A 132,935-nucleotide genomic window follows, 5' to 3' on the forward strand; every position below is an offset into this window, starting at 1 on the left:
CAAAGCCTCCTGAGTTTGAAAGTGACATGGACGAGTCTTTTCTTATCACACACATCAAGAGAAAGAATCACAGAAAAGCTGTTTGAAACTGCTGAGAATGACAAAGAAACATCAGCATGGCTGCGGACTTTTCAAAGGATACTTTCTGAATCCATCTGGGTGAACAGCAGTTTGGTGGTTTTTGCTGTGACCATGTGACAGTTTCTTAAGGAAACTGTTTCTTACTGGTGACATTTCTTTGGGTGACTGTTTCTCTGTAGGATGAACTTTGTGACCCACAGCTGCACATTGAGCAACAGTCTCTTACTTTATCCCCAAATCCAGATCAGTGAGGATCTTAAAGTGAAAGATGGACATATACAATCACCAACAAAGAGACACACACAGTATCGCAGTTATGTCAACCATGGGCTACCATGTATACCAAAAGGCACAGACTGCCATCTAGTGGTGCCTCTGGATCCTGTTACTTTCACCTACCCTGCAGGAAATCTGGATTTGCAATGTGCAATGTGGCTTAATAATGAAGACATGTAGCTTTTATGTACAGCAGTTTAAAAAGATTTTAAGAATATCCTCCTAACCAGGAACAACAACAAAAAAAAAAACTGGAGACAAACAGAATAACTTCCAGTCTAAGTCTCTTAATTACTACTGTTATTGCTGGAACAATGTGACTGTATTTTATTCTACTGCCCAGCGGCCAAATGGAGAAAATATCTTGTTTTGCCTTTTAAATGAAGACAGTTTTAAGCATTCCTTAGAGACCTACATAGTATGGTTCTACACCGTATTAGGAGCACTTAAGTATGTGATCAGGTAAACCTTTTCCACCCACTGGATTTCAGCGTCAGCAACTGAAAACTGAATATCATGCAGTGAATATAACTTTGAGATACAGAGATGGTGGACGTTACCGCCTCTTTAATCGTAATGCATCATGTAATGCTGCTGGGAACAGTTTTCTGTAATCAGAAGCTCACACTGCTAGATCACAGCATCGGGCTCACCTCTTCTTCTTGGTTTTCGGCCCATTTGACGTGTTGATCACATTGTTTCTCTCACGTTTGTATTTTTATTTAATTTTAGTCTAATGTATTGTTAATTATGTGGTCAGAATTTTTTTTAACATTGGTTGCTAATAAATACACTGACACTAAGAACACAAAGAAAGCAAAAGCACAAATATCAACAGATGTAACAGTTTTATTGTTTTAATAAGTAGCAATGGTCTATGCCTTTTTTTGCTCCTGGTGGATCCACTGTTAGCACTGAAGGGAAGAGATGTTGCTGCACACACTGCAGCATCTTGTGCGTTTTTTTTTTTTCTTTAAACATATACAAAACCTGTTCCTAAATTGTACTGATGTATTCTTTTCACAGCATTACAATGGCAGATGAAATTTAAAAAACATTAAAAAAAAAAAATTTAAAAAAAATGAACCAACAAAGAAAAACGTTCCAAACAACAGTATAAAAGTCAGTGATGCATGCTGAATGTTACTGATCCGATCTGATTACTGAGCGCTCTGCTGTACATCACATGGGGGAAAAAAAAAAAAAAACTACTACAGAAACGTCCCTACCTAAATCATGCAGAGCTGTAATAAACGGTATGTTACATCACTGGCCTCTTTCACATACCTTCCATTTAACTGCTGGAATCTGAACACGTGGCTTCATGCATCAGTGAGGATGCTGCCACTAGGTCAGGCTGAGCGACACAAGTGAGACTGTTTGCTGCAGAGTTAACATGACTGCATAAGCACAATGCATATTTGCAAGTTGCCCAACCCACTAGAAAATACCATGCAATAACAAGTTATATTCATTTCTATTTACAGTAAGAGTAAAGCCATTTTGACCATTTCCCAAAAGTCAGCATGGTCTGTGTTCTACCATGAAGCCGGCGTGTCCAGATGCCGGCAGATCAACGGACAGGGATGCCTGAAAGAGGCCTTTGATGCAACTGACAGCTGTTTGAGCCGTGGGTTAGGTTGAAGAGGTTTCTTCCAATATTTTTTTCACCACAGAAACTGTGGTTTCCTCTATCCATCCAGTAATTTGAGAATGCTTTCCCTCTCCTTCAGTGCTTTCCAGGCCTGATCTTTCTCCTTCTTAGTTGGGGTACGTTTCTTCTGCCTGGCTGCCATGATTCGCCGAAATGCCTCCATCACCTCATTGTCAGATACCCTGACTCTCTGCCTTAACTCCTGTTTGCGCATCTCCTCTTTTGCCAACCTGGGAAAAAACAGCAAATCCAGAGTTTCATGTGATCAAAGATCTCTAACAGATGTACAGTTTCACTTAGGTGGCAAACAGAACCACTGCTGCTCTCTGTCCTCACCGTAGCAGCTCCTGCTTTCTGGCTCGGTTGTGAGCGCTCAGGGCTTTGAGTTCTGCTTGTCTCTTCTGCAGCTCTGCAAGGACCTCATCCTCAGAGTCTCCTCCCTGGCCAGGTCGCTCCTCGGAATCCAGCAACCCCTGGGCTACCAGCTCCTCTTTGATTCGAGCCTCCAGGGAACGCGTATGAGGAACGCTAAAGATGGCAAAGATCGTAAGAAATATGCAGATGCAGAGCGGAAAACACCAGTAAAAGAACCAACGAGTGTCATCAAGAAAATATACACTTAAAATGTTACCATCTTAAATCTAGAACCAATTCTTCCCTTTAAATATAATGGACAGGAATAAACATCCACGTTTGTGTGTGCATGCACAGCTGCATGAAAGCAGACAATAAATTAAGGTACTTTGAAGAATTAGTTGCCGACCTGCCAAAACATCCTAAAAAAGATTGAATGCGGTTTTTCTTTTGTTTCATGCTGAGGATACCGAGGTCTGTGTGGATGAGGAGATTGTGTTTAAAAATGGCTGCTATTTCATGAGGTCCTCTCATGTAATATATCAAAAATGTATTTGATGCTGACATTATACCTAAAAGCTTTTCCTTGGCTTCGGGGTGAAGTCCCAGCACCATCGTTAGCATCCTTTCCTGAAATGTCCGGTATAGGGGAATCCTCCATGGGGGATATAATGTTCTCCTGGAAGAAACCATGCTCATGTATTTATATGTATATTATTATTTGTATTTTTTAAAACACAATGATGCATTATTATAAGCTTTATCAGGGCAAAAGCTGGTCACAAAATGATGAGTCTGACCTCTACAAGAGCCTGCAGCAGACGCTGTGTAAGAGGACCAAAGGGACAACCGTCTTCTGGAGATTCGTGTTGGGATTCTGACTTTTTCAGCAGCGAGTCCACATCTACAGCAGGTGAAGATAAAAGTTAGTGTTAAGGTGGAGTTACTAGTTCATGCACAGTCATAAGTAGGCGCAGGTGAGCCTTCCCCTCACCTTTTGCGTCCAGTTCAGAAAGCGGCCCTCCCATGACGCTTTTCTTTTTGTCGTTGGCTCGTGCTCCTTCCCTCTGCTCCTCCAGCAGATCCTCCTGAGCCCACCGCTGAGAGTAGTGTTTTCCCAATGCTGGAATCTACCATTAACACAGATCAGCCCCAAACCTCAAAACACTCTTATTCACTGCATTGGATACAGTTATTTGTAACATAACATTGGGTACATGGCTCTTTATGTCATACCTTGAAGTAGTCTGCTTCATCCTCTGGTGGTTTAAGAAGCTCCTCTAACAATCGTATTTCTTCATTTGTAATATCTGCACAGTATGGCTCCACTGAGGCCCAGAATCTTAAAAACAGAAATATTACAAGGTAATATAAGAATAAAGTGTTTTTCTTGCTAAAACACACATCTGAGAAGGACTTAAAAATTAGAAGGAAAAAAAGAAATGAAACATTAAAGAGAAAATAAAACTAAGCAGATATAATTTGTATGTTGTTGCGGACCTGTTGGGAGCATCATTTTTAGGGTTGCGGGGAATGTCTTGAGGGTCATCTGTAAATTCATACTCTTGTACTTTTGGCTGCAGGTTTTTGGTTTTGGGTCTGCCAGGACCTTGGCCTGGCCCATGACCTCCTTTGCCGTCCAATTTCTGCTTCTTTGGTTTGTGGCGAGATGAGGCAGCGGGGTCTGGGTCTTTTCCCAGCTTCAGAAAGCGTTTATCTCCCTTCTTATCTTGCCAGTCTGTAAGGATCTGAGATGAATAGACAGGGAAAAAATTATGATAGCCTTTAATATACAAGGCTGCATCTAGATGCTTAGAGATGAAAACCTTATGGTTAAAAGAAAAGTGACATGAAAAAAGAGAGGTCACCAGCTTGTTCCTACCTGTCTCTGCTCTTCCAATGCTCGGAGGCGGCGGGTAGCTGAGGACAGCAGTGTCTCCAGCTCCAACTGCAGGGTATCCAGCTCTTCGATGCCGATGCCATCATCCTCTGAGCGGCCCAGCACAGCAGTGTAGCGGGGGCATACCTTGACATGCTCCACGGGCTTAAAGTCGTAGTATTTCAGTGGGGGGCAGTCCTTCAGCTCACTCATGATGTATTGCAGCAAAGACCTGACAGTGATTTTACTGGCATAGGACAAAGTATTCATTAGATTATCAGACTGACATACAATGTGAGTCCAGCTCTGTGCCTGTAGCTCTCACACACAAATTCAGAAACACTTACGTACGGCCGCACGTACAGTCAGGACTGCTTTAAAGAGCGCAGGCTCGTTGGGCCCGAAATGCTGGAGAATACGTTTAAATTCTAACAAGGGTTTCTTTTATATTCATGATATGCGCACAGACGCTTTAAACGTGGGCGTTTTAAACCCACGCCACACAAATATAGCGCATAAATTATAATGTGTATAATGTTTTAGAGCAGCGCTAGTTACCTTCACTGAATGGCGTCCATGATGGGTGAAACCATTGTGGTAAGAGGGGTGTGTGCTAAAATTATTCACCTAAAATGATGTCCCATTTTATATTTAATGACGATTCTGGGGGAAAAAAATTAGTTAGTTAAATTTAAAAAAAAAAAAAACCTAACCAGGCATTTTAAGTTGTAAAAGCAATTTAAAAAGTGGTAGGTCTGAGAATACAGAGTCTGGAGACTTGGCGCTTCATAGAGCCTGTTGAGTAGTCTATCACAATGGTATCATCGGATGATACCAAACCATTTTGTGTCTAGGCGTATTAAAAAAATATTTGCTGCCAAGCTTTTAATTTGGAAGTTAGACAGTATAGTTTGTGTACGTTAATCTTGATAATTGACATCTAACTATCAAAACCATATAAGGTAAAAATAAAAACTCGTGAGACAACAGCCGTTGTCCCCTCTTCATAGTGCAGAATGGGAACATCCTAGGGTGTGCTCGTTTTTATTAAAAATACACTCCACCTGGGCGGAGAAATAAACGCGAACCGTGACATTTGCGCTGGGTGGGTAAAAACTATTCATTAGACTAAGACTTGCATCAAAACGAACACACCATAGATTTTCTCGACTATGTAGGATTTACGGAAGAGTCGTCCCAGGCGTGGCTGAGGAACTTCCGTCTTTTACAGGTCAAAAATGGTAAGTCTCCAGCACAACACTCAGCTTTATATTTAATTATTTAGCCAATTACCCCAACTAACTACTGCCACATTTACCTTAAGATTAGCTAGCTAGCTGTGTGTTCCTTGTAGACGTGGTTTCTGGTTGGCTGCAGCAAAATGAGATTACGGGCATCCTTGATACGGTTTGCAGAAACAGATTGACTGAGCTGTCTTTTCCTCTCGTTTCCTTTTCTGCTCGTTTCTGTGACCTGTAGCTCCACCACAGTTTGTCCTTAAACTGTGGAAAAACTGGCATAAACAGTAAATAATTTGGATGAGCTGCAGTGTCGATCACCTGAAGGCATCACATCCTCTTCTGCATTCATATCGCAGACAGATCTACACGTAGCTACGTAGCATTAGTAGATACTTGTTCATTCTGCCTGTGATAACAGATAGCTGTCAAGTGAGACTTGCACACGGATTATTGTCATGCGTAACCTTAAATACCAGTCCCTGCTGGGCGATTTACCTTTATTCAACTGGAAGGATCTCATTGCATGTGCCCGAATCCTCCCAGGTATTGACCTTTTATTACTTTTCTCCTCAGACAGCGACTCTGCGCCCCTACTTAAACGCTGTGAGGGCCACCTTGCAGGCAGCCCTATGTCTGGAGAACTTCTCCTCTCAGGTGGTGGAGCGCCACAACAAGCCAGAGGTGGAGGTCAGGTATGTTTAGCAGCACGCAATTGAGTCTCACTGGTTTGTCCCCTGCTGCTTCCCACCCTATGCTTCCTCATGTTTCTCCTGCCCTAAAGATGTGTGTAGTATGATCAGCTGCTGGCAGACGAGTTCAGTCATGTGCAAACTTGCATAAGAAAATCAAGGAGGGAAGAAAAATGGCTACAAGCAAGGGCAAGGCTTTAAAGTTGGACTGAAGGGACTTGCCTCAGCTTGTTCGCAGGTGTCCTTCCCGTTCAGTGTTGCGGGGTCTCGAGCATAACGTTGAGTTTCACTGTGTTTAGAAGGACTGTTTTTGCTGTTGTTACAGGAGCAGTAAGGAGCTGCTGCTTCAGCCGGTGGTGATCAGCCGTAATGACAAGGAGAAGGTTCTCATCGAGGGATCCATCAACTCCGTCAGAGTCAGTATTGCTGTCAAGCAGGTCAGTAGAGCTAGCATGGTTTTAACTTTTATTGTGGTTATGACTTTCCAGAATATTCTAACACTCTTTAAAAACTACTGATCGACTGCAGGCCGATGAGATCGAGAAGATCCTTTGCCACAAGTTTATGCGCTTCATGATGATGAGAGCAGAGAACTTCTTCATTCTGCGGAGGAAGCCAGTAGAGGTAAGAGACAGCGAGTGACGAAAGAGAAATCAGTACTTATTAACAGTATCAGAGGAAGAATACCACGTAGAAAACGAGGAAGTGTGGGAGCTTTTTAAATGAGTCATGAAGCTCTTCATGCATGCATGTTTTAGATACATCATACAGACAGTAAACACATCAATAGAGAAGATCCAGAAGAAGGTTGGTGCAGCAGGGGAGGATGTTAGGGATGGGGGGGAAGTTGGAGCAGATGATCCGCTGTGTTGACCCCTAAAGGGAGCAAGCAAAAGAAGGAAACAACAATAAATATCTCAGTAATTACACTAGCTTTAATGCAGTAACACAAATGGTGTCTTTTCTTTTTTCCACTCTTATTTTAGGGATATGATATTAGCTTCTTGATTACCAACTTCCACACGGAGCAGATGTACAAACACAAGTTGGTGGACTTTGTCATCCACTTCATGGAGGAGATCGACAAGGAGATCAGTGAGATGAAACTTTCAGTTAACGCCAGGGCCCGTATCGTTGCCGAAGAATTCCTCAAGAATGTAAGTAACTTGTTCTCTTCCTGCAGCGGCTCCGCTTTTATTATTACCTCGTGTTAATTTGATTCTATTGTCTTTACAGTTCTGATGGAAGCGTTAGTGTTTGCCCCGTGCCACCCTGGGAATGTTCCAAGGGCCACTCAGCACAAGAGTGGAGAGTTAAAGGAGTAAGCAGCCGACCCGAGAGGAGAGGAACGTGACCAATCTGGCTTTGATACCCTTTGATTACCCTTTACACCCGAGTGTCTTCCTGTACTCATGAATATCAATGACTGTACATAATGAAATATTTACAGTTTCATTTTCAGCCACTTAGAACAAATCCCCAAACAAAGGCGGGTCCTTAAAGTATTAATCAAGTTGATAACCATGAGTACAGGATCACTGAGGCTGTGCTGTTCCAAATAAAACTCACCAGAATTTTGTATTTTTTTGTCTGTGTGTTCTGTTGCTGTCGTTTTAAATTTGTCTCCAAATTTTCTCTGTTCAGGACATACTTGTTTGTGGAAGTGTTAAGTCACACGTAGAAAGAGCTCACTGTAAAGAAACTGCCATCAGTCATGCAAGAAGATACGGAAATATAATAATAAAACTCAGTTGTTTATACCCGTTTGTGTTTGAAAGCTGACGTTTTTGCTGCGCTGTTGCTGTTCCTATAAATGGATTTGCTCTGTTTCAGAGGAAGTTGTTCTTAGCCTGCCCTTTAACCACATTTTGCCTTATGCGTAGCTGCTGTGCGCTGTTTCAGCCCCCAGGAAGGGGAAGTGCAGGCAGGGTGTGAATCGTTGCGTCTGACGGTATTTGTTCACATTCACAACCTAATCCGAATTGCTCGATCCAAATCAAGACTTGAGTGTGCTGTGAAGAAAGCGGCATTTTCACAATAACGTTATTTCTAAAAAAAAAAAATCCACTTTAATTTGAGCAGCTGTTCTTACTACACGCACACATTCTTCACAAAAGTTGTGACTCGTGGAGGCTGGTACTGCCGTCAGACGCAGGGAGGAAGAGATCTGTGTTTCTGTCCTGGCTCGAAGAGGATGCAGTCAAATTAACTTTACAATAATGGCAAGATAGCTTTGCAACTTCCCAAGTTTCCATTGTGATACCATGGTTCATGCGTTTGACTGTGCATAAGTGTTAAATCACCCAAATTTATATTTTGCTAAGAAAGTAGGAAATGCAGCGATTAATTGGAAGGTATAAACGCACATAGAAATACTTTTTTTAAAGGCAGAACAGCTTGTAAGTCAACATTTGACTTGATCACCGTTATTCTTAATCACAGCCTGATGTCTTTAAGGTAAGCTCTCTTGTCATGTCTTTAATGAGTCTTAAGAAATAGTTCTGCAGGCTTCTTGAAGGACATTCAAAGATGATCCCAAACTGCTCGGATAATTTTGATAATCAGATCATTTCCAGATGGTATTTCCTGGTTGATCAAAATCTGATTAATCTGTTTAAAATCCTATCAATTTTAACAAGATCTCTAAAACCACTGGATGAAATGCAACCCTACACCATGACAGACCCTCCAACGTGTTTTACAGATGGCTGTAGGCACTCACTGTTGGACCTCTCTCCTGAAGACCTCCGTACATATTGATGATTTGTTTTTGATTTGGCTCCCTCACTCCATGAGACCTGTTGCCACTGATTTTCAGTCCAGTCCTTGTGTAATTACTCGCCCAGTTTCCTTCAATTTTGTAAGCACACACTGCACAGCATGTTGGCCACACAGAAAGGCCCCGTCCAGATGATGGAGTCAACCTTAGGACCTTCTTGCTGTGAGGCAACAGTGCTAACCACCGCGCCGGCCACAAATAATCCCATTATCAAGAAATAACCACAACACGAACCAGTACTGCACTAAACCCTCATAAAGAAACCCATCACAAAAGGTATGCAGTCACAAAAACCTCAAGTGAGAAGACAGATCGGAGTGGTTGGCTTAAAAAAATAACATCTTTATTATTGTGTAGTTGGGATGTACATTTTTTTAAAATCTTGACCCAAAACACCAACTTCAAGCTAATATTGTGTTTTTTTTTCCTGTTTTGCATGTTTAATGCTCTGATGTGTTCTTCAAAGAAACGAGTGACGAAAGCATGTGAGTGTATTTTCACTGAAGGCCCGTGCGTGGAATCATCATTTACATAAAACATCAGTTTCAGCTGACACTGTACAAGCAGATACTGTACACCACATAGCTAAGGAAAGCTATTACACCAGCCAGCCCTACAAAATGAAATGGCTACTTGTTTACCATTAAAAATTATTGACCCAGTCCTTTAATCTAACACTGAATCACCACTTTAAAAATAGTAAGCTGTTGTCCGAGTAGGTTTGCGGCCTACAAATTGCACATTGTCACTGAAGACAGCTTCACATCCGATGATGATTGCACGTTACAGTTGCATATCAAAAACATGGAGCGGAAAAAAAAATCAAAAAAAAAAAAAAATCACAGGATTAATACTTCAAGACACATCACAGTAACTTTCAGTGTTAGTGCTACTGCTGCGCAAAATCAACACAATGAAACCACACTGAGTACAGTAACAGGCAGACAGGAATCTGCTGCGTGAGCCAAGTGTTTAACTCCCCGCTGTGCAAGACAATACTTTGATTCATAAATAATTTGGACCAGCGATGCCGAGGGCCCCGCTGAACACCGAGGCCCGGACACTCGCAAGTTCCTCAAAAAATTATGCTTAAACAAGGGGTAACAGAGAAATGTGTGTGTGTGTATGGTGCTGGTGGAGGAGGAAGGAGGAGACACATTAACCAGATGGTCACCAGTGTGAGGAGGTTGTGCACATTTGGAAAGGTGAAAAAAAAAAAAGGAAGAAAAAGGAGGAAGGGGAAAGGTCCAGCTTTCAGCATCACCGGGTTCCAGCCAGCAGAGGTATCAGAGATGAGGAGGGACGGTCTGCAGGGCGTCTTCGGCCGTACGGTGGACGTTCACGTTCTGGAAGAAGGAACGCAGCAGTGTCAGTGTCCTGAGTGAATATACATGAACACAAACCCACTTTTATCACAAGTCACCAAAACAAGGACTCTTCTTTTACTGGGGTGAAAAAAAAGAAAGCCTTTTTTTCTCTCTGTCAGTAGATGTTAATGTTTTTGTCTGCTGCTGCTGTGACTGCTTCCATCAGTTTTCCATCCACTGGCATGCAGGACGTTTTGTATTTCTTTTGCCCAAGGCACCATCTGGAGAGCCCCATCACCATGACAGTCACTGGCGTGAGCAGACTGCCAAATAATTGGTGTCTGGAAGTGGTAACTACATGTTTCTCTAAACCTCACAGCAGCTCCTGAGACAAACCTAAAATGCTTGTTACTACTTTTTCTTTACTTTAAATGTGATTTTTTAAATTTCCTTTCTTCTTTTGTTTAATTTTAATCAGAGAGCCTCTTTAAATCAGTGCAGACAGAAATCTGTGACTGGCACAGTGAGCGTTTTGTTTAGCTGTTTGCTATTCACCCCAGTGGAGTCTTTGCATATGAATGACTGGGAGAAATCTCAGAGTCTCCTGGTTTGCACTGCAGAATGGGAAGGGCACTGCACTGAACGTTTCATGTGTACACAGAAGAAGATACGAAGGAAATTTCAACGTTTGTTTGATCTCCCTCTGATATCAGTAAGAAACACCCAAGTCAGCGTTCTACACCCATTTTAAGTCTTTGCCAATTCATTAATATCAAACAGTGAAGCAGATTTCATGCCATGCTTTCTAAAATGAAGCACAAAAAGAGTGTGATAAAGATACATGAAATGGAAGTGTAGTTTATTTAAAAACAGTCAACAGAAATAGCTTCCTCTTAGTTCTGATCAGTGACGTGAAAAACACTGTGAGTCTTCACATTGTTTCACAAGAAAAGTGTAATTTCATATTTCCAGGATCTTCAGTAGACAGTGTTAGGACATCTTAACAAATTAAACAGGAGCTTATGTGCAAGAGTTTATGTGCAAATATAGAGAAACTGCACCACTTGGCTACGTCACAAAGCGCTAACCTTAACAGTTTCCTGACTGCTATCAACAAAAATATAAAGTGATGGCACACCATTAAAAGTTAACGTGGTTAAAAATCAGTTCAACAGACAGGATCAAATAATCAACATGTGTTCACTGACTGCACTTCAGAAGGTGCTTGAGTGTCACTGTTTCACAGTCGGGAGTACAGCATCAGTTCAAAAACACCTTCATTTGTTGTTGTTGTTGTTGTTGTTTGATTGTTTTGTTTTTTTATTCATTCTCCAAAAATAGGAGAATGAGCTTGTCACAAGGTCCGTGACAGGATTAATAAATGAAAAATTACAAACTGGATTCCAGTCGATTACCACCATCATCAGGTCTTATTATTACAAGAGAAGGAAGAACAGAAGACAAGAAGAGTGGAAAGAGACTCAGTCAGGGAATTTTTTTTTCCTGAAGGTACACTGTGGGTTCTGTGTGGGTAATGAAGGACTAAAGGAAGGGGGAGGGTTGGGGGTGTTGGGAGGGGAGGGTACTGCCTCACTGGTGAGATGGCACTGTTAGCAAAGCTTCCTCTGACATCCGCGACACGTCTACGTTCTGTTTGATAAAAAAAACAGACAAAAAGGAGGAGGGATCAAAACACAAGGGAGACATGAAATCCACTGGGCACACACCATGTCAAAGACTTGGAATAATGCATCACGTTTAAGGTTTAAATGTTTTTTTCCCCCCACATGGATTTATCTGTTTTTCCACTTGTGCGACAGCATCAAGAAGAAATGAAGCCACTGTATGCACATATTTATGGTTTTGCCAATCTAGTGCAAAAGTTAAAAAATAACGTAATCTGAGCGCTCTATCATAACACACAATTCATGCAGAGCATAAAACATTCACTGTTATAGTATTTGTTATCCAGAATTCATCGCTGTTCAGAATCAACTCCTGTTAGAAAATAATAATAATAATAATAAAAAACAGTTAAAATGGTCCACTTGGAGGAATATTTACCTAAAGGGAATGAGGGAGAATGTGAGGAGCAGTTAGTCAGTGTTTCATTAATCTGTAACCAACACAGGATCTGCCAAACGAGCCTGCTCTGCATCGATTACGAAAACATGGAAATCAGAAAGAAGCACCACAGTGAGCCGCCTTACCTGTGAGAAAGCAGGCTCTGCTGTATGTGTCTGTTTAATGTGTGCGTGTGTGTGTGTCATGCTACCCACCGCTGGCCTCTCTCTGTGCGTGTTCACTGCGTCCACGTTTAGGCCGATGGACTCCACTTTACAGCCTAAGCGTGCAGACAGAAGGTTTATTTGATTAGTTTATGTGGCAGCAGATGTATATTCAGTTTGTACATTGCACATTGGCACGACAGCGGACCTACCGTAGGCCACCGGTGTCAGCTTCAGCACCGTGTGCAGCGGGCACTTCAGATATGGAAGCTCCTCTGTATGGAAAGATGAGTTCATTAGAGCACCACCGTATAAGTACACACAGTGCTTTTCACATATTTAGATTCTTTTAATAGTGGGTGCAGGTACCCGTGCATGTGCATGCTAAAGGAGTCACATGCACACTTTTTTAAATGAATTAATAAAAGATATGATTCATCAGGTAGTAAACAAGTATTTTGTGATGAATAAAGAATGGCTCCAAATCAGTTCTCTCTGCTTTCTTTTCTTGCAGATGGACTCCAACTCCACGTTCTTGGACCTGCAGTTTACTTTGTGCAGCCTCACAACAAAGACTGCTGTCACAGGCTGCACTAGTTAGAGGTGGCTAATGATATTGTGGACTATCTGGGTAACAGCAAGGTAACTTTCAAAATAACAGCGAGGACACTGTCTGCTAGTAAACTCATCATGGATCATTATTTTGGAGGGGTGAAAAAAAAAACCCTTAATCGCTAAATACAATATGGGAGTTTTTAATACCCCTCAAGTACACTGTGAGTGTGAGACAGTGACAGTGAAGAATTCTGAAGTGGAGGAATTATTGAAATAAAGGAAAAACAGAAATGAGGTCAGTCAGCCACGTACGTCTCCAACTGCTCACTTGAAAAATGTGTCACGGCTTTATGCAAAACACGTCAGTGCACAAACCTCTCATCCAGCATCTTAGTTCAAAAGACTCTAACCCAACCAAGAAGGTCTGTGAGGCGCACAAAAGTTAGTCTGGCATGTGAAACTGCGGAAGCAGCCGGGGACCGGACTGAAACGCAAGACATGCACAATATTTCGTCTATCACTCTGCCTTCAATAGATGTGAACAGGAAACTGAGCAGATAGCTCCAGGAGCTACCTGATCTATAATAAAAATGTTGTGTGTTTTACACTAAACTGTGTCCTAAAATTATTTTTCTCTTACACCTCTCAGGTTTCTTGACATTTCAGTTTGAAGACTGACCTGCTGTTTTGTCCAGAAAGTATGCCAACAGGCAGCGCATGACCGCTTGATGACAGATGACCAGCACGTTCTCCTGCCGCTCCAGCTCCATGATGACGGGCTCCAACCGCTGCACCAGGTCCTCATAGGACTGAGTGCCACAAAACAACGGAAAAGGCAAAAATCACTGACAGAAAGCACGGTGCGACCCTCAAAACAATATAAAAAACTGAATGTGTAAAATAAGACTTTCACTTGACATTGACACATCCTGCAGAGTAATTAATTCACAGGTGGACAGGATGACATCTGAGCAAATGGAAAATCCATACAGGCTGTGTAAACTAACATTGGCTTTAATGACATTTCCTAAAGCATGACGTCACCGCCCGATGGGAAACCAGCTAATGCCCATATCCATCTTCCTGTTACAGATTAATGGAGAGGTAATGGAATGAACTTAAGGTGAGAAAGGACCAGCAGGCATTGAGGTCCACCTCAAACCACCTGATCACATATATTTGACACACACACACACACAGACTAATGTTGAAGCCTTTGTTTACTGTTAAGCCAATACTGTCTGAGAAGCTGAAGCTCATTAGCACAGAGTAGGCTGCCAGAAGCCATTAAGATAAAATTAGATCATATTTGTGATTATCAGAAAGAAAAAGAGCACTTCATTATACCCACAAAGCAAAATCCTCTCTGCATTAGCAATGTTCCACATGTTAAAAAGTAGCCACTTACCTCTCCTTTTGGATAGCGATAGCGATATTTGTCCTGGTCTCTTAGTGCAAACTCCAGAGGGTAGTTTTTTTGGATCTCTTCATACATCAACTCCTCGCACACACCCTAAAATGCACATACAGGTTAAACTTCAACACAGAAGCACAAAAAGGTAGTCAACAGTGATGTGCGGAAGCCAAGAGAGCATCACCTACAGCATCAATCTCATTCAGGACCTTCCACTGTTCATAGGGCACATTGAGAGCTTCGGCTGTCTGGATGGTTCTCTTCATCTGACTAGTCCAGACCTTGAGGTCGCTAATGTTTTGCTCCTGGATGAAGTGGCTCAGCTTCTTAGCAAACTGGAGGAAAAAAAAAAAATCTTTATTTATTTATTTTCACAATAGCTCATGCAGTCAGGAGGAAGACGGGTAAGGGTTTAGAAGACATTTTTTCTTTGATTGTAAAGTTTCGTTGTACCTCTTTCCCTCTAATCGTCAGACCCGAGTCTCCTCCGATACGACCCTTGACGTTTAGCTCGCTCTCCCCGTGGCGGCACAGGTAGATGGAGCGGGGTGTGATGTGGATGTTCATGAGGTAGTAGACAATCCGGCTCTGGATGTGGTCCAACACTCTATTGACCAAGTACCGCTGACCAACGTCCATGATTTTAATGTAGGACAGATCTCTGAGGGGAGAACACAGATAAAATACAATAAGAAAATGTTTTTTTAAGCTGGTTACTCCCATAGTTTTGCAATGGGGACACAAACCATCACCAGGTTCCACCTCACCTGTCCAGAACCTCATCCAGTGTCTCGTACGAGTTTTCATAGCACTTAATCCGCTTCATGAAATCTTCCACTGCTTCTTCTGTGTTGCAGTTGGTGTAGTCCGGGCTACCCAGTTTCACTTGCTAAAGCAGAGCAACAGCAGAGGAGTGAGCCCTGCATCTAACGAGTCAAAACAGTGCCAACAAACACAGACACTCACCACTATGTTCTCCTGTATGACATCTGGGTCTTCACACACTGACTCCACAAAGAACACCTGAGGGAAGACAGAAGACAGAGTCAGTGTGACCGCCAACAAAACCCGAGCACTCACTTTGAGCCCGCCAGGATACCTTAAAGCCATTCTGCTCCGCAAACTCCAGGATGGTCTCCCTTCTTTCTCGGGTAGTGTTTGTTGCATCGAACACCTGTAGTAACACACAGATTATATGAGCTTTTTAGCACTGCACCCCGTATCTGAGCTAAAGAAAATATCTCAGCCTGTTTGATAATTAACATATGACCCACCGCAACCTGGCCTCCGTCTTCTGTGAGGTACTCCCGCACATCGTTCAATGCCGCTGAAGCACACTGTCTGTGAAAATCACAGACAATCAGCCACAAAATGTTACATGATTAGTGATTAAATAACTTGTTAAGGTAGCATGATGCCAAAAAAACCCTTACCTTCTGATCTTTAACCCCTCCTCGTTGTCTGGACGGAAGAACTCAAAGGACTTGTAGATCTTTACAAACTCTCTTCTGTACTGTCCAACATTAAACTCTAAAGAGAAAAAAATGGAGGCAAAAGCTATTTATTTTAATTGCACTCAAAACACTCTCACTGCTGCTTCTGCTCTTGTGCATAATTTTACTAAAATCTGACACACTATTCAACTCTATGGCACATGTACCTCTGGTGGGCACTCCGATCCAGTTGAGATAGCGGGTCAGCTTCTTGGAGATGTAGGTCTTCCCTCTGGCAGGTAGGCCCACGGTAACAATGAGTGTGGGACAGTTGGTCATACATACTGAAATGAAAGAGATCAAAGACGCTTCAGTCCTGAGCTGATCCCTTACAATACGAAAGTCAAATTTAAAAACACGCAGTTACTCAATCAAGACTGTCAACAACCAGGTTTGGGGATAGATTAGGAGACTGGCTCCAAATGCTATCGTTCATATTACACAATTTATAAAGATATAATTTGAACGTTAGATTGGCATTATCAGAATGTGTGTGCCTGCGTGGTGCTGATATCTTTCATCTTGATAAAGTCTCTCCACCCTGACAACGTGGAGTGATAGACAGAAGTATAACAGAGGTCACAGTTGGTGTAAGATGTGTCTGGGGTCTTGTGAAACAGCAATTTTACTGCACCAGACATCTGGAGAAAGCCAGCACACTGAGCTACTGCGTACACAGGTGACTGGGCCAGAGAGCAGTCAACCACTCACCACATGCTCATTATTTTAAACTCCGCTCATTCCAATAATCCTCTTCGAGTCAGGCCACAATGAGGAGACCCTCACCGTGCTGCGGAGCGCTGGTAAAACTCAGCAGCACAGCCACACGGCGAATGAGCCCGCATGACTGCGGGGATACAATTCCTGTTTACAACCGGCGGTCGACACAGAGGGACATCCCTCGTACTAGTACTTTCTCCTCGATACGAGCAGCCCTCATGTGCGGCGAGCATCATGTGAGTCCTTACATAAGCGTGCGAACCAGATGGCTGCTGCAGCAGAGAGACGTCTGCCCTCTGCGAACTGTACCCCCCGCGGTAACGGCAGCTACACAGATACCACACAGATATTAATGCGTACTGTCCCAGCGCTCGTTATTCACGGCGGGCTGGCAGCCTCTACACACGCGCTCACGCGCACGCGGAAGAGAGAAAAGAAAAAAGAAAAAAAAAAGGGTTCCGGAGAAACAGTGCAGCACAACCGTTGATACCCTTATGACCACAAACAGAATATATTCAAGCTAACTGTTGTCGCCACGTCATACGCACCCTTCCTTTGAGAAATGTGTTTTTCAGGAAGGCCGTTTTTATACGGCATCCAAATCTTCTTCAGGGGGTTTTGCGTGAGCTCCCGCGGATTTGTCGCTGCTTTGTCCTCCATTCCGTCTTGCGGTGAGGTGGAGGTAGCCGCGGCGGCAGCAGGAACACGGGGCTTCTTCCCGTGATGCTGCTCTGAAGGTGACCGGTGCTTCATCCGCGCTGGTGTGCCGGGATGGAGACGGCGCGAGCGCTCTCTTTCTCTGTGCCACTTGTCACGTGACCTGATCTGCCGATACCAACAACCCCGGCAGTTGGACGTAATGATCACAGCACAGGCGCAAAACAATTTTGTGCTTAAACGTAAGTTTTATATGTTTTGCGCAACCACAAAACACAATCGTTGCATAACTAATAATTACACCAATTACCCCATACCAAACAATTACGGGGCCAGTATTGCCGATATCAATATTGTTAACCTATAAAGGCAGCGTATTTAAGGGAGAGCAGGGTGTCATGATTTATGACATGCATCACGATCAATTTGCAAATTATGAACATACTTTAATGACAATTAAATCACTGTGACGTTTACTCTCCACAATGACACACCTTTCAGCTTCTCAAGTATTTTGAAAATGAGTGCCTGTCTCCAAAACGCTTTGGGTCAACTTCTGTTATTTCACTGTGCTATAGGCGAGAAGTAAAACAGACGTGACACTGAACACAAAAAGGTTCAGGGACTTTTTAGTGCAGTATTTGAGGTCTAGTTTTTCATTTCCACAAAATAAATAAATAGACAAATAAATCAGTGGGCTACATACTGAACTTAAAAGATAGAAACAAGTGTAAATCCTCCTGCCCTAATTTCAATCCAGTACCAGTAGCAGCACTGACATGTGCATCGGCTCACCTCTAAACAGTTTTAAGCACAAAAACATATCTGGCTGGTCTTGATTTTAATGGTCTCTTATGATCAGCAGCATCTCATTTGGCTTAAAGTGCTCACAGTGACACTGGATCACTGTTGTACCAACCAACCTCTCCTAAGCTTTGCATAATGAAGGGCTGCTTTGACAGTCTGCCATAAATCTCCAAAAGTTGAATCTGTTCATCTGGACGTAGCGTTTTGTGGGCGAAACGTTTCGTCACTCATCCAAGTGACTTCTTCAGTCTCAGCTGACTGCAGGTTTCCCCAAACCTTATAAACAGCACATTTGCATAATGACTGAAACCAGCCCACTGAAGGAACAATGGGCTGTGAGGTCAGTTCCTTAATCATAATTATGCAAATTCCCATGACCATTGATCAACAATCACTGACCAAAACCCACTGATCAAAGAACACTGATCAATGGCCATGAGTACCATTCACAGAGAGTTGGGGGATGGCTGCAATCACAGCATTGTAAGATGGCGAAAGATGTACCCTTAGGCCCCTCCTCGATTCAGGGATGGTCTTTCCTTTTCACGTAAATGGCCTCCTTGACTCCGCGCTCAAACCAGCGTTCTTCCCTGTCCAGGATGTGTACATCCTCATCGTTGAAAGAGTGTCCACTGGCCTGTAGGTGTAAATAAACTGCCCAGGCGAAAACCTGTAGTGATCCCATATGTGTCAGGAGTATCGGAACAGTTGAGACGCATTTTTTCTAAACACCGGGTCTCTGTGGCTTTTAAACCCCAAAATACGCTGCGCCAAAAACTGGTCCACCCAAGGATCGGGTCCCCGACACAAACAGAGTAACATAGTGTACGCTGTTAAGTGCCAGGAGGATTGCCAGGATTTATACATCGGAGAAACCAAACAACCTCTAGCGAAGCGGATGGCACAACACAGAAGAGCTACCTCGTCAGGCCAGGACTCTGCAGTTTATTTACACCTACAGGCCAGTGGACACTCTTTCAATGATGAGGATGTACACATCCTGGACAGGGAAGAACGCTGGTTTGAGCGCTGGAGTCAAGGAGGCCATTTACGTGAAAAGGAAAGACCATCTCTGAATCGGGGAGGGGCCTAAGGGTACATCTTTCGCCATCTTACAATGCTGTGATTGCAGCCATCCCCCAACTCTCTGTGAATGGTACTCATGGCCATTGATCAGTGTTCTTTGATCAGTGGGTTTTGGTCAGTGATTGTTGATCAATGGTCATGGGAATTTGCATAATTATGATTAAGGAACTGACCTCACAGCCCATTGTTCCTTCAGTGGGCTGGTTTCAGTCATTATGCAAATGTACTGTTTATAAGGTTTGGGAAACCTGCAGTCAGCTGAGACTGAAGAAGTCACTTGGATGAGTGACGAAACGTTTCTCCCACAAAACGCTACGTCCAGATGAACAGATTCAACTTTTGGAGATTTACTTTCCTGGATGATTGAGAATGCATCAAGACATTCTGCCATAAAACATTTTGATACAGTTTTGAATTCATTGTTCTTTCAGTAATTGCAAGGCACAGAAGCACAGAGACAGCAAAGCAGTTTCAAAACACGATTTCCACCACCGTGCTTCACAGTTGGTACTGGAGTTTGGCATCTGCCTTGCTCCACAACTTCAGCTTTCTTGTCATCTGTCTACAGCATGTCCCAAAAGCAGTGTGTACCATCAGTGGAGGGAAAACTTAGACTTTGTTTCCATTAATTTTATTTTTTTTTAATAACATTGGTTTCTTTCCTAATTAATTAATACATTTATTAATTAGTGATAATTATAATTTTAGTAACAGGCCTTGTATGACGCTATGGTTACTTTAATAAATTTCCTGTATCGCCATCTGGATGAGGCCAAAGCTCATGCTCGGCTCCTATTTATTGACTTTTCTTAAGCTTTCAAAACTATCCAGCCACATCTCTTAGCTGATACTTCTTAACCAGTTTAAACTGGATTTTAATCTTGTTGGTTGGATTTAAGACTTTTGGGCTTGTTGTGGATGAGTCTGCTTCTTTGTGTTTAGTCATTCTTAAAGATCAACACCTTGAAAAGTAAGGACATGGTAACTGACTTCAGGAAGCCATCCCCCCATCCTCCACTAACAGTAGTAAATGTTGCTGCAATTGAACTGGTGGATAGTTTTAAGTATTTGGGGGTTGTTTTTGATAACGTTCTGTCCTTTGAGTCACATTTTGATGCTACAGTGAAAAAGGTCCAACAACGACCGTACTTTTTAAGGAGATTCTGAAATAATGATCCTTTTTTATAAAAGTTTCATTGAATGTGTTTTAATATTTTGTATCATTGCTTGGTATGGTAATTTGTCTTTGACCAATAAGACCAGACTTAGTAACCTTAATAACCAAGAGACATAGAGTGCCTTTTATACCTGCTGCTATTATCATGATTAATAACACAAAACCATAAGCGTTGTTGCCATCACTACTGCACATTGGACTTTGTTGATGATAACACTTGGGCTATTCTCTCTGGGCTGTTTGTGTGTGTGTGTGTGTGTGTGTGTGTGTTGTTTCATGTGTGGACATACTGCAAATCAATTTCCCATTGGGGACAATAAAGTTACCATTGAACCACTGAACACTGAATACTACCTTTACTCTAAACTATACACTTTGTTGCCTATTTCCAGAGTGCATGTGATGCCACTGGTGGGAACTTTGCAGGACACTCACTCCTGAAGAATGAATCACCAGTCTTGAATTTTCTCTAGTTGTATAGTTTGCCTTATTGTGGACTAATCAATGCCCAGGTCTTTAGAAAAGCTTAATAACAATTTGACAAAGATCCCGTAAAAGCTATCACAACAGAAGCATGCTTTACACAACTAGTACTTCTTGAGAAGAGCAGACTTTGTCAGCACAAATTTTATTTGCTTGTATTTAAATGGAGGGCAGCCTAACTCACATTTCCAGGTTTACATCCTCAACTGGAACATTTGAATCCAAGGTAGCTTTTGGAAAATTCATACCCCAGAGGTCCGGGTTACACAGTGAGTGTGTTCGTAAAGGTCAAGTGATCTTGTGTTGTTTATTTACTCTAGTTATGTTGGTTTATAAATGAGATTTAGATGAAGGTCAGAACCCATTTTATAAGCAATCAATGCTGAAAAGACAGTAATTACAAATGCTTACTTTTAGCTGAAAGGTCATAAACCTATGTATAATGCTTAAAACAAAAGATAAGAAAAAACTTACATATGATGATTAGGAGACTCAACAATTTGTGTTATCACATATCATATCATATCAAACATATCATGTTTGTATTTCAAATGCACTCAGCGGAGTACTGATAAGGAACGAGACGTTTCCTAGACATCAGGCATGTAAACGTCATGCTTTTTCACTTTCTTTCTTCTTCTTCATTTATGGTTTTGAACTTCTACATAAACCCACTAAAGAAAACCTAAAAGTTCTACTTTAAATGGACCTCAATAGACCTTTGTAGCCAAAAATGTGCTTTCACTTTCATCCATTCCTTTCATCACTGTGTAACCTGGCAAACCCATTTTCAGCATAGTTCTTTCCACCTTTAACCTTTGACCCAATTCACAGCAAGAAAAACACTGTGTGTGCGTGTGTGTGTGTGCAGTGTCTTTGGGAAATATGTTTTAGTTTTAATTGAGTACAGGGGTTTGGTGTTTCCCGATTCAAATGTATGTGTCTGTAAAATGTAATAAAATAACAGTAAATAGTCCTGAAGCAGCAACTAGCCTGGTCATGGTCGAGAGATAGCCATGACTAGTTGCTGCTCCTGACTCCTCCTGACTCTTAAAGGTGTGGAGCAACAGGATGACACTGTGTATAATGTGGGATTATACACCACAGCACTGCTTTGAGTTTCGACTCATTAGCCATAGTCAGAGTCCACCTATTGCATTTTCATACTCACAAACAGGCCTGTCCAAAAAGGCCAGAAAAAAAGTGTGTAGATACAGACAACATTAATGTCTATTTCTGTTTCAGGGTTCTTCTGCTGTTATGTTCACTGTCACAATGTGAGGCTTACTTAGGAACTTCACTCAAACCATAGTTTTTGCACTACGTCAAACATAAAGTGAAAAATGTCTGCTTTTTTTTCACATTTTATATGGCAAACAGCCTTTTTTCCCACATGCTCACACTCTTCACTCCACTCCCTGACAATGTCCATGAGATGGCAGTATTACACTCCATCTGTCCTCATCTGTAAGTCTGCAGTCTATCAGTATATTAAACTTTGCCACTGGAATCAAAGTCACCAGCCTGAAAACACATCTCACTGGTGACTATTTTTTGCAAGTCCAGTTCTTTCATATATGCACAATAATGTGTTAGCTCATGTGCTGTCCACCTCAGGTGAACAGAGTAAAGCAGTTGGGGGAGTGCAAAACCCCTACAGTGGAAACAGAACTTAGCACACCACACAGGCATTAAACATAAAAACTAAACAGTTTAGTTTAAATCACAGCACCGGTGTACCTAATATGTTTTTCAAGGCTCTTTACACTCTCTGGTTTGCTTCTTGTGCTTATGTGTTATAATCGGAGGTGGGTAGTCACTAATCACATTTACTCATTTAAATATACCTGAGTAACTCTTTGGAAAAAAAATCTTTTAGGAGTAGCTTTACTGCACCGTGCTTATTAATTTTACTTGAGTAATATTATTATGAAGCATTGCTACTCTTACTTGAGAAAAATGTCTGGCTACTCTACTCAGTGTAACTTCACAGCATGAATAATAAACACAATTTAACCAAAAACGCATGAGACACAGACACAAACCTACAGTTTATGTCAAGTTTCTTTTCACAGTTTCTACTTAGATGTATTATTTTTTTAATCATGTTATTAATATCTCGTTGTCGTTTTTTGCTTTTCAGTCTTTCAAATACCAACATTTGCACTAAACTTTATATTTTTGTCTGTTTATCTCATTTTTTAAACATTAAATCAGATGTTATGATAAGTTACTCAGTACTTAAGAAGCCGTTTTTTTTTGTTTGTTTTTTTTACTAAATTCTTTTTTACTCTTGAGTAATTTCTTGAATGGCTACTTGTACTTTTACTTGAGTAAAACTATGTTGAGGTAGTGCTACTATTACTTGAGTACAATTTTTCGGCTACCCTACCCACCTCTGGTTATAATATACTATTTTCGAGCACAGAGTCGATCGTGATGGGGTAGCAACAGGGCCCTTGACCTAAATATGCTCTGATGGAGGTTTTCTAATTAAATAGGTCCTCCACGCTCAAATTCCCTGTCTGCTAGTAGACTATAATATATGTCAGGTTCATCAGGTCCACGAAGAAATGGCACAGTAACTCGTGATTTATTTTTATATTTCCAGCTGTCAAATAAACATGCTGCAGTGCAAAAAGTTTTGGCAGAAACCGCAAAACTGCGTAAAAGTCAGCTAGAAAACATCAGATGAGGAATATCTGCATACAGTTGTAAACGGCCTATCAGAAATCAGCCACAGACAATCCTCCACTGACACTCATCTGCTTGGCAGGAGGTTCTCGCACGTTTTTGAGAGTCGTCTTAAAAAGCTCCACTGGAGAACATGAACAGGAAACTGAGCTGAGCCGGGCTCCTCCTCCCAGCAGCTGTCAGGCTCTGATTGCAGCTAACCGCCTGTAGCCTGTAACATACTGGACAAGTCATTTCCCGATATAGTAGTGGACGTTAACATTACACTTGGTAGTAAAGTCGGCATTGGCCGTACAGGGAGTGTGAGGGAGCCCTCAGCTTATTACGATCGAGGATGAAGCAGACACGAGCGTCAGGCTGCGGTTAAATCGCAGCGTGATCTGGTCAATCACAACAAACAGCCATAAAACGCAAACCATCAGCCTCTCCAGCAGCACCACAGGAATCAGTGTAGGACCATGACAGCAATCAGAGCCCGGTGATGACACACACACTAATAACCTGGGAGATGTGTCGCACGCACGCGCACAAATCTTAACATTGTCGTTTTGTTGTTTTTTTAAATATTATTTTATTCCAGCAGCAGCTCTAAAACACCCAGCCGGCTGTAGCTGTGAAGCCGCTGCTGTTCCAAATAAGTCTGCCAACTATTTAAGAGAAAAACCCGGAGACTGTCGCCAGCTGCCGTTATGTAGGGTAAAGGTGAAAGCGCCAGCACACCAACAGGCATCGACTCTTGTTTACGTCTTTAAGGGCTGCCCCTCGCTGTCCTACGCTGTCTGTCTGTTAAAGGAGAACAATTCAAAGTGCTGAACGAACGGATCCGAGAAACGTGGAAATCGATGCCTCTTACCCGCTCTGTCCTGGTTCTGCGAGAGCTTGGACCTGCTGGAGCAGCCTCTCATCATGGGCGTCCGTCTGATGGAGCGCAGTGCCTGGCGGTGTGTACGTGCGTCCAACAGCAGCCAGCGCCACTGATGCTCACTGTACACACCCCCGATGTGCGCGCGCGCGCGTGTATGTATGCGGGAACCTGGAGTCAGGAGGACGGCTTTCGACAAAAATGGGTGTAATGAAGGAGCAGCCTACCTGCCTTATGATCCTCCTACACCCCAACCACGTTTAGACAGTCCGGAACGTCCTTACCAGCCCAACCCTTACAGGCAGAGCAAAAGAAGAAGGACTGGATCAGCAGCCAACTTTGACAGGGATGGCGGTATGTGATATTTCATTCAAAAAACAAAACAAAACACAACACAACAAAAATGCCTGCACAGCATAAACCCAAACCTATATATATCATGAACTGGTTTGGAAAATAACCATAAACGCGCAGTACGTTGGTTTGGTTTGCAGGTCTTCAGTGGGATCATGGTTTAAAGCCAGCCTCGCGACTTGGCGATGACATTTTCTTTATTTCCACAGTCACATATATGAGGGGAAGCCGACTTTCCGAGGTCTGACTTATGTTGGACTTGCACAGGCCCATGCACTCAGAAATCACTGTACTCTTGAGTCAGATTCTCTAAGCTACAGTTAACTATAATATTACTATGGGCTTGTTGTTACTATAACTTATGGGTATAACCAAATCATATGACTTAATTTTACTTACAGTAAAATTGATTTTCTAATAAAAAAAATTACTATCAGTAAAACTGATTCTCATTCCAGCTGAGGGGGTACAGCGTCTGCACTGCTGGGACCCATCCACAACACTGCAGCTTATTGGGGTTTCACCTCATCTGCTTTCACGTGACACTTGGCTTATAAAATGCACAGTTCAAGAAAGAATCATTCAATTACACAGGCCTCCATAGTTCATACCATAATAATAAAAACTCAAAAATCATTCAGTTTATGCTGAATGTGCTCTAATATTTCTTTATCCTACTTAGTCATAGAATATTCTGCTCAAATAATACTAAAAAAAATGAACCATGTCACGTATTTACTGCTGAAAAAAGCCAAATCATTTTTTTTTTAAAAAGTTTAAAAGCTTTCCAGGAGCTGTCATACTTGCAGAACCTGTTCTCTGTAGCTCAGGAAGACTGCTCCTCCTTGCCATGACGTAACTCAGCCAATACTGGTGGGGCCTGTTGTTTACAGTCCTGCTGCGTTTAATTGGACAATACACAAAGGAAGACTCCTGGTATAAAATGGTTTTCGGAGAGTTATTGCACCGGTGACGGAAAGAATGGAAAAAAAGACTACAAAATATGATCAGTGCAAGATGAATCACACCAAATGGAGACCTGAGATCTTGGAGAGATTCTCGGTGGTTCCAATGGTGCTAACATTTATTTTTGTGCTTCCTTTTCATATTTTTCTGTGACAAAACCCAACTTAATTTATTTAAAGTTCTAAGACAACAATTGTGAAAAAAAAGAAAAAGAAGTGAAGGCGCATCTAAGTATCAGTTATAGCTGCAGTAAAGAATTCTCCGATCTTCCATACAATGCTATGAAATGAAGCACACATGCACTGAGCTACCAAGCACTGTGACCCTCTGGAGATAACATAAGCATCATGTGACCTGCCTGTGAGGACTTGAGGCTATTTTGGTGGCAATGATGATACCCTTAACTATAATAATGATGGTGAGACTAATTGTCGAGCAGGAGCCTGCAAATGCAGATCTGTGAATAAAGAATAAAGACAGCCTCACATACAAAAACACAGAAAAGATAAGATAGGACGACACCGGGGAAATGACGAGGCATGGGCAGAAAAACACGTGGAAATGGAAACGACCAGGACTCGGGAGGCTTCACGTACAACACAGACTATTCATGACGGGGTGGAGAAGAAACAGTGGAAAGTCATGTAACTCTCCACCGACCTTCAGCACATTCCTCCCTAAAGGCTAAAGAGATCAAACCACTCACCCCACTCACCCTATGCTCCTGCTGTTAGCCTCGCACCCCAAACCTCTCACAGTACACTAGGATAACCACATTTTAAAAAACTGTGTTTGATAACAGCAACCAAATGACTCAAAGACGTAATTTGTGATCCCCCACTGGGGAAACAGACTCCAAACTTAGCAAGCATGCTTTTATTATTTTTACCGTCACCTTTTTGGTGTTTGCAACCCTCTGCTTTTGTGGAATTACGCAAAAAAAGGAAGTGTTCAAGACACTGTTATGTCAACATCATGTTAGTAATTGAGACATAGTGGTACATCATGACTAGACTTGTCTCTGTGTTATGGAGTGATTAGCACAAAAACATTCCCTCCCTTAATTCATCACAAGGAAAAAAAACATCCTTTGCAATATGCTGTAATATTCCACTTGGGGAAAGCTGAGACTTTATTGTTTTATTCTCAGAACCTCTAAACTTCTTATGTTCACAGAGGCCCGAAGAAGAGCTGTGCAGTCCCGCTGACAGTATGGCAACATCCCAAAGGCAGAAAAGCCAAGTAGCTTTTTATGATCAGCGTCCCCTTAACACTCTCAGCATCACATGATCAAAGTGGGCTAAAGGTTGCAATCATAAACATGAAAATGTTGACCTTTTGCAGTTGAATGACATGTCAGATGGCTGCGTCCCACAGAACTACTTCACTGCTCCTATTAATAGCAGCCTGACAAAGCCTGAAATACACGATACTAAAAAGAAAGAAAACATGTTGCCACATCCACAGGAGACGTGTCTGTCACACGAAAACTCCTATTTTAAGTTTAGGAGTGTGTTTAGAAGCACCACGTGGAAAATCTTAGCATCTCTGTGAAGAGGATTCACCCAACATAAGAGGTTTCCTTTCTCCCTGCTAAGGTTGTATTTTAAAGAGAAACTGTAGCCACAATTTACTGGAAGCATCTTATCACCACAGTGACACATAAGAAATTTCTCAGGAAAACTGACACAACTTGCCAATGCAACACAATCAGCCGTTAGCCCACTGCAGCTACCGGAAGCTGACAGTCTGAGTGCTGCTCTGTTAACAGGACACCAGACTGATCTGCAGCAGTGATTCTGTACAAAAAGAAAGTTTCTCAGGTTGAAGCGATTGTGGAGGCTACATTTTATTAACATTTTAGGATTTTGAATCCTAAAAGGAAGGCAGCACACTGCAAAAACTCAAAATCTTACCAAGAGTAGTTGTCTCAATTTTCACTTGTTCCATTGGCAGATTTTTTCACTTATTTCAAGCTAAAATATCTTGTATTAAGTAAAAAAATCTGCCAATGAAACAAGTGAAAATTGTCTAGTTTTTTTTCTAGTTTTAAGATTTACTGTCTTGAAACAAGTTCCTTTAGCTTACTGAAATGTTGCCCTTTAGCTGATTCTGTCTTATTTTAAGTGTAATGAGATAATTTTGACTAGAAATAAGACAAATACTCTTGGTAAGATTTTGAGTTTTTGCAGTGCAAAAGAAGGACGATATTAAGACAAAGGTAAATAATGAGCCTTTTAGTTTCACAGTCTGTCCACAGTTGGTTTCTTTGAGTGTGATCTGCACACAACTGCATAGTTACACCTTAAACAGGTAAATCCAGCATTCAAATACACAACATATACCACTACAAATACCGCATCTCTACACACAGGTACTCTTACAAACAGCCCAGCCCCCTCCCAAAAAAGAAAAGACATTATTACACAAGATATTTAAAAACAGAGAGGCCTGCGGTGACAACAGACAAGTGATATCACGTCTCCACGTCCCCGAAATATCCAGCTTTAACTCTGGCGTTCCTAATGTCTCTTATTTTAGAGCGCACTTGCTTGAAGTTGAGTCTCTCAGAAGTCTAAAGCACCTCTTGAACCTTCCACCAAAGCTCATCCTTGCCTCACTGACTCTGGCATACCGTGGACCCACTCTTGCCCCCCGCAGCGGCCTTCTTGCGCCTCTTGTTAAGCAGAGGGTTGCTGGAGGTGTCGAGATCTTTGATCTTCACCTGGTCATAGTCCACACGCATGGTCGCTAAAGCGCTGGTCATCTCTTCCTGCGAGAGAGAAGGCAGATGTTGGAGGATTTAGGTGGGGCTTACGGATGGCGGTGGCACATGTATGTTTCCAAAGAGCAGCCAGTTAGCTTAGCATAACGTCAAGACATAAAATGGAGAAAACAAGCAAGCACGCTAAAGCTAATGAATTAACGCAATATGTCTTCTTTTTATTTTCCAAACAAAAAGTATAAAAAGGAGAAGCTGAGGTTTTAGTGAGGACTGTTTCTCAGCAGGGAACAGTTGCAGGTGTTGGTCAAGAAACTGTGAGGACATAAAACCCAAAGAGCCTGCAACTTTTTTTTTGTTTACACATCAGTATAGGTCTGAATAATAAAAAAGAGATGACATGTTATATGTTAACCAGGGAAGCTTTAAAAGTGCCGATAAGTGGAATTTATTACTATAGGATGGTGTCAGGTTAGCTGTTCCCAGGCTTTACACCACCTAAAATAATTAGAGCTGACATCTATCCTCTCATTAGTCATTTTTCACACCATCAACACTTAGAAAGGAAACAAAGGAGGGTGTTTCCTATAATGTCAAAATCTTTGCTGTAAAAGCTTCCACGCAGTTCGCTGCTGTTCAAGATCTGTGCAGCAGGAAAAAATTAAGCAAAGGTAGAAAGAAAAAAGGAAACAGGCTGGAAATATTTTTATGATTTTAAAAAAGGACTGAAGTCAAAATGAGTCAGAACAGACCTCAGAGAAAACTAAACCTTTTTCATTTACTGTGAACAAACGTCAGTATAAAGACTGTACCCTCCTGACTCTTTGCTTTTTGAGAAGTGGCCATTTATGCAACGCTGTATCCAGTACCCACTGCAGAAATGAACAGCGGCCTATTGTGAGCGTATCATTTTGCTGAATGGTCTTTTCACACCTTATCATGACAAACCTGTTCATTCAGCTGTTGTGAAGGAATGTGCCATTCCACATGTTATTTACAGGAACTGAAAATATGTGATTGCCTAAATGAGACATTTTGTACATTTCTGCATTGTTGAATGTACTTGATATGAGGAAGTGGTGTTTTCTTTTTTCCTTTTCTTTTTTTTAGTAGTTTAAATCAGGACAAAAATGCAGGAATGGCAAAAGGTAAGCTAAGCTTAGGTGTGTTTGGGTTAAATATTAAACTGTAACTCATACAGTTGTACAGACTGAACACTTCTTCTCCCTGCTGGTTGTCAGGAGATAATCAGGATTTAAAGACATGAGGATGGCAGTTTTCCTCACATTTCAATCATTAGAATCATTAAAGGGCCACTTTGCTGTTTTTTCACTCATGAAAATCTGTTTAGAGGTTGTTAGGGTTTTACTCCAACAGCTGAAATTGTTGTATATGTCCTCTGTGGTTCTGAGCTTTTTAATGATGTGATTGTAAGCGGCTTTGATTACATCATATGTATGCCTTTAGATGCATTTCAGATCGGACATGGAGGCTCGAGGTTTCAAGAGAAACCAGAGTAGACTGGGACATTATCGTGGATTCTGGAAAGTTACCAGTTCAATATTTTTGGAGTTTGCCCCCATACTGGTCTATAAACCACTGCACCATTTACTGAAACCCTACCGCAAACTGAACGTTTCAGCAGCCTATCATTAACAAGCTGCAATGTCAAAATGTGACCAGAGGGGGTCGATGTTGTCGTGCTACTGACCTTCACGTCCTCCCACATCTCTCTGTCTTCTGTCAGGACCCGTGTGGTGTGCAGGGGAGTGGAAGGAACCATCATGGACTGCTGCAGAGTCAAAACACAAACACAGATGAGGACGTAAGCAAACAGATGCACAGACGAGCAGGAAACAGTAGATGAGGCGTGTACGGGTGCTTACATTGATCCAGGGGTGGTTCATAAACTGGGTGATGGTCATTCTCTCGTTAGGGTCTGTCTTCAGTAGTTGGTGGATCAAATCTTTTGCTGGGAGACACAAGGCAATGCAAAGTTTACAACTTTTCACGTGATGTTTACCTTGGAGATAAAGTGTCCTATTTATAGTGGACTTTGATGTGTTGAATTCAAATATCACTATTAAAACAGCTGCTTGTCTCATTGTTTTATATATTGGTAGATAAGTTGAAAATATATGCTGTGATTTGCTGAAACATGGGCAAACGTACATGGAAATAAAGGATATAAGGCAAAAACAGAGTTTTTAAACAGAGTTTTTACAGTTTTAACAACCATCAAAATGAATATTTTGCATGGCCACCTTTATTCTTTAACAAAGCCTGAACTTTTAGGCACGCTTTCTTGTAATTTCTTCAATTAGTCTCGAGGTTCAGGCTCTGGGGAGAACAAACTGATAGTGTTTTAAGTGTCTTTCTATTATCTATTATCAGTGCATTTGGGATCCCTGTCATGCTTTACAGAGAAGCTGTTGCCAGCCAGATGCTTTCCAGGTGGTATTTCAAAATATTTTGGATCAAAATCTGACTTTTCTGACACCAATTTTGAAAATATACCCAGCACCACTGTCTGAAATTAGCTCCATGGAAGCAGAATATAAAGAAATCACATGTGGCTCGAGACTTTTGCACAGTACTGTATATAAATAAGACTTGATATGAAAAAAAAATTGGAAAAGTTTTTTTGGTTTGGTTTTTCCCTCAGTTGTTGATGTTTCCACAACCAAACTTATTGAATTAACAATATATTTCACTGGTGCATTTTCTGTGAGTCAAAGTACTTTCAACAGCACACTGTGAAGGAAAGGGAAAATATTACTCAGGGATATTATGCTAAAAAAAAACCCTTGTAACTTTAATTTGCATCATTACAAATTTCCTGCAACTAGGAAGGTTAAATCAAAGGTCAGAGTAGAGTTTAAATATAATACCAAGAAGAAGAAGGAGTCACTAGAGCAAACAGAGCCACATATTTAAAACTGGATGCAATTTAATGAGACAGTGACAATGGATAGAATATTGAACATTAGAACAAGATAACCTGAATAAATGCACAATGCAGTTTCTAAATGATGATTTATCAAGAAAAAATAATCCCAAAGCTCCCTGGCTATATCTGAAAAAGAAATCCCCCCACTAAACCTAATAACTGGTTGTGTCACCCTTGGCAGGAAGAATTGCAATCAAGTGTTTGTGTAGGAATTTTGGCCCACTCATCTTTGGAGAATTATTTTAAATCAGTCACATTGGAGGGTTTTCGACTACGAACCGCCTGTTTAAGGTCAAAGTATCCCAATCACATTCCAGTCCTCTTTGACTAGGCCACTTCAAAACCTTCATTTTGCTTTTTTGAGCCATTCACAGGTGGACCTGCTGGTGTGTTTCAGATCACTGTCCTGCTGTGCACTTGAGCTTCAGGGCATGAACTGATGGCCACAGTTCAGGATTTTGTGGTAGACAGCAGAATTCACCGTTCCATCAGTTACAGCAAGTCGCCCAGATCACCTTTTGTCTCGTCAGTCCAGAGAGTCAAAGCCTTGGGGATAATCAAGATGGTTTTTGGCAAATGTGAGATGAGCCCTTGTGGTTTTTTAGTCAGCAGTGGTTTTCTTCTTGGACATTCCCCATGGATGCCTCGTGAACTCTGACCTTAACTGAGACACGTGAGGCCTGCAGTTCTTTAGATGTTGTTCTGGGTTCTTTTGGGACCTCCTCGATGAGTTGTTGATGTACTCTTGGAGAACTTTCAGGTAGGCCAGCCAATCCTGGGAAGGTTCATCACTGTTCCAAGTTTTCTAAATTTGTGGATAATGGCTCTCATCGTGGTTCACTGGAGTCCCAAAGCCTTAAAAATGACTTTCTAACCTTTCTAAGACTGATAGTTGTCAGTGACTTTTTAAATTAGGTCATGGCATGATGTGTTGCTCTTTGAGGTCTTTTAGCTTTTTTCACTTTGTCAGGCAGTTTCTCTTTAAGTGACTTCTTGATTCAACAAGTCTGGCAGCAATCAGGCCTGGGTGTGATGGCTGAAATTAAACTCAGCTTTCTAAAGAAATGTGGTTCATCATCTATCATTCACTGTTAATTCATGATTCCCTCATGATTTGCGTCATGAGGGAATAATTTTTTCACACACAGCCAGTTTGGTTTGGATAGTATTTTTTCCCTTAATAAAAATAATCATCATTTAAAAACTGCATTTTTATTTACGTGGGCTGTCTTTCTCTAATATTGCATTTTTTATGATCTGAAACATTTAATTGTGAAAATATACACATATACACAAATATACACAAAACTAAGAAACCAAGAAGGGACCAAATACTTTTTAACCACACTGTATGTAAAGTTTAAAGAGCCGGCAACAGCGAGATGTAAACTGGGGCAAGATTATATCTTGCTGGATATGATTCTCGGAAATTTTTCTGTATGATAATATCTTAACTTGACATACATTGACATTTAGTAAATCTGCAGAATTGGCCTGAGTGCAGCCCCTACTGTTTAAGGTTTCCTGTTTCTGACAAGAGAGACCGCAAGCAGACAAGCAGGCCAAACACGCATGAATGCAATTAAACACTGCTGTGTCACACATGATTGTAAACATTTGTAAAACTTGCAAATGTTTTAAATAAAAAGACAAATATATTAAAAATGTTTTTTTTGTAATTCTCACATAAAAGCTCAGATTTTTAGACTACAGGTGTTTCTTTTCATATGGATTACACAGAGGAAAGCTACAGACTTTTTTTGCTGCCATACAAAATTAAAAGTTGTACAAAGTTTGTACATTTTTGAAGAATGAGACATGTTTATGAATTTTGCAACTCTTAAACAGCACAGTGGCTTTAATTTGACACATCTAAGGAATTTACAGTAATTTTAGAACATTTTAGTTTTGTTTTTTATAAACAACCCTCCGTTTCAGATCTGATATTTTTCAATGGTCAAGTCAGTCAGCTGATCTCAACCTCAACATGCAGCAACAGAAGGAGGCTGCAGTAAAGGCCTGGCAGAACATCTTAAGATAGGAAGCACAACATTTGGTCTGTGGTTTCTAGACTTCAAAAAGTATCTGACTGCAGAGGTTTTTGATCCAAGTATTAAAAAAAATCCTTATATTTAAAATTATGCTACTTTGTCCAGTTGAACCTCTGAAAATGGCAGACTAAGCAGAAAAATGGCTTTAATTTTCTAAACAGTTAATACAAAATTTTATATATTATATAATTTTTATCAAACCCCTTGTCAAAGCTGTAAGTCTGCACTTAAATCATCTGTTTGATTTAAAATCCACTGTGCTGGTGTAAAGAGGCAACCCTACAAAAACTGTGTCCTTGTCCAAAAACCAATAGACCTAACGGTAACTATGTGTGCTCGTTGCCTATATGGCTGCAAGCTATTTTGCTGTCTGACAGTGTTTTAGTTTGAGTTCCTCACCTTCCTGTGACACCTCCGACCACTCTGGTTTAGGAAATTCATACTGGCCCATCCTGATCCTCCTCTTCATCCCAGGAGAAATGGCTTGGCCTGTATTCGAGTAAAACGGAGGGAAGCCGCACAATCTGCAGAGACAAACAGGCCCCAATAATGACAACCATTTAAAAACGTAATACAATTAAGTAGCGCTTCTTGTAACAATATTCAAATACAGAATAACATCTGTGGTGACATCAGCACTGCCCTCCACACAAATACAGTACTCACAGGATGTACATGATGACGCCCAGAGACCACATGTCACATGACTTGTCGTACTTCTCTGGACCCAGAACCTCGGGAGCTTATCAACAAGAATACACACGTACAAACAATATAACAGTGGAGATTAGGGCACAGGCAAAAAGTGACTCGGGAGCTTATTACTGTCCTTTTAAAACATCTGGCTCATTTGTTAATATGGCCCAAACCCATCTCAGGACAAAGTAAGGCATCTTACCCACATAGTACGGAGTATAACAAGGAGTCTGCAAAGGATTGTGCAGCGTGGTCTCCTTTGCAAAGCCAAAGTCTGTCAGTTTGAGGATTGCATTTCTCTCTTTGCTTGTGTACAGCAGGTTCTCTGGCTGGAGGTGGAAGCAGCAGAGGAAAACAAGTGAATCAAGCTTTCACCAAACTACCCAGACATGATCACACGCTTCATGATTTGGGCACTGAACTTCATCTCCGCATACCTTGATGTCTCTGTGCGCGATATCGATGTTGTGGAGAAAATCGATGGCCGTGCCGATGTCCCTCATAATCTCTGATGCCTCTGGGAGGAAAAACAGGTAAGCAGACTGTCTCAAACCAGAAGCAATTCCAGTGTTAAAACAACAGGAGGCACAAATGAAAGAGAGCTCGCTTTAACTAGTTAACACATCAACGTTGCTGTGTATCCATCACGTGGAGTCTGCCCTCCATCAGTCCTCACCTTTTTCAGTGAACGCCTGGTCTCCTCTGGCCTGGATTCTGCTGAACAGCTCTCCTCCCTCCATACTGGACACATAGACAAGCGGGGAGAGAACAGGGATCAGTGTATTATAGAATAGTACCCACATTTCTGTTAGTACACGTGTAACACTTTTACAAAGTGCTTCACAGTTTGGATAAAAAGGCTTTAAAAATAAGTGTACATATTTGTACAGAGTCAAGCACACAGCCTTTCATTCAATCCTGCATACACACACTGCTGTACACACAGATTAGGAGGACAAAAAGCCGCAGATAACAGACAAAAGATTCAAACAAACCACAGAGCCAACCATCAGCCAACCTGATAAGGGAGGCTGTTCCAAAGTTAAGGGTCTAAAGCGTGATCATGTCTGGTTTTAAAATAAGTGTGTGGAACAGATGTGTGACCCTGATCAGACGACAGGAGACTAGAGCTCTGCTACAGGACCCTGTCCATGTAAAGGTTGTCTGTAAATTACACATTAGGGATCATTAAAGATCCGCTTGCCTTTACACCACAATTTGGGAGCATTTTTTTCAATCAGTAAAGGAAAGGAAGACCAAAAGAAATTTTGGTCTTCCCCAAAGCAAAAGCACCAGGATTATTTTAAACTACTATTATTATTTTTTAAAGTGGGGATTCTTTTACTTAATTATGAACTATTTACTCACACCGCTAAATCTTTTGGAGTTTCTTCTGTGACGAAACGGTAAGTGAAATAATAAAAATACTGAGTGAAAGTGAAACCGAGACAGTTTAAAAACAGGAAGAAGGGAAAAGCACCAAATTCTTACTAAAGAATGTGTTTATACTGAATGAGTGTGCCATTATTAATTCATCTTGCAGTGATATAAACACTATTTGTCACTTCTGTAGTGTCATTAATGACTTAATAACACAATAACACGTTTTTTACAATAACATAAACATTTGGTTTCATTTTATATCTGAGTAACGTTCAGAGACTCTCACTACCAAAAACATCTTGAACCAGATGATTGTGCTTCCTACTCTCCACTTTCATTGTGTGTCATAGAGAATCACTGATACCTGAAACTCCACCTTTGGTTCTTTGGAAAAATTTCTCCATAATTGCATTAAGCAAGCACACTTACTCTAGCACGCTTCTTGTGGACCACAAATGAACTGAGAGCTGAAGGAGGAACGGGAGCGACCGAGTGCTAAGCTACCCACAGCGGCCGTGCAACTTCCTTCATACAGGAAGCAGCAGACATTCTCTCGCTGTGTGTGTACTGCCAAGGTCACTACGCACATATAACAAACACCTGCCATGTCAGTCGATGCGGTGATGACAATCACTGTTTAAAATTCCCACATACTGAGCAAAGGTGTCATTTCTTTTCTGCTTTGTTGCCTATGGAGTTCCTTTGTTTTCCTCTGAATTATTCACATTTTCTCCCTTAGAGAAATAAAAAGTCCAGAGTTCAAACATGTGTCAAAGCACACCCACACACACACACACATACGCACGCACACACAGAGTTATGCGTCCTTCACTCATATTCACCTTAACCCTAGCTACTTTCCAAACCTTTAACCTTCTCCTACCTTACAACATACATTGACTTGGACAGTTACCATATGTAGACAAGTGTTTTTGTCCTTATAAGGAAAACACTTCCCCACAACATGAGTAATACCTGAACCACACACACACACACACACACACACACACACAAACAGACAGACTGTTTAGCAATGGCGTTAAATTCATTACAAACAGTTTGTCATGACACATGAAACCCATGGAATTCTGTCTCTATGTCAGCTTCAGAGTAGCAGCTCTTATAACTGACCTTTAACTTGTATAAAGTTAAAGGTTACTATGGCTCAGTGGGGCAGAGCTTATTATGTAACTAAACATGTGTTACACATATAAAAAGAAAATAGACCCTTTTCACCCTGTGGCCATGTGACATGACGTAGCTGGAAAACACAGGTGTTACTAATCACATAATTAAGGCTCGTAAATAAATCAGACTCCCTGGTTAATGACACCGGTAACACCTGTGTTACTTCGCGTCAACATGGCTGCCGTGACGTCTGCATAACGTTCGAGGGAATGGCTTCACCGGCTGTGCTGAAAGATGACGTAATCTCTGATTTCAAATAAAATCCACAGATGACGTAAGCGTGTGCCCGGCTCTATCCTAACCTAACCTAACCTCAGTAAAGAACTAGCGTTATTATTTGACAGAAGGAGACCATATACCGGATGGCCTCTTAATTCTGTTTATATTTAGCCCAACTAACACTTTGAGCTTGAGTTACTGTTATCTGTGCGGTTACCGTGTCACAACAGCGTTGATAGTATCTTGTTGGGAAAAAATGTGGGCATGTTGTAAGACCTTAATCACTGCTGAGCTCATTTTCTTTGTTTGTCATGAAGCAAGGTTAAAAAAAAGAGAGAGAAAAAGCAAAAGTGGAAGCCTGTAAAAATGATGCAGGGCAGCTTTAGCTTGTTATTTTTAATCTGTCACTTTGTTATGTTGTCATTTATTCAAAGGGCGGCATCTTACACCATTTCTTGTACTACTCAGAGCTGTGACTTATGGGAATCTATACCCACTCCGAGCTCTTTTTCACATTAAAATAGTGATTCATCATTACATCCTACAGAATGAAAACTTCTTTAACGTCATGCTTTCAACAAAAAGAGAGCAGACTTGCTCTAAGTTTCAAGACACAGGTTTTTTTTTAAGAAAAGCTTTAAAAAGGAAAGTACCGAGAAAATGTTTGATTCAAGGAAGTGCTAACTGACAGGTGAGATCCTACCACTCCATGATGATGAGCAAGCACTTCTTCCCGTGATACATGTTCTCATACAGGCTCAGGATGCGAACGATGTACGGCCCTCCTGACACTCGCCAGTGGAGCTCCACCTCTCGCCTTGCTTTGGGACTATCATAGAGAATCTGGGAGAGACGCAGAGAGAAGGACAGATCATGTCACGTTATATAATCGTTTATAAGGAGTCATTCAACTTTAACATGGATAGTTTTGGTGTAGTGTAACAAAGCAGCAGCATCTTTTTATAAAAACATTTTCATACAGCTGGAAGAAAACAATAAATAAAGCTTAAAACATTGCTGTTAATTATAAACTGTGTTTACAGCCAAAAAAATCCAAATATTTCCTGGGATTTATTTATCTTAGTCTAAGAAAGCAGGTTTTTTTCTGCATAATGTGATATACATGATTCAAGCTGATAAGTAGATGAATCAATACTAAATGCATTCATGGTAAAAAATAATCTACATCGTCTTAGGTTTTAAATGTCAAGACATAGGTAGGTCTAAAAATTTGGCAAATATGTTCTTGTATGAAAAAATTACATGATATATTAAACTGTGTTGTTATTTTTTTTTTAACAAAAAGTCAGTCAGCAGTACATCCCTACTGCTTACAAAGGAGTTAAGAGGGTAAGTAGGAGCCAGGTGTTGCTAGGCAGATGCATTCAATTCTATAAAAGCAGATGTTTCTTGGCAGTTCTCTGGTCTGCAACATTCAGGTCAAGACATCATGAGTGATCTTGTTGCTCATCAATCTTGGTTTAGTCTGATTACTCACAACTGGAAAACATTCAAGACATCAAATTGACCCCAAGGTCAGACAATGCAGTTATATCTCAGACTCCACAGGCCTCAGTTGGTATGTTAACTGTTAAAGTTCGTGACAGCACAAATAGAAAAAGACTGAACAAATATGGCTTGTTCCGAGAGGTGACCGGGAAAAAAAGCCTCTTCGATCTCAAAAGAACATTTGCAGCACAGCTTAGCTTTGCAAAGTTTCATATAAACAAACCAATGTGGAGATGTTGGACCATATTTCACAGTGTTACGTTTGGTGAAAACCAAACGCAGCACATCGGCACAAACACCCCACACCAACTGTCGAGCACCGTGGTGGAGGGGGTGATGATTTGGGTTTTCTTTCCAGCCACAGGACCTGGGTACCTTGCGCTCATTGAGTCAACCACGAACTCCTCTGTATACCAAAGTACTTTAAATTCAAAGGTGAGGGCGTCTGTGCGACAACTACAGCTTGGGCTAAACTGGGTCAATGATACTGTATAGACCCCAAGCACAGCAGCAAATCCACGACAGAATGACTGAAAAAGAAAAGAATCAAAGTGTTGCTATGACCCAGTCAAAGTCCAGACCTCAACCTGACGCAAAGGCTGTGGCATGACCCTAAGAGAGCTGTGCATAAACAAATACCCATAACATTGTAAAGAAAGTGGGCCAAAATTCATTCACAAAGATGTAAGAGACAGAGACTCATACAGAAAACCATTACTTAAGGTTACTGCAACTAACGGTGATTCTACAAGCTACTGAATCATGAGGTGTACTTAGTCTCTTACACAACTTCCGTATTTTAGCTTAGTTATTGTTTAATAAGTAATGACTTGTAATCTCATGTTGCATGCTGTTCCTCCTTTGAGGTGGCATTTAAATATTTTTAACAACTGGTGAGGCTCAGATGATTTTTTTGTTGTTATGTAAAACCAAAGAATGGAAAGAGGGTACTTTCTTTTCAAAACGACTGTAAGTGGATTGGTAGTTTAAGCTCTAACGTCAGTATAAGAACGGATGCCTATAAATACTGGAATACTGTAATAGGCAGGTACTCACACAGTTTGCAATACAGCAGACACACACACATAAACACACATACACACACACAGACGTACAAAGCAGGTGGCAGACTTTGACATAGCACACAGTCAAGGGGTATTTTTGGATGTGACAGTGATGGAGCTATCCCCTGCTGTTCACAAGGCCGTTCTGCTTACAGACTGGGCCTGGAATACACAACACACACAGAGTTTGACTCACTGACGTATGACAGATATACATACATAAATCTGTGGTGTGTTACAGGTGACTTTCGCAAGGCTCTACCCAAGCAAATTGGATTCAGCTGGTGGGTAAACATGAAATTTCTTGGAAACTCCAAAATGCCGGAAAGAAACAGCTCATCTGTGTAGTGCCTTTTTTTCCTCTATCTTTTTTTTGCTTGCTAATGTCAAAGAGGAAGCAAAGGGTTCAGAGGACGGCAGTGTGTTAAAAGAAGAAGTTGAGGGTTTCCGGTGTCTGATCTGCTACTACATGTGTCCTATTTTGCTCACCCTCGCCCACTTGCCTTGACTTTAAGCGGAGCAGTGGGCAGGTTTTGCTTTTGCTATGTAATTTATAGCTTTATGACTCCAATCAAGAGCAGATAGTTTATGAGCTGGTTTCCTTAATTTCCTGCAGCGGACCAGAATCGGCTCTAATAAAAAGGGGCCTGTAGCGCTGTAGTAAAACATTAAAAGGGTTGCAGAGGAAGGACTAAGAGAATGAGACAGTTAATCTTCAGGGGGATTTTGTTCTTATTTGAAAGGGCACGTGAACCAGTCAACGATGACTCGACACTCAGACGAATCAGATCTGTGTCAGGAGAAGCTTAAGAAACACTGAGACACACACCTTTAGCTGATAACGCCCACTGAGTTTAACCGTACGCTGCCTCCCACGCGAACCTTGGCTAACACCCACACACACACACACACACACACAAACACGCTTTAATCGCTCGAACATGTTTACACTCTATTAAATATTAGTGAATTTCAAAGTGCTGGTCTTTATATCTTCATAAAAATGTGGTTTATCTTTACAACATCTGCCAATAAAGATCTGCTCATAAAGGCTAAAGGAAAGTGGTCTAGAAAGCAGGAGGCTGTGTAAGGGCTAAATACTAATGTCAGCAATGCTAACATGTTCGTATTCAAAGAACATCAAAGATTTGTTGGGTTGTTTCTTTTGCTTTTGGACCAAAGTGATACACAGACTGATGATGCCAATCCTAGAATCACATTTTTTTTCCTTTATAATGATTTAAAAAGCCTAAAAAACTCACTCAAAATGGTAAATGGTCTGGTTCTTCTATAGTGCTTTTCTACTTGAGCCTCGCTCATTCACACACTTTGCTTTGTGTCTGACATTCACACTCTGATGAACACATCAGGGGCAACTTGGGGTTCAGTATCTTGCCCAAGGGTGCAGATGACCTGTGCTCCCTCCTGAGCCACAGCCACCTCTTAGAAGACTTCTACTGCTCAAGTATAAAAATACCCACAATGTGGAAGTGAAGCAATGATTAACTGATTAACTTGTTGGAGGGAGCTTCACCGTAACCTAGGACATCTTACAGAAACTTTCAAAACAAAGGTCTTTTTTGGAGCTGCCTTTAACCAAACCAGTGGGCATTTCCTTTATGGTTTGTTCAATTTACACCCTGAAACACACTCATATGTGCCACAAGTGTGCCATAGTGATAGCCACAGAACCCAAAGCCACTGATAAGATTTTGACTATGAGTAAAACAGACCTGAAGGCCATTTAACTTCACTCGAAAAGGCCCAATGTTCTCTTAAATGGAACAATCACTGGCCAGATTTGTGCTTCTGTCTTAGCAGTTAATGGCGGAGGTCACGACTGCATCCAAACAGCACAGGGCTCTCTCTCCCATCCCCTACTGTTAAGTAAGAAAAATCCAAGTTAAAAGAATCAAGATAACTTTAACTGCATTACACTGAAAGGATGGCTTTGTTCAAGCACTGCTGCAAAGTAGATTAAAGCCATAGCCATCTATTACATTCAGCGCTCAGAGCAACACTTAATTTAAAAATCCAATGGGCCGGTCAACGCTTTTCATCTGACTCTACATCAGACTAGCCTCTGTTTACTTTTACTCACTATTTAACTTGACATAACAAAATTAATCAAATTTACACAAATGGCTGTATAAACAAGCACAGGGCAAAAGAAAAACTGCAGCAGCTACAATAGAGAAGACAGACTGAGCCATCAGAGGTGTTTCTTCTGCCATCTCTTAACACCTTTTAACAGATCTTCAGAGCGAAGAAGATGGTCAGAGGCTTAATGTGATGTGTTCCCTCTCTACTTGGGTCACAGTGATCTATTGCAGGCTTTCCCCTACGGAACAGTGTGGTTGCAGTGAGACACACACACACACACACACACACACACACACACACACACACACACACACACACACACACACACACACACAAGTCTTTTGGCAGAACATTAAAAGACAGAAAAAACTTTCTTTGTGTGTTTCAATTCTGTTATTACTTCTGACAAAAGAAAAAGCTTGCTGGATTCAGATTAGCATTTTGCCTGAAGATTTTTTCAGCATCGGAAGTCTTTTTCTTTTTAAATAATTCTTTCTGCACATATTTCTAAGCAGAATTGTTTTCTTTACTGGCCCCACCCATGATGCTATCAAGAAAAGTATCCCCTTTCTGATTTTGGCATTCTATCTTTTTTTTTTTGTAATGTTCAATTTCCTGCTGCAGTTTATCTCTTTTTTTAATCTTTAGCTTTAGTTTCTATCCCAAAGTTTGGGTATGCTCTCCTTTTGACACCGCTGCCCGGCTGGCAGCTCAGATTCAGATGGATTACTGTAAGCCAGTAAATCTCTCCGGGTCTGTGGAGCAGTGGTGACAGGTGAAAACCTGACGACCTGTGCATGTGTGCAGATGAGTGTGAAGGTTTCCACCGCTCCCAGAATAAAGTGTCACCATCACTATCACAGTCCGTGTCTCTTTGAAGTAGTGTAGCACGTGATATTTTATGGCTAGGTGACCACACACCCATTAACTTGGAACTGATTGCAAAAGGCTGACCTTCCAGGAAACACCACCAGATATGTGAATGTGAGCTCGGGGAGAAGCATGTACAGTGCATGTCAAACCCAATATGATCAGTACGTATATATACATGCAAAACCAGCAGTCTATTCATCTATCTGTCTATGTCAAACACTGGTTTTGTTAGTAACCTTTAACCTCTCATGTTCCTGGAAAAAGAAAATCCTACTTCCATAAACGTCATAGTTCTTGATTCTTGTCTACACAAGTTTCCACTCTTATATTTTAAACCCACAGTGCAAACAAACACTTTAGGATAGCTTATAGACCCGTGTTTCCACACAGTTTGGTATTTAAACCATACTTGTATTAGATTATGACCAAATTTAGAGGAGCAACAAGTGATATAAATAAATACCTAGACACACCACCATAATCCAACATAATGGACTGACGCCTGTTTTTCCAAATGGATTGACCAGCCTGGATAGTGGACATCTATGTTATTACATCCAAACAAAGTGAGAGATAAGCTTGTGTCAGAAACAGGTGTTCTTTCAGCTGGGATGATCTAGAGCTATCGTTTAAAAGCTACAAAGTCTGCAGTTATACAGTGAGAGTGTAAACAGGAGGGTCGGGGACAATTTATGATATACTCATGAGACTTCAGTACCTTTAGCGCGCACTTCTCTCCAGTTTTCTTGTTAAAGCACTCGAGGACTTTGCCGTTGATCCCCAAGCCCAGAACCTGATTGGAGACTTTATAATCGTCCGTCACCGCGTTTCGCTTTATCTCCAGTTTAGGGTAAGTGGGCATGGGGAAGTGTGTGGACTCGGCGTCCTTCTCGTCGGCGGCTGGGAGAACTGCCGGCTGCTCTTGCTGCAGTTTCGGGTTGCCATCCGTGGAGTCTGACTCTGTCTCACCAGCATTTGGCAGTTGCGGAGCTTTTTGCTTTCCGTTTCCATTTTGCAGCATGTTTTACACCGGCTTGCTGTCAACAGCGGTGCACAGAGGGACAAACTGTGAGCAACTCTCCGGATTAACGCGATGAGTCCAGCCCTCCTCCGGTAAATGCGTAAAGCTGAGACCTCTAACGCATCCGCCTGTCCCGTGCGGACTCTACCACAGTGACTCCACTCTATCTTCACACAGGCTTATAAGTCAGAGTCCATTTGGGGAAACTACACTATAATTATATTCTTTAAATGTAGCTCTCTGAACTTTACCGATCCGGCGTGGCCCTTGAGAGAAAATCTAAAAAGGAATTTGAGCGCAAATGAACCATTTAAGAAACTTCCAGTCAGACGTGTTTGGGGGGTAAAAAAAAAAAAAAAAAAAAAGGTAGTGGTGACGATTATCTGTTGATCTCGGTTTCTCGCTGATCTCGACTCCTTCAGCTGCATTCACATGGCCAGTCACTGTCACAGTAGTTTAAGCGCCACCCTCCTTCAGTCAAGTCATATTTCTCAACTGACCCACGCGGCCGCCTTAAAGGAGCAGGACGGATATTCAAGTAACAAATGAGCGCTGCGGGGAGGTGAAACAAGTCAGTGGTAATAACGGTTGTATATTTGGCTGTGCAGAAAATAAACACAAAAAAAGGATCCAGTTACCAAGTGATTTTAGTGAAGGTAAATAACCACAGGTGATAATGGTTGTGAACAGTTTATTAAACAGATTAAAAAAGATAACCAATAACTAATAACAATAACTAATATAACTAATATAACTAATTTCTCGTGCCAAAGGGTGCACATAGAAACCTCGGTTGTATTTGATCATCGTCATGGCCGGGTGGGGTTTTTTTTTTTGTTTGTTTTGGGGTTTTTTTTGCATGTGGTTTTGCAAGTGCGTGTAAAAATGTGCATTTGCTCAGTAGTCCAGTGCACAGATGAGTGCAACACCCCGTTTGATCCAGTGCCTCTGAGTGTGACGTGTTGGCAGCTCCACCGATATCACATAGTTGGTAGAGTGGCCGGTGGTGGACAGAGTCCCTGCAGAAGCACACAGAGCAGTTCAGTGACAAAGACAAAAGTGTTCTAAACCATTTCTGCTTTTTCATCGCTACACTGAGGGAAATATTTGTAAGCAGCCTAAGGTGCCAAGACGTTGGCATTGCGCTGTGAGTGGAAAATACTGAGCTGCACTTTCAGATGCTTCATGAAATTGGACCCTCACTGGAGTCTATTTTGGGTGAGTAATAAAACCAGCAAACAGAGATACGCACAAACATATGACGGCACACCTACTGACTACAGATCATAACCTGAGCCAGAGTTTCACAAACATGTACTCCCCCCAGAAAAATTTTCAAAAAACCCTAACTAATCTATATCTAGATAAGTCCTCTCACTCACTCCTCTACATACTGACCAGCTCTTGTGAGAGTCTTGTAGATCGGGCATACAAAGATCCCTGAGGCTGGAGGTTTTCGGTTGGGTTTGGGGATCAGCCTGATGACGGCCATTTGCGTGTAGAGCTCCTTGGGCCTGGACTCTGTGAGCTGACCTGCCTTGTTATCCCAGCGAGCCCCCTCCAGGAATAGACCGTAGATGTAGCAGCCTGTGTCTGGTATTTCTGTAATCTCTGACACTGACTTCACTAATACCTGAAAGATAAGTCATCACAAAAAAAGTAGGTCAAGACCAGTGAAAACCTGGGTTAGGGTTGGGGTCAAAGTCATTATGAATGTAGCATTTTATATGCATACAGATATGAAGCAATGTTCTAAATCTGTAAGGCTGTTCTTTAAAACGTTGCTGCTAGTGAGGCAGCCTACAGTCTGACCTCAAAGTCAAATCCAATCGTGTCAATTGAGGTGCCGGAGCGACGGGCATAATTCTGGAGGGTTCCGGTGAGAAAAGCCTGTGGGAAAAAGAAGCCGCTAATCCAGAACGCAGGTGGAATGCCGTTAGAGATCCATCTCTGTAGGAAATTGATCCTCTGAAGCAGGTCTGACACCCAGGAGGCTAGAGGCTTCAGAGACGGGTAGGCCTGAAGAACGAGAACAGCGGAGGCAAACTGTTGTATTGGTCGTATGCTCTGTGCATTCTCAGAAAGCACATTATTACATTTTAGGAGGAGAACAGAAATGTCACCAAAAGTTTATTTGATTTTCTGCCCCGTGAAATGGCATTTCAAATATTCAAGTCACAACTGTGCACAATCTAGTGATACAAAAATTTGAAGAAGAAAAAAAAGGATAACAACAGAGAGAAAAGAAGAGAATACATTCACATGTGCAGCCCCTGCTACAAAGTGAGTCACATGTAAAGTAACAGCTGTGTGTGCCTTGCCTTGGCTTTCCACATATCAGGCACCACATTGTTGAATAAGCTGCGGGCCATAAGCTCGAGCGCTGATGACATCACCACTGAACCTTTTAAAGCCTTCACAATATCTCTGAGACTCAGACAGATGACCTCCAGCAGCTTGTTATATCTGAAAGATAAAAAAAAACCCAATATAATTACAAGTTACTAAAGTACTAATAACCATATGCCCACAGTTTGAGTAAAACGCAATTTTCAGGGCATGACTTACCAGAAATCTACTGATATGTGTGAGGTAATGAGACACTCCCAGATCAGGTTGATTAATGTGCAAAAATTTCTTTTCGTGCATAGCTCCACAAAAACAGATAAGCATTCACCTTGCAGAGGGATGATGAAATGACCCTGTATGTTTCATTCCTCCTCAGAATTCTTCATGATAACATAAAACCTTCAGCTAATAGACAAAATATTTCTACTCTATATTAAAAAAAATAAAGTTTGTTGATCGATACGAATGACTCGGGAGATGCTAAGTCGGATTCTGGGACCTTCAGCCTCCAGACTCACTCTGGACAAATTTCTGACGCCAGCTCAGCTCATACACAAGTATGATTACATAGTTATTGATATCTAGTTGAGTGGTGTTTCTTTTAAAACCCTTTTTGTCATTCCACTCTGCTCTTATAATGAAGAGCAGAGTGGAATGACATTTTTTTTAACCATGTAATTAATTGTTTAATAGTACAGCCTAATGTTACCTGATGACCTCCTGGATGAGCACAGTGTTCATGGACTCCTCGTAAAGCACCGGGTATTTTTCCATCACTTCTTCAACGTCGAAAGGAGGAGGGATCTTTTCAACGATGCCTGCCACTATCTCCTCCACTATCTGTAGCACAGAACGAAACACAGATCACAGACACCACATCACATGCCCGCACCTCTCAAACTCTATTTAATTACAAAGCAATCAATAACAATTAGTGCTAAATTGAATTATTAAGCAATCAATAACATGATGCTATTAGTAATAATAAAGACATCTAAAGACAAATGAATCTGTATCGGTACCTCCTCAAGAGTTTTGCCCCCAGCAGATGTAGCTCGGGGCTGGAGACGAACCACAGCTTCTAACAAGGCAAAGGCCTCATTCTGAGCAAAGCTGATGTTAGCGTTGTCATGGAGACCAAAGATCTCAGGTGTGTCATTGATGGGCAAACCACGAATGTATGCCAAATAACCCTAGGGTCACAATTGCCATGACAGCGAGTCAGTCAAGCAGTCAGTGTTCGACATGATCAGAGTTAACATTTTACAGCATTCTTAACAAAATGTCTTGATTGGACTGCATTTCTAGTCTAAGCTTAAATCACAACCTTTCAGGCTTTTCTGCAATCTGTGTTACTGCAGGCAAATACTCACAGCCTCTCTTGTTATATTTCCTTGTTTGTGAATGGCAGCAAGAAGAGAGAAAACAGTTTCTATTGTGAACTTGTTAAAGAACAAACTGACACAAAGGGAAACACACTGTGGCATTGCAGCACAGTAACTCCTGTGATAGTTTAACTTCTCTGAGCTGTGGAAACTTTTGTTCTCTATGACTGATTTGTATTTGATGGCTGTGTGACTCATGGTGTTTTACATGACTGATGTTTCCCCCCAGGCTTGGCAACTCAGCCTTACTTCAAAAAATGCATATAGCATGACTTTTTTCTGCTTTTTAAAAAAACATATGCCCCTATTTAAGTTTGATAAGGCACACACTTTAAGGTGCCTTTTATACTTTGCTTATCTCACAATCAATAGCCTGTTACAAACTCAAAATTATGTATAGTAAACAGAGAGTTCTGAGTTTATCTAACCTTGATATCCAGTTTTGTGTCTATTTGCCGGTAGACTCCAGATGCAGAGTAGACATGATCACTACTGAGAACAGCAGGACAATAGAAGTCCTCCAGCACACTGAGCAGACATCGTCTGTCCCAGTCATCTGTCACACGGCCACCATAATTAATCTCCCCTGCAGTATATTTTAGAACCTGGACAGGTGGAGGACAGCAATGGGAGACAGACAAATGAACATGCTCGGCACAGGCAGATGCACACACATATTCTCTACCCAAAACCAAAGCTCAGGCATCTTTCCTAGATGGCCTGTGTTTCTGCTTATAGCTTATACATCAACTATCTGTAAGAAACATTCGGCAATAGCAGTATGTATAAGTAGGAGCAATTTGAAACGTCATCCTCAAATAGGTAATGAAACAGAGACAGAAGTGTTGCCTCCACCTTGTATGGGATGTCCTGGTACTCATCCAGGAACATTTTGAGCTGGCTGATACAGATGTTCAGGTCGCCATCAGTGAACTCATAGGGAATGTTGAAGCCCAAAGGGCCAAACTTTCGTCTCTCCAAAGCAATTCCATGAAACAGGCAGAGAGACAGCAGCAAAGACTTAAAGTCTGCTTTCTAGACAAGAAAGAAGAGGAGAGGAACCATCCATAGCAAATCTACACACTGGTTTTAGAAGACTTTACTATATGTTCTCAAACCAAAGCCGCAGGAGCTAAATATGGGAAACCAATCAGAGACACTGAGAAGTACTTGAGACAGACCTTGGTGGAAGAGGAGAGAAAATCATTAGTGAGCCTCATGTAGGTTTTCTGTAGGTTGGCCTTGATGCCCCTTGGAGGTTCAATGGTCATCTTGGAACCATTCTGCAGAACAGACACCGGGAACTTATTGCTGGGAAGACTTGTAAGCCACAGGCGGAAGTTCTCGTGCACCTGTACCGGAAAAGAGACAGATTTTTCCCTTGGAATATAAAGGATGAAAAAGCTCTGTGTCCTTGGCTAGTCTAACATATACACACTGAGGATCTGTTTTGCTTCTGGTTTATATTTGTGTCCTCTTGTTGTCACCTTTAGTGGGTTGATGTTTTCAATAAGTCTCTCCAGGGTAGGCATCCAGCTGGGTGCCAGATGACAGTTCTGGAAAAAAACCCAGTGACCTCTTTCCATGGCATCGTGCATCATACTCTCAGCCCAGGGGCCCTGAATCACACAAATGACAGCATTTCTGATAGGTTTAATTATTATTGGAGAAGCTGGTCTAATAAATAATATTTTGACTGTGGGCCTCAGTGCATCTCCCTACAGCCGAAAGGTTTTGGACACTCAGTTGAATGCAGACAGAAATTGAGAAGGGGGGATACAAAAAGCCCGACATGAGCCAAGATTCTAACTCACGTAATTGCAAGTAATGTGATGCTAATGTCTATTGAACGGCTAAAGTGTGCTGCTAGAAGAATGTTGCCAGCACGGTTTAAGGTTTTTGGACACTGAGTCTGCATTTATCATTCAAGCTTTTTAAGCTCATTTATGGCCCCTGGAGTACATTGTCCTGGAATGGTCATAAATAGTGAAAACAATTAGCACAGAGGTGTTCTCATTCTCATTCTCACCAAGACAAACGACAGTGGCCTGGTTCAGTGAAAATGTGATTTACAGCAGGTCCCTGTGAGTCAGAGAGTGCGTGTGTGAGAGAGAGTGAGAATTCCCAGGCTCCCTTCTAAAACTGACCTGGCCTTGGCCAAGAGAGATGGCGCTCATTTTCTTGGAGAACTGCATGACATCAGCAAATTTGTAGAGGTCAGCAGCAGGGTCGGTGCCAGGGGACAGAACAAAGATCAGGGGAGTGGAGGAAGATGACTCTGTGAAGACGACAGACAGGTCTGATGTCTGCAGAAAGATGGAAAGAGAAATAAGCCATAAATGATGTCATCACATACTGTGTCATAGTGTCATGTTACTGCACACAATTAGGATTTACTATGCATTTTAAGAAGGGAGAAGTACTTTACCTGAGGCTCTATGAAGCGCTGTCCTAACTCAGCAGTGACAAAGTCCTGCAGGCCTTGAATGAGGCAGTCAGCCCTCAGACAACGCAGGACCAACAGCTTCTGGAAAGAGTCCAGCATGACGTCCCACGCTCCTGGGAGGGGCTCCCTTTAGGCAAATATACAGACACAAGCACAGCTTGTTAGACACTCACAGCTTCTGCAAGGTACAAATGAAGGTGCAAAGTGTGAATGTGTTAGCACGGTTTTTGGCTTTACATGCCTGTGAGGCTGGCTACTGTCAAAAATTTTCTTGAAGCCCTCCAGATGTTCAGGGAAGCTTTGTGCCAGGTTGGAAAAACTTTCCAGTGTGCTGAGGCCTAAAATGTCCTGCCATGCACGCTCTGACAGCCAGCTTACTGCTGGGTTGGCCAGCTGTTGGACAGGCATTCCTCCAGACAACAGGTAGCGCCACTCGACCTGTCAAAAGGAGACAACGCAACTTCAACATGTGTATTTAGGCTGCTTAAAGAAGACGACAGATCCCCTTCACGCCGTTACTCACCATGTCAATCTTGTTGTCGTTCATCATGATGCGAGCGCACAGAAGAAAGGCAAACATCAGTTTGTGTTTCTCAAACAAGCTGCGACATATATTACCATACAGGCTGAAGGTGAAATATTCATTGATGTTCCAGATTCTCTCCTCCACTGTGTCTGTGTGAAACATGTCAAGAAAAAAGGTGCTACCATAACATTGTTCACATCTGGTTTTCATATATGTACATCATAAAGCAGTTCTTGTCATTTTGTTATCTTCACACATATAGTTCAGTGCATAATCTTGCTGACTACCTGCACTTCTAGAGTTGGCAATACCAGACAAAAAGATTCCCAGGAACCACTCCAGAGAGTATTGGTACATTAGGTCAACATTGGACAGATCTGACACGCAGAAGAAGAGGATCTGTGCACGCACAGCCACAGGGACATACTCCAGACGGGCGGCATCAATGTCCTGCTCCGTCTTTTCTGCTGCCTTCACTTTAGCCTGCCAGAAACCCAGACATCGAAAACAGAGCAAATGTGGCATAAAAGTTTAATGATGCATCACCAACATTTTATGAACAAGGGTGTGAAGAAGATCATTTAAACACTTCCCCGATATATGATATTAGACACAAAACTTTTCCACTGCCTGACCTTGATCTCTCCAGCTTTGATCTTCGAAGCCTCCAACACACGGATGAGCTCCTCATTGTCCACAGGGTTGCCCTCTGTGGAGCTGAGTCGGAACAGTATCTCATCCTCAATTTCTTTCAGCTCCTGCTTCATCTTGGCATTGCTGGTGATTAGCTGGTTCTTTGCAACCTCCAAGTCTTGCTGCTCTTTAGCAACCACCATCCCCAACAACTGGTCTTGTAGACCGCTGAATATAAATAGAATGCACAGTCCCACAAATTCAGATGGTATGAGTAAGTATCACTAACAGAAACAGGTTTGCAGGAGTCAGGACAATGTCCAAGCAATTACATTTTAACATCCTGCCAATCTTTTCAGTGATGGACTAAATAAATTATAGTAACAGCAGATACTAAAATTAAAATGTGTGTTACCTGGGTGACAGGGTGAAGTTAATGAGTGTGACTTTGGCAGAAAACTCTGGAGAGTAGTGTGGGTTGGGCAGCTTGGTTGTGAGGTACATCTTGAAAGACTCGTGGTAGTCGATGAGTGAATCGCCCAGTTTCATTAAAGTATGGCCTTGCTGCTTAAAAGTCTTAATAGGTGTGAGATAAACATAGTGGTGTGTTAGAAATGTGAATAACACTGAAATAAGAAGAACCATTTGTTTGCAGCAGGTGTGCAAGTAATCACCTGTTGTAACAGGACAGGTTCTAGAGCAGGATCTAGTTCTTCCCCCACATTCTCTAAGAGGCAGGGTTTACCAAAGCGGATTGCATTCTCAAGCCTGCGCAGGAAGTCCCGGTCACTGAGTTTCACAACCTCCAACCCACTGTCCCTTTCCTGGGTGACCATAGGAAACATTTATGGGTAAGCAGTAAATCAAAACTCTATTTAAGCATGTGTGTGTTAATAATATGTCCAGAGTTTGTTACACATCACTGCAGGTACCTGTGATGTTGTTGTTAACATATTAATTATGTGCACTAGAAACTTTATGATACCAACACTTGATCATATAATTGCATATCACATTCAAAAAAAAATTAAAGCAACACTTGTTAATCAGAGTATAGCATCAAGATAGTTAAACTTATGGGATATTGATGTGGTCAGTTAAGTAGCAGTTGGGGTCATTAATTAGTTTCAGCTGCTTTGGTGTTAATGACACTAACAACAGGTACACTGGAGGGGCAATGAGGCAAAAACAGCAACAATTTTACAGGTAGAGGCCACTGACATCTTCCCCTTCTCATCTTTTCAGCCTTCTGTAGGTCAATCATTTTCATTTCCATCAAACAGTGTGGCATCCTGTAATTCCTAACACAATCCCAAGTAAATATCTGTATAGTTAAATGTATGTTAAAGTGTTCCTTTATCTTTTTTGAGCAGTGTATATCCAAATACTGTTCTTTTTCTTATCTCAAGTTTTGACATAATCAGCACAGTGACATGACTTCACCATGTTTTTGATCCATGTGTTTGCTTGTCCCTGAGGATCAATGAAGAGGGCCCAGCGCAGAGAGTACTGAGAAATCACACCATTCTCCACAGAAAGGTTGTCCTTGGGCAAACCTGCTATCTATAGGCACATAGAAATAAAAAATAACATTAACACAATAAAAAGTCAAATTAACCCAGAAAGAGTGAAAAAACAAAATAAGACACTCCTATACAAAATCAAAGACAGAATTTGATAGCAAAGACAGTCTCATTTTACAGTAATCTGTCGTGATCTGCTTTTCACCCCGAAGGACAACAAATAAATTGCCTCCAACCTGCCAGGAGCGGATGTTCACTGGATCTCCCAGAGTGCTGACCAGGTTGGGTTCATCAGTGTGTGGAACACCCAGCTCTTTGAAACCTTTCAGCAATTCTTTAGCCATGGCTGCTCGGTACTCTCCCTAAAAGGAAAAAACAAAAATAATCAACACACAAATTATGCTTCAGTGATAACTGCATATATATTGTATTGTGGGAGAGGACCAGATGGAGACATGGTAAAATGAGGAATATAGACAGATACAGTGCAACATTTTATTATGATAAACTTACAGTGAAGGGTCCCAAGTATGCAATATATCCTGCAGACAGAAGCATGTCACCGGCTACGTTACTGATCATGTAATCCAAATGTTGTACTGTCTCCTTCCAACGCACTTTTTCATCTGCCAATCCACCAATAAGCTGGAAAATATAAAAAAAGACTAACATTTAAGGACACATAGTAACTGGTACCGTAAATCTTTCTGCTTTCTGTTTTTTATTTTTTCATTTTTTATGTATATGTTCCAAACAGTTTTAGTATATAGACTGAAACAATTGCATTACTATATAAGTTTATGTGTTTTTTCTAACTGCTTGATTTGGCCATGTGGGTTGTAGCTGTAATGCTAATTTTTTCTCCCGGGTGTCTGACCTTGTCTGCTCGGACGAGGCGAGCCTCACACAGTTGATACTTGTTGTCCAGCTCGTCCTTCTTAGCTAGGCAGTCCTGGTACTTGGCCTGCAAAGTGGCAATCCCAGCTTCCACGCCTGCCAGTTTCTCTTTGGCTTTATCCAGATTTCTCTGGGTTTCTGCTAAGTCCTCTTGGGCTGCCTGGAGAGCTATCTGCATGCAAATTTACACATTAACTGTTTTGATGACTCTGTTATCTGAAAGACATGTTACTATATCTATTGTATGTCACACATAGATAATTAACACAGTTTTTACCCTTTTAGGTTCCACAGCCTTCGCCACAAAGTTATATGCATGCATGGCTCGTACCCACTGGCAAATGGAAGTGCAAGCTTTGGAAATCTTGGCAATGGAAGCTGGCTGAAATTCCTCATTATCTATATATGGCTGGATTAAGCTGATCACATTCTCTGGGATGTTATCCTGCAGTATAGGAGGCAGAAAAAGCTGCTTTTAATACACTGCAAACATCAAACAATGAAACTTGAAGCATAAACTCAAATCTGAGAAAGACAACAATAACGTTTTCGTCAATACATGCTATACCTTATCATATTTGAAGAGACTTTCCAGAAACTTTCCAGGGTCCTGGAGCAGACCCTTCCCAGGCTCCCAGTAGTCATCAACCTTGGTGCCAGGTTTCTCCCCAGGTACCTTTTTGGGTTTGATACCTTTCATAATGCACACTGCTTCAATAACCAGCTTTACACCTTGAGGAGGTCGCTGCATGGCTCGCACCTATATAAACCCCCAAAACAAAAAATAACTAAAAAGATACTGATACTGTACATCTGCACATATCTGATATGTGATAAATATCTTAGCCAGTCATTATCAAAATCCCTGACCTCAGTGACATCATTCTTGTTGAGTGACTTGAGGCTGGCCAGGGCAGCATCCAAGGCTGGCAGAGCTTCGTCTAAGTCTCTCTGAGCATCTGCTGCAATGGCTCCTGCAACACGGGCCTTCTCTGAAGCTTTTGCCTCCTCTTCTTGCACTGACCTACGGGTCTCCTCTGCAACCAATGTGTCTTTCTAGTAATGTAGAGTACGAATTACCCCCAACAAACACATCCAAAGGATACACACCTTATGCGAACATATGGAAACATGCTGAACAAAAGACATTTGGTCCCAGATTTGGTTGCTCTAACTCTGACTGTATTGTGGTCAAGAAAACTACATTAATGTTTTCTTACTTTAATGGTCTCCATGGTAACTTTAGTGTCCTTAGCAGCCTCCTCCAAAAGAGGTCTCATAGTCTCCAGCTCCTCTTGCATTTTACTCACACCTTCAGCAGTGCTAAGAAGCTACAGGACCATCATATAACAGACATTCAACTAAGACTTCTCATTAAATGCATGAATTTAAACCGTGAACCATGAATTTTCTTGTTATTATTCAATGCCTTGCCTTCTTCAGACCAGTATTCATGCGTTGTCGAGCACCAGACAGCTCTTGTTTTTTGCGTCTAATGAGATCTGAGAAGATTTTGAACAGTTCCAGGTAGCTTTTAGGTGTGACATAGTTGTGTCGAGATAGTTCAGCCACGTACTGTTCACTCTTCCTGGCCACCATCTGGTGAATCCTCACACACATTGTTGTCTACAAAAAAAAATTAGTCACTAGTTTCGTTATTTGTGTCACCTTACAAAATCAAAGGATTTTGTGTTGTGGAGGCCTGGAAGCTGTTTTTGGTAGCCTACCCCTCAGCATAAAAGTTCCTGCTGCTGTAAATGCTATCCAAACTCCATGACTGTGTATATTAATGCATTAGAAACTTTTAAATTTACTCTAAATCCAAACAGCAGAAGCAGAAATGCAGATTCTTGGCACAGCAAAACACAAACCCGTAACAGTTTAAGAGTCATTTTTCAGATTACTGTACATTTTCCCTAAAATTTCCAAATTATTCATTTTTATCTCTTAGGTCTGAAGAATTTTGTGCATAGTTGCAAATAACGAAGGATTTTAGAACAGAGCAGGATGCTTCTTTTTTTTTTTTTTTTTTAACTTATTTGACCCTTAATGTGAAAAAAGAAAGCATAAAGACAGATGCTGACTATATAGGGAATAAAAATGATCAATTAACCCATGAAAAAGGAAAGCATACAATGCTAACTGTCAAACTTAACACCAGTGGCAAATTGGCTTCGTGTTTATATGTGTGAAGGCTATCACCAAGGTTGCTACAATCTCTTATTTTTATTACATATACTTTGAACATAGTACTTCCTGGCTTTGTCTACATGCATAGACACAAAATCCAGGATTCTCACCAGTCCCCTCATGGCAGTTGGGTTTGCTTCCACTTGAGGTATCTCATTAAGAAATGATGTGGCCACAGCCAGGAGAGCCTCCTCTGGCCAAGTGCTGAACCAGTCTATGGTACAACACGTCACCAGTGAAGGAAACTGCCTCAGTCGTGCACGAAACACCTCACCGATGGGACTGTAGTGGAAAAAATGAAAAATGGAAATATAAGCAGCAGGAAAGGGAGATTACACATTAAAACACAGCGTTACTAACCTCATGCAGAGAACAGTGTGAATATTGCTGCGAACTCTCCTGATGTAGGCAGCCATAAGATTGGCTTTAGTTGGCTGGTGGCCCAGGTCTAGCACCACTGGCTTCATTCCCATCAGGATACGCTCCTGCTCATCTGATGCATACAGGTTGGGCACATCACCACTATTCAAAATGCTGTTTATATCCTCCAGGAACAACTCACTCTTAATCTGGTGATTGGACATTTAACAGTTAACTTTTAACAGTGAGTTTAAAAATGGACTCAGGTTTTGCGTAGGAAGTACATATCTACACATGTAGTTTCTTCAGCTTACAGTCAAGAATATCAGATGGTAAGAATTTGTGGCAGTATACCTGTGTGTCTACAAAGAGGAAGGTGATCTGCTGGTTCTGGAGGCCTGCCTTGAACATGATGTTTTTAATATCTTCTCTCCACTCAGTGTGGCCATAGTTCTTAGAGAGCTCAATCTGGAAACACTCATATTCTGATCTGAGTATGAACAAATGCTTTGTGAAAGCTGAGCCACAACATTATTGGAGCACATTTTCCATGTTTCTATAACAATTAAACTTTAATGTAAAATAAAAGCAACCAAAGGCTGATAGTTTTATGTTACTGAATCTACATCTCAAATACATCTCAGCTATAAGATCCTATTATCCTATTAGAGCGATTAGAACATGCTGTAGGTATTACAGGTACTGCACTGCAGTGGTTTGTATCATATCTATCTAATAGACTCCAGTTTGTACATGTAAATGGAGAGTCCTCTTCAGACACTAAGGTCAATTATGGTGTTCCACAGGGTTCAGTGCTAGGACCAATTCTATTTACATTATACATGCTTCCCCTAGGCAACATCATTAGAAGACATAGCATAAATTTTCACTGCTATGCAGATGACACGCAGCTCTATCTATCCATGAAGCCAGGTAACACACACCAATTAGTTAAACTGCAGGAATGTCTTAAAGACATAAAGACCTGGATGGCCGCTAACTTTCTGCTTCTTAATTCAGATAAAACTGAGGTTATTGTACTCGGCCCTGAAAATCTTAGAAATATGGTATCTAAGCAGATTCTTACTCTGGATGGCATTACCTTGGCCTCCAGTAACACTGTGAGAAACCTTGAGTCATTTTGACCAGGACATGTCCTTCAATGCACATATTAAACAAATATGTAAGACTGCTTTCTTCCATTTGCGCAACATCTCTAAAATTAGAAATATCCTGTCTCAGAGTGATGCTGAAAAACTAGTTCATGCATTTATTACTTCCAGGCTGGACTACTGTAATTCACTATTATCAGGAAGTCCTAAAACTCGCTGAGAAGCCTTCAGCTAATCCAAAATGCTGCAGCAAGAGTACTGACAGGGACTAGAAAGAGAGAGCATATTTCTCCTGTTTTGGCTTCCTTCATTGGCTTCCTGTTAAATCCAGAATTGATTTCAAAATCCTGCTCCTCACATACAAGGTCTTAAATAATCAGGCCCCATCTTATCTTAATGACCTTGTAGTACCATATCACCCTATTAGAGCACTTCGCTCTTGCACTGCAGGCCTACTTGTTGTTCCTAGAGTATTTAAAAGTAGAATGGGAGGCAGAGCCTTCAGTTTTCAGGCCCCTCTTCTGTGGAACCAACTTCCAGTTTGGATTCGGAGACAGACACTATCTCTACTTTCAAGATTAGGCTTAAAACTTTCCTTTTGCTAAAGCATATAGTTAGGGCTGGACCAGGTGACCCTGAATCCTCCCTTAGTTATGCTGCAATAGGCGTGAGGCTGCCGGGATTCCCATGATGCATTGAGTTTTTCCTTCCAGTCACCTTTCTCACTCACTATGTGTTAATAGACCTCTCTGCATCGAATCATATCTGTTATTAATCTCTGTCTCTCTTCCACAGCATGTCTTTCATCCTGTTTTCCTTCTTTCACCCCAACCGGTCGCAGCAGATGGCCGCCCCTCCTGAGCCTGGTTCTGCCGGAGGTTTCTTCCTGTTAAAGGGAGTTTTTCCTTCCCACTGTCGCCAAAGTGCTTGCTCATAGGGGGTCATATGATTGTTGGGTTTTTCTCTGTATTTATTATTGTGCTATCTACTGTACAATATAAAGCGCCTTGAGGCGACTTTTGTTGTGATTTGGCGCTATATAAATAAAATTGAATTGAATTGAATTGAATAAGAATGATAGGAATCTTACATATAAGAGGCCAGCTTAGTGAGTGACTGGCGTCCACTGCCGCCCACTCCAAGGAGCAGGGCATTGCCTAGGGGCTGCCGCAAGATCCGCCTGATACGACACACATGCTCAATGGCATCCATAAAGAGCACCAGCTTCATCTTGGTCATGCTGATGTGATTGTAGGCTTCCATGTACTCCTCCATTACTTTTACCAACTAGACAATTTCATATAAAGAAAAACAATATTAAAATCAGTTCTGCTGAAAGGACAAAAACACATTAATGAGGCCAACAGAAAAACATCAATGAATATAAATCAGCTGTGTGAAAAAGTGAAAAGAAAAAAAAATCACCCACCAAAACAATTTTTAAGACTGGAGTAACAGTGCTCACCTTCTCTTTGTCATCTATGAGTTTATAGCCTTTGTGGTCAGCTCTGGGATCCATGAAATCTCCGTACAAAACAGGATGGCAGGGGACAACCTCTTCAAAGCAGCAGTCAAAATCTTCAATGCAGTCTTTCAGGAGCCCGTTGAACCACTCTCTATCCTCATCACACACCAGGCGGTCCTGGAAAATCCGGCAGCTTTCGTGGTACCACAGCTGGAGCAGCTGTACTTTATCCTAAAATAAACAAGCAAAAATAAATAAACAAAAAAGCTAACTTTCAGCAGTTGCCACTGAATTATTAATGATCCGCTCATATCTGTAAGTCCTGTCGTCTGAGTTTTGCAGGTCGATCTTAAAGTGCTATAATGTAATGACGTTACTAATTTCATTGGTTATACAGTAAAGCATAAAGTCATGTGACATTAGGAAACGAAAGGATAGACCTACAACGTATTCAACATTATAAAAATGACTATTTAATCATAACTACCAACATAACTAATCATATCAGACTTGCCTCTATCATTCTAGCTTCAGCCATGAGGATGCCCTGAAAGACTTTGGATAGATCTCTGAGATTGAAAGTGTAATGGGATTTGGCTGGAGTTGGGAGCAGCTGGGAGGTAATGGTAGAGTAGACTCGTATAGTGGCATCTACAAGAGACTCATTCAGTGGCTGGATTGTTGGTACAGGTGCTGATAGGGAAAAAAAGAGAGAGAGAGACACGCAGAGAAATAAAGAAATCCATTAGATTGGAAGACTTTCACAAAGCACTGGTCCAAGTTTGTTGTTTTCAGAAATCCTCCATTTAACAATTGAGCTGTTTTACCTGACCATAATTCAAAAACACTTTGGTTCTTTTTGTATTAAAGAAACACAAATATAAAACTGACTGGGTATTAAGCAACATTTCCATTTTCTGTATCCCTAAACTTACTGCCTGGTTCCTTTTTACTCATATTTCCATGTGAAAGAGAACAAATAATGAGTCAGAAAGGTTTTTAGGCTAACATCTATCCTGCATCCACTAACATAACATTAACATGTGGTCTTTAATTCAAACCCAGTGGTAGGACTCGGTAGTCCTGCTTACCCATCCAACTTCCTAGAATGGTAGAAAAAATGTTTTTCTTGCTGGCATCATCCAGTTCAGTAAAGGACAAGAAGTTGAAGTGGCGTGTGAAGCGCTGAGTTATCGGGTTTCGCCCTCCACCTGGGGGTCCCATGGCACAGGCAAAATTGATATCCACTAGTTGCCTGAAAGTCCCTGTGTACAAACAAAAAGAGAACCTCAATACTATGAACGCTTCATTTCTGATCCAAAATATTGAAATGAAACACATATTTTAGTGTTGGAACACGAACGATCAATGTTGTAAGAATGCCCTCAGATGGTAAAACTAGGCAATTAGTACAAAATGAAGCTAAAAGGTTCAAATGTTTATAAGGAAATATTCCTGGGAACCATAAAGATAAGAACATGAAATACGCTGAAAGCTCTCACCTATCTGAGTCCTGTCGTACCAGCCTCCGTGGTCCATCCACTGCCTCAGCAGTTCAATGGGAGGCTGAGCACCATAGGTCTCCAACATGGGCATGTTTAGGTCATCGATGAAAAAGACAAAGTACTTCCCTATTGGAGGTCCAAACACACCTTTCCACCTGACACACAACCACATGCACCAATCAAAGGGCGAGGCTCAGCGATATTGTTGCCTTGCTGAAAATATCTAGTTGGTTTAATTTGGAACACATCTCGGTACCTTTTGTCTACTTTGCTGTCAATGAAATCTTGAGTCTGATTGGCTGAAGTGCGGGCAGAGAACATGAGGAAGTGTGTGATGTATTCAGCGGGCATGTTATTTAGCAACTTGTTTGACACGGTCAGGGTCTTTCCTGTGCCAGTTGGCCCAATACAGAGCACCTGGAAACACATGCGCATTAAACAGATTAAACTGTTTTAATCTTTTCAACATTTTTAACTTTCCATTGAAAAGCTTAAAAATTACTTTAATCATAGGAAGCTGCACTCACAGGTTTCTTGTTGGTTAAAAGCATATCCAACAGGAAAGACATTCTCACTGTGTTTGCAGTTGGCACAATAATGTCTGAAAAATTTGTTTCTGTGGTGATTACTACACTCTCTGCATACTTCATCCAGCTGACCCACTGGACCTATAGTACAGAAAAAAGGCTGACTCAGCAAAAAATGAATCGTTAGTTTCATCTAACGTCTATGTAAAAATTTCTGTTCGTTTACTTTTCCTCCCTCATCTTCATCGTCACCATCCTGATTCCTTATTCCATCATCAAGTTTGTAGTCATACACCGAGCCTTCTTCTGGAAAACACAAGTTGATCTGAAGGAGAAATACATTTACAATGTTGAAATAAACTGCTGTCAAAAATGATCCAGTGGACATATATTATACTAAATATATATTCAATCTGTCTGGGATGCCAAAGCAAAGATGATGAGCTGACCCTCTCTTCTGCCATTTTGTTTCTGAGCCACGCACTGAAGCGCTGGCAGCTAGCTGCATCTCCTGTGGCTCCTACACTCCACACCAGACAGAAAAAGAACCAGGGCTCAATCAGCTCCTTTAGATGGTCCAATTTCGCTTGAGGTGGTGGCCTCTCACCCTAAACAACCATGAAAGATTTGTGAGGGAAGCACAAGTTTTATAAGAGGCATTCTGACACAGCCAAGATTGACACAAACCTCTTTAATATTGAAGGGAGTGAAAAAGCAGTCCATCATTTTAAGCAGACTACAGGTAAGGTTGCTGTCCAGAGATGCGATGACCTCCTTTACTGAAGTGCGGACAAATGTAATGGAGTCCTGAATAAAATACAGAGACGTAAATTGTTTTTATAAACACTGTAACAGCCAGAAGCTTTAATATTGTACTGTCTCAGTTATGCTGACTACTCTTTTACCTGCAGAAACCTGTCAAACAGAGAGCTGAGCATCTCTTTGTATGGTTTCAGGGCTTTAGGAATCTGCCTCAGCCAGCACTCTGTGAAAGGGGTGAGTCCCAGAATACTTGGCTCCAAGTAGACCATACCACAGCGAGACACTGTAGCTGGAGATGCAACTGCCAGGTCCTGCACCTCAAACATCATGGTCATCACCTACTCAAGAAAGATGCAAAACAAAACTGGTGAAGAGATAAAAGACTGACTGAAAACTCAAGGTTGGGAAAACGAAACCTTCATCTTACGTCGGTGAGCTTAATGATTTCGCCAGAGCTGAGACAAAGCTTTTTGTTGTCATCCAGGACAGTGTTCATGTTCTCAATCCACACAGCATCCACTGGCCCGTCAAACATGTACCACTTTTTCTTCTGGTCCATAGATGCTACGCCTTGGCGAATAAGACACGAGAGGATACCGTCTGTCCTACAGGGGTGGAAAAAAAGCCAAAATTTTGGTGCCCTTTTTTAAACTCTTGTATAAATCGTGTAAGAAGGGGCATTCTTACCACTCATGTGTGAGCAGGTCATACTCTCCATAAAGTTGTCCCATGGTAATTGACTTTGGGTTGAGGACATATGTTTGAACAGCCTCGTAGACACCGCCGCTCACAGAGGGCTGGCCCTCCAGAGCTGTTATTGCTGCACCTAGAATCTCATAACACTAAAATGCACAGTGTTTATTAAGATACAGTAACACAAAAACATTAAACACAAGAACAACATGAAAATGACTCACTTTGGTTTTCCCTGATCCAGAAGGTCCCACCAACATCAGGCCATGTCTCACCACAGTGGTTTCATACAGCTGAATACACTTATTAATATACCCTGCAATGCCCACCAGTTCTGTTATTAACTCACTCAAAAATAAAGACAAAAGAAACACTTTTAGAAACACTGACCATCGACGTCTTTGAGGTTCTTCGCGGTGCAGACATTACGAATGGACTCTTCCAGGGTGCCATAATTGATCGGCTCCTGTTTTATCTTGGGAAAAAGATCAGACACGATGCCATTGAAGAGCTTCAGGTCGTCCTGTAAAAACTTTGGTACATTCACATCTTGAATGGCCCGAAGACAAATCAGCTCCTACAGGACAGATTGTAAAACAATATCATTTTTAAATTTGCAATCAAAAGATTTTTCACAGCTCACAAATCTACTCCTAGATACACACAAGAGAAAAATAACGGCACCTCATTCATGTTAGGATTTTCCCTTTTTAGGTTTCCAGCAGCTGAGATCACAGTCTTCACAGCTCTCATACCAAAATCATAATGATCCTTCACAGGACAAAACACAAAGGTCAACACATAGAGTTTAACTCTTTGTAACATTATGACTCTACACACAATTTAATGTCTTATTTGCCAATTTTGCAATGTCACAAACTAATAAAAACAAAAAAGAATTTCTGTTCAAACTGACAAGATTTATTACAGTTTAGTTAGCTGTTCTCATCATTTAGTAAACAACAAAAACAACATCAACATCAATATTAAGTAAAACTACACAAACCACAAAAAAATACCAGAAAAAAGCAGAAAATTTGAAGACTGTCTACCAATGAGTGATAAAAATGCTCGCTGGTAGAGAGTAGTGTATGTCCACTCCCAACTGTGGCAGATTCTGTATAAAATAGTTTCAGTTTTCTGCTGTAAATGACACTGGTGTTGCCATTTATAGCATCTATGAGGAGGTATGAAGACTGCTCTGAGTTCATACCTGAGAGCTCAGCTGTTCAGAGGAGAGTTTGAAAGTTGTTGTGATCTTGTTGGAGAGAACTTTGGCATCACTGAAGCCAAATGAGTATAGGGAGATCTCAGCTATCATCGCATAGTTAGGGACCATCATGGCCACGGGACGAAACAGGGCCTGTGGAAGATGTGATCTCATTTTTTGGACCTCATCACCTTATCCTTAGTGTTACAATGACACAATTACTTAAGTTCAAGTTATCATGTCAAACCTTGAGATTGTCTGGCAGCTCTGTGCGGCCAGCATAACCAGGATTCATAGTGATGAATACAGCGCAAGAGGGGACAAGAGGGATCTCTACCCCCTCAAACACAAACCTCTCTGCCTAAAAACATAACATGCATAATTAGCTTTTTGTGAAAAATTAGGTAATACATATGTATACATATTCAAGTGATACTTAAATCTGTAGCTGGTAGGTAGGGGTGTGAAAGTGTAAAAAAAAGTGCAATCAGCTTCTCACCCGTTGCTGCTGGGCCTTTTGTATAGTGGTGATCTGCTGCGCCACCACAGACAACACTTCAACATCAATACGATTAAACTCATCAAAGCAGGCCCAGGCACCAGACCTACAAAGTGTGAGCCAGATAAGGAATCACAAATGTACGGTGCTACATTTTGTAACAGCTAAATCATTGTGTCATACCAAAAAGCTGTTACCTGGCCAGTCCTTTGAGAAATTTGCCCATTGCAATGAAATCCAGCTGATCAGAACAGTTGAAAACTACCGTCTGGATGGCCAGAGCTTTTCCAAGGTCTTTAGTTGTTTCTGTCTTTCCTGTGCCTGCTGGACCTGCGGGTGCCCCTCCAAACTTCAAGTGCAGAGCTCCTGTCAGGGTCAAGTAGCATCTAAAAAAGCCAGATTAGTGTTCAAATTGGCGAATGACATTCAGTTAAAAAACAGGGTAGAGTAACCTTTACCTGTCAGTGAGTGGAGTGATGACCAGCCGCCCAGAGTTACCAAGGTACTCGTAGCCATACAGAAATTCTGCATTCACTGCGCGGATGTACAAATCACCTTTTGCCCAGTAGTATCTACAAACAGCATTGCATAAATGTAACACTCCTTCTGCACCTACAATGTTTCACATTTACCCCATGAAGGAGACTCCAAAGTTCAGAAGTAAAAACAACAGCAAAATAAGAAGGAAACCTAAGTTGGCTGATCCACTCAAAGTCATTGATGCTTGAGACTTCCTGCTCCACCATTTTGGCTGCTACATCTTTAGCATGGACTTCTATGACAATAAGGGCAGACAGCACAGCTCGCTGCATCTTGGAGAGCTGTCCTCGCACAAGCTTCACCAAGTCCCCCAACTTCACAAAAAAAGGTAGAATGTTAACAATGTTGTTAGACTCTCGTGTGAACAGTGTTCAGTGCAGAGAGAGCAATAAAATGGATATATTTTTGACTGGCTAGTCTAAATCACATCCACACCTGTGTCTGTAGTTGGGGATAAAGACGAGTGGCTAAGTCTCCCTGCTCCAAAGCCTCTGACACCTCAGCGGTCCAGAAGACCTGACAGCCTGCTATCACCACTTGACCAGGCCATGATAACACCCACTCTACACGTGGTTGCTGAGGAAAGAAATCACATTGCATCTTATTGAAATGCCTATTACGTGTGAAAAACAATAAAAGTCAGGTTCATGTACCTCATGGTAGTCTTTGAGTGACCGGTCAATGTTATCTCTTAAAGTAGCTTTCATAGACTTCTCCACATCCCTCAGCCAGTCCTCCACATTACCAGTAGGACAAACTGGAAAGAACAGTTTCACCTGTTCCCCTTCTCCAGAGTACATGTGTGTGATCTGCAGGTCTGACTGAAACTGAAGCTAAGAAACGATAGAAGTTATAGCCATGGTTTGCACATGTTGTCTTAACATGTAATAGTGAGCCAAAGCAAACCTGTGCAATGTTCTCGAAGCATTTACGCAGGTGTGGCTGAACTGCAGTGGGATCTTTGGTTTGGGACAGAATCTCCAGGAGCTCATCATCTGACAGGAAGTAAAACCTACAAGCAAATATTTATGGTGCATCAAACACACTCAAAATCTCAACTCTTCTCATTTATAACAGGAAAAGGCAGTTTTGAGGCGTTTCCTCACTGTTTGGGACAGCATGTGGAAAAGGGTGATTTACAAAAGCTCTTCACGTAAAATTAAAATAAATTAATTAATTAATTAAAAAAAATCTTTTTAACGCTGATCCGTTTTCTCTGTGTCTTACCTGGGGAATAAACTTCGTTTTGTTTCCAAGTACTCACTGAGACCCTTCTGCACCTGTTCCAAAAGTCTGTTACAATTCTTAAGTTGCGTTAGTAGATGAGCATCTGGAAACAGATCGATCACCTAGAAACAGTCACAAAAACAATCATATATAGTCCACAACAACTTGTGAACCACAAGTATTCTCTAGTTCCACACAGAACTTTAAGCCTCTCTCTGACCTTTCGATTATTAAAGGCACTTTTCATAATACTCCTCCAATTTTGCTCCATTTGCTGGTATCTTTTTCCTTCTGTAGGCAGCTGCTGATTGATGTCATCAGAACTGAATATGGGTTCTAGGTACAGCCACGAACGCTGGCACATCAGCCACTCCTCCAGTACATCCTGTATACACCAAAAGAGGGCAGCAGCACAACATGAGAAACACAAATCACAAGACTTCCACAGCTGATAGGTGTCTGTGTTGTGTACCTGAGTCATTCTGAGCTTACTCTCCCAGGTGTTGATTTGTGCCTCAAAGGTTTTTTTGAAGGGTGACAAGGACATGCTCTGTGTCATGACAATGTGGTCATCGAGCAACTGAGACACTTCATCTGGGCTCGTTAAAATGTAAGTTCCTGTGTTCTTGTAGGGCAAAACATCAATGACCACTGTGGACCACTCTTTTTCCATCTTTTCCAGGGCCTGGGTGAAAAGGTATGGGATAAAAGAGGAAGCAGCATCGGTTTTAGCGAAAAGAATTCACACACTACACTGTTCCAAAAAATAGTAATGTCAAAGTATCTTACTGTATATTTTACAGTGTACTGTCTTTCTAGAATATCATTAAATTTACATAAGTAGACTGTGATTTTACATGTCAAAGGTAAAATAACATAACATCACTGTAAATATAGTAAAACACAATTTACTTGTTTTGTAAATGTATTTTTTTGTACATATTTAGGCATATTTAGATTGTAAAAATACATTCAGAAATGTATCATAACTTCACAAATATTTGTCTGTTATGTGAGAGAATGATCTGTTAAATTCAAATGTAATACTATGGAAAAATATATAAAATGATCGAAAATTAATGAGAATAATCAATAATTAAAGGAGTATTTGAATTATAATTTTGCTGAAAATTTCATGTCATCTAGGTCTGATTCAATAATTCAGAGGTAACAAGTGAAAATATAATTAATAGGAATAAAAACTAAAACAACATATAAAACATTGCACGGCCACGCTGTGCTAATTATATATTTTAAAAAATAAATGTAGAGGTAGGAATTGCAATTAATATAAATCTCAAAGTATTCACAACATTCCTGAACAGAAATAGGCCTCTGCACCTGGGGTGAGGGTGTGGCCATGAAAACAATGTGGCATGCCATTGGATGTTGGGACACATAATAACATGACGCTAAGCATCGGCCAATGAATGTGAACTAACAACCACAAGGTCGCGGGTATGGCTGCACTGTAGGAAAAAATCCTAATATAAAAGTATTCTACTGTGCATTTTACAGTTTTGTTCTGTTCTTCTAGAATATCATTAAAGTTACGTAAATAGACTGTGACTTCACATTTCAAATGTCAATTAACGTTAAATCACTGTAATGTAATAAAACATAATTTTCATGATTATTAAATGTATCTGTCTGTACATATGCATATTTAGATTGTTAAAATACATTCACAAATGTATCATGATTTCACAAATATCTGTCCGTTATTTGAAAGATTGAACTGTTGAATTCAAATGTAATCCTATGGAAAAATATCTAACATGATTCCGATAAGCTTGTGTTACATCACATAAGTATTATTATCATTGCTAGTTAGGGCGATCGTGGCTCAAGAGGTGGCAGTTCGCCTTGTGATCACCCTTGCTGGTTCGAGTCCCGGCTCGGACACTCTCGGTCGTTGTGTCCTTGGTCAAGACTCTTCACCTACCGCCTACTGGTGATGGCCAGAGGGGCCGATGGTGCGATATGGCAGCCTCGCTTCTGTCAGTCTGTCCCAGGGCATGCAATCCATTATTATTTAAACCAACTGCTAACTGTATATTTCTGTACATTTACGGTATTATGATTCATATTGCCACATTCATTGACCTTGTTTATAGGTAATTTCATTGTTTGATCATGTTAAAATGTTCCTAATTTAATGTCTAAAAGCACTTGGAAAAGGCAGAATCCCATGTAAAAACTGTATTGTCATTACTGGAAATAACCGGATTTTTATGAGGAAGTTATTTTCTGTTATTTTACGGTAGTATTTTGGCGCCCCAGCTGCCGGAATATTACCGTTTTTTTAAGATGTTTTTTTTTTTAACAGTGTACAGTGTACATAGCCAAAATGAGTAGAGTCCCTACTGCTTTAAAACAGCAGAAGCATCCCTATCTGAACTGCATTTTGCAGAGGATAAAAAAAGACACAACATTAAATTTTTTTAGAAACACTATATGAAACAGTTTAAACAAGGATTCTTGTTCAGCAGCACCTGTTCAATAGAGTATTCTTTCCCAGCCACCTCGGCCACTTGAGCTATGTCATCCACATAGTTCTGTAGGCCAAGCTCCAGGCAGCGAGACAAGGTCAAGTTGGCTTTAGGCATGACTTTAATTTGAGTGCGTTCTGAAAGCATCTCCCAGTGGCGGCTCTTCATCCCTGGGTTCCTTAGTCCCTGAATTAGAGGGATGTAAGGACGGAAGTCCTCAATCTTGCTGAGAATTAGATTTGCAACCATTTGGCAGTCTAGAGTTGTGTAAGACACCAAGAAAAGCCCATTAAAAAACAACAATGTCAGTCATATTTTGAAATGGAAGACACAGCTTTGTGAAGTTTAAATGGCAATACACGTGTCACCTACCAGGAATGTCGTTGAACTGTTTAATACATTTGTGGATGGTCTTGTAGGCTTCAGTGACAATGTGCTCAACCTGCTCAGGATCAATGGAAGACAGAGGGTCACAGAACCAGCTTTCACTCCAGCGTAGCCAATCAGAGGCGGTGGTCCATAAATCTTTATAAGGCTGGAAGTCTTTTACAAGCTTCTGCACACGGTCATACTGTAATACACATTAACACCCATGATAAATAGATACTCTTTAGTTTTTGAATGAATCACACAAAAATCCTTTAACTTGAGCCACTGATTTACTTACATTTGTGACTGTCATGCCGAACAGGCGTTCTCTGTTGTTGTAAGTTTGGGCCATAGTTTGGCACTCCTTAAGTTGCTTGCTTCTCTGCCTGACCTTGTTGGCCATCTCATGGGCATGATCAATGCCTCCATGGCTCGCAAACCTAGCAACAATCATCTAGAAACACACAGTGACTACTTTAGAACCATGCAACATCAGTATAATTAGGAGCTCTGTCATATAGTGGACACATGCGCTGCTCTAAGTGTCTGCATAATAAAGCAAAAAACAATTCAAATCAGTTTTATCTACATAGCACCAATTCACAACAAGAGTTGCTCCAGGGCACAGATGACCCCCTTTGAAGACGCTCTTGGCGACATTTGGTATAAAAAACTCCCTTTTAACAGGAAGAAACCTCCAGCTAAAAGTCTGTAAAGGTTCTCAGTCATCCAGGTCATCGTAGTCTAAGGAGCTTGAAAAGAAAAGCTAAAAGTCAAAAATATAGTCAACTGAGTCGACCTGTAGATTGTCTAAATGCTCCTCAAAGTTGCTCTGCTCAGTTAGATGGATCTTGCGGAAGCACTCCTCATCCTCCAAGTGCTGGGTGGCTACTGCTTCCATTTGGTTGATTATCTTTTGTGGCCATGCAATGGCTCTCCACCTGCACAGATAAGCCACTATAAATCACACAAAGTCTCCTACAAGGTATCTAAAACAAATTCCCTTTTAACTAATGTTAATCATACACTTACTTTTTGTTGACATCATTGTCTGGAAGAGAGTGGAAAAATTCTTCTATGAGCTCGTAGTCTGACAATGTCTTGGCAAGACGTTCCTGTTTGCAGATTAGAAAAAGAAGGATGGATTCATAAAGTAATTCTTAATTTAATATGTACTACAGAAACACCCACTTCACCCATTCAACCTTGTAACTCTTAAGCTGTTCTGGGATTTGTTTCATCCACTGCCTCTTTTCACTCAGTTCCTCAATGCCAAGGGGTTTCTCACATAGCTTTCTGTTAATAATTTCACATTCTTCACATGCCTACACATAAAAAAATAACCAAAATTTAAGAGAAAAACAAGAAAAATGTCATTTCAAGCTGAATTTAATGTAGGATGTCTTTAAAAAATAAAGAAATTAATAAAGAAATGACAATTAAAGTTATTATTATTCATGTTCTCAATAGAAGAAAATATTTAGCCTTACCTGGTCAACCTGAATGCGTAGCTTGAGAGCAAGGTGGTCGAGTAGTGCCGTGGCTAACTCCTTTCTTTTTTCTGAGAGAGACTTACGTACCCGGTCAACACAAACATGAAATGGACCAATCACTAGGGAGGATGGCAAGGACTGTTCAATTATTTTCTTTTCTTTGAGGTGCTGCTGCACCTCTTTTTTCAGTTCTTGGGATGTCATTTCTGCATCACAAGATCTGGTAGCCAAATGATGGGGACATGAGAGAAACAAAGAAACAAGAAAAGCACGAGTTCATTCAGTAAGGAACACATCCTAAATAGGCCACATATCCAACAGACCCACATCTCACACTTGTGAAAAGTGGGCACGTCACTTCAAACACAGACTTACGTGAGAATGTAAGCTTGTATGTCCAAATTGTGGAGCTCTAAGTACTTCTCATATTCAGCAGCATAAGCCCTGAGAGGTATGGTTGCTTGTATTAGAACATCACGGATCTTCTCCCTCAGCTCGGTTATTTGTGGTTCCTCCAAATGCACTGACTCAAGTAAAGGCTCCCCAACCATAAATAACTTCTGCAACACAAACTGGTACAGGCACAAGCAAAACTATTCAAATATCAGTGTCACTTTCAAAATTCATCATTATAAGAGTGTATACCCCTCATTTCATTGAATTTTACTTCCAAGGAGCCAGATCTTCTTCTGATTTTCCAAAGTAGTATTGAGCAATAGTTATCCAGGCTTTCTGAAGGTCTTTCAATGTTCTTTGGACATTGGCCGCTTTTTTTTTTCAGTGTTTCTTTCAGTGTTAGTACTTATTTTCAGAGAATAAGTCAAACATAAAAACGGCGCCTAACTCAAAGGATGCAAAGATCCACTTTTAAATTGTATCTTTAGGCATTTATTGTCACAAGTTAAATCAATGAAAAAGTTGGACAAAAAAAACGGTAGGCCTAAAACTCTATCTCCAGCAGATAAACAGTATCTGAAAGTCTTGTAATGTAGAAATAGGTAAAAATACAACAAAGATCTGACACGGGACCTGAGAAATATATCTGGCTCTTGAGTTAATCCATCTAGCTTCATCAGAAATGGTCTAAGTTGAAGGGTGGTTGTCAAGTAACCAAGCTTATGGAAGGGAAACAGGGAGAAAAGGCTGAGGCATGCTGAATTATACAAGAACTGGACTGAAAATCAACAGGCCATACGGAGTGAGTGTCCATCTGTAAGACACAGTCATGAAACGAAAGGCAGCCCACATCCAAGGAGCTTTGAATGTCCTTGAAGAAGCCTGGAAAACTATTCCTGAACACTACTTAAAAAAATTGCAAGAAGGCTTTTCTAAGAGAGTGCAGACTGTGCAGGAGAATCAAGGTGGTCATAGTAAATACTAATCTTCGAGCTCCTTAGAACTACACAAGTTCTCTGTTTTTGTCTTATATACTTTAATTCCATCTATGCCTGAATGTTTCCGTCCAATTTTTCCTAGTAAAAATTGACAAAAAGAGAGACTACTTAAACCTTTTTTTCAAAGTACTGTATTTTGAAGCCTCATTGGATTCTCATTTGTAATGTATGCCGTATCACTCAGGAGATTTTATTTACCCTATTAAGCAGAGGCACACTACGTGTGCAAATAATGCTGTTATCAAACAGGTTCACTGTAGATGCTGAAAAATTCTCCAAGGGGGTGCTGTAATGAACCCCACTCTCATCCAGAACCAGGTCCACCAGGAAAATAGGATTCTTCTTTGGCCTAGACATGGATAATTGTTATATTACAGACATAAATAATTATTATTTTAAGTAGAGTAATCAGTTGTATTTCTTTCATTATTACAAACTCCAAAAAATGGGAAAAGGAAAAGAGAAAGTTGTGCAAATGCATTTTATCCTACTTGTAGTGGCTATTGATTAGGTCATTCCCCCAGACGAAGTCCTGAGGACACATCAGGACATTGTGGCAGGCATCCATCACAAACTTGGTCAGGCTGACCAGTGAGTTGTTCACAAGGACGCGGAGGGAGTCCTGCATGTTGTAATGCACCAGATTGAGGAGTTTAGACAGTTTGGAAATCTTGTGAGTCTCCCAGCAAGTCTCATTTATGTCGTACGTTCCCTTGCCCATGTTTGCAAGGTTGTACCGGATGCTGTTGCACAGTGTGCTTGTCCAGGTCTCTCTAAGAAAGAGGGTTATCTGGAAGGAAGAAGAGGAGGTTAGATTAAGATCTTTATATTGGTAAACTTGTAGTAACAAAATTAATATTCTCCTATGTGCTTATTAAGTAACTACAGACCCTATCTTGTTTACATGGCTAAGATGTATGTTTTTGTTTGACTGTTCTTAAGTCAGAACAAAAAAGGGATATGAAAACATTTAGCCAGATTTGCTGGAGCAAACTCATTTCTGGTGTAAAAACAAAGTACTGTTGAAATTTGAAAAGATCACGCAGTGGCAAAATTGGGTGTAAAAGGTGAAAAGTCTGAGATTATTGCGACTAACTCTGTTGCACATGGATGTCTGGGAGTTTTTTTCTTAAGGCCCAAAACACAGAGAATATCTAAATCAAGTATGAAAATTGATTTACTAACACGTGCAACTCATTGTTTATTGCTATTTGTGCCAATATTTAACATTGAATCTGAAACTTTTTTTGCACTTGATAGTGAAATGAACTGTCTGTGCTTTGCAAACAGCACAACTTTTGTAAATTACCCATAAAAATGACCACAGCTATCAGCACTATTTGGGGATTGCACTCACAGGTTAATTTGCCCTATTTAGTAAACCTGGCCTGTAAACACAGGTTTTTACCTGATACTCTCTCAGTGCAACAGTACCTGAGTATGCGTCTGAGACTGGTCAAGTTCAAATTGATCCAATGGAAGTGGTTTACCCAACATCAAGTTGAACAGCCTCATGTTTTCTACTTTTTTGCACTCGTGCCACATTTCAGAAAGCACACAGATCAGCTCTGGCCTAGTTCGCATGGACCTGAAAATAAATGCAGCTCGATTCGCCTCATAAGCAGAGTAAGGAACCGGAACACACCCTGCATAAATAAAACACAACAGTGTTTTGATTATGAAGGTGTTAGCAGATGCTACATTTCCTTAATTATGACCTGAGTGACCAAGGAGTGCATAAGGCTAAATATCTTACCTTTTGAGGGCACATACTCAGGGTCCTTCTGTGGCAGGGTGATATGTGAAAAGTCTTCAGGGTAGCTCTTCACTACTTTGTCGAAAATCAAGCGGTTCATTGTCCAGTCATAATTCAGTTTGACTTCCATCTCCAAGTCTGTAACACACTTCTCTAAACTGCACACACAATATTGCATTTATTTATCCTGTTAGTAAAAAAGCAGATCATACAGAATTAATAAGACAGGATATCACTCACTTTTTCAGCTTAAGACCAGGAGCTGATAGGGCACGTTGTTTGATACTCTGGAGACTGTCAGTACTGAGAGATGGTGTTTTCCTCCAGATGGGCATGCAGTCCACTGAATAGTGGTACATAATAAGCACCTCTGCTTCCTTTCTGTAGCGCAGGGCAAACTGGACTCGCTCAACAAAGACACGTGGGTCTTCAGCACAGAATAACAGTCTGATCCTGGGTACCCAGTACCTTCTGCCTGCTATTAAAGAGTCTGTTTCGATGCAGAAAGAGGGTGACAGATCAATGGTCAGTAACAGCAGAGAGAGGGATGAAGAAAAAGCTATGAGACAACACTCTAGAGTTACAACAGTTTAAAGACATTTAAACCAACCAGGGGATTTACTCTGCTTATGCTCTTCATTTATATCAGGACTTCCTTTTTTATCTGTCTGGTGGACCTTCTCTACCAAATACTGACATTTGTCTTTACAGTAATCAAGAATTCCAACTAAATGCCAGCTGTACTTCGGAGGTGCGCTTGCGCTTGCAGACTCATCTGCAAAAGAACAGAAAAGAGGGATTTAATAACACATTACTATATTTATTTCTAAATTCACTGGTTGTATTGTTGTATGGCCACTTATAAATTGCTTCTCATTACCTTTTAATGAATGTCTTAAATTAATCCAAAAAAAGGATTAAAAGGAACAAAAACTGCCAAAAAACTTGAGCACCATACATTGTTGAAGTAACATAACTGCAGTTTACAGATAAAGACACAATCAGTAATGATCGTGCCCCCATCCGCTCTTATTAATAAATATTATTTATTATGGCATAAATAATTATGGCATTAATAAATATCCTAAGTATCTTGTATCAGAAATGTTATTCTTGCATTTGTAACAAACACCATTTGAAAACCGGCTGAAGATTCATTGAGTCACTGATTTTAAATTGACCTCTGCCTACATAGATCTACAGACATTAGGAGGCCAAGCTCCAAGCGCAGCACCCAATACAGCAATATACACATGTACATACATGTACAACATATCTGTGATACTTTACCATTTGCAATTTCATCATCTGTAGGTAGCAGGGCTTTTCCAGGAATAGGTTTTCGGTCAGGCGATCCATCGGCATTGCCCAAAGCAAGCCAGTCTTCTGGAGTCCGGCAGTCATATTCCTCATTGTCAAATAACTCAATAAAAAACATGGGAAAGTTTGGTGTATAACATTATATATAAATATGGAAAGTATTGTAATGAGAAAAAAAAGGTCTAAAAAGAGAGGGACTTGATTGGACAGATGTGACTCACCTCCAGTGGGAGGAACAGCGAAACAGGACCGTCTGGTGTGGTGTTATTTTTCAATGGTGTTGGCAATAAGAGATCAGAATCTATGCCGTTTTCTGCCAGGAGCTCTTCAACATGTAAATTTAAGTATTCCCTTCGACATCTGTTAGCAACACAGTATAAAAAGACAAAGTTCACAGCAGTACTTTGAAATAAAACAACTTAATGACTCCACTAAAAGCTGCTGTACAATAAAGGAAAAATGAGCATGTATTGCACGCTATATGAGACGTGACCACTGAATCTGGTCTTACAGTATTCAAAATAACCATGACTACAGCAGCAGATGCCATGTGTAGTACACAAAAATAGTACACACCTCTCTATCGCTAATTTGCGGGGGATGGAGCCAGGACGGGTTTTGTAGGGTATTTGGACTTTGGGTTTATCTCCACCCCGGCAAAAGTATGGATTCTCCGAGAAGAATGAATTATGTTGTACATGTGGTACAAGGTAATCCTCCGCAGCCCACCTGGGCCGATGAGGTGGAGTCTTGGCGACTGCTTTTGAAGTAAACAGAAGTCAGATTTTACAGATAGCACAAAATGTTTTGGGGTTTTTTCCCTAGGAGATTTAAAAAAATAAATGCAACAATAAAATATCAGATGTCTAAAAATGTCATGTCATACAGCACTACTCACCCTCCCGTGAGTTATGACCAAATTTCAGCATGGACTGAGGCTCTGACACCTGCTGGGCATTAGGTGTACAAGCCGCATACATATAAGCAATCACTCAAGAGTTTCTCATTAGAGCAACAACAATCAATCATTTTAGAGGAATCAGAGGAGCTTTTACCTGGAATTTTAATGTAGAGATTGTCTCAGAGAATATTCCCCTCTGATCTCTCATAGAGCATTTCCCCACTTTGAAGAAATTGTATTTCTGACGAGTTGAAGGCTTGTGCTCTGGAGGATCTCTGGGTGGATGAGGTACCCCAGAACCAGGAAATCCTGTGTTCTCACTCTTTCAAGCAGGATTTTTAAAAAATGTATGTGTGAGCAATGACAGCTGGGTTTAGTCACCTACTTCTTCAATGATATGCTTTAACGAATATTAAATGTCGGGTGATTAAAATGTGTATGAAAAGTTGAAGCTTTATATGTTGCACATATAGGTTTATACACGCGTTACTAAAGTGGATAATATTACAAAATGTAAAAGGGAAACTAGACATTACTTAACGCTGAATACACGATGTACGTTAAACCTTTTTTTTTTTGCCCGACTTCAGCTGGAGGTAGTCTTTTAACCGACAGGGTGTTAAACATACGCCGGGTGCTTAGCCTTAGCATTCAGCCTTTGTGATTGGCTTTGCTGAACACAATTAACGAGTAGCATTTGATAATTTAACTCTGTAAGCAAAAGGGGGAAAAGTAAGTACGACATACCATATTTTTTAATTCAGTTGCAAGCTGTTACAGGTCTTTTGTGTGTCCCACACATAGCTGAAGCTGAACTCTAGAGATAAATCTTAGTTTCTAAGTGGAAGTACTGTTAGACGCGGTAACGGTTGTCATGGGGACGAAGATGATGGTAGTTAGTAGTGGAAAAACAGGCACAGCTGTCCTCTCCCAGCTGTAGGGTAAGCAAGGTTGTTACACTTTTTTTTATTTCAACCATCACAACCTAGAAAGTATTTGTGCGGACATTTTGAAACAAAGTACTCTTATTTATCCCCTTGTTGTCTCTTGTTTCCAAACCATCTCAGTCTGGGACAAACACAGTATTTGTGTGGGACAAAGTGGGATACCTTCCAATAATGCTGGGTGGTAGTCAGATATATTTGAATGTAACTTTTCCAACACAAAGTAAATAAGAATAAAGGGAAGCTGAAGTCTTTATATACTCTCAGATTCTCTGTTATTTCAGCTATTCTGCATGGTAACAGTCTTTGGGATGTGTCTATAAGTTGGCAAATCTTTTTAAGCCATATTTGACAACTTAAGCGGTGTTTAGCCTGTTACGTCACACATACTGTGCCACTTTATGCTATTTTGTTTAACACTATACTCTCTCCTGTGACACACTGAAAAAAAATATTTCTCAGTATATACTGCTGCTTCATTTTCTTTGCGGTAGTTTTCATCATATTCAGCAAAATCTGCAAAGCTTTATGTAACTTTAGAGTTATTTCCCCATAATAAAAAGCCTTCCCTTCACATGTGTTGGGTAGAAAAGCGCATGTCCTGTCGAGCCAGTCAGAATGTGGGACATTGTCTCAAGATGTGGGCCAGGGGGACAAGGAATAAAATACTGAGTAGATGCGATGTGCAGGTGAATTGTGACAATAATAGTGCAGAATTTAAAAAATGAGCCCACGTCACAAAAATATGCATCTTTAACCAGTGTGTTATGGATACACCAACACATCGACATCTTTCACCTAGATCATAAAGCACTCAGCTGTTCCCATAATATATTAGGCTAAAGGAAGAACAATGTTAATTTTCCCCTATAATTTTGTTGGGCTTTCTTAGAGACCCTATGTCGTGAACAAAAAGACTATCTGTTATCCATTTAATCTAACCTGCAGTAGCGACAGATGCATGTATGTCTTCCAGGTGTGAGTCTCTTCCTGGGTCAGAGTACACATCTGCTAACCGTTTCTTTAGGTTTCCAAAAGTCTCACATATTGCAGAAGTTGTCTGTGGCTGATATAATGGAGAGAAGGAAGGTAGATGTGTTTTGTATGCAGAAGACCAGGTGAAAGGGGAGCAAAGCCAGGACCACTGGATGTGGATTCAAACTGTGGAAGAGAAAGTTAAGAAAGAGTAGGGGTAATCGTAAAGGAAGAGTATGTGAAGGGTTTTGAGAAAGTGAAGATATAGGATTCTAAGTTTGAAGCTTAAACTTGAAGATATGATCTTGAATATTTTAATGCCCCACATCTTGGATATTAGTTAGAAGAGAGAGAGGAATTCTAAAGTAAGTTGGATGAAGTGGTAGAGTGTATCTAGAAATGTGGAAGGACAGATAGTGGTGGAAGGAGGAACATAGGGTGGTATAAGGGAAGCGTTTTGTGTATCCTCTGTACAGAGGAAAGACGAAAAAGGAGATTGGTAGTGAAATGAAGAAGAGTAGAAAAGCAAGAGAGATGAAGAAAGTAGAGTACTGAAGGGTGAGCTGTATGGCAAAGAAAGACGTGGCAAAGGTAAGGCCTTACTGTGAGTTGTATGTGAGGATGGACACCGAGGAAGGAGAAGAGGATTAGACTTGGTTTTTCTTGGCCTGACTGAGGGATCGAGCTGGAAAGGCTCTGCTTTTCTGGCTGCTCTTAAAGAAAAAAGACAAAAAAAAGAGAAGCTGCTGCTTCTAGTAATAACGTTGAATGTAATGTCTGTGATGATAACCTAATGGAATGCAAATGGAACACACACTCGCCTGAGCCTAAATGTTCAATCTTCTCCTCTCACGGTGTAGGAGGTCAGTGTCATTGTAGCTGGGTTTGTGAGGCGATCTAAGTTACTGTACCCAGCTCTGTGAAGTTTATGTCAAAATTTGTTATGGTTGAGTGGAGACTTACTAATTTGATATGGGTGCCACACATATCTATCATTTAGGACGGGCTTGTTCAAATGTTTAGTTAGAAGTCTTTTTCTTCACTGTCCTAGCCTGAAAAGAGCTCCAAAATGATGATCTCACACAAAGAGGACATGAAAATAAAAAACTTCCCTAAGGAGCTAAACAACCCACATCTAATGGCATTATCATATCAGAGTGCTCTCAGCACTTAAATCATCCTGACCACAGCAGTTTATTAATGATTAACACATGCCAGAGCTATTGATTACATCAGCGAGGAGATCCGGCCTATAGAGGTTCCAAAGAAACCCACACAAGAACCACAAGTCTCTGATGAGGTGGTGGTCCTCGAAACAGAGCTGCCTACCAAAGTCTGGCTGACAGTATTGTAGCCATCTTTGGAGCCAGGAGCCCGCCATGGAAATGGGACTTGATTGGACAGATGTGGCCAGCAACTCTCGATGAGTGGAACTGATTAAACTCTAAAAAGCTTTGTTACAGCCTTGATCCACCCTGTATTCCTCGTTCTCTCCCAGGAGGCCTCCCTGCTAACTCCAGCAGCCTAGGAGCACAAGACTGACAAAAGAGATCAGCTGTTAAAAAGACATGAAGATGAGTCACTTACATAATCACCAGCAGGTATAATCTGTCTTCATCTCTACCACCTCCCTACTACACTGACAGTGCTGTCATGTTGGGAGCACTGTGCCTTTGCCGGTATATTTGCTATTTTACGCTAATGACATCAGCATGAGCTGCTAACTTTAGCTTCTCCTGTAGGCCAGATGTGGGTTGATAGGATCAAACACCACTTATTCCTCCTTAGCTGCCTCATTGTTGGGCAATTCAGGAAGGCCTTAATAGTTGCACAGATTCCCACATACCTCTTTTCTTATGCAGAAACCACAAATCCAACCACAAAAGTGGGCACACACCCCTGTTAGAGTGTGATTTATTTATTTATTTTTTCACATTTGCACACTTCAGTGGAAACATGCAAAACTATGCTATACACTCCCGGGGAAACATTCTTAAATGTCGTGAGAGTGTAGATAACAAATGCTTGTAAGAGATTATATATATTTGCATATTTAGACTCAGCAGCTCAAACCCCTGGAAACAGTGAGAATAATTGACACCTAGAACAAACATATGCACCACATTTCAAAGCCCTTTTTCTTATTTAAAGGGCATCTGATCTGGAAGATAACACCACAGTGGTCAATGAATGTCACGAGTGTCAGTTGATAAAGGAAAAAAAAGCACCATGAGGGCATCAAATGTCGCATTAACATGACCGCACTTTGTGCCTGCGCATTTTACGAGGGCGAAGCCGATACGAGCCACACATGCATGACGCAGTACCCGTGCAGATTTCATTTTTGACATTGCCTGCTCCTATGAGGTACTGTTGTTTAACGGCGACCTTTGCACTTGGCTATGCATTGAAGTTGCCATCATGAGTTGGATGACTCACAGGTGGACTTGGTATGCCAGTAAAAACACTTTTAATGAGTTGAGAAGGGCCTCAAAGCAACAAAGCGGCCCAGAGCCTACAACTTATGTCCTGGGACCTGAAGCAGCTGCATTTGATTTTTCATTTTCCCCATTTCTAAGCATGACTTCTGAAGGGGGACGAAGTAAAAATACTCAAAGCTAAAAATCCACTTGGGTTTATTTAAGCACAAGCATTAGTTTTGTAACTGTTGCGGCTAACTTATCCCAAACTCCTAGAATTAGTGTTAATCACGTAACCCTGCTTCATTATGCTGCTTTCTTCATTTCGCTGTTTGCTATTTATGTCACATTTTCATGCCAAAGTATTTTTCTTTGAATTTACTGAAGCTGTTTGAAACATGTGTTTTATCTAACTGGGTGTGTAAATCTGAGCTGGAAGAACAAGAAGGCAGTGAATAGAATCCACAGCACATGTAGTGTGTTATTGTTGTAGAAAACCAGTGTGTGTGTGAGTGGGTGGGCAAAGTAAAAGGTTATCAAGTGACTGTGTCAGTGCTTGCATGCATGTGTTCGTGCATTATGTTCATGTGTCAGAGTGACAGTGTGTTTATGTGAGTCACAAACATAAGGAAATAGTGAGTTTCTTAGTTGATTATCATAAACAGATATACCAAAAAAAAAAAAAATCAGAGACAAAAGATTAAGTGACAGTATTTAGAATGTGTACTTTCATGCGTGTATGTGTACAGTATACAGTTTCATCTATTAATAAGCCATCAACTTTCAACTGGTGCATTCCCAGCATGCTTGTTTAAAATCAGTAACGAATAGGAGGAGGAAAGCAGAATTATTCTTAAGATTAAGACAGATTTTTTTAGCACAGCTTTTCCAAATATCCTGGTTTTATTTTGGATGCTTACATTATTTTACTTTTCACACAGAAACAAAAACGGCCAGGGTTAAAATCATTAGCACACCCAGTGTTAATCATCAGTTCTGTGTCCTTTTTGCTGGGTTACAGCCTGCAGCGGTTTGCTGTAGTTTTCAACAAGTCTCACACGCGCCTCCTGAGCTCTCCTTTCTTTTTCTTTTTTCTTTTCTAAACTCTTGTTTATTTAATTTGATCAAATGATGTGCTTCCAATATGCTTTCTTATGGTTGTCCTTAGCATACTTTAGTCTGGCTTGAAGGTGTAACTTCTGCAGAATTGGAGGTCACCCATTACTGAGTTCTCTCTACGGTTCTCTGAGACTACAATTCTCAACTTGGCTAAGACATTCACTAGTGTTTAGCAGTTGTTTTGGGATCTTAAGACACATTTCAAAACTGGCTAGAGATGAAATCTTTTGAAATCCTTTGCTTCCTACCTTTATCAGTCTTGTTCTGCACGGTGTGGCACTCTTTGAATTTCTTGATGATACTTGGAAACGCTGTGATAACTTTGTGTATCCACCTCCTGCTTTGTGAGCATTAGCAAATCTTTTTTCCCCTCAAGTCTAAAGTGATTTCTTTTGTTTTTGGCATGATTATTTCTTAAATGACAGCTTAAACCTTTGCTGATGTTTTTATACTGTGTGTAAATTGGAGATAACCCTCAGTTTAAACTTGATTTGAGCATCACAAAGTTAAAGCATATCATTGCACAGCAGCGCTTTATGCTGTGGCTCAATAAAAAGGTCCGTTTTTCAGGAAGTTAATACGACAGGCTTTGGTAATATTTGTTTGTTCTTTCTGAAATATTTCTGTTATTGTGTCAAGCAGAAATGATTTCTGCTTCTAAGGAAAATGAGTATGTTTAGAAATGCTATGCTGAAAAATTCCTTGCACTGTTGAAAAAGTATTTGGAAAATTTTAAACAAAAACATAAAATTTCACAGGGAGGCTAATTTTCCCATTTTCTCTGTATACAGGAACAGGTCTGGATTGTTTCAATTAAGGTTACACATATGTAAGATTATCGCCATAACTCTTCTGTGAGCAAACACTCACAAATCCACCCATGAGTTCACAGATGCACACATTATTGTTTTGGCAGTGTGCCCCTGGGCTTCCCAGAGGACATTATTTGTCATTCTGCCTCATCTGGCGTCTATCATTTTCTGGCCTGACAACTTAATCTGTGTCATTCATTCTCTCACATCAAAGAGGCACAGTGTAATCTAAACCTATGATGCTGGAACGTAAGCATGCACGTCGTCTCACACACACGCAAAGTAGATGTACAAATGCACAAGTTAGCAGTCTTCCTGTAAGCTGTCTGTGTGCTTGATTAATGTCAATGTGCGACATGAGAACTGTTACAATAAACACCAGTAAGGATGTCTCTTTGAAAGCTTTCCACACTGGTTATCAGTGACTTGGTCCTGCAATCCTGGGGACATACGCCACTCATTTCTCCATTATATTTAAACCATAGATCTTTCAACTACATTTCAACTGATGTTTTCAGGATAAAGTATTTAAAAGATGTTGATTGTTAGTAGCTATCTATCCTATTTAGTTCATCTTGAAAAACCTAGAAAAGAAAAGAAATCTGACTCAAAGTTAAAAAAAAATGTCAACATGCCAATTAATTCTAACCCGAGTGCTTAACTCAAGCACACCATGGCTTTTAATGGGTGCCCCTGTGGCCAGTGGATAACGTCATATGAAATCCTACCGTGTGTTGCCATAGCAAAATGTCCACAACAAAATGGAGATGTTTTAAATTAGGTTGGGAGAAAAAAAAAAGTCAAAGCGAATGAAAGCGCGATCGTGTTGGCCTCGGAGGCCCATGTGCAGTAAAGTCATGTAAGGAAGGAGCTTAATCCTCTTCATCCCTGGAGATACAAATGAGCTGACATGTAGATCACAAATAAAGCATGAAGGGAGAAGGAGATGCAGAAGTGTGGACTACATGTGTTTGACACACACATGTATGAACAGCCTGGACAAACACTAAGGGTGGGAGGTGGGGGTCCCTGTTCCTCTGACCCTGGCTGTCTAACCCCACCGGCCCCCATTAAGCCCTGTAAATGAGAGAAAGAGGAGCAATTAGAGGAGCAGTCATGGGGCAGGTAGGAGATCCCCCTGACCCTTTCAGGCTGGTATTTGACCTCTCACAGCTGGGAGCTTTGATGAAGATACATCTTGAACATTGAGAGAATGTATTTGCTTGGAAAAAAGAGTGCAGCACATGTTGGAAACAGTGGATTAGATTAATTTGTTCTTTTCTAAATTATTTTTTAAATATGTTCACACTTTACTATTCATCCTACCAACAAACATACCCCCCCAAAAAATCATCTCAGATGGATGTCACTTCATTTATATATGTTGTAAATTTCTTCGTTCACTCTTTCATCTCTCTTTCCACTCTGAGAGCAGCTCGTGCCTGGCGGGCCTGTACACAATAAAGCCTGAGAGGCTGGCCTACATCCACATCACACATCTCACGGTTTCTCCTTTCGTTTCACTCCAGCAGTGCACTACATGCTAAGAATAGTTTTATGGGAGATTAGGGCAATGCCATTTATGAGGGATTTGCTGTTATCTGGTAATGCTGGAGACACACAGGCAAGCTGTAGTTTATGACTGCTTTAGCCCAATTTAGAGTCGGTTCTGCATTAACGGCACACATGCAGTTGATTTCACATCTTTTCACAGGTGTCTGTGTGGATTTGTGCATTTAAGTAGGACGGGTAATGGATATAGCATAGAGTCAAATCATTGCTGTGGTTCAGCTGGATCTAGCACAAGTTCTTATTGCATCTGAGTGTTATCATTTTGAAAAAGGCTCTAAAATTGTAGGTTTGAGGTAAAGGTTTGCAGCGGAGCTATAAAACATTTTAAAGAGCAACAAGCAATCACCCCTGCAAGTAAATTGCATTTAACTGCTCATTTTGGCTTTAAGATTCAAAACACATTGGTGGTGGTCTGCACTGTTTTAATGGCTAGAAGTATTTATTGCAATGCAGTGGCTCCCAGTTTAAAATATCACACACAGTCAGGTGGGCTAGGAAAACTCTGTCAGTTATTTTGAGGGAGACAGATGAAGCAGGCACAGATTTTCTCATGGATAATGACTTCCTGTGAAATTTGGTGTTCATAGTTGACTTTGCATTAACAAATTTAAATAGATTATTTTATATCCATATTGAGTAAGCTCTCTATATTTGTATTAAAAGAGAAATACATTCTTAAATGTAAATAAATTATCATAAATAATGTCTTCTCGAATATTCTAAATCCACACATAAAGGACAGGAAATGCGCTTTCAAGGAATATTATTTATTGTAGAGGTAAAATGAAAATTAACTGTAATTTTCCTGAAGGTAACAAAAATAATACACCATGGCTGGTCCATGCTAATCTTTCTAATTCCATTTTTTAACTTCACACAAAACGAGGCAGGCAGTCCTGTAAACACTTTCTATGTAACTGGGGACGTTTATGGAAACCAATCCAATTCTGTGCGTCTATTCCAATTTTCCGAGCGCCCCTGTATTTGAAGTTAAGCTATAAAACTGAGGAGACATTGTGTTTATTGTCCCAATTTGTTGTGTGTATGTGCGCGCCAAGAAGAGAAAATACATCAAGCTCAGCGAAGAACTGTACAGTATGTTTCCTGTGGTTGAAAATATTTTTTTAAGTACCACTATGTACCAGAACATGTGTTTATTATCCAGTGTTAAAAACGAAAAATGTCACTGTAATCTATCCAGGCAGCCGGTTTTTATAGAAGAATTGCCCTTTTCTTGTCCTTCTCATTTGCATGAACCTTCCTTTTGTTGCCATAATGTCCATCAAGTTGCAAATAACTGCACAAAGGAGTATTCTTGGCTCCCCACTCGGATTTCTTACCGCTACAGACTTCAAAGAGCATTGTGACTTGGAATTAATGCTGCTGAAAAACAAAGGGGCAGAAGCAGATAAAGTAATTAAATAGCCCTATTAAGGTTAGTGAGGGGACCTGGTTTAGCTCGTATGTTAGACTGACTGACATTGTAATCGCAGGTCCCTTCCCTAGAGCGCACGACGCACCACAATGTGGATAAAAGATTGGCAGATTCAAGTAAAATATGGGTGTTTTGTTTGTGTGTGCGTGTGGGTGGGTGGGTGGAGGAGATCCATAAATAGAGCCCACACTCCTCTCTGTGCATAAATGCATGGAGCTTTGGCCGGTGCACACAGATGTCGGGTTGGATGGATATTCGTGGAAATGTTTACTTGAGTTTATTTGCATTTTAGTTGGAGCAGTATGAAGGACATGAAAGGTCTCTCACGTGCAAATTAGCAATATTTCGTTTTAAATTCGCTGCCGAAAGACTGACTTCTCATTTGGTGCACCTGAAACGCACAGTCCGCATCTGTTCGAGAGAGCCGTCCCTGACGATGAACTGAGCCTTAAGACGTCTGCACTGTTCCTGGAAGGACATCGAGGGGAAAAAAATTACTTACTCTTGGATTTATCTGGACACTTTGCGCATTGCGTAATTAGCCAAAGAAATGAGTTGGACTGTTAATTAGGGCACACATTATGTTGGGACCCACCTCTGCGGGGAAGCGTGTGACGCACCGTGCATGTTGTAAACACAGCAGGAACGAGGACAACGCTGTCTAATATGCTCGGGACACCTCGACATCTGATGCTGGTGGCGCTCGGTTGGCTATTTTTGGTTGTGACGCGCGGCAGCGAAGCAGGTGAGGCGCATCATCCGTTTGCAGTGATGCTCTTATTTCTAAAAAATCAGCATCGACATTGTGCCCTCTATTTCGGGTTATGTTTTAAGTTACTGAGTTATTGTAAAGGATGTAAATTTCTATGACACTGAAGAACTCGCTGTATTTTTATATCTTGTCCCAAATGTAAAGCAAAAGTCATGCTCGCTCCTGATGCATTTGATAGTCTGACAGCTTTGTGTCCTTCCATTACATGTAACCCGAGTCTTAACGCTGTCCAGTCGGGGGGGGGGGAGACGACAGGATTCTGTGACAGCACAGCGGTCAGGCAAATTAAATATTCATGGAAAACGCAATGAGCAGCACTTTGGCTTTGTCCGCAATGCCATGTGTTGGAAAATGCACTGGCAGCACGGACATCGCCAGATCAAAAGAACGATCTGTAATCCTCAGTCATGGAATAAACATTTTCCACTACTGTCTCACACTCTCACTGACTCTCATTCACCCTCTGCCTCAGTTTCTAGTTGCCTGGACCGTGCCTGTAGTCCACCCATAGGGAACCTGGCAAGTGGCAGGACCCTGTTCACCCTCTCGAACTGCTGTGGGAACGGCACATCCCAGCATCCTCTGTGTCCCCAACCTTCTGTGAGTCCTCAGGCCTGCTCTCAGGATCCTCACCCAGTTCTTCACATGACTGATGACCCTTTCTTGCATCCAGATACCTGGTGGGCATCAGGTGGAGGTAGAACCATGCAGGAGCAGCAGGATGAGATACGTTTAGACCTGGAAACAAAATTCTATCTTACTCACCTGGTTTTGGTGTTCAAGTCACCGCGGCCTGCTGCCATGGCCATTGAACGCTCAGTGGACTTTGGAAAGACGTGGGAAGCTGTAAAGGTTTTTGCGTATAATTGCAGTGTAGAATTCGGTTTGCCTGATGACTTTGATCAGCCAGGGTCACCATGTACATCCCGCTATACTGATGCTGCACCCTGCACGGGCGGAGAGGTAGAGGATATTTGGATATAATGCATTGTGCAAATGTTTCATTCAGTGCAGTTTAAAGCTATGTTTCTCCTCCTAGGTCATATTACGTACTCTAAACCCCAGCAGTGCTATGACACTCGACCCCTACAGTCCGGAGGCCCTCTCTCGCCTGACCATCACAAATCTCCGTGTCAGACTGCTAAAATCCCAGACCTGTCGCCCAACTCTGACCCCCCCAGGACGCTGGACAAGCTTCACATCCTCAGTCCGCACACCCCCATCCAGTTCAGAAAACTCTGCTTCAGCACCTTATGCTATTTATACTTTACTGGCAAGAGGCACCTGCCTGTGCCATGGGCATGCTGAGTATTGTGTACCACACAACAATGGAAACAAGGAAATAGAGGACAGTAACATGGTGAGCGTTTTATCCTGCATGTATTCATGCTTGTATCAAAAAGAAAAGATAAAACACTGAAGTGAAAATGGTACAAAAATAATTCATTACACACTCAGAATATTGGTTTAAAGAGATTAGATTAGGTCACAGTTAAAGGTCCTTTAAATTTACACTTTAAATTACCAGCCTTGATATATTTTATGGTTCTTTGTACAGCAGGCATCTGTAACAAAATCAAATGTAGATGAAGATGTGTCTTACAGGTGTTTGGTAGGTGTCTCTGTACTCACCACACAGCTGGAGATCACTGTGATAAGTGCGCTCCGCTCTACAATGATAGACCTTGGAGGCCTGCCAATGGAAGCAGTGGGGAGGCCAACCCATGCCAGAGTAAGTGATCAACAGCAGCTCTGTACAGCTGTTACGTATGTGAGATGCTGTTTTGCTGACAAAGAAAAAAAAAAAAAAACGGAGTGGAGAGAAGATTTTAAAGCATGGGGGGAAAGATGTGAACTGTTAGAGGAGGAGGTGGTGGAATGCGGGTTGTCTACTAATTGCAGAGCTGGTGGTGCAAACCCCAACTCCTCTTGGCCAAGATCCTGGACCAAGCATTGCTCCAGATGGGAGGCTAGTAACATGCATAGTTATTTGTGTGTGAGTATGTATGAATAAGACAAGAAGCAATCGTGTTCACTTGCCTAAAAAAATTAATGCAGTCCAAACCTTTGAAATTAAATACACAGTTGAATGGCTTGGTTACTTTAATTTTAAATTGGACCATGCTAAGTGTGTTACCTGTTCACATTCTCTCATCTCTCTCATCCTTCTGATGGCTGTGACATCACACATCCTCACAACTAAAGAGTGTGAGTGCCATGGTCACGCAGCTACCTGCCACTTCTCTCAGCGGGCATGGCTTTCCTCTGGCAGGCTCAGTGGGGGTGTGTGTGAGGACTGCCAGCACAACACAGCGGGGCGTAGATGCCATCGCTGTCGCTATGGCTACCACCGCCGCCCATCCCTGCCCCTCAGCTCCCCCCACACGTGCACACGTAAGAGTCACAAGGCAGAGGGGTGTTTTACTGTGGCTTTGGGTTGGCTGACATGTCTATAGCTGTTCTTAGTAAAAGAGATTCAAGATAGGGGAAGCTTACAAATGCTATAGCTCCATCTGCTGGCATTTTTCTAACTGTTTTTAACTAACTTTTGTCACTCAGGCTGCTGGTGTGATCCTCAGGGTTCTTTCCCTTCTCCACCTGGAAAGGAGGGACCCTGGTGCCACCCCAGGAGTGGCCAGTGCCACTGTAAATCTGGTGTAGGGGGCACAAGCTGCAGCCACTGTCTGCCTGGCTACTGGGGCTTTGGAGGGGAGGGATGCAAACCTTGCGCATGCCCCCACCAATGTGATCCATTCACTGGCCAGTGTCTCCACAGGTAGATATTTTTCACTTATCAGACTAAATTTAATGGATGATGAGTAATTGGTAATAATCACATGCTTTATTCCACTTTTACAGCTACACAAATAAGCAAATGTTAAATGTGCCCATTGGTGGGAAAATACCTGATTTGGATCATTTGTTGCCAACTGAAGAAGAAGCACACTTGTCTCAGGAGCTCACAGTCTCTGCTCTGCATTACACAGGTGAAGTTAATCTGCATTATGACGAATAACGCTGGTTCAACCATTTTTCTTCTATGTAAATATACAAAGCATAACTCTGTTTCTATACACAGGGAAGTGTAGCTGTAAAGAGAAAAAGCTGAGAAGTGTATCTGAACTCTGCAAGACCAAACATGATTATGGTAAGCAACAAAAGGTCCCGCCTTCACTTGATTAAAAAAAACATTACATAAATCTACAGTTTGGTTTAAGGTTCAGAATGATCTCTCTGTTTTCTTTCTTTGTGGCCTGTTACAGTCATCAAGGCCAATGTGTTGTCTGCTCATGACAAAGGCAGCCACGCAGAAGTTCATGTCAAAGTTCGCAAGGTCCTTCGATCAGGTCAGGTGGCGCTGCGCTTAGGAACCGCCAACATCTATCCTCTGTCCTGGACCAGCCGTGGCTGCACATGCCCCATATTAAACCCAGGTAAGAAATGTTTCAAGCATATCTTTAAAAGGCATCTGCAAAACCAACTCTTACCCACCATCAATAACAGTAAAGCAGGGATGTTAAACCTAGAAGACTCCAATACTTACACCAATACTAAGAATATGACTTATTGATATATAGAATTCAACTATGCTATTTGGCGATAAGACTCTGATGCCCCAATAACAGCAGAATGAAATTCCAGTGGTGATAGCCATTAGGGCAGGACGCCCAGAAGTCTAGACACTGATAGTGGTGGTGACGAAATGATGGAGGCTTGGATGAAGGGACTTGTGTGAGGCGGAGATGGCGAGGAGGTGGGTTGCACGGAGTCCAGAAGGGAAAATGAAAGATTTAAAGTATGCAGAGGGGAGGCTGACTGGTTTGAAGAAAGATGACTGGACTACAGCAACGATGTCAGCACTGAGTTTTACAGCGGTAGGAAGTGGAAGTGGTGTAATGAATAGACAAATGAGTGAATACAGATGTTCCTTATTATGCATAAGCTTCATAAACAATTAAATGACAGAAAATCTACCATTTATCACAATCTAATATAAAAATATGTTGTTGTTTTTTTACATTTTTAAACAAATAAATAAAATTGGCCAATTAATTAACAAAATCATTCTGCTTTATAATTACCATCTGGGCAATTCAAGCCCAAACTGTCATGCTGACAGATTTCTTTTATATGTGGCCCACTGAGTTTGCGATGCCTGCAATAAAAATACCCACGTTTTAGATTGAATCCATATACAGTATCGTTTTTTTTTCTTTTCTCGCAGGTATGGAGTACCTGCTTGCAGGCAAAGAGGAGCCTGGAACGGGCCGTTTGCTCGTCACTATGCAGAGCATCGTGGTTCCATGGACACCTCGTGTAGGTCTGATTATATCAAACAGCCTGAGAAATGGATGCCGCTGATCCATATGATCTAAATATGAGGAGGAATGCAATCCAGAAGGATTTTACTAGATACTCATGAGTGAGTGACCAATTCAGATAGTGGACTGAAAATCCAAGGGTCAAACTTGTCCAGCTCGTTGAGGCTTCATAACTGAAGAGAAGCATCCAACATGTGGGCAAGAGAGTGAATAGATGTTAAAGTGGTCTGACTTAAGGTGCTGTACTTGATGTTAAAGACCTAATTTGTATAAATAGTTGATCTTATTTTTGCTTGTTTTTTCCCCCTTATAGCCGGATTCATTTTGGATCTGGATACCTACTGCAAAAATACTTTGATTTGTTAAGCTAACAAATCTTCCTGTAATACTACATCTCCTTTTATTTAATTAGCAGAAAACCAAGTGTGAAATACTGCAATTAACATATAAACATCAGGCACTTCATCAGCTACATCTGCTCATATAGAAAATATTTCATCAGCCAATCACGTGGCTTGGACTCTGGATCTGCTGCAGTTTAAGCATAGCAGAGAGGAAGAAAGGTGATTTTAGTGACTCTGAACATGAGCCAGGTGGGCTTATCTGACGTGAACCCATGGCTCTATAATTCAGGGGTTTACTGTGTGTGGGAGGCTAATTATTGATACCTTTTAGTTCCATTTGAGCAAAATTCAAATGCCACAGCCTACTCGAGTAATGTTGTTGACCACCTGCACCCCCTTATCATTTCAGTTTACTCATCTTTTAATAGCTACTTTAAGCAGGACAACATGTCATGTTACAAAGTTCATATCTCAGCCTGCTTTCATGACAATCAGCTGAAGTAAGTGGGACAGAGGCCTGCAGAGTCACCAGAGTGCAGCCAAATGTGAATGTTGCGCTCACCAACCTGCAACAGCTGCATAAAACTATGATGTCAATAAAAAAACGCAAAACTCTGGGACACTGCCAGTACCTTGTTAAATCTGAGCATTGAAGAATGAGTGCAGCCGACTGTCTAATAAATATAAATGTTTATCCTACAAGAAGCTGGGACGCTGTCCTCTCTCTTTAGAATGAAAGTAAAATGGAGATTGAAAATGTCAGGCAATCATTTTAATTGGAAAAACCACGAGCGGTGACCACAGCATTCAACTGAAGACTCGTGATTGCATTAACACGACAAAAACATTAATGCATTCACAGGTGAATGTGACAGGCCAGATAGAAAACTAACAGAAGAGATGACCAAACTAACAGTTATAGATGGAGACTCAGGTTTATACATGATGCCAACAAGTCAGAAACAGAACATCTAAAACAGCACAGATGTTTCAACAGCTTTCTTGTTGATTATTTCTGCTTTGGTCTCGAGTGGTGAAAAGCAAGTTGAAGTGCTGAAAAACTGTCTGAGGTAAAATAAAGCTGAGCGTCAGTCAAATCAAAAGATCTACCTGTGATTTCTTAGATGGACTAATATAAATGCTTAGTTATACTCCTACACAACTGACCTTGGGATACAGTTACAAATGCTGAAATTCTGACTGGCGTGAGAACAAGCAGCAAGTGATGTTTGCACTGCATAAAAATGAGCATTTCAGCTGATGTCCCTGAAGCAAATCACTTGGCCCACTGTCAATAATCAGATAATTTAATTAGGTTTTTTTTTCCTAAGTGTTCAGCCAATGAAGCAGCTCGTATTTGTGTACACGCTCTATGTCTCTCTGAAATTCTTCTCCTGACGGCCCGTCGATTTCCTGTGAGTGTCAGAACTGTATCAATAGTCCCTCTCTGAAGGCTTGAGGAGGAGAAGAGACCAATTGGAGCTCCTTTTGGACAAGTCTCTAACGCTGACCTAATCAACTCTAGCTGGCGGTCTGGCCGTCTGTAGGTGAGGTGCTGTCAGACGAAACAGCTGAGGTGACCGCAGTAGAGTCGCTCTCAGACGTTAAGGCAGCACTGTCAGACGGGGCGGCGGACTCGTCTTTGTCCTCCTCCTGGGGATAGAGCTCGGGGTACCTCTGCATGCACTCCTGCATGTTACGGAAATGGTCAATGCACTCGGAACCCTTCACTTCTTCCTTACTGTAGTGGAAGCACGAGAAGGCCTCCTTAAACTGAGAGCCGCACGGTCCACTGGCCATCCCGCCCAGACACGGGCAGTTCCAGTTTATGTCTCCATTTGGCAGGATGAGGCCTAAAGACACCAAAGCATGGCAGGTTAGCAGAAAACCTTAAATGTTTAATGAAACTAAAGTAGTGGCATCCTGCACTACCAAGATCACCAAGAGAGATCTGGATGTGTAGCTGTTAGCGGACAGTATCACAAAAAACTGAGCCACACAGTGTCCAAGCCTAAAGGGTACTTTACTAATGAGTCACATACACACAGCCCTGATCTTTAACTGTTCATTACAAAATAACCTAAAGTAGATCTGACTATTGCTTAATTAGTCACAGATATTTAGTGCTCAGGGAGGGTCCAATCTTCTTTATATGGGGTGGTCTTTAGAAAGAAACATTCCGGCATAAAAGTTTTCACAAAAATTATCTAAGAAATTTTTTAAAAAGAAAAAGAAAAAAAAGAAAAGGGGGGTACTGATAATTAATCAGTTTCTTCTTTAAAAATGAACGGTCTCTGGTTAATGTGAAGCATCTGTGTTTATGTGGTTTCCAGGCAACTAAACCTAGTACGCAACATAGCACAATGACATAAACATAAATCTATTTTTAATGACAACCCAGGTTTTTCTTTCTTTGCCAACTGTTTCTTCAGTTCTTTTCAGTCACATCCATTAACTTTATAAAAATACAGTACTGTGCACAAGTCCTTAGTCACCTTCCAAATTCATATTTTGCACTGGAGATGCAACTTACTAAAAGATGTGGAAACATACATGGAAAAACAGCATCTAAGACAAATTTAGAGTTTGTGGAATTCTAATGAGCTTAAAAGTGAATATTTGACTCAGCCACTTTTTTCACTTCATTAACAAACAGCTTCTTGACAGCGATCCTTCCACCGAGACCACTTCTGATGAAGCTTCAGTAACACCTGAAGGGCCAGATACATCTCTCGGGTCTTGTGTCAGGTCTTTGGAATTTTTGCTATTTCTTAAGGACATGACTTTCAGATACTGTTCATTTGCTATAAAGAGGTTTTTAGGCCTGCCACTTCTTCTTTTGTCCTCCAATTGTCCAGTTTCCTTTCATTTTTTTTAAAGAACATACTAGTTCTTTTTTTAAACTATAATGAGTTATAAGTTACTGTTAAGTAGCATACAAAATAAAAGAATACAAAACCCTCTGAAAATGATCAGGTACAAGGTCTAGACTGAAGATGAGTGGCAAAAGCCGTCAATTTCAAAAGAAAAACATTGAAACTGTGAGAACTATTGATCAAGACCACTTTAAAAAAATACAAGAAATTTGTGACCTTGGAAGGAAAATATAAAGATATGAGGGGTCGCTTAGAACTTGCACACTATTATAATCATTAAATAAGAACAAGCTACTATCAGCTGCACCCTTATTCACAAGAACCTGCCACAGTGGGTAGATCCTTTAACATCATAAACCCTTCCTGATGTATCGCCACAGGGATTCGTGTCTTTTCTCATGAGATGAACCAGGGATCTTTCATTTGTCAGGAAAATGTGTAAACCACTACACTACTATAGAGAGCAAACAACAGCACATCAGCAAATAAATCAAATTATTCTTTTGGAAAGCACATCTATATAGTCTGAAAGACTAACCCTGTTCCTCGTATGGATCGTTGGGGTCATCCGCTACCAGCTCAGCGTTGCTGGGTGTCTCATGGTCTTCCTTTGTCACAAAGATGATGCGATCTTTACCTTAAATGAAAACAAGACATACACAAAAACACGAGGAAATTAGTTACTGGGTTTATGACTTTCATTTATAATCTTTCATTGCTGCAACAAGTAGAAAGCTTTCTGACTGAAACGACTGGCTCCACTTTGAAAATTAACTGAGAAGATTATGTGCTGAGTGAAGAACAATGACAGGTGAAAGTATGACAGTGACTGGCTTTTGATCTGCTGCTTGAAACTCATGGCAGCACCAAGAGCAACACTGCTAGCTGTTTAACAGCACCGCAGTCACTGTTTTACACGCACTTTACTGCAGTAATCACAACATTAAGTCAACAAGTACTGCAGTCTGTTTGAAAGCTGTGTTGGCTATAGCAGGAGGCTGGCCGGTTTCCTGACATACTGTAACAAACTGTAAGGTCTCGCTGGGTGTAGACGTTAGCCTAGCATGGTGGTGGTGGCTCGCTCGGTGACATTGCTCAGCCATGGAAGGAAAAATGAATGAAAGAAGATAAAAATTACCTTCCTCTCTGCAGTATGACATGTCTGTTGATGCTACGGCTCGTCGGGCCTCGTCCTCCGGGAGCAAAGGTGACTAGTGCGAGAAAGTGTATTCAGCAAATTAAACGATTTCATTTGACAGGCTACCCGGCGTCCAAACGCCTGACCTGACCACACGCGGGCGCGCAGTAATGACGTCACTCAAGTGGTCTGTAAACAATAGCGTTACAAAACAAGATTTAAAAGAAAGACTGGACAAGGAGGGGCATTTGTGGTGTCTCGGAAACGATGGCTAGAGAAAGGAGGGCAGAATTCCTCTTTCTTAAGTTAGAAAAATATTATGCAATACTGAATACAGTTACTCATTTAAGAATAGAAGAAGTGGTAACTGATCACCCGAAAATTATATCTAATTTCTGTTCATTTTATTATATATATATAAAAAAAACTTTATACATCAAAATAGTGTGAGAGTGATGCTCTGGCTTTTCTAAACTCTTTACAAAACACTCCCAAACTTGAGCAGGGAGATAAGGAATTGTGTGGCGCCCCGTTATCACTAGAAATCATAGACTGTGTAAAACGGCTGAAAATAATAAATCATCGGGGACAGGTGGGCTTTCATCTCAGTTCTATAAATTATTTGCTCCCCAGTTATCTCCCTTTTTTTTATTACAACTGTTTAATGAATGGATATCAGTTGGTGCATTACCCTGGAGTATGACTCAAGGAGTGTTTACTCTCATTCCCAAACCTAAATAAGATTTGCGTTTAATTGACAGCTGGCGTCCGATGCGCTAATTGTGTGGATGCTTTAAGCATCCACACTATTGAGTTCCTGTTTCTCTTTATTCTTTATTATTGTGTGGATGCTTTATGCATCCACACTATTGAGTTCCTGTTTCTCTTTATTCTTTATTATTATTCTACTTTATTATTGTGTGGATGCTTTAAGCATCCACACTATTGAGTTCCTGTTTCTCTTTATTCTTTATTATTGTGTGGATGCTTTAAGCATCCACACTATTGAGTTCCTGTTTCTCTTTATTCTTTATTATTATTATTATTATTCTTCAAGTTGCTTCCGACGCTTTTTTTTAGCCGTAGAACTACTTCCACAATTTTTGTGCTATTTTCACCGTTCAAATTTTAAACTATTCTGCTATTTTTGCTCTTTCCGCAATGACTTTTGGTATTTTCTGCTGTTATACTTTTTAAAATATTAAGTTTTTTTTCCTTTAATTTGTCCCATTGAAATGAATGGAAACTTCCATAATTCTGCTAAATTTTGCTTGTTTTTGAAACTTAACTACTTTTTACTACTTTCACGTAGAACAACCATTCAAACTTTAAAATGTTCTCAAATTATTGGGCTATTCATGGATGATTCAGCTTTTTCATATCTGTTACCATTTTCATCTTATCCTCTTCAAGTTTTGAGTTTCATCTTTGTGATTTTTCAGAAAAATACATGCGTTGTTATGGTTGCTATGCAGTTGGTTCTAAGTGAGCCACTGTACCTTTGGCAATTTTCTCTTCATGTCCGAACAACTTCTTGCTACTCGCTCAATTTCCACTCAACTTCCACAAATTATACATCAAAACGTAGGTATTTTTGCTGGCTTTCAGAAAATGTCACCATCATTGTTGTGGGATTTATAGAATTTTGGCAAATCTCCTCAGACCAACACAAAGTCTCAAAATCCCCATAGAAAGTCAATGGAGAGTTCGTTTAAAATCACCGCTTGATTTCTGTAATGAGAGGCATTTTCGAATCGTCATATCTCCCAACGAAGCGAAGTTAAACATGAGGCTTGTGCCAATATATCTTCAGACACTCCTGATGCTCACAATTCAAGAATTGTTTTCTCATCTATTACCATTTGGCCATGAATTGGGTTTGTTTGAGGGTAGGAAATTCGTCCCTCGCTCAGATTTCTTCAGATTTCAAACTCTGGAAATGGGACACTTTTTCTCTCGTCATATCTTTTTGATAGATTTCCACAGAGACCTGAAAATTTCCATGACTGTTCACCAAAGCCTGCTGTCTCTTACGGTGAAAGAATGATATCGATACTCCAAATAGATTTAGAGTTAGAAAGCGTTGTTTGAGGGAAGTCAAGGCAGATTTTGCTTGCCTCTACTCAGTTATGGTGCATTAGAAGTCAAATATTGTCAATAATTCATATTTTAATGATAAATTGTCAACATTGTAAGATTCCCCCATCTCTTCTGAACAAAATGGTGTAAGAATGACTGTTCTAGCCCCTACGGTTAGGAAATTATAGCCATTTGTTTGAGAGGAGTCCTCACTATGAGAAATTCACTGCAGAAATCCTGTCTCTGTGCTCTGTGTGTGTAAAACGGCTGCACCTGTTTTGGCGGGAAAAAGTACACAGCCTCTCTGATTGGTGGATTCAAATTTAGCAGCTCCCAGGCTGTTTGACTGACCTAGAAACTTGATTTTTCTCCTGTGTGTGTGTGTGTGTGTGTGTGTGTGTGTGTGTGTGTGTGTGTGTGTGACAGAGAGAGAGAGAGAGAGAGGCGAGAGAGAGAGTTTTATGGGAGCATCTTATTGTATGATTTAAATTCAATATATTTAGACTGGTTGACTGAATTTGATCCTGTGTGTCTCTCTGTGCTTGTGGGTGTTTTGCAGCTGTCCATTTTGCTTTTTGATTGTGTCTATTATAAGTTTTTACTGATTTTTTTAAGTCAATTACATTTGAGGGACCCTTAGAATGTTCAGCACTTGTTTTTCAGCTGTTCATTTAAATTTTCCAATTTTTTCTATTTTTTATTAGATTTGTGCTAAGTCACAGCATTTCTGCTAAATCATAGTATTTCTGCTATTTTACAGCATTTGTGCTAAATCATAATATTTCTGCCATTTTATAGTATTTTTGCTAAAACATAATATTTCTACTAAACGCAGTATTTCTGGGTAATCATAGTATTTCTATGTATTCCTGCCAGCTCCTCAGGAGCCAATCCTCTGTGAGGACTGTAATTTTCAAACTGACATATCAAGTCATGCACGACTTCCCAACCAGCCAATCATATCTGAGGGCTGAGACATTCAAATTTGCATATTGGGGCTTTCATGGCTTCTAAGACAACCAATCATCTATGTCATATATCTATAATTATTCATATTTTCTTTTAAAAGACAACACTTGATGATTCCCCATGTCTTCTGAACAATAGAATGTTAGACCTTAGACCTGAAAATTTCCATGACTGTTCACCAAAGCCTGCTGTGTCTTACGGTGAAACAATGATATTGATACTCCATATAGATTTAGAGTTACAAAGCGTTGTTTGAGCGCAAGTCAAAGCAGTTTTGCTTTGCCTCTACTCAGTTATGGTGCATTAGAAGTCAAATATCTTCAATAATTCATATTTTAATGATAAATTGTCAACACTTTAAGATTCCTCCATCTCTCCTGAACAAAATGGTGTAAGAATGACTGTTCTAGCCCCTCACGGTTAGGAAATTATGGCCATTTCTTTGAGAGGAATCCTCACTATGAGAAATTCACTGCAGAAATCTGTCTCTCTCTATGTGCATGTGTAAAAAAGTAGGTGCACCTGTTTTTGGCGGGAAAAAGTACACAGCCTCTCTGATTGGTGGATTCAAATTTAGCAGCTCCCAGGCTGCTTGAGTGACCTAGAAACTTGCTTTTTTCTCCCTGTGTGTGTGTGTGTTTGTGTGTGTATGATTTAAATTCAATATATTTAGACTGGTTGACTGAATTTGATCCTGTGTGTGTCTCTCTGTGCTTGTGTGTTTCCATATGTGTCCATATTTTGATTGTGTGACTGTTATACAATTTTTTTTTGCTGATTTTTTTTCATTTAACAATTACATTTGAGGGACCCTTAGCATGTTCAGCATTTTTCAGCTGTTCATTTTGCTTTTCCAATTTTTCTATTTAAGTTATTACTATTGTGCTAAGTCATAGCATTTCTGCTGCTTTTCAGTATTTGTGCTAAATACAGCATTTCTCCTAAATAATACTATTTCTGCTATTTCATAAGATTTGTGCTAAATACAGTGTTTCTGCTTAAAAAAAATAGTATTTCTGCCAAATATAGCATTTTGATTACTATGATTTGGTAGAAAAACTATAATTATAGTTTTACTGCTTTTTATATGGCTTCTAAGACAACCAATCATATCTGAGGGCTTGCACATTCAAATTTGCATATTTTTACCTTCATGGCTTCCCAGCCAGCCAATCATATCTGAGGGCTGGCACATTCAAATTTGCATATTGGGGCCTTCATGGCTTCTAAGACAACCAATCATATCTGAGGGCTGGCACATTCAAATTTGCATATTGTTGCCTTCATGGCTTCCCAGCCAGCCAATCATATCTGAGGGCTGGCACATTCAAATTTGCATATTGGGGCCTTCGTGGCTTCTAAGCCAACCAATCATCTATGTCATATATCTATAATATTTTATTTTTTATTTTAAATGGTCAACATTTCAAGATTCCCCATGTCTTCTGAACAAAACGGTCTAAGAATGACCATTTTAGCCCCTACGGTTAGGAATTTATGGCTGTTTGTTTGACGGGAATCCTCACTATGAGAAATAGACTGCAAAAATCCTGTCTCTGTGCTTGTGTGTGTAAAACAGGTGCACCTGTTTTGGCGGGAAAAAGCACACAGCCTCTCTGATTGGTGGATTCAAATTGAGAAGCTCACAGCTGTTTGACTGACCTAGAAACATGCTGTTAACAGCCCCTATTCACTTTCTGCTGCTCCTGCTGCTGTGTGTGTGTGTGTGTGTGTGTGTGTGTGTGTGTGTGTGTGTGTGAGAGAGAGAGAGACACACACACACACACACAAAGACCCTTTTAGGCAGCATCTCATTGTTGGATAAAAATATAATATATTCAGACTGGTTGACTGGCATAGACCCATTCTGTGTGTCTCTCTCTGTACATTTTTGTATCCATATTTGATTTTCTGTGTATCTGTTGATTTGTATATCCATATTTGATTTTGCATGTATCTGTTGGCTGTTCTTATTTTTTTTTTTTTCCTAAATGTATTTTTATTTTATTTTTTTTTTCAGAGGTAAACAAAAATGAGTTTTGAGCAAACTTAACCATGTTCCTTTTTATTCAGCTTGTCATTTTACCTTCCCAATATTTTCACTTAAGTTATTACTATTCTGCTCAATCACATTATCTGTTCTAAATCATTGTTATTAAGCTATATTGTAGGATTTCTGCTAAATCATAGTATTTCTACTATATTATATTTTTCTTTCTAAATATAGCATTTCTGCTATAGAATAGTATTTCTGCTATGTTATAATATTTGTGCTAAACTGGAGTATTTTTGCTAAAACATAGTATTTATATAAAATTACAATATTCATAGTATATTACAGTGTCTCTGGTAAATCACAGTATTTCTTCTATGTTGTACTGTTTTTCTAAATCATAGTATTTCTGTAATGTTCAAGAATGTTTGGCTAAATATATTCTTTCTGTTATCTTATACTATTTCTCCTAAATTCTTGTATTTTTGAGAAGTTATCGTGTTTCTGCTAAGTTACAATATTTTTGCTAAGTTCTGCTATGCTATTGTATTTCTGCCAAGTATTATGTTTCCTCTAAGATATTACAGTTCTGCTAAGTTACTACATTTTAGCAAAGTTCCTTTGCTTCTGCAAAGTTCTTAGAATTTCTGCAACTTTTCAGCTTTTTCAGCTAGTTACAGCAGACAGCTTCAGCTGTAAAGCATCCACACTGCATTTTCGCAGGAAATGCAAATTTTTCTAGTTCTTTATACTTTATTATTCTAGTTGCTTCCGTACGTTTTTTGGCACTTAACTACTTCCACAATTTTCAGCCGATTTTTACCGTTCAAATTTTAAACTATTCTGCTATTTCTGCTAATGTGCGCTATGACTTTTGGTATTTTATACTGTTATACTTTTTAAAATATTAAGCTTTTTATGCAATTTTTTGTCCCATTGAAATGAATGGAAAACTTCCAAAATTCTGCTAAAACTTGCTTGTTTTTGAAACTTAACTACTTCCTCATACTTTCACCTAGAACAACCATTTAAACTTTAAAATGTTCACAAATTATTGGGCTATTCCTGTCTGATTCAGCTTTTTCATATCTGTTACCATTTTCATCTTATCCCTCTTTAAGTTCTGAGATTCATTTTCTGATTTTTCAGAAAATACATGCGTTGTTATGGTTGCTATGCAGTTGGTTCTAAGTGAGCCACTCTTCCTTTTTCAATCTTCTCTTCATGTCCGAACAACTTCTTGCTACTCACTCAATTTTCACTCAACTTCCACAAATTATGCATCAAAACGTAGGTATTTTTGCTGGCTTTCAGAAAATGTCACCATCATTGTTGTGAGATTTATAGAATTTTGGCAAATCTCCTCAGACCAACACAAAGTCCCAAAAATCCCCATAGAAAGTCAATGGAGAGTTCGTTTAAAATCACCGCTTGATTTCTGTAATGAGAGGCATTTTCGAATCGTCATATCTCCGAACGAAGCGAAGTTAAGACATGAGGTTTGTGCCAATATATCTTCAGACACTCCTGACGCTCACAATTCAAGAATTTTTTTTTCATCTATTACCATTTGGTCATGAATTGGGTTTGTTTGAGGTTAGGAAATTTGTCCCTCGCTCAGATTTCTTAAGATTTCAAACTCTAGAAATGAGGCACTTTTTTCTCTCGTCATATCTTTTGATAGATTTCCACAGAGACCTGAAAATTTCCATGACTGTTCACCAAAGCCTGCTGTCACTTACGGTGAAAGAATGATATCTATACTCCAAATAGATTTAGAGTTAGAAAGCGTTGTTTGAGGGCAAGTCAAGGCAGTTTTCGCTTTGCCTCTACTCAGTTATGGTGCATTAGAAGTCAAATATCTTCAATAATTCATATTTTAATGATAAATTGTCCACACTGTAAGATTCCCCATCTCTTCTGAACAAAACGGTGTAAGAATGACTGTTCTAGCCCCTACGGTTAGGAAATTATGGTCATTTGTTTGAGGGGAGTCGTCATTATGAGAAATACACTGCAAAAGTCCTGTGTCTCTCTGTGCTGCGTGCACCTGTTTTGGCGGGGAAAAAGTGCACAGGCTCTCTGATTGGTGGATCAAATTCAGCAGCTCCCAGGCTGCTTGACTGAGCTAGAAACTTACTTCTCTCCCTGTGTGTGTGTGTGTGTGTGTGTGTGTGTGTGTGTGTGTGTGTGTGTGTGTGTGTGTGTGTGTGTGAGAGAGAGAGAGAGAGAAGAGAGAGAGAGAGAGAGAAAGCCTTTTATGGGATGATCTCATTGTAAGATTTAAATTCAATATATTTAGACTGGTTGACTGAATTGGATCTGTGTGTGTGTGTGTGTGTGTGTGACAGAGAGAGAGAGAGGGAGAGAGAGAGAGAGAGAGAGAGAAAGCCTTTTTATGGGATGATCTCATTGTAAGATTCAAATTCAATATATTTAGACTGGTTGACTGAATTGGATCTTGTGTGTGTGTGTGTGTGTGTGTGTGTGTGTGTGTGTGTGTGTGTGTGTGTGAGAGAGAGAGAGAGAGGGCGAGAGAGCCTTTTATGGAAGCATCTTATTGTATGATTTAAATTCAATATATTTAAACTGGTTGACTGAATTTGGTCCTGTGTGTGTCTCTCTGTGCATGTGTGTTTCCATATGTGTACATATTTCTGATTGTGTGACTGTTATACTTTTTTTTGCTGATTTTTTTTCATTTAACAATTATATTTGAGGGACCCTTAGCATGTTCAGGATTTTTTCAGCTGTCCATTTTGCTTTTCCAATTTTTCTATTTAACTTATTACTATTGTGCTAAGTCATAGCATTTCTGCTGCTTTTCAGTATTTGTGCTAAATACAGCATTTCTGCTAAATCATACTATTTCTGCTATTTTATGAGATTTGTGCCAAATACAGCATTTCTGCTAAATCATATTATTTCTGCTATTTCATAAGATTTGTGCTAAATATAGTGTTTCTGCTATTTCTGGCAAATTTAGTATTTTTGATTAATTAGGGTTTTTCTACCAAATCATAGTACAGTTTTACTGCTTTTTATAGGATTTTTAGAGGATATTTATATTGCTTAATATAGTATTTCTGCTTTTTTAGATTTGTGCTTAATATAGTTTTTCTAAAAACTATATTATTTATGCTTAATCATACTATTTCTATATATTTCTGCCAGGTCCCCAGGCAGCTAATCCTCTGTGAGGACTGATACATACAAATACATATCAGGGCCTGCACGGCTTCCCAGCCAGCCAATCATATCTGGGGTCTGACCATTCTTCTCTCGTCATATCTCAGCGACAGATGTACAAAGAGCAATGCAAATCACAGTCAAAGTACACCAAAGTCCGCTGATTCACCCAGTACAAGAATTATGCTTCTAGTGCACCTAGTATTTGAGTTACACGACGTTTTGTAACTGCAAAAATGGTGTTTTTCGCCTCACCGCAATCTGATTCTGACTGCTCATCACCCTGTTTTCCAGGCGCCGCTCTCTTTCCCAGTGGCACAGTTGGTAATGACACAGGTCTGCAACCCAAAGGTCGTGGGTTCAATTACACCTTGGGCAACATGTGTTTTTTTCCCTACAAATTAATACACTATCACAGACCACTAATTCATATTCATCATTTATTACAATTCTGCAACCTTTATGATTTTAGCAGCTTTTGTAATATGGACCTCAGATTCTTGTTAACACTCCATGGCACAAATACTGTTCCCTTTAGGCTCTGTGTGTGTGTGTGTGTGTGTGTGTGTGTGTGTGTGTGTGTGTGTGTGTGTGTGTGTGTGTGTGTGTGAGAGAGAGAGCGAGCAAGAGAGAGCCTTTTGATGGGAGCATCTTATTATATCACTTAAATTCAATATATTTAGACTGGTTGACTGAATTTGGTCCTGTGTGTGTCTGTCTGTGCATGTGTGTTTCCATATGTGCCCATATTTGTGATTATGTGACTGTTATACTTTTTTTGCTGATTCTTTTTTTTTTCAATTAACAATTAGATTTGAGGGACCCTTAGCATGTTCAGGATTTTTCCAGCTGTCCATTTTGCTTTTCCAATTTTTCTATAAGTTATTACTGTTGTGCTAAGTCATAGCATTTCTGCTGCTTTTCAGTATTTGTGCTAAATACAGCATTTCTGCTAAATCATACTATTTCTGCTATTTTATGAGATTTGTGCCAAATACAGCATTTCTGCTAAATCATATTATTTCTGCTATTTCATAAGATTTGTGCTAAATATAGTGTTTCTGCTATTTCTGGCAAATTTAGTATTTTTGATTAATTAGGGTTTTTCTACCAAATCATAGTACAGTTTTACTGCTTTTTATAGGATTTTTAGAGGATATTTATATTGCTTAATATAGTATTTCTGCTTTTTTTAGGATTTGTGCTTAATATAGTTTTTCTAAAAATGTAGTATTTATGCTTAATCATACTATTTCTATATATTTCTGCCAGGTCCCCAGGCAGCTAATCCTCTGTGAGGACTGATACATACAAATACATATCAGGGCCTGCACGGCTTCCCAGCCAGCCAATCATATCTGGGGTCTGACCATTCTTCTCTCGTCATATCTCAGCGACAGATGTACAAAGAGCAATGCAAATCACAGTCAAAGTACACCAAAGTCCGCTGATTCACCCAGTACAAGAATTATGCTTCTAGTGCACCTAGTATTTGAGTTACACGACGTTTTGTAACTGCAAAAATGGTGTTTTTCGCCTCTCACCGCAATCTGATTCTGACTGCTCATCACCCTGTTTTCCAGGTGCTCGCTCTCTTTCCCAGTGGCACAGTTGGTAATGACACAGGTCTGCAACCCAAAGGTCGTGGGTTCAATTACACCTTGGGCAACATGTGTTTTTTTCCTACAAATTAATACACTATCACAGACCACTAATTCATATTCATCATTTATTACAATTCTGCAACCTTTTATGATTTTAGCAGCTTTTGTAATATGGACCTCAGATTCTTGTTAACACTCCATGGCACAAATACTGTTCCCTTTAGGCTCTGTGTGTGTGTGTGTGTGTGTGTGTGTGTGTGTGTGTGTGTGTGTGTGTGTGTGTGTGTGTGTGAGAGAGAGAGAGCGAGCAAGAGAGAGCCTTTGATGGGAGCATCTTATTATATCACTTAAATTCAATATATTTAGACTGGTTGACTGAATTTGGTCCTGTGTGTGTCTGTCTGTGCATGTGTGTTTCCATATGTGCCCATATTTGTGATTATGTGACTGTTATACTTTTTTTGCTGATTTTTTTTTTTTTTTCAATTAACAATTAGATTTGAGGGACCCTTAGCATGTTCAGGATTTTTCCAGCTGTCCATTTTGCTTTTCCAATTTTTCTATAAGTTATTACTGTTGTGCTAAGTCATAGCATTTCTGCTGCTTTTCAGTATTTGTGCTAAATACAGCATTTCTGCTAAATCATACTATTTCTGCTATTTCATAAGATTTGTACTAAATATAGTGTTTCTGCCAAATATAGTATTTCTGCTTAATTATAGTATTTCTGCCATTTTATAGTATTTGTGCTAAAACATAGTATTTCTACTAAATGTAGTATTTATGCTTAATCATACTATTTGTATATATTTCTGCCAGGTCCCCAGGCAGCTAATCCTCTGTGAGGACTGATACATATAAAATTTACATATCAGGGCCTGCACGGCTTCCCAGCCAGCCAATCATATCTGAGGTCTGCCCTTTCTTCTCTCGTCATATGTCAGCGACAGATGTACAAAGAGCAATGCAAATCACAGTCAAAGTACACGAAAGTACGCTGATTCACCCAGTACAAGAATTATGCTTCTAGTCCACCTAGTTTTTGAGTTACACGACGTTTTGTAACTCAAAAAACAGCGTTTTCGCCTCTCCGCAATCTGATTCTGACTGCTCATCACCCTGTTTTCCAGGTGCTCGCTCTCTTTCCCAGTGGCGCAGTTGGTAATGACACAGGTCTGCAACCCAAAGGTCGTGGGTTCAATTACACCTTGGTCAACATGTTTGTTTTTTCCTACAAATTAATACACTATCACAGACCACTAATTCATATTCATCATTTATTACCATTCTGCAAACTTTTATGATTTTAGCAGCTTTTCTAATATGGACCTCAGATTCTTGTTACTCCATGACACAAATACTGTTCCTTTAGGCTCTGTGTGTGTGTGTGTGTGTGTGTGTGTGTGTGTGTGTGTGTGTGTGTGTGTGTGTGTGTGTGAGTGAGAGAGAGAGAGAGAGCGAGCGCCTTTTTATGGGATGATCTCATTGTAAGATTCAAATTCAATATATTTAGACTGGTTGACTGAAGTGGATCTTGTGTGTGTGTTTCTCTGTGCATGTGTGTTTCCATATGTGTCCACATTTGTGATTTTTTTTTGGCTGGTACATGTTTTTTTGCCGATTTTTTTCATTTAACAAGTATATTTGAGGGAACCTTAGCATGTTCAAACTTTTTTTTTTAGCTGTCCGTTTACTTTTCCAATTTTTCTGTTTAAGTTATTACTATTGTGCTAAATCATACTATTTCTGCTATTTTATAAGATTTGTGCTAAATATAGTATTTCTGCCAAATGTAGTATTTCTGTCAAATTACAGCATTTTTGCTATGTTGTACTGTTTCTCTAAATCATAGTATTTCTGTAATGTTTAAGAATGTTTGGCTAAATATATTCTTTCTCTTATCTTATACTTTTTCTCCTAAATTCTTGTATTTTTGAGAAGTTATCGTGTTTCTGGTAAGTTACAATATTTCTGCTAAGTTCTGCTATGCTATTGTATTTCTGCCAAGTATTATGTTTCCTCTACGATATTGCTAAGTTACTACATTTTAGCAAAGTTCCTTTGCTTCTGCAAAGTTTATACAATTTCTGCAACTTTTCAGCAGAAAGCTTCAGCTTTAAAAGCATCCACACTGCATTTTCGCAGGAAATGCAAATTTTTCTAGTTATGTGTGCCTATGCCAAGAGGCACACATATTACTATTCCTCGGATTTATTATTATTATTATTATTATTATTATTATTATTATTATTATTATTCTCCAGTTTCCGCCTGAAATTTTGCAGCTTAATCTCGCCTCGCAGTTTTGAGACAAGCTTCATATATGTTACCTCATTTTGTGCGGCCGGATCTGGAATGGTGTGCTATGACTTTTGGTGTTTATGAATTTTATAGTTTTTAAATATTAATATTTTAGTGAAAATTTTCCCGCTCCTCTGCCAAACAGTTTTGACATTAGGGTTACATATGTTAGATCATTTTGTGCGGCTGGAGCTGGACTATTATGTTATGACTTTTGGTGTTTATAACTTTTATAGTTTTTTTAATATTAATATTTTAGTGCAAATTTAGGCCAATTCATCTTTTGGCGCCAAATAAACAGACTTCATTTGTGGTGTGTTGGCTCTCTCTAGTGGTATGCGGGAGTGGTACAGCCTGTGTGCCCTTATTTGGATTACCGTAATGATGACAATTTCAACGGTGCGCACAGCGTCGCTGCTTTCAGGAGCCCTTGGAATTTTTAAGGTTGCGCAAATCATTCAAAAGTTACGGTAATGCTTGGTGGAAAACTCAATATCCCACAATTCATAGCACGCCTCTACAGAGTGAACAATGGCGGCCACCACTTCCGTTTTATATGTCTTTTATTCGTGTTTCTAGGTCACAAAATAAGCTTTTAAGATATTTTCAGGCGAGAATGTAGGTGTGTAAACTTCAAATATCTGCTTGTTTTATCAAGACATCCCATATTTAGCGACAGTGCTCTGACCACGTCGGTCCTGCCTGACAGCTAGCCGGCTACCTAGCTGGCTACCTAGCTAGCTGCCGCACTTGGCTGCAAATGGATAGCGAGGGGACTCTCTGTCGTTTCACCTCCCTGGTCTCTCGCAAATGCTCGCATAGAATCGGAGTTACAGCTGGATGTGGAAAAAATAACTGAGTTGTTTGGTGGTGGAGCTACAACAGAGGGCAGCTACCCACCGGTGTGTGACAGAAAGGACATGCCGCCAACGAGACATATGAGGCCGGGCAGGCGATTGCTAACGCGGTGGTCAATCATGGATCAGGGAAAGCGAAGGCAGGGCGTGAGGTGAACTGAATTTCAGGTAAGAAGTTATGAACTGCACTCTATTTGGGTCAGATATAAACCGAGTTTAGGTGTAGTTTATTTAGCAGCAGTTCTCTTATGTGTTGCTGATAGTCGGCTAGCTAGCTAGCGCCGCTAGCATAGTTAGCTTTCGCGCCGCTAGCAACCCTTCGTGAAAAAAGCACCCAGGCTTGGCTTATATTGAGGCGGGTGAAACTCGTGTCAGCACCGGTCGCTCTCTATTTGGGTCAGATATAAACCGAGTTTAGGTGTAGTTTATTTAGCAGCAGTTCTCTTATGTGTTGCTGATAGTCGGCTAGCTAGCTAGCGCCGCTAGCATAGTTAGCTCGCGCCGCTAGCAACCCTTCGTGAAAAAAGCACCCAGGCTTGGCTTATATTGAGGCGGTGAAACTCGTGTCAGCACCGGTCGCTCTCTATTTGGGTCAGATATAAACCGAGTTTAGGTGTAATTTATTTTCGTTGACCTTTTACAATCGTAATGCCACGGGAGTTTATATACAGCTGTGTGCGTACTAAGTTACTGACGTTGGACTTTATTTTATTCATTAGGGTTAGTTCATAGAGTTGCCGTGCCGTACAAACGGAATCGTCCCACATTCAGAGAAAACATTATGATTTATTCTGTCGTTACGAAGCCTCCCCTGTCATTTCTCGCGTGTTGAAACGTCAATCATGAAACTGATCAATGATCGGCTGTTCGCTCTTATTTATCGCGCTAAACAACAGCAGCACGTTTAAGCTTGATCAGCTGTTGTTAGAATTCTTTTGATTTTAATTTCTAGTATCAGCTGATGTTTGCTGGAGCATGAAGATGAAATCAGGAGATGTCCTTACTGAATCATCAGAGCTGAACTGGTGATGGAGAAACAGGTTTACACTTTAGGTGACATGAATGAGTTGAAGGAAGTTATGAGTTGTTTCTGAGAGACAAAGACCAAGCTCCTTTTTTGTGTAGCTGACAGCTGGTAACTGTGCAGGGGCGGATCTAGCAAAGCTTTTTAGGGGGAAGCTAGGGCATTAACAGAGAAAGGTGGACACAAAGATATACTTTTCATTCTTACTCTCATATAAAATATTTAGCTTTTATTAAATAGTTATCTGAATCTCACAACCAAAGTTTGTATAATAATACACAAGATTGGCTGTAGACCATTGTTCATAATTCAGAACACTGTGTAAAATAACAAAAAAAAAAAAGTGAATGCATGTGTGAAAAGTGGTCCATAATGTAATGCTTCAAAGCGTGTTCATGCAAACATTGTCGGGTCTGCCGTGGTACAATGGGACTTCTGCTCATGAACCTGTGTGTGCACAGCGTCTGCAAATCGGCGCTGTACAAAGTAACTTCATCTTTACACAAAACTGTAAGCTGTCATCTGTGAAGCGTGAGCGGTGTTTGTTTTTACCATAGTTCATGGTGGAGAATGGCTGCTCTTCTGAGTTTTGCTCTCTGTAGCCGTATGAATGGCAACTACAGTGATTAGCAGCGGCATAGGCACACATAAAATTTCTTCTGAAATTTTCGCTTTCTAGTTCTTCATATTATTATTATTATTATTATTAAGTGTGCCTATGCCAAGAGGCACACTTATTACTATTCGTTGGATTTATTATTCTTATTATTATTTTCCTTTAGCTGAAAAAAGGACTGGTCCAAACCAGGAGATATCCTTACTGAATCATCAGAGCTGAACTGGTGATGGAGAAACAGGTTTACCCTTTAGGTTAGCTAGCGACCCTTCATGAAAAAGCACCCAGGCTTGGCTTACAGTGAGGCGCCTGACTCTCGTTTCATCACCCGATCGCTCACCCGATCGCTCGCCAAGGGTCTGTGTTTTAGCTGGACTTATTTTTCGTTTATATGGGCCGATGATGCTGGTCGATGTGGAAAAAATAACTGAGTTGTTTGGTGGTGGAGCTACAACAGAGGGCAGCTATCCACCGGTGTGTGACAGAAAGGGCGTGCCGCGAAAAGAGACATACAAGGCGGTGAGGCTACCGCCCGATCGACCGGTGGTTGCTAACGCGGAGGTCAATCGTGGATCAGGGAAACCGAAGGCAGGAGCGTGAGGTGAACTGAATTTCAGGTAAGAAGTTATGAACTGCACTCTATTTGGGTTAGATATAAACCGAGTTTAGGTGTAGTTTATTTTCGTTGTGCTGACTTTTCAATCACTTACAATAACTCGTACTGCGTGCTAGCTATGCACGACGGAGTTTCTATACAGCTGTGTTGTTACCGATGTTGAACTTTATGACAGCCTCCCTGTCATTCTCTCGCCTGTTGAAACTTCAGTCATGAAACTGATCAATGATCCGCTTTTCTCTCTTGTTTGTTTATCGCGCTAAAAACAGCAGCACGTTTAAGCTTGATCAGCTGTTGTTAGAATTCATTTGCTTTTAATTTCTAGTATCAGCTGATGTTTGCTGGAGCCACAGCTGTAAAACGGCTGGTCCAAACCAGGAGAGGTCCTTACTGAATCATCAGAGTTGAACTGGTGATGGAGAAACAGGTTTACCCTTTAGGTGACATGAATGAGTTGAAGGAAGTTATGAACTGTTTCTGAGAGACAAATAAACACCAAGTGTCATGGCCTGGGTCTAGGGACCCAGGGCTCATGTATGTTTAGTGTATGTTTATGTTTATATTTTCCGTGTGGTGTTTGGTTAGGGTTAGGGTTTTTTTCCTTTGGCTGTTTTTTGGGGTGTGTGTCAGATTGTTTGCTGTTGTATTTGCTTTTATTTTGAGGACTGTGTTCTCCTGTACCAGTCTGTCACCCTACTCAACCTTTTTTAAGTATTCCATGGAGGAACTGAGGAACTGCTCGCCCAGCTCTGGAATTACTGTCGAAGCATTATCCAGGCGGCAGATCCACATCAGAGACATATACAGGTAGTGTTCTTTGACAATTATCTCACATCCACTACCTTCACCATGAACTTTTGGACATTAACAAACTTAAGCCATTGGTCACTAGTTTAAGGAGAGCTCTAGTTTTGGATTATTCGGCTTGGGTGGTCCGAGCAAGGAGGTTCGATGCTCTCCTAGAGGGTCTAGCCGCTTGTTTTTTGTGCATCGGCAGAGGACTTTCCGTCGATGCTTATGGCACAATTGTTTGATCCTCCCTTACAGAAGGGATGTCACACTCGCCATCATCACCCCATTACACCCCAACCCACTCCTGCGGTTTCAGCCCGGTCAGCTGGCGGCGGACCGACAGCACTCATTACCGCAGTGAGTAAACCAGACTCATTTGTTTCTATTAATCCTGTCATTGAAAATCAAAACACAGATGAACAGCAGGGGCGGTCTCCATACACCCAGCCGCCTTTCACGGAGGAGAAGGCGTCCTCGAAGCAGCGTTCAGCCACAGCTACACTCACTCCTGTGCTGGTTGAAGACTCAGGACCAGCGGCTCTGGACGCCACAGTGAGTAAAATGGACTCTGCCGGGGTTGTAAATTCCCTCCTGTGAACATTGAAATAGAGACTATAGCCACTATGGCAATTAACAATGGAGAAACTGTTTGCTTTACCTCCATAAACTCTGAAAATGTTCACTCTGAGACTGGGAGCTTGGAGCTGGGAGTTCAAAGCATGCAGGCCCAGATGACTTTTTGGCCCAGTCTGGCCGTATGGAGACAAAGGTTCTCCCAGGGCTTCCCCAGAGGCCGAACTGGAGGCCTCAGTTGCCTCTGGACCCCTGGAATTTGTTGAGCCAGCTGTAACATTCTCATCCTCTCCACCCTTCATGACAGCCATATCACCCTCAACTCACTTAGCTGCCCAGCACGTAACTCAGTTAGCTGCCCAGCATGTAACTCAGTTAGCTACCCAGCATGTAACTCAGTTAGCTGCCCAGCACGTAACTCAGTCTGCTGCCCAGCACGTAACTCAGTCTGCTGCCCAGCACGTAACTCAGTCTGCTGCCCAGCACGTAACTCAGTCTGCTGCCCAGCACGTAACTCAGTCTGCTGCCCAGCACGTAACTCAGTCTGCTGCCCAGCACATAACTCAGTCTTTAGTCCAGTCAGCCTCTCATCTTCATCCTCAGTTGGAGGTCGATAAGCCTGCTGGACCTACTCTGCCATCATTTCACCCGTCTGTTGTTCCTGCATCGCTGTCCAGTCTACCACGAGTAGCTGCCACACCATCCTCACCTCCGCCCTCTGCAGCTACTTCTCCACCAGCATCCCATCAGACTGCAGCGACCGCAGCACTCTCGGCTTCACCATCACATCACCTGCTCAACCATCATCTTCGCCACCTGCAGCTACTGCATCACCATCTTCACCTCCGGATCGACCATCTATAGCCGCTCCGCGGCGGAGGTGCAGCTCAGCGAGTGGGGAGCCAGCGTCGCGGCGGAGGAGGAGCTCAGCGGCGGGAGGAGCCAGCGTCGCCAGCTGTGGGCGCAGTGAGCCGGAGGAGCCAGCGTCGCTGCCAGTGAAGCTCAGTGAGCTGGAGGAGCTCAGCGAGCCCGAGCTGGGCGCAGCGAGCGGCGGAGCTCAGCGGCGGAAGGAGCCCGCACCACCTGAGGAGGAGCTCTGTGAGCCGGGTGGGAGCTCGGCGAGCGCAACAGGAGAGGCGCCGCCTGATCAGGAGCTCTGCGAGCCGCAGCAGGAGGCGGCGGCGGGAGGGAGCACGGTGGCGGGAGAGCCCGCACCGCCTGAGGAGGAGCTCTGTGAGCGAAGTGGGAGCTCGGTGAGCGGGAGGAGCGCGGCGGCGGGAGGAGCCCGCACTGCCATCGGAGGTCGGCGTGCGGGATGCATCTTTACGTCCAACGCGCCTTCCACGCCCAGCGTCGGGATCCTGGGCCTTTCAACTCTGTCGCCCGCCGAGCTGCGCGCCGCCGCCACGGACCCATGGCAGGCCACGGAGCTGTCACACTGCTGCCACGGACCCGTGGCCGCCCGCCCGGAGCTGCAACGCCGCCACCATGGCACCCGTGGCAGGCCACGGAGCTGTCACACTGCTGCCACGGATCCGTGGCCGCCCACCAGAGCTGCAGTGCCGCTGCCATAGCACCCGAGGTAGGCTGCCTGAACTCTGGTGTTATAGTTATAGGCCACCTGAACTCTTTTGTTAAGGTGATGGGCCGCCTGAGACTGTTTTGTAACGTTTTTTTTTTTTTTCTTGCACTGCTGCGGGATGCGCGGTCTGACTTTGGGACTGTGACCTTGGAGGGGTTGTTCTTTTGTGGTTTTGCTTGTTTGGTTCCCTTTTTTTTGTGTAGCTGACAGCTGGTAACTGTGCAGGGGCGGATCTAGCAAAGCTTTTGCCAGGGGGCCAGGTAGGGCATTAACAGAGAAAGGTGGACACAAAGATATACTTTTTTTTTTCTTACTCTCATATAAAATATTTAGCTTTTATTAAATAGTTATCTGCATCTTACTACCAAAGTTTGTATAATAATACACAAGATTGGCTGTAGACCATTGTTCACCATTCAGAACACTGTGTAAAACAACAAAAACAAAAAGTGAATGCAAAAGTGCATAAATATTTATTTTACGTGTTTGATGTGTGTGGCGGGCGTGGTCTGCAGTGCCGCTGCAGGGAGGTGGACCCACCTGAGCGGCATCGGCAATCACGCCTCTTGGGCGTAGTCTGTAGTAGTCTTCGCTTTCTAGTTCTTATTGTGTGGATGCCCTCAAAGGGCTTCCACACTATTGAGTTCCTGTTTCTCTTTATTCTTTATCTTTATACTTTATTCTTCTAGTTGCTCCGTATTTCATGGTTAACTACTCCCTCAGTTTTCAGCCGATTTTCTCCGTTCAAACTCTAAACTGTTCTGCTCTTTCTGCTAATGACTGCTATGACTTTTGGTGTTTATTACTATTATACTTTTTAAAATATTACACTTTTTTCCTTTAATTTGTCCCATTGAAATGAATGGAAAACTTCCACAATTCTGCTAAAACTTGCTTGTTTTTCAAACTTAACTACTTCCTCATACTTTCACCTAGAAACTCCATTCAAACTTTAAAATTTTCTCAAATTATTGGCCTATTCCTGTATGATTCAGCTTTTTCAGATCTTCTACCATTTTAATCTTATCCCTCTTTAAATTTTCAGTTGCAAAATTGTGATTTTTCAGAAAATACATGCGTTGTTATGGTTGCTATGCAATTAACTCAGAGTGTGCACTTGTCCTTTCTGAATTTTCTCTTCATATCTGAACAACTTCTTGCTACTCGCTCAATTTCCACTCAACCCCCACAAATTATACATCAAAACGTAGGTATTTTTGCTGGCTTTCAGAAAATGTCACTATCATTCTTGTGGGATTTACACATTTTTTGCAAATCTCCTCAGAGCAACACAAAGTCTGAAAACTCTCCATAGAGAGTCAATGGAGAAGCTTGTTCAAAATCACTGCTGAATTTTTCTAATGAGAGGCATTTTCAAATCGTCATATCTCCTTAACAAAACAAAGTTGAGACATGAGGCTTGTGCCAATATATCTTCAGACTCTCCTGATGCTCACAATTCAAGAGTATTTTCCTCACCTATTACCGTTTGGCCATGAATTACATTTGTTTGAGGATAGGAAATTTGTCTCTCGCTCAGGTCTCTTCAGATTTCAAACTCTGGAAATGAGGCACTTTTTCTCTCGTCATATCTTTTGATGGATTTCCACAGAGACCTGAAAATTCCCATGACTGTTCACCAAAGCCTGCTGTTTCTTACGGTGAAAGAATGATTTTGATGCTCCATATAGATTTAGAGTTACAAAACGTTGTTTGAGGGCAAGTCAAGGCAGTTTTGCTTTGCCTCTACTCAGTTACAGTGTATTACAAGTCATATATCTTCAATAATTTATATTTTATCTCTGAATTATGAAGACCTGCAGATTCCCCCATCTCTTCTGAACAAAGCGGTGTCAGAATGAGCGTTCTAGCCCCTACGGTTGGGAAATTATGGCCATTTGTTCGGGGAATCCTGAATGTGAGAAATACACTGAAGAAAACTCATACTTCTCTCTGTGTCTGTGTGTGTAAGGGCTGATTACAGCAGGTGCAGCTAATTTAACTGACCTAGATATACCAAGCCCAGACTCTTAACAGCCACTGTTCCCTTTAGGCTCTGTGTGTGTGTGTGTGTATCAGCATTTCTCCCATTTTAAAGTATTACTCCTCCATAATAGTATTTCTGCTAAATCAAAATACTTCTACTACATCTTAGTACTTCTGCTCAATCATAGTAATTCTGAAATCATAGTATTTCTGCCAAATCATGGTATTTGTGCCAAATCATGGTTTTTGTGTCAAATCATGACATTTCTGATATGTTATAGTATTACTAGTAGGTGGGGATATTTCTGTTATGTTATAGTATATGTGCTGAATATAGTATATCTGCCAAATCATAGTATTTATCCCAAATCATAGTATTTATGCAAAATTACAGTATTTCTGCTAAAAGCAGAAATAGTACCTTTAACGAAATTTATGTCAAAAGATATTATTTATGTTAAAACATAGTATTTCTGCTAAATCATAGTATTTGTACTAAGTCATAGTACTTGTGCCAAATCATAGTATTTGTACCCAATCATAGTATTTCTGCCATATCATCGTATTTGTGCCAAATCATGGTATTTATAGCAAATCATAGTATTTGTGCCCAAACATAGTATTTCTTGCCAAATTGTAGTATTTGTGCAAAACATACTATGTCTGCAAAATCACAGTAGATCTGTTATGTTATAGTATTACTACTAAGGCATAGTATTTCTACCAAATCAAAGTATTCCTTCAAAATCATAGTATTACTGCAATTTCATAGTATTTGAGTGAAATCGTAGTATTTGTGCAAAAAACATACTATGTCTGCAAAATCACAGTATATCTGTTATGTTATAGTATTACTACTAAGGCATAGTATTTCTACCAAATCAAAGTATTCCTTCAAAATCATAGTATTACTGCAATTTCATAGTATTTGAGTGAAATCGTAGTATTTGTGCAAAACATACTATGTCTGCAAAATCACAGTATATCTGTTATGTTAAAGTATTAGTACTAAGTCACAGTATTTCTGCCAATTTGTAGTATTTGTACTAAATCATGGTACTTGTGCCAAATCATAGTATTTTTGCAAATCGTGGTATTCAAACCAAAACATAGTATTTTTACGAAGTCATAGTATTTCTTCTAAATCATAGTATTTCAATCAAATCTCAGTAGTTGTGCTGAAACGCAGTATTATTGCCAAATCATAGTATTTGTACTGAAACATAGTATTTCTGCCATTAAGAGTATTTCTACTAAATCATAGTACTTGTGCCAAATCATAGTATTTCTGCCACATTGTGCTAGTTGTGCAAAAACATAGACTGTCACCAAAATCATAGTATATCTGTTATGTTATAGTATTACTACTAAGTTGTAGACTCTCTATTTTGTTAAAGTATATCTGCTGAATGCAGTATATGTGCCAAATCATAGTATTTATAGCAAACCATAGTATTTGTGCTAAAACATAGTATTTATATCAGTTCAACTTATTTAACTCTTCTCAACAGCCCAACACCCCTTCTTCACCCCTTTTCAGCACAAATCCCAGCTTTTCAGGTGTTTTCAACAGAAATTATTTTTTTAGCAGAAATTCTGTTGATTTACCTGTTTTCAGTGCAACGTTTCTACTTCTTTACCTCTTTTCAGTAGAAATTCTGCTGATTCACCTATTTTAAGCAGAATTTTCAGCGTTTCACCTCTTATCAGTACAAATCTCACTATCTTCTGCTCATTTCAGAAGGAACCTTTTCACCTCTTTTCAGTACAAATTTGAACTTCTGTACCCCTTTTAAGCAGAATTTTGCCTTTTCACCTCTTTTCAGCAAAAAGATTCTGCTTCTTCACTTGTTTTCAGCATAATTTTTCAGTTTCTTTACTGCCATACAATTTTGCAGCTTTTCATCTTTTCAGTCATTTTCAGCAGATAGCTTCAGCGTTCCGGCATCCACGCAGCATTTTCGCAGGAAATGCAAATTTTTCTAGTTATTATTTTCCTTTTTCCGCCTAAAACTTCGCCGCGTAACTCGCCCCACAGTTTTGAGACAAGGTTCACATATGTTATATCATTTTGTGCGTCTGGATCTGGAATGGTGTGCTATGACTTTTTGGTGTTTATGACTTTTATAGTTTTTAAATATTAATATTTTAGTGCAAATTTTCCAGCGCTTATTTGCCGCACAGTTTTGACACAAGGGTTACATATGTTATACCTTTTTTGTGCAGCTGGTTCTGGACTAGTATGCTATGACTTTTGGTGTTTATGACTTTTATAGTTTTTTAAATATTTAGATTTTAGTGCAAATTTAGGCCAATTTCTAGGTCCATGAGAAAGATTCTTCTTTTGGCGCCATAGAAACAGACTTCATTTGTGCTGTGTTGGCTCTCTCTAGTGGTATACCGGGGTAATGCGACCGAAAGGGTGTATGCTTGGTGGAAAACTCCATATCCCACAATTCATAGCACCCTCTCTGAGTCAAACAATGGCGGCCACCACTTGGATTCTATAATGCTTTTATTCGTGTTTCTAGGTCACAAAATAAACTTTTAAGATATTTTCAGGCGAGAATGTAGGTGTGTAAACTTCAAATATCTGCTCGTTTTATCAAGACATCCCATATTAGCAACAGTCCTTTTACGATGTTGCTGCTAAGCGCTAACTAGCGGTGGCTAACCTTCTATGCATTGCTAGCATCTCTTCGCTAAAAGCACCGGGCTTGGCTTACAGTGAGGCGGCTGACACTCGTTTCACCACCCGATCGCTCACCAAAGTCTGTGTCTCAGCTGGACTTATTTTTCATTTATATGGGCTGATGATTCATTTATTCATTTTAGTAACAGTATAAACAGTGAAAGGTGGTTGTCCAGATGCTGGTCGATGTGGGAAAAATAACTGAGTTGTTTGGTGGTGGCTAACGCGGAGCTCCAACAAAGGGCAGCTAGCCACGGTGTATGACAGAAAGGACATGCGGGAAAGAGACATACGAGGCGGCGAGGCGGCTGCCAATCGACTGGTGGTGGCTAAAGTGGAGCTACAACAGAGGGCAGCTAGCTACTGGACAGAAAGTACATGCGGGAAAAAGCGTGAGGCAAGGCAACCGCTGATCGACCGGTGGTGGCTAACGCAGACTCAAACAGAGTAGAAGCGATTGCTGGTCGGGCGTCAAGTTAACTGAATGTCAGGTAAGAACTTATGAACTGCACTTTGTTTGGGTCAGATATAAACCAAGTTTATGTGTAGTTTATCTTCGTTGTGCTGACTTTTTAAAATCAGTTACAATAACTCGTACTGCGTGCTAGCTAACACGACGGAGTTTCTATACAACTGGAGTGCGGCGCTAAGTTACTGATGTTGAACTTTATGACAGCCTCCCTGTCATTCTCTGCGCCAGTTGAAACTTCAATCATGAAACTGATCAATGATCGGCTTTTCTCTCTTATTTGTTTATCGCGCTAAACAACAGCAGCACGTTTAAGCTTGATCCGCTGTTGTTAGAATTCATTTGATTTTAATTTCTAGTATAAGCTGATGTTTGCTGGAGCCACAGCTGAAAAAAGGGCTGGTCCAAACCAGGAGAGGTCCTTACTGAATCATCAGAGCTGAACTGGTGATGGAGAAACAGGTTTACCTTTTGGGTGACTTGAATGAGTTGAAGGAAGTTATGAACTGTTTCTGAGAGACAAATAGCACCAAAGCTCCTTTTTGTGTAGCTGACAGCTGGTAACTGTGCAGGGGCGGATCTAGCGCTTTTGCCAGGGGCCAGGTAGGGCATTAACACAGAAAGGGGACACAAAGATATACTTTTCTTTCTTGCTCTCATATAAAATATTTAGCTTTTATTAAATAGTTATCTGAATCTTACAACCAAAGTTTATATAACAATACACAACATTGGCTGTAGACAAGTGTTAATCATTCACTGTGTAAAAAACAAAAAACAAAATGTGAATGCAAACGTGCATAAATATTTACTTTACGTGTTTGATGTGTGTGGCGGGCGTGGTCTGCAGTGCCGCTGCAGGGGAGGTGGACCCACGGACGTAAAGTCTGTGCTCTCTCAGCTGTTTTTGGGTGTGTGTTGGGCTGTGAGTTTAAAAGCTACAGCCGGCTGTGTGGGTACACCAACCATGTGTGAAAAGTGGTCCATAACGTAATGCTTCAAAGCGTGTTCATGTAAACATTGTCGGGTCTGCCGTGGTACAATGGGACTTCTGCTCATGAACCTGTGTGCACAGCATCTGCAAATCGGGGCTGTACGAGGTCACCTCATCTTTACCCCAAACTGTAAGCTGTCATCTGTGAGGCGCGAGCAGTGTTTGTTTTACCATAGTTCATGTTCACTAGTTTAATAGCATTTAGGATAATGAGTTGCCTCAAATGGATGGAAAAAGTAGTAAAAGCATTGTTATTTTCTTACACTTAAGAAATTGTGATTCTAGACCTAGCAAGATATTTTAGACACCAATCCAATTTGTATCACCGGAATTTTCCAAATTAGCCAAATGTGATCTAATTTCTGACCTGGAGGTATTCGAAGAGTGAGGGACATCTCTTTCTTAAAGTTGTTGGAAAGATGCAAACACTTATTCAGGTAGGTTGCCAACATTTAAATTTCCTTCTTCATTCCTGTAAGAAAAACACCATCTGACTACTGACAAACCATTGGGTTGCAATAAAAAAGTCTGGTCTTGGTGTAGTATATTTGGAGCATAACAATTTCCTCTCAGCAATTCATTAATTTTGCATGTATAAGTAGTGACAACAGCAAAATTCCATTTGTGTCTACTATATTTACTACTTTGTCTTGTTAGTTATTCACTTTGTAATAAAACAATAATGAAAAAGTCAAAAAACATGGTATTAACACCTAGACTTGTACAGTGAAGTTTTTGTAAGCTTTAGAAGCTTGCGCTTTGAGTGCTTTCTCCATTGGACCAACCTGTTTGTTTTAAATGATAACATACATATTCTCATTTAAGTTATATAATTTACATTACTTGGTGTGTTTTGTGTTCTGCCGTGTACTGATCAGAGTCCTCAGCCGCACTAATGTTCTGATGCAGATTAGTCTGTGTTGGGTTCTTGGAGAAGCTGTTCCATGTTTTTGGGAGATTTTTCTCTACAGGCCTTCATCATAGGTTTTAGGTACAGACAAAAGAAGAGTCAAAGAATATAATTGAAATTCATCCTGTTACATGTTTTGGCCATAGTAATATTTGAGTTCAAGAGCAGAGAGAAGGGAATGTACCTTCAAAAGTTGACTAGAAACTACTGCTCAAGATTTTTAAACATTTTACTTCTACTTGTCTGTGCAGCCTTGAGGCCACAGGTAGACCTTGCCTACAAAGTGGTTCTTGCTACACAGGTAGCAAGAGGTGCAGTGAGGCATATCCTCTAATCCTTCAGCTGTGTGCCTGTCACAGATGTTTTCTATTTACTGCTACACTGTGGCTGCACATTACTATGAGGCTTAGCAGACATGCTTGAGTGTGTGTGTGTGAAAGTTACTTAAGAGTCATTGGGGGAGTAATGGCCGAGTTGAGTGTCTGTGATATTGTCTACCTTGATCAAATGGGTGGAGGCATGGTGGGTTGGCTCCATCTGTCTTTCCTTCATGCATAATAACCCTAAGTATCTCATGATACTTACCGATCTAAAAAGTAGACAAAAAGTTCACAGAGTAATGCCTGTCATGGCTCTCTTTGGGCACATTCACATTATGCTGATTGGTCAAAAGACATATTTATAACTTAGTAAAGTTAGCACAGACTTTCAGACACAGCTGATTGGTTTTCATTACACTAAAGGGAATAGTGCAAGCATATAATTTCTTTGGCTTGAGGTTGTTGGGAATAATGTTTGCTTAATTGTTTGGGATACACAATGTGATGTACATCATTGATCATACTTGGAAAAAATCCACCAGTGATGCACCTTATTTCGTCTGCTCCATTGTCATATGAATTGCCCTCATCTCTCTGAATGCTATATACAATAACTTCACTATCGAGGTCCAGTACTTTTCTCAGATTTCTCAGACTGAACCAACAGCATAAACACAGTAAAAATGAGAAGTCTATGACCAAAGAGACATTGTTGGGCTGTTCTTGGGATTTTAGCTGATATCCTTGTAGACAGTGATTGGCTACAACTCCTTATGTTTGGACACTTTTGAGTCATCATGCTCCAACCTCAAGAATACAAATGGATGAGTTATACAAACATTTACTCACCATACATTTCTTATGACAACAGAAACTTTGGAGGCAAAAGCATTTTTTGCACCAGGTTGTCAGCTGAGCATTTCAACATCAATCAGTACTGACATACTCACCAAACTCATACCCAAACATGGTCAATGGTCAATGGTAACTTTATTGTCCCTAACGGAAATTGATTTGCTGTATGTCCGTAGAAACAAATAAACAGACAACCAACACATCACATACACTCACCAAAAATAATATAATATAAGCCTGATAAAACAACCTAGATTTTCATCAAAAAAAGTGCAATGTGCAATGGCAACAACACTTATGGTTTAGTGTTATTAACTGTGATAATAGCACTAGGTACAAAAGACAGTCTATGTCTCTTTGTCTTCACTGCAGGCACTTTATAACGACGACCTGATGGAAGCAGTTGAAAATCATTAAAGAGGATGATCTCAACACAACAGGACAGAGGTTGCCTTCCTCAGCACCTGCCTGTTATAAAGTCCACAAGCTGGACCTGAGGCCTCCCTGAAATCTTGCCAGCCACTTTAACCAGGTTGTTAAGTCTGGTCTTATTATTCAGGGACATATTACCGTATCAAGCAATGATACAGAAAGTTAAAACAGATTCAATAAAACTTTTATAAAAAGAGTCATCATTTCAGATGAAACATTAAAACCTCTCAACCTCCTTAAAAAGTACAGTCTTTGTTGAACCTTTTCACTGTAGCAGCAAGATGTGACTCAAAGGACAGAGCCTTATCAAGAACAACCCCAAATACTTATAACTGTCCACCAGTTCAATGGCTGCACCATTTAACACTGTTAGTGCAGGATGGGGGATGTGTTCCTGAAGTCAATAACCATGTCCTTGGTTTTAAGGTGTTAATCATTAAGAATGACTGATCACACCACGAAACAAACTCATCACAACAGGCCCATGGGAATCCTCTTCACCATGAAGGAGGCTTACAATGACTGTGTCATCTGCATATTTAATGAAATGCCTGTTGGCCTGTGTACTGCGACAGTCATTAGTGTACAAAATATACAGTAGAGGAGAGAGACAACAACCTTGTGGTGAGCCAGTAGAAGAGTTCAGCTGTTTGGAAAACAGCCGTTTACTCTCACACACTGAGATCTGTCAGTTAAAAGTCTAAAATCCAACCAACGAGATTAAAATCAAGTTTAAAGTGGTTAAGAAGCTTATCAACTAAAAGATGTGGCTGGATAGTATTAAAAGCTGAAGAAAAATCAATAAATAAGAGCCGAGCATGAGCTTTGGCGCCATCAAGATGGCGATAAAGGTAGTTCAACAAGTGACCACTGCATCATCCACATCTCTACAAGGCCTGTATGCAAATTGTGGTGGATCTATAAGCTTCTCTACTTGCTGCAGGATCTCCTTCCTGACAAGTTTTCAAAGGACTTCATCACTAAGGATGTTAAAGCAACAGGCCTAAAATCATTTAATGATGTAGGTTTTGTGGTCTTAGCAACTGGAGAAATAATTGATTTTTCCATACCTCTGGAACCTTCTGTTGCTGAAGAGATAAAGAAAGATATAATAAAAAATACTGCATAATTGCTCAGCGCATGTTCTAAGCACCTGGCCACATATATTATCAGGACCTGGACTTTTATAAGTCTTACTCATTTTAAAAGATTTCCACCCTTCTTTCATCAAAGAACAAAGCTGGGGGGCCTGGTGCTCTCTATTAAGAAATCAAGTGTATTCCTTGGATTATAATTATCATTAAATCTCAAATAAAATCTATTCAGCTCATTGGCTAACTGAGAGTCTGAACCAAAACCAGGAGACTTATCTTATTACAGTCACTGAAACAGTGACCAGTCATGTGTTTCATGCCTGCCCAGGCCACCCATAAGTTATTACTACCCATCTCCGCCTCTACCTTATCCTTGTATTTTATTTTGGCTTTTTAAATTTCTGATCTGATCTCCTTCCTAATTTCTCTAACTTTCAAGATATTCCCTTCAATAAAAGCTTTTTTCCTTTCATGAATCAGCCTCATAAGAGCTTTTGAAGACCATGGTTTGTGCATTTTTTCCTAATAACAAACTTTGAAGGGATAATCATGTCTCTGCAAAAGGAGATATAGCTGCAGACAACGTCAGTGAGTTCATTAATGTCTCTACATGATTCTATAAACACCGACCAATCTGTACAGTCAAAGCAGCCCTGCAGAGCTAAAGAGCATCGTCACTCCAAACCTTTATGCGGTGTTTCCTCACTTTCTCTCTTCTCAGCACAGTCTTGTAAACTGGCAGAAGATGCACCGTGTTGTGATCCGAGGATCCGAGGCGGGGCCAGCCACAGATGTATACGCACCTTTTATGGAACCGTAACACAAATCCAGAGTCTTATTGAAGCGTGTGGGACAGTTCACATACTGATAAAAACTGCTCAGTGTTTTCTTCAAGTCACAGCGATTAAAGTCCCCAAGAACAATATTAGGGGCTTCAGGAGAGAGAGATTGTAGTGAGTGGATGGCGTTAGAGATGGTGTCTTCTTAGGATTCGCTTTAGGGTGGATGTAAGCAGCCAGTGGCGTTGATCTGTAGAATTCCTCGGCAGATAAAAGCGGCCTCAAAGACACAGAGAGGAGCTCAATGTCAGGCAGACACACTTGTCTCTGACGGTCACATTTTTACACCATTTCTGATTTATATACAGACACACCCCTCCTCCTTGAGATTTCTGGGTAGCTCGGGGTCTCGATCAAGCGTATGGAAAACCGAAGCCATTTTGTTCCAGAGAACAATCAGGGTCAGAATCCTTGAGCCAAGTCTCTGTGAATGCCATTAGACATGTATCCTGTAGTCACGTAAATGTGCGACATTCAAATGCAGTTCATCAATTTACTCCTCAGAGACTGCACATTAGCCAGGATTATTGATGGTAAAGGAATATGATTGTATCGTATTTGCTTCCACAATCGCTAATGGCGTGAGGCCTCCTTCTTACCCCCTTCCTTGCTTTGACTCTGTTAAAAACAAAAGTGCAGCTGTGGTTACTGGATAATCCAGAGCTGGAAAACACTGGAGGGTGAAAAGAGTCCAGAGATGGGCCTTTCCACGAAGATCCAGAAGAAACTCCCGTGAGTATGTAATTGTTTGAGAGTAGCACTGACTCCAAACAACTGTCAGGATTGCCAATAAAACCATGCAAATTAAAAACCCATCTTCATTAAAGAAGTTCCACAAAGCACAAGCCGATGCTATAGGATTCCTCAGGCAAAAAATAAATAAAATAAAATAAAGGAATAAAAAGAATGAAATAAAATAAGTTAAAACACTGACACTGACAGACAGACAGAGACAACCTGCTGGTTGCCGCAAGAGCAGTGTTAACTGCAGAAAAAAACAAAAAAAGGCTACTTCTTAACCCCTCTATTAACCACAACTTAGTGAGTCATGAGAGAATCTGAATAAATCTTAACATAACCATTCACAGGCTGCAGATTTGTTATGGTGTTTGTCAATAAACATGCAATATACAATATTTATAAGTGTAGCATTATTATAAAATATTAATATAATATAGTTTTAATCTAAAAATGGAGTCAGCCATAACATTAAAATCACCCGCTGTTCTCTAGTTTACTCTCACCCCTAAGGGATGACCCATAAGGGCATGGGCAGCACTGGGATGTTGGCAGGGGATCCTTTAGGTCCTGTGGGTTGTAAATGCTTGACCTGTGGAGTCTGCAGTTCAGATCAACTTTTCTTCATCCTCCTGTTGTTTTCATTCAGCACTGTCCTGCTGGAGGACACCATTGCAAGAATAGTGTTCAGTTCAATTTAGTTTTAGTTCTATAGTGCAACATCACAACAACTGCTGCCTTGGGGGCGCTTTATATTGTCACGTTAAAAGACCCTACAATAACACAAGTATAGCTGCAAGCCTGTGTACCTTACAGGTTCTGACCTATAACCTATACAGGTTCTCCAGGTACTTATCAGGTAACTGCTGTCGGATAGTGGATGTTACTATAATTTATATAACAATGACAGTTGTTGTTGTTCATTGTGTTAGACAAACAATATACCTATAACTACTAAAATCACCCCTCCCAAATCCATGCACACACATTCACACCCTTTATGTTTCTCTTTCACACACACATAGACATACAGTCATGGATCTGTTTCTTAGCAACCGTCTTGGACTGTTTTCTGCAGAATGAGAACAGGTGCTATCTTTCTCTCAAGTGTCACAACATTACCAATTAGTGGTGCGTCATAACAATACCATTTAGTGTCTGTTGCAATAATAGTGCCTACTGTACTGTCAGAGTAAAACCAATTAATGCCTTACCCTTTATTAATTACAACGCATGCTTTATGTTGCAGACCTATTCAGTGCTTAGCAAAGAAACAGGCCCTTCTAGTAACAATTTGCTTATTATTGCAATTATCTGGGAAAACCAAAACACAGTGTATGCATGCTAAGTGAAAACTAACAAATAGCCACCTGAGCCACAGCCACAGGGGTGGTAGAGCAGATCAGCTACTGATCGGAAGGTCGGTGGATCGGTGGCTTCCCAGTCTGCATGTCAAGTATCCTTGGGCAAGATACTAACCCCAAATTGCCTCCGATGTGTTCATCGAAGTGTGAATGTGTGTGAATGCAAGTTCATTTGCACTTGTGTATAGAAGTGCTTGTGCTGAGTGGGTGTGAATGGGTTGAATGAGGCATGTTGTATAGAGCGCTTTGAGTACTCGGGAGAGTAGAAAAGCGCTATATAAAATCAGTCCATTTACCTAAAAACAGCTGAATGCAATCCAGCCAAATTAAATAAATTGGGCATCTGAAAAAAGGCACCCTAACACATACACCTGTCTATATAAGGCCATTTTAACAGTAGGTCTATGCTTTGGTGACATTTATGAAAAACCATAACACCTGGGACAATAGTAACACATTGGATGAAGGACAGCGATAGCTACGTTTTGAGGGTAAATCATGCCGCAACCAGAGCAAACGCTGCGGACACAGCAGCAGTTTGCAAAAAAGTTAAGATTAATTTTTTGCTCCTCACTCTAACGGTTAGCTGTCTCACTCCAAGCACAACATTCAAGTCCTTACACCCATTATAAACTCTGAAATGGCTGAAAAACATCATGAAACTTAAACTGGAACTGAAGAAAAATTATAATAGATATTGAAAAGATAATACAAATTGAATAGTTGAATGTTTTGTGTATTTTTAAAGTTTGAATGATAGCTCTATGTCAACGATATGTGGAAGTAAAGATACAGTTTAAAAATGAGTAAGTTGAATGAGGATTTGAAGGGTCCATTGAAATACATAGAATTTTTGTTGAAAAAAGGTTAAACAAAATTAAAAAATATAAATGTTAAAAATAGAGAAAATAGAAGCAGTCATGTCCAAAGGAAGAGAATCTAACGGTGTTTTGAATGGTTTCTAGAAGTTGAACAGGTTTTGTGAAGGAGTAGGACTTAAAAAGCGATGCGAAGATATATAATAAATGTAACCAGAAGGGTGCATTTCTGAAGAAGCACAGTGTGAATACTTGAATCTGAATGTATTCCACTGAAATGAATTAGTGCTAATTTAAGTTAAAAATGTTGAATGAGATAGAAAAATACAGAAATTGCACCACGAAAACAAAAAAACTGAACTACTAAAGCTGACATCCACAGAGAAAATTGGAAAACAGCTGAAAATGTTTTTTAAATGTAAATTAGAAAAAACTACAAGTAATGAAAGAAAATTTAGAGGTCAGAAAACATCTGAATAGACAAAAGTTCAGCATTCTTTGAATCACTGGTGACTAAAATGTGATCCATCCGCGGATCCACAAAAACTTTTACATCTGACTTTGAAAGACACAATGTTGTTGGAAAGAAGAAACGATGCTTGGAAAGGCAGTTTTGAGGGTAAAATGATGGCTGTGAAACAACACTGTCGACACTGCAGCAGTTGAAAGAAGTGTTTAAAGATGAATCTTGGCACAGTGAGACAGAGCTCAGTTAGGCGAGGCAGGTGTGAGCCTGGTTTGCTATAGTGACGCTGCGCAATGGCTCCATACACACACACACACAGACATGCACCTCACTTTGCTGCTCAAAATGAACAGAAAAAGTCCAGGTCGAAACAAATCGCTTCCCAAATGAAAAGTACGGGTCTATTGACTGAGAAGTTCTTTCTACCGTGGCTGACAGCAATGTCCAATCTACCCTCAGTTTTCATGCCTGTGGAGTTTATTATATGGACGTGGTGACGGTGTAAAAAACACCATCTCTTCAGTTTTCAAACGAACTTCAGGCCATTTTAACATTAGAGTCTGTGGAGGAGTTGGAGGAGGAGGCTGTGCTGGTGACATTTGTATGAAGAACCATAACACCCTGGGACAATAGTAAACTTTATCGGATAAAGAGGTTGCTTGATGGCTACGTTTGAGGTAAAATCAGACACTGTAGAACAGAAACGCTGCTGACACAGCAGCAGTTTAAAAATATTTTAAAGATTAATTTTTCGCTCCTCTCACTCTAACGAAGTTGAGCTGTCTCACTCTAACCCCAACATTCATCCCCTTACCCATTATAAACTCTGTGAAACGGCTGAAAAATCATCATGAAACTTAAACTGGAACTGAAGAAAAAGTATAATAGATGTTGAAAAAAGATACTGAGTTGAATAGTTGAATGTCTTGTCTTCGTTTTAAAAGTTTGAATGGTGGCTCTATGTCAACGACAATAATGAGTAGTAGAGATTTAAAAATAGATAAGTTGAATAAGGGATTTGAAGGTCTCCCATTGAAATACATAGAAATTTTGGTGAAAAAAGTTGGACAAAATTAAAATATAAATGTTAAAATGAGGAAAAAATAAACAGTCATGTCCAAGGAAGAGGAATCTAACGATTAATTTGAATGGTTTTCTAAGTTGAACAGTTTTGAAGGAGTAGGACTACAAAGCGTGCAGGAATATAATAATAATAATAAAATGAAAAATAAAGATTACAACAACAATATTATTGAATGCTTTTACAAACATTCACACTAGCAAAGTAGAAAGAACAATACTGTGAATGCTTCAAGCATTACACTAATATATAACTAGAAAGTGCATTTTCTGAAGAAACTGCAATTAATGAATGCTTGAATCTAGATAATGTATGCACTGAAATGGATGGTGCTGAATTTAAAGTTCACCAAAAATTTTGAATGAGATGAAAAAACTGAATTTTAACCTGAAAACAAAAGTCTTCGAACTGTAAAGCTGACATCCACAGAAGAAGTTGGAAAATAGCTAGAACATGTTTAAAATGTAAATTGAAAAAAGATGATGTGACAAAGAAAATTTAGTCAGAAAAGTATCCTGAATAGACCAGCAAAGTTCATATTTTCTAATCATAAAAGAGTGGAATTATGTATTATAAATCTCTAATTCATAAAAGAAATAATAAAGAAGTAAATGTAAAACAAATGTGTTGAATTGAACTGAAAGATGAACAAACATTCACCGGAGAAAATACAAACTTTATTAACACAGCATGTTTTCCAGACACGCTTATACACATGTGTATATCATGTTGTGTTATTACATATATCAATTTGTTTTGTATGTCATAAATAACATAAAAATCTTAAGTATTTTGCAACTTCTTTCTGAAAAAGGACTTAAATTATTCAACATTTTTTAATTAATTTTTTGCAAATAGAATAAAAATAATTTAAAAAAGTTTTGCAATGTTTTAAGGTGTTAATAATCTGATCCTGTCATGTATGTTCAACTTTGGTTTCTGGCAGAACTCATTTCTTAAGAACAGTACAAATAATAAACAAATAAAACTGAAATTAAAGTAGCTTTTTTGTTAAACACTTTCACAGGAGAATAAATAAAACTTAAATTAAATAACTTAAATGAAAATATTAAGCAACATATGGAATACATGAAAATTCAACTTTTAAAACCACAATCTGAACCTTTAAATTAGTTGGTTTCTTAGAACATATTTCAGACGGCAGTTTCTGTCCCGGTCTACTTAATCCACTGATCTGTCTACACATCTTTTGTGCTGTTCTTTTTTATGTTTTAATCTAAACAGTGTCCACACAGTGGTAAGTAATTTGTATAAAGATTTTGAGTAAACTCAGAGTAAGCCTAAGGTGGTGACTTTGATTTTTAACATGTAAATAATTAAATAAACACATTAGTCCTTTTTTGTGAACATCGCTAAATAGTATCATTGAGTTTAGCATTGTTCCAGCCATGCCATAAATGCTTTTTTACACGGTGATTTAACCTGGAGAAACAGACACAAAGTCACCAAATTTAGTTAGTCTGACTTTGAGTTGTGGTTATGACTAATTATTATACACAGGAGCTTTATCTATCTGAACTCTAAGGACACAAATATGAATAAACCTATGCCCTGGCTGATACCCCGTTACACACTAGGTTGACCGTGTGACCTGAGCTTTAATTTGCAAACCCATCATAATCATTCTGTTCAACACTGTTTTTAACACTGTTTGTTACTGTTCAGTTTAAAATGTTTTAGATTGGATTACATGGAGATAATTTGAGTTCTCTTGGGATTTTATTGTGTTTCTAGATTTCTTAGCAGATTTTTTTTACATACTATTTGATTCGGATTACCACATTTCTGAGATCATATGACATTCGAAGTGCCCATAAAAAAATCACAATTCAACATTAAAACAAAATAAAAATATGTTAAATAAATAAAGGTTTTGCTCTGTGTTGATATTAAACAAGCCACACTGTACAGGCACTCTATTTCAGCTAAGAAACAATCCTTTTAACTGTTGATCAGAGAGGCAGAGTCATTATGTCCATTTAAAACCTGTGATTGAAGACACAACATTTCTTATTGGAAACTATAAATTATATGATCCTCATCATGTCCAGTGACTAGGTGGATCCTCCCTGTCACCCGGCCAGTGTTGATGTGTGACAAGCAGCACAAGCAGGATAATGAGGTTTAAAGAAGAGCAACAAGACATATCTTCAGTTGTAAATGTAAATATCGGTGATACTTGTCTTGTCAAGGGAATAAAATAATGAAATGTTAACTTACACGCACTTTCATTTGGGACAGTCTTGACACTGCACCAGAGGAGGCACAGTCAGTCTGAGCAATGATGGTGATCTCAAGGATGTTTTCCTGCAACATTCCTGCCAACTGTACATATGATCCAGAGTAGTTGGTTTGTGGAACGAAAGGTGTATATGTTAGGTGGTGTGCACTTAGAGCTGGTCTAAGGAAACAAACACATCCTGTAATAAACTGAATACCTGTAGTGGTTTCTTGCAAATAAAGCCCTTCTATCATGTGTGGTTTCCAAGAAGGTGTTTTGAAACAGTCACGAAGCTGTGCAGTCATTTCAGTCTGAGTGTCTCAGCTCTGAGGGGATGAATGTGAGAAACACCTGAGTACAGGTGCTAAATACACTCAAAATAACTCCCTAAGGTCAGAGTGAAAACACAATTTAAACATTTAACAAAGAATTATTACATGTTTTCCTTGAAAATAATGTCATTAACCCTTTTTGTTGTGGTCGTCTCACCACGACTGCTAGTGGGTTAAGCTGAAGGAAGACATCGCAGAATTTCTCCTGTGCTCCAGATGTTGGTCTCGCTCTGATCGTGCGGCGATGAAGATGGTGATGATGAGCCTCTCGATCGCAATGGCATTACGGTTTCTGTTGCTATGTGCTTTACGCATTGAATTTGCATGTGAAGCTTGGAGAAGACACAGAACTGTGCTCTCTTAACAAAAAAAAAGAAAGAAGAAACCCAGACAACCTCCACGCACCCCTCCCCCAACTCAACTCCACCTACCCACTCCACTCAACACCAGCCTCACACCACCAGTGTCTATACAAATGTGGGGTGTCGGCTGGTGACAAAGAAACAGGTGTGGCTGTATGTGGTACATATGTGGTACTGCTAAACTATTCCTGGCCAAGTAATGCGGTTATCAACCAGTGCGTTTATAAATCAGACTCAACCCACCCTGATAAATGCACTGGCTGAAGAAACATGATAAAAGCTCATAAAAATGTATGTTTCATCGAGAAAAGGGTTGTTGTCCAAATAACAATCATATACTTTTGAAAAACTTTAAAGATTATAACAGACTGAAATCAATAACATTTTTGTAACTATTGTTTTCAAAATAGAGAACTTGAATAAACTGGCTTAACTGTCGTGTGCTGTGTGGTGGGTTTTTCTTTTCTTTTTCTTTTTTAAAAAACCAACCGGATGGTCTGTGTTGTTTATTGAAAACAATGAAAATCTATTGAACATTTATGTGTTGATAGTAGACAATCCTCTGGTCCACCTCCCTCCCCACTCCCAGCCACAGTGGAGACTGGGGCTGACCAAGGGATTTTGAGCCTGTTGCACAGGATAACCTACTGTTTGTTTAAACTGCTATATTTGATTTTCTGGCATTCATGATTACTGATTTTTTAGATTTTCTTGTAATAAATAAGGTGTCATCTTTTACTGATATCTATAGTCATTTAATTGTATTTTATGTAAGTTTAAACATTATACTGCAATGCAGGACGTTTTCTTAAGTCAACTTTTAAATAATAGGCTCTACTTTTCTTAAGTCATTCAAATATAAAAATTACTTACTGTGTTCAAAGATCTAGATGATGAATCATCACGGGACAAAACACAGTATACAGGGTCATGGTAACTATGGTGAGTCTTCATGACTCCAGAATGGGCATCGCTCTGGCTTCGAGAAATGAAAATTAGGGTAAAACGGTGTGTTCTTCTCTGGTGAGGGGCAGTGACCTGTGCATATCTAGACTCAAACAGCTCAGGATTGGTTTTTTTACTGGATAAACTGTTCTCATTAAAATCACCACACACTATGATAGGATGACAGTCCATGATCTCTAATAGGTCTAATAGGCTTACCAGGTTTTCAAGAGATGGCCTCAGGGTAGCCAGTCTGGAGGTCTGTATACAACCTAATCGAGCATGACTGGTGCTTCAACCTTTAAAGCCAGAAATTCAAGGTCGGTGCATTGTGGATGTACTGTTTTCATGCACTTGAATGTCACTTTTCACATAAGCAACAACTCCACCACCACTTCTGTTTGCCATCTGGGGAAAGGTTTGTGTGGGACAGGTGTCTGTATTGCATTTGAACAAATTGTAATTTCAAGTGGAGCTCTCTGCGACAAAAGGAGCCCTGGTGTGTGTTTCTGTTGGAGGCACAAAACATCTGCCCAGACACAATTCATGGTGACTCTTGATGTCATTAATGTGACTGGCAGTCCCTCTGTCAATTATGATGAACAATGGTGAAAACCTCTGACCTGCTCAGTGTTTGTCTCACGTGTGAAGAGGCATCATGGTCATCAAGGTTGAGGCATCTGTGTTCTCCAAGCAGCTGCAGTGATTTCTGGGTTGGTGAATATTTTTTCTCCTCCATATCAAGAAGATACAGTCCGCTGAAGCGTCCACTCTACTATTGACAGCTAAATTAGGCCATGCCGAACTCAAAAATGCTCTTAAGAGACAACAGCTGATATGGTTGTCATACCCTGTACTGTATGCTTGTACAGCCACAAAGGCCGCTCACACAGGAACTGTCTTCTTACTCCTTTCTGCTTTGGGTCTCCTCTGCTCTCAATGTACACCATGTCGTCTGCTGGTGTGGGTTGTTCTTTCAGATGTTTCATTATCCATTTTTAAGTCAAGCTTGATGATGTGTTGGTCATTTTCAGGTAAACTACTCTAAGTAGTTTCAAAAACTCCATTAACCAAACCATTTGTATGTCAATGTTTCTGGTGAAACACATGACACGACTCCTTCTGCAACTTTCAGTGTGTTCTGTTAACTCGTTTTACTGCCTCCCTTTGAATGGTCGCAATAGGTGAGGTGCCATTCTGCCAGTTCTAGGATTTCTATAATCATCTGCATGGATGTCAATGATATGAGTGTGAACAGAACAGTGTTGCCGAGTTGATAGCATCCCACTTCTTTATTGGTTACCAAAAATGTGCAGCATCAGTCGGACAAGGCCTGGTTCCGGTTATGGCCTGTGACAAATTTCTATCTGCCAAAAGCTCATCCAACTTTCTTTCACCGCGGTTCTGTTCGGCGCATCTCAGCAAAGACAACATCATCTTACGACGCATAATCTCAGTCAGGTGATCATCTGAAAATGCTCCCGCCACAGGTCGATCTCGGACGGGTCGTGCACCTGAGAGGTTTGAACTGTCGCACTGGGGTGCTTAATAAGTCTCCAACAGCAAAAGTTGACATGCTGCCTCAAAGAGTTCCCGAGGTCCCACTTTGATCTGTTTGAGAATCTTGCATCTACATATGCAAAAAGTGTCTTGACACCATGAACTTGCCGATCAGCCAGCGATTATTTCCAGCATTCAAAGTTCTGATCTGACTTCATCCAGCTGATTGCCAAGTCCTGAATGAAATTTTAAACTTCTCGGGAGTTTGAGGAGAGGAAATACAGTTGTTCCAGAAATATTGAAATGCTGCAGTCCAGTGAAGCGGTTAACAGGACGATTGGGTTTGATATGTCAGCGTGGTCTGCATATCTGGGCACTTTGCTCAATATCTTAGATGCTTCTGAGTGAATGCATTTGATAGATGTAGTTTTCACTGTTCAGCACCACCATTAATATAAAAGAA

General features: G+C 40.5%; 7 protein-coding genes across 14 annotated transcripts; 2 read left to right on the forward strand and 5 right to left on the reverse strand.

The window, feature by feature from the left end:
- Positions 1–1,186: 1,186 nt before the first annotated feature.
- On the reverse strand, positions 1,187–5,971 carry tada3l (transcriptional adaptor 3 (NGG1 homolog, yeast)-like). Of its 4 annotated transcripts, none has more exons than XM_039612449.1 (9): positions 5,563–5,971; positions 4,248–4,491; positions 3,866–4,113; positions 3,602–3,707; positions 3,360–3,495; positions 3,166–3,269; positions 2,938–3,044; positions 2,348–2,539; positions 1,187–2,241 (listed from the first exon to the last, which is right to left on the reverse strand). In XM_039612449.1, the coding sequence occupies exons 2-9, from the start codon at positions 4,455–4,457 to the stop codon at positions 2,049–2,051; spliced, it is 1,296 nt and encodes a 431-aa protein (XP_039468383.1). In that variant the 5' UTR covers positions 4,458–4,491; positions 5,563–5,971; the 3' UTR covers positions 1,187–2,048. The 4 variants fall into 4 exon arrangements, with proteins under 4 accessions (XP_039468383.1, XP_031604456.1, XP_031604457.1 ...); XM_031748596.2 differs by lacking the exon at positions 5,563–5,971 and adding an exon at positions 4,803–5,037; XM_031748597.2 differs by lacking the exon at positions 5,563–5,971 and adding an exon at positions 4,608–4,796.
- Positions 5,332–7,937, forward strand: arpc4l (actin related protein 2/3 complex, subunit 4, like). The gene is made up of 6 exons (XM_031748590.2): positions 5,332–5,485; positions 6,059–6,177; positions 6,500–6,611; positions 6,703–6,798; positions 7,161–7,331; positions 7,411–7,937. The coding sequence occupies exons 1-6, from the start codon at positions 5,483–5,485 to the stop codon at positions 7,414–7,416; spliced, it is 507 nt and encodes a 168-aa protein (XP_031604450.1). The 5' UTR covers positions 5,332–5,482; the 3' UTR covers positions 7,417–7,937.
- Positions 7,938–9,271: 1,334 nt separating this feature from the next.
- LOC116327102 (6-phosphofructo-2-kinase/fructose-2,6-bisphosphatase 4-like) lies at positions 9,272–24,717 on the reverse strand. 5 transcript variants are annotated; one of them, XM_031748582.2, is made up of 15 exons: positions 24,428–24,717; positions 16,118–16,234; positions 15,891–15,987; positions 15,732–15,798; positions 15,557–15,631; positions 15,424–15,480; positions 15,225–15,346; positions 14,911–15,118; positions 14,646–14,792; positions 14,452–14,556; positions 13,723–13,852; positions 12,701–12,763; positions 12,540–12,604; positions 11,855–11,910; positions 9,272–10,299 (listed from the first exon to the last, which is right to left on the reverse strand). In XM_031748582.2, the coding sequence occupies exons 1-15, from the start codon at positions 24,480–24,482 to the stop codon at positions 10,293–10,295; spliced, it is 1,371 nt and encodes a 456-aa protein (XP_031604442.1). In that variant the 5' UTR covers positions 24,483–24,717; the 3' UTR covers positions 9,272–10,292. The 5 variants fall into 5 exon arrangements, with proteins under 5 accessions (XP_031604442.1, XP_031604440.1, XP_031604444.1 ...); XM_031748580.2 differs by lacking the exon at positions 24,428–24,717 and adding an exon at positions 17,219–17,478; XM_031748584.2 differs by lacking the exon at positions 11,855–11,910 and having other exon boundaries at positions 24,428–24,714.
- A 3,261-nt stretch (positions 24,718–27,978) lies between these two features.
- On the reverse strand, positions 27,979–43,535 carry mapkapk3 (MAPK activated protein kinase 3). Its single transcript, XM_039612517.1, has 10 exons — positions 43,233–43,535; positions 37,669–37,808; positions 34,852–34,916; positions 34,613–34,692; positions 34,378–34,504; positions 34,146–34,221; positions 33,879–34,003; positions 30,365–30,450; positions 30,190–30,270; positions 27,979–28,529 (listed from the first exon to the last, which is right to left on the reverse strand). The coding sequence occupies exons 1-10, from the start codon at positions 43,533–43,535 to the stop codon at positions 28,374–28,376; spliced, it is 1,239 nt and encodes a 412-aa protein (XP_039468451.1). The 3' UTR covers positions 27,979–28,373.
- A 674-nt stretch (positions 43,536–44,209) lies between these two features.
- Positions 44,210–75,930, reverse strand: dnah1 (dynein, axonemal, heavy chain 1). The gene is made up of 78 exons (XM_039612518.1): positions 75,857–75,930; positions 75,264–75,431; positions 75,107–75,158; positions 74,785–74,968; positions 74,430–74,568; positions 74,179–74,311; positions 73,499–73,663; positions 73,129–73,378; positions 72,889–73,046; positions 72,567–72,778; positions 71,624–71,922; positions 71,331–71,481; positions 70,114–70,310; positions 69,736–69,958; positions 69,451–69,570; positions 69,278–69,360; positions 69,045–69,186; positions 68,544–68,699; positions 68,249–68,447; positions 67,880–68,133; positions 65,857–66,069; positions 65,605–65,769; positions 65,385–65,506; positions 65,064–65,169; positions 64,811–64,990; positions 64,593–64,733; positions 64,308–64,471; positions 64,076–64,189; positions 63,815–64,003; positions 63,618–63,723; positions 63,366–63,479; positions 63,122–63,271; positions 62,593–62,679; positions 62,299–62,485; positions 62,133–62,224; positions 61,903–62,057; positions 61,643–61,820; positions 61,359–61,553; positions 61,141–61,260; positions 60,903–61,061; positions 60,680–60,778; positions 60,454–60,594; positions 60,183–60,343; positions 59,924–60,081; positions 59,513–59,686; positions 58,936–59,114; positions 58,422–58,652; positions 58,047–58,243; positions 56,199–56,334; positions 55,845–56,053; positions 55,595–55,766; positions 54,729–54,920; positions 54,515–54,625; positions 54,165–54,350; positions 53,863–54,054; positions 53,572–53,739; positions 53,275–53,466; positions 52,911–53,042; positions 52,634–52,759; positions 52,318–52,437; positions 51,549–51,698; positions 51,290–51,450; positions 50,877–51,102; positions 50,529–50,724; positions 50,239–50,390; positions 49,957–50,153; positions 49,698–49,842; positions 49,417–49,575; positions 48,757–48,888; positions 48,451–48,621; positions 48,125–48,304; positions 47,698–47,874; positions 46,907–47,077; positions 46,594–46,724; positions 45,857–46,001; positions 45,348–45,554; positions 44,934–45,168; positions 44,210–44,554 (listed from the first exon to the last, which is right to left on the reverse strand). The coding sequence occupies exons 1-78, from the start codon at positions 75,857–75,859 to the stop codon at positions 44,433–44,435; spliced, it is 12,558 nt and encodes a 4,185-aa protein (XP_039468452.1). The 5' UTR covers positions 75,860–75,930; the 3' UTR covers positions 44,210–44,432.
- Positions 75,931–84,535: 8,605 nt separating this feature from the next.
- Positions 84,536–90,452, forward strand: si:dkey-202e22.2 (netrin-4). The gene is made up of 10 exons (XM_031748599.2): positions 84,536–85,131; positions 85,631–86,121; positions 86,198–86,518; positions 86,764–86,890; positions 87,364–87,552; positions 87,718–87,934; positions 88,018–88,145; positions 88,238–88,306; positions 88,422–88,592; positions 89,384–90,452. Exons 1-10 carry the CDS (start codon positions 85,053–85,055, stop codon positions 89,518–89,520), a joined length of 1,929 nt encoding a protein of 642 aa, XP_031604459.1. The 5' UTR covers positions 84,536–85,052; the 3' UTR covers positions 89,521–90,452.
- A 129-nt stretch (positions 90,453–90,581) lies between these two features.
- chchd4a (coiled-coil-helix-coiled-coil-helix domain containing 4a) lies at positions 90,582–94,025 on the reverse strand. The gene is made up of 3 exons (XM_031748579.2): positions 93,839–94,025; positions 93,239–93,337; positions 90,582–91,677 (listed from the first exon to the last, which is right to left on the reverse strand). Exons 1-3 carry the CDS (start codon positions 93,858–93,860, stop codon positions 91,346–91,348), a joined length of 453 nt encoding a protein of 150 aa, XP_031604439.1. The 5' UTR covers positions 93,861–94,025; the 3' UTR covers positions 90,582–91,345.
- Positions 94,026–132,935: the final 38,910 nt, after the last annotated feature.

The sequence above is a fragment of the Oreochromis aureus genome, linkage group 5 (assembly GCF_013358895.1).
Source record: "Oreochromis aureus strain Israel breed Guangdong linkage group 5, ZZ_aureus, whole genome shotgun sequence".
Lineage (NCBI taxonomy): Eukaryota > Metazoa > Chordata > Actinopteri > Cichliformes > Cichlidae > Oreochromis > Oreochromis aureus.

Excerpts from the sequence above, each read along its gene's own strand:
- LOC116327102 (XM_031748580.2), bottom strand. The coding sequence starts at position 17,423 with ATGAAGCACCGGTCACCTTCAGAGCAGCATCACGGGAAGAAGCCCCGT. Across the intron at positions 15,481-15,556 it reads CGGAGCAGAATGGCTTTAAG|GTGTTCTTTGTGGAGTCAGT; the intron begins GTATCCTGGCGG and ends GTCTTCCCTCAG. Across the intron at positions 12,764-13,722 it reads CTTTCTGGACAAAACAGCAG|AGGAGCTTCCATATCTGAAG; the intron begins GTCAGTCTTCAA and ends CTTTCCATACAG.
- tada3l (XM_039612449.1), bottom strand. The coding sequence starts at position 4,457 with ATGAGTGAGCTGAAGGACTGCCCCCCACTGAAATACTACGACTTTAAG. Across the intron at positions 3,045-3,165 it reads TGCTGCAGGCTCTTGTAGAG|GAGAACATTATATCCCCCAT; the intron begins GTCAGACTCATC and ends GGTTTCTTCCAG. Across the intron at positions 2,242-2,347 it reads AGAAAGCAGGAGCTGCTACG|GTTGGCAAAAGAGGAGATGC; the intron begins GTGAGGACAGAG and ends GTTTTTTCCCAG.
- si:dkey-202e22.2 (XM_031748599.2), top strand. The coding sequence starts at position 85,053 with ATGCTCGGGACACCTCGACATCTGATGCTGGTGGCGCTCGGTTGGCTA. Across the intron at positions 86,122-86,197 it reads CACCCTGCACGGGCGGAGAG|GTCATATTACGTACTCTAAA; the intron begins GTAGAGGATATT and ends TTCTCCTCCTAG. Across the intron at positions 88,593-89,383 it reads ATGCCCCATATTAAACCCAG|GTATGGAGTACCTGCTTGCA; the intron begins GTAAGAAATGTT and ends CTTTTCTCGCAG.
- chchd4a (XM_031748579.2), bottom strand. The coding sequence starts at position 93,860 with ATGTCATACTGCAGAGAGGAAG. Across the intron at positions 93,338-93,838 it reads GTCATACTGCAGAGAGGAAG|GTAAAGATCGCATCATCTTT; the intron begins GTAATTTTTATC and ends TTTTCATTTAAG. Across the intron at positions 91,678-93,238 it reads CGATCCATACGAGGAACAGG|GCCTCATCCTGCCAAATGGA; the intron begins GTTAGTCTTTCA and ends TGGTGTCTTTAG.
- dnah1 (XM_039612518.1), bottom strand. Across the intron at positions 54,626-54,728 it reads TGAATACTGGTCTGAAGAAG|CTTCTTAGCACTGCTGAAGG; the intron begins GCAAGGCATTGA and ends ATGGTCCTGTAG. Across the intron at positions 49,843-49,956 it reads GACAGTAGCCAGCCTCACAG|GGAGCCCCTCCCAGGAGCGT; the intron begins GCATGTAAAGCC and ends ATTTGCCTAAAG.
- mapkapk3 (XM_039612517.1), bottom strand. The coding sequence starts at position 43,535 with ATGCTGCAAAATGGAAACGGAAAGCAAAAAGCTCCGCAACTGCCAAAT. Across the intron at positions 37,809-43,232 it reads GAGAGAAGTGCGCGCTAAAG|ATTCTCTATGATAGTCCCAA; the intron begins GTACTGAAGTCT and ends CGTCTCTCCCAG. Across the intron at positions 34,693-34,851 it reads CCAGGCGTTCACTGAAAAAG|AGGCATCAGAGATTATGAGG; the intron begins GTGAGGACTGAT and ends TTTTCCTCCCAG.
- arpc4l (XM_031748590.2), top strand. Across the intron at positions 6,178-6,499 it reads AAGCCAGAGGTGGAGGTCAG|GAGCAGTAAGGAGCTGCTGC; the intron begins GTATGTTTAGCA and ends CTGTTGTTACAG. Across the intron at positions 6,612-6,702 it reads TCAGTATTGCTGTCAAGCAG|GCCGATGAGATCGAGAAGAT; the intron begins GTCAGTAGAGCT and ends GATCGACTGCAG.